Source organism: Thermobia domestica, unplaced genomic scaffold, assembly GCF_964235325.1.
Source record: "Thermobia domestica unplaced genomic scaffold, izTheDome1.hap1.1 HAP1_SCAFFOLD_195, whole genome shotgun sequence".
Taxonomy (NCBI): domain Eukaryota; kingdom Metazoa; phylum Arthropoda; class Insecta; order Zygentoma; family Lepismatidae; genus Thermobia; species Thermobia domestica.
In genome coordinates this window covers 213,589-357,767 of record NW_027655923.1, presented here as the reverse complement: position 1 = coordinate 357,767, position 144,179 = coordinate 213,589, and the positions used below count along the sequence as shown (strand labels likewise).

Genomic DNA, 144,179 nt, shown 5'->3' with positions numbered 1-144,179 from the left:
AATATACTTCTGTATAGGGTAAAAGTGGGGCATGGCAGGGAAATTTTTTCTGGCGGGCCTATTTTTTCACGTAGAAGATTGAAATTTTGCACAAACATTCAGTCCACCGAGTAGTATTTACGAGAAGTTTTTTTTTCGATTTCTGCGTAAAAACAGGGGGGGTCCAGAGGGGAAAAGTTGAAAAAGGGAAATTTTGGCCAAAAAATCCCTTTTTCAGGAATTTCCCGCCTTAGATACATGATGGAGACATGTGAATGGTACCGACTGAAAGAGTTCTATTCTGAAGAGAATGATTGGCGGATTATAGTCCTAGGGTAATTAGGGATGTCTCAGGAATTTTTTCCCTGAGATCATAGTGTTTTATGGTGATTTGGGGCATTGTGGGAATTTTTGATAAAAATTCTCCCGCCCTTACTATTCAAGATAGAAACTTGAAATTTGGCACACACATTCAGTATACCAAGTACTATTTATCAGATTTTTTTAGATGGCTACGATCACACAGGGGGGGTCCAGGGGGGGGCCAAAGTTCGAGAAAAAAATTTTCCCTCCGAAATTTTTACTTTGACATTTTTCCCGCTTCTGGTATATGGTATGAGCATGCAAGTGGTACCATTTGAAAGCCAGCTCTATTCTGAAGAGAATGAGGTATGAACCATGATCCTAGGATAAATAGTGACGATGCAGTAGCTGCTTGACTGAAAGTCTCAAAAATAGCCCAAAAAGCCAAGAGCTCCTAAGGGTTAAACGTGTTTTTCTGCCTTGTTATTGTCGCAACTTAACGGATTTAGAAGCGGGCCATAAATTTTCTCATGTAGGATGTATTGACATTTTGACCAGTTGCCCGTTTGCACAGGGTTATCGTATAGAGTTGAGATTTGTTCTACCTTCTTTTATTTAACAATAGCTTTCATACAATATGCTACTTCACCCCCAGTTCCATTTGCAAATTTTTAGTTGGACCCTTCCTGGGACCCTGTAAGTGCCCCTAGGACAAACTTTTCAGCAAAAGGTGCTGGGCTCCCCACACAAATTTGATATGAATTCACTAAGTTTCCTTACCCGACCGTTTCCGAAAAATCTGACCTGGAATCTGACTTTGTAATGTATAGTATGGAGCTCAATTTCTAACTTTTCACGTTCATATCTTCGGAACGGTTGCGATCGAGGATGTATCCCTTTTCGTGTTATGTTCTTTTGGGACAAGGTATCCAACGGTCATAGTCTCGACTCGAAGTCAGAGTTACACTTGGATAGGTTCCCTCGTTAGTATCTTTGGATAGTCCATCTTGAGAATGTGTAGGTCGCCTAACACCGCCCTTCTACCTCTTGTCGTTTTGCCAGAATTAGCCTTCAAAGTTCATTTTTCCACCCTTTTGGACGTCCGTAACTCGGTTAGGAGGCTGAGATAGACATTGTGTTACACAAACATTTTTACATACTTTCATCTGTAGAATCACCTCCCAAGCTTTGTAAACAACCTTTCTTTACACCATATATATTATATATATTAAATTGTAATTGAATTGTAGCGGTCTAAAACATACATGGTTTTGTAGCAGAAACATTGTAGAATCTAACGGTGAAAATACAATTTTGAAATATACAAAACTAATTGGTCTGTATTGGAATTACTAAAAATTAGTCCTTAAGATGCCCATCACCATATAGTTTACCCTATATTAGTTTTTTTTTTTTTTTGTATTTTGTGTTATAAACGAAAGAATAAGTAATATATCTAAATATATACCAAGTACATGCATCCCTAAACCTTTATAAGAAAACTAACTGAAATGCCCGTTCTTTGCACGGGGAGTATAAGTTTATAGAAAATATGTCAATTCCTCTTCCCTTTAGGACATATTTCTATGAAAGTGCAATAATAGAAACTCTCTTTCCCCATTGGGCCAAGTCCCTTAATGTGACCTGATAAAACCTTGAGGCGAGAGTTACATTCCAAGATTCTTTCAAACGGATAAGTCGTTTTCCGTGAAGCGATCACAACAGGCAACGTTTATACGAATGTGGAGAAAATATAGTAATTGCAACTTCCACCCTCTTTAAAACCTGAATTTTGGAAAATGATGGTATATGTGTCCACTTATTTGTAATGAAGATTTTAAATACAGATTTTCATTTTAACTTAAGGGCTCATAAGATACTCTTTACCGCACTAATTTTGAGTCCCATAGCCCTTTAGGATACGCCCTTTAATCAAAGTTGTAATTTTAACATAGCTCGAGGAAGATAGTATGTATATTCCAAAATTAATTAATACAAAGTTTTGAGCCATTTTTCCCTTGATGGGATCACAAACGCTGCATCCTTCAATACAGAGGAATAAAGTAACAAACAGAAAATGCCGGTTTTCCTATTAAAACGGAAATTTGGGGGGGGGGAACTCTGGGACACGTATTGGGTTATTTTTAAATATGCCGAATTCCTTCTTCCTAACTTCATGGATTTTATGTGGTACTCTATTGTAGGCAGTACATGTGAATCACTGTTTTTTCACCTGTATCTCCCTTGGAGTACGTATTTTTTTTAAAAAACATATTTCTTATTGATTTCGTAATAAAACCATTTTCCTATCCAAATCACGCGTTTCTACATATATTAACATGGCCTAAATTTTCAGTGAATCGCTTTCACTCTTATATATTGCCATCTTTCCCTTTAACAAGCGGAATTTTCGAAAATGCTGAAATGTTTCATTTTCAATTAAGAGTTTACATAAAGAATTTCACATCTACACCTTTAGAGAATTCTTGTATTAAGGGGACCTATCACGGCGAAATTAAAATACCTGTAATTTTACAGCAATTATGCGATATCTTCAAATAGATAAAAGATAATCGAAAAGTGGAACAACAGCTCGCTAGACAATATTATTTTACATGAGATATCGTTATCACGACTCACTTATCTGCTTTCGATTTCTAGCCATTTATATAATCGGCATTTATTTTCGCGTTTCTGAATGGCTGCAAACGGAAAGGTCCTAGATGACTCGTGATAACGGTACCTCTTGCAAAATATTGTCTAGGGCGCTCTTGTTCCACATTTCGATTATTTTTATCTATTTGAAGATATCACATAATTACTATAAAATTAGTGGTATTTTAATTTCGCAATGATTAAGCCTCTTAACCATTTTTTGAATAAATAATTGGGAATTTTAATATTATAGAAATTGCTCCCTTACCCCCTTGAGAAGTGGGATTTCGCAGAAGTGGAAATACATATTTAATTATTTGTATTTAAGAGTTGATATACCGATTTTCACATCTTCAACTTAAGCGTATACTCACAATGGATACGCACTCGATGAAGAAAGGGAAATTGAGATATCGTAATGACCTTTACTCCCTAAGGAGCGGAATTTTCCTAAATTCTGAAACACGTGTCCCATTATTTGTGTTCAATAGTTTATATACAAAACTTCAAATATCTAACTTAAGCAAATTCTCACATATGAGGCTTCGTGAATAAAGGAAAATTTCAATACTATAGAAATATCTCCTTTTCTCCTTAGGAGTGAAATTTCGAAAATGCTGAAACACTATTCTCTTATTTGAGTTTATAAACTATTAACTTTCATATTGGACACTTTCTCAATAAAGAAAGGGAAATTTAGATGTTATAGAATGGAATCCAGTTTTCCCTTTTAGCAGTGGAATTTTCGAAAATTCTGAAGTATGTGTTCTCTTGTTTTTACGTAAGGGTTTATAAACCGATTTTCTCATCTTCAACTTAAAACGGATTCCTACATTCAGCACCTTGTGAATAAATTAAGGGAAATTTCAGTATGAAAGATATTGTCCCCCTTTCTCCATTTAGAAGTGAAATTTTCGAAAACTGAAATACATATTCTTATTTTTACTTACAAGCTTATATACAGAATTTCACTTCTTCAACTTAAGTTAATCCTCACGTTAGGCACTTCCTGAATAAAGAATTGGAAATTTGGATATTATAGAAATTATCCAGCTTCCTCACCTCTCTTTAGAAGTGGATTTTTTGAAAACTCTCAAACAGTATTACCTTACTTTTGTTTGAGAGTTTATATACAGAATTTTACATCTCCAGCTAAACCCTTACGTACTCGCGCGGAGTGTACACAGACCCAAGTACAGGTAAGTTGCGTGTTGCTAGCCAGAAGTCCTGATTAAAAAATAATAATGTCTCAAAACGAGTACAAAAGAATCTAATTGCAGCAAATACTCTTAAAAACATGTCTACAGTTATGCTACATTGTCTTTATTTTTAAAAAATATTTTATATTGTAAAAAATATTAATTTGGGGGTTTATTGGACCCCCGCGCGTGTACTGTCGTCACAAAAAATTGCGCGAGTACTTACGGGTTAAGCAAATTCCCACATTCGGTACTTTGTGAAGAAATAAAGAAATTCTAATATGATCGAAATTGCCTTTTCTTCTCTCTTTAGAAGCTGAGCTTTTAGATACCTTTAAATATGTTTTCCTTATTTTTCATTATAAGTTTACATACTGAATTTCAGATTTCCAACTTCAGCGAATCCTCACATTAGGCACTTTCTAATTAAATAAAGGAAACTTTAGTATTTTATAAATGTCCTAATTTTTCATGACGTTGAAACACGTGTTACCTTATTTTTAATGCAAAATAGATATGCAGAGTCCAATCTCTCTCACGCCAGTGAGTCGTGAGACGTTTGATGCATTTTGCGATTTATTTATTTTTTTTTAATTATAAACATTATCTTACGAAATGCATATTTCGATGAGAAGTCAGGTCAAGTTTTAGATATAATAGGTATCACTTCATCACATTACTTGTGAAACTGAGGGAGAAGATGGAAGAATAGTCCCTTAGAATGGGTATTCTGAAAATCCTTATCCCTTCCTTTCTTAAAGGAGTATTCTCTCCAAAATTCACATTAATATCTATAGTAGTACAGGTTGGGCGATAACAGTCACTCACTTCTACTCTTTTCTATAATAGTATAGATAAAAAAGAATACTAAGCACTCCTGACTACTATTAACATTTTCTGGTGAAGAAACCCATGTGCATGGGTTTTCTCGCTCTCTCTACACTTACTTCCTTACACCATTTCGTTCATTCTCATCTCTGTTTTCCTTAGACTTGGAGCATAATCGTGAGATGCTGAAACAGGGATGCAAATAACCACTCCCCCTCGGCAAGTGGCTTATCGGTGCGGGCGAGTTTTTAATATTATTTATTTCAAAGGTAAGTAAATGATTTCTATTGTAGGATGTGGGCTACTACCTTTTTTCTTGGGCTAGTAAAATTTTCTTGCTTATTTGCATCCTTGTGCTAAAATAATAAGTTTGGTCTAGAGGCTTGGACGCAAGTCATTGGTGCACGTGGTTCTGGGCTTAATTTCTGGTGGGAAAGCTTTGAAAATTTAGAACAATCCAGTGGTTCGGATTCCACAAACTATACGTCTACATCTCATAGAACTTCGGCGCTGAAAAGGCACGGTAAGCTTCAACGAAACAACCAAAATAAACGAAGAGCAAAACATCGGGTCACAACAGTAGATCAGTCATTTTAAACTACACCTTTGAAAACATATATTATAATTAAAAGGGAAAAGTTGAACCTCGCCTCATTAACGAGAGGTATTTTGCTTACATCCCGTGGCCAGCCATTCTGATTATTATTATTATTATTCCATCTTCTCCCTCAGTTTCACAAGTAACGTGATGAGATGAAACGTATTATATCTAATACTTGACCTGACTTTTCATCGAAATATGCATTTTATGTTAAGCTCATAAGATAATGTTTATACTTAAAAATCACGCACACTGCATCAAACTTGAACCTATTTATTGCTCGGGTTAATGTTTAACTTTCCTTTCACCGTCGAGACTGTATCAAACTAAAAGGGAGACTTACTGTGCAAATACCAATTAATTTTAATGAAGCAAATAAAATAAAATCGTAAGTACTCTAAATTACTGTACAATGTAAAACCCGATCTACTATTCGCAACGAATATTCCTACCAGGAATCAAGTGTGAGCTTATACAAGCAGAAAATTCACGAGTTAGCCGCTAACCAGTAAAGGTGATTACCAAGGGCACCATGTTGTGGTTTCCAAGGGGAGGGGAGTATAAGCGACATTTCAAATGTAGTCTCAAATTTTGCGGTAACTATTCTAAAATATCTATTGGGTTTTCGATGTTCCGAAGCACAATTTCCTCTAAAGGGGTAGGGGGCAATCGCTCCTTGCCCCCCCCCCTGATGGGCGCCCTTGGTGATCACATAGACTTATTCTTTGATCGGAAATACAACAACACAAACACACGAACAGAAAGCACACATTTACCACTTGGAGGCAATGCAAAATGAGCTATCAAAATGTATAGGATACTGAAGAAAGATGCAGTTATATGCAGGCCGGTAGCCAACCCAAAAATGTAGGGGGGCGGTAGAAGTTCAGGGGGGGGCGATCTAGCCATATTATAATTCATCACTATTACAGTTCATATGCAAGCCTACCGTGAAAATTGTAGGGGCCAGCAAAAATTTAGGGGGCCCAGTTCCCCCGTGGATACGGGCCTGGTTATATGTAACGTGTTCAAGATATGAGTCACATTTCGTTGGTAGTCCATTGATTTATGGTGTAAGAGAATTATATTTCAGTTTTCTTTGGAACGAAATGTTCCTTACTTACGGTTAGTGAAAATTAACTTTATATATCTAGGTATATAATGTTAAGGAAATAAACCAACAAACTTCGCATACGTGTTCAAGGCTTCAATACAAGAAAACTAAATAAAACCTGCGACATCTAATGGAAATTTTCGCTGAACTTTTTATTGTTCTATAAAATACTGTAGAGCTAACTAATTACGAGAAGCACTTCCTTTCGCTCATGCGTTAATTCTAACTAGTCAAATTTTGCGATTGAATTTTGGTCTCATACTCGTGCGCTAAACATAATGATCGCCATGTTGTGCGTCATCTATCTGTTCATGGGAAACTGTCTGCAACACTCAGTAGGGAAACTGCTTAGAGAAAGATGATATTTTTCAGATGTGCAAACAGCGTCTACAAAATGACAGGTCCGTGTTATTTCCTGAGGTCTAGAGTAAATTTATTGAAAGGTTAACTTTTTATTAAACCAGAATGGTACAAAACAATCAATGAATAGCCTTTCTCCAGCAAGATTCTCGGTCCATTTATCTGGTTCGTTGTTCCAAAACCAAACATCAGTTCATGGTAGCAATGCAAAATGCAAAATGAAATGAAATCTTTCAGTTTCACGTCCCATAATTAAGCCTCTTAGACTAAGGTAGAGGATGATTAAGGCAAGTGGATGATGAAAGAATTAGTGGAACGAGAATGTGGGAGAAAGCGGTAGTACTTCAAGAAAAACACGACACAATATTGTCTACCGCAAACTTACTTGGCTAGGAATCGAACCAGGGACCCCAAACGCCAGAGGTAAATGTTTGCAATGTTTGTATATTGACTATTTATACTAGGATTGAACATCAAGAACATTCGAGAGCATTCGAGAAAAGAGAGTTTATTCAGAAATTGATAGAGGATGATCTTATTGATATACACCAGGTTATCATAAAATAAGTATCCTGTTCAGAGAACTCTGAAGACAACCACTCGAAAGAATGCAATCAAACTTAGTAGGAGCATATTTGGTAACATGCGTACACGACTGGAGTAGAAAACAAAAGTTATTCCAATTTTCGCCACTAGAGGTAATTGTGACGCTGTACAACGCCATGTAAGTGCATCGTAGAAGAAAACTACACTAGTGATGCTGCGCTAGTGCTCTCAACGGGTCGGGTCGGGTTGAAGACCGACCCGACAAAGTGACCCGACCCGAGCTGACCCGATAACTTGACAACCCGACTTTAGTAGCCTGACCCGACGACCCGACCCGTAACCCGATCAGAGCTGACCCGACCCGTTTGAGAGCACTATGGTCACGACACTGCGTGAACGCCAAAATGCACTCCCATTGCGAATTAAACCAGGACCACGTGTACCGAAGTCTTACACATTAACCACTAGCTAGATCAAGCGGGGGATTTGTATATGCTCTTAGCGAAAAATTGGCACTTTTGAGGTTTGGTTATTTCTTTTTATAACTGATACCAATGTCCGACGTAGAAGTTTTTTTTTTTTTTTTGGCTTTACTTCTATGTGACGAAATGTTTCTTCAAGGTCAGTGTTCTCACCTGCTTGGACGGCAGCGGGTTTTCTCGGAAGGCAGTAGCAAGTCTCTCTTGGCGGAGACAAAAGGAAATAGTTTAACTACAATCATAAGGGTTGAGGAAACGGGAGAACACCTATGGTTTTTTCCAACCCTTCAACTTTCATTTCAAAATAGGTTCTTATGATTCCGGCACCCGTGCCACTTTGATTTTTCTTTCTCGGTAATTAAAACGTATTTTACAGTATATATAGTTGCAAGTAAAATACATAATATGAATTTTGTAACAAAATTTAAAAATACAGTATGATAATTAATTATAAAGTACTAATTTTATTTCATCACTTCCAGCCCAACAAATGAAATTCAAACAATTCGCACCCTGGGTCTTGGTCACCAATACTGCGTCTTATTCTTTGTCTTGCACAGTCAAGTCTTGGTCCTGCATTTCGTAGTCTTGGTGGTCTTTCATGCTATACAAGAGGCAAGAATGCTCGCCTCAACGGTACAAATGAAGACCAAGTGTGATTTTGATTATGGTCTTTCATACTATACAGAAAGCAAGAAAATATGCTCATCGCTACTTGGTGATCACCAAAACAAGGCCAAGATTACTATGAACTTCGTCTTGCATATCCAATCTCCATCTTGTTCTTGAATCGATGTTCTTGGGCTTGATGAAATGAAATGAAATATTCAGTTTAAGGTCCCTCGATTCTGCACCGAGGCTAAGGGAGATGGTGACCATGAGAAATGAATGAAATGATGGAATGAAGAAAGTGGGAGGAAACAGGACAACCCCGAGAAATCCCACTTCACAACGTTTCTCCATCGCAAAGCCTACTTAGCACAAGCTGGAATCGAACCGTGGACACCACCCAACAGAGGTGAATTCTCTACCACTGAGCCAACGTGGCCCCACTTGGGCTTGATCTTCCATATCCAATCTTTCTTTTGGCCTTGCTTAAGCAATTTCTAGTTGTTCTAAATCCAGACTCCATATTGGCGTAGATAATGTTAAAATCGATCGGCAAAATCAATCTTCCACATTTAAAAATTAAAGTACACACAAGTACAAAAATAAGCATTTACCATAAAAACAATAGCTGCAAGTGTTCAAAATAGATTTATGGTTTCTATAAAATAAATTGAAAATTGTTATTTTTAATTAGGCAGCTAGTGAAAAACAGCAGCTTTCGACTCCAGCCGAGTTTAAGCTCAACCTAAACTCAGTTGACTAAAGTGAACTGAACCGAGTGGATCCGACTGACCCAACCCGACCCGAGATGACCCTACCCGACCCGTAATCCGAGACGAGCTAGCCCGACCCGACTCGGGTCAGGTCGAGTCAACCCCGACCCTTTTGAGAGCACTATGCTGCGCTTACTCCTGCATGTTTCAGTGATACGGGTTTGAGTGCCACTGTGTCAGAAGTGAATTGATGGTGATACAAAGTTTGCTCCTTTTTCCTTCCCATATTATTTGCGTTGTGTTCAAGGGGTCCCGGGTTCGATTTCCGGTGAAGACACGTGAGTCAGATTCCACGTTATCCTGTAGGTCCTGTCCTTAGACCATCATCTCATACCGTACTAATCACCATGCATTTTCCTTGCTCTGGGACCTTCACATCATCGCTCATAACACATCGCTACACCACGGGGTTATTATAGGAGTACAAATCAATGCCACGCGTCGCACGGGGCATAATTACGGCCTTTCTTTCATTGAATATCATTTGTCTTCCATACCACACACTGTACTTAACACTGAACAAAAACAATAGCCTCTAGAGGCGAGATTTGACACTAATCTTTTCCTGGAATTTTGGGGACCACAAGAAAGACTAATATTTAACTTCGTTTTGTAAGATATCCAAGAATTTTAGAGAGACCCTTCAGTTCAAAAGACCCCTTTCCCCCTAAATCCGCCACTGACCGCGGGGTATTAACATTAGTAATGAATGTCACGAGACCCACAGAAGGGGTAATTACAGCCTTTCTTATCATTCAGCATCACTAGTGTAGTTTTTCTTCCACGCTGCACTTACAGGGCGGCTATTTGAAGTGATCGCAATGAGTTTTTATTGCTCATGCGCATGCTGACCATGTATTTAAATGTGGATGGCTAGTCACAAACGCGAAAGCAATAAAAACGCGGAGAAAACGTCAGCTCGAGCGTATTTGGTGCGTTTCGGAACAATAGACTACGTGCTGTTTAAAAGATGCCAAAAGGAAGGAAAAAAGGAAAGACGTGTTGCCAGGCAAGGGTATTTTAGCAAGAAACAGCTGCTTTGAAGATGCTTTGCGCAGAGTGCTGGAACTCTGCTATTATAGACCTGGACTTGGCAACAAAGACCTGGAGACCCTGACTGACTCACAGTATGATTTATAACTCTGGCAAAAGTAAAGTTACCAAATAGCCACCTTGGTCGCGTTCACTCTAGTGGGTAACGCTTCGAAAATGCATTCTCAAATAGCCACAGACTTGTTGTACAGCGCCACAATTACCTCTTGTGGCGAAAATTGGAACAAATTTTGTTTTCTACACCAATCGCTTCTGCATGTTCCCAAATGTACTCCTAGCAGATTTAGTTGCATTCTGTCAAATGGTTACGTCTCTAAAGTTCTCTGAACAGCGATACTTATTTTATGATAACCTGGTATATACAGGATAAGACCGCACCCCACACGCTACCATAGAACATTAAGTTTCAAACCATAAGTTGTGTTAAATGGAAAAATGTGGAAAAACGTTCGTGTGTGGAAAATTCGGTTTACAGTCTTGGGATGAAAGAGAAACTTCTCTAACATTCATGGAATTTAGTTAAATAAGTACAAACTGTACAAAATTATCTCTTACTTTGAGGCCCAAAACCCTCTTATCTTCCTGATTATGACAACATGATGGGAGAGATACAATAGGAACCACAGAAATCAATCATGACCTATCCTCAATGTTTACTTAATGATAACGACATAAAAAGGCATTGAAGTCAAATTGTCCACCCGTGGGCGTTTAACCCTTATCCGGGCAAGACATTTTTGTAATGTAAACGGGCAACCGGGGCCTGTGAGGCCCAGTATATACAGGGTTTGTATGATAAGTAATGAGACCAGGTCTGGAAACATTGTTTTATTGATCTGATCTGTACAGGGACTTAAAAGCTTTCGAAGTACTCTCCTCTTGCGTCGATGCACTTCTGCAATCGATGTTTCCACGCTGCAAACGCCCCCTGGAAGTCAGCAGCCGGCATGTCCTTTAGAAATGTGGTCACGGCTGCTTGGATGGCTGTGACGTCTGCAAAACGGGTTCCTTTCAAGCGTGGCTTCAGCTTCGGGAAGAGGAAGAAGTCGGCCGGGCTCACATCTGGGCTGTAGGGTGGTTGTGGAAGGACTTCCACCCCAATCCGGGTCAAAAAGGAGGTCACTAAGAAGGCGGTGTGGGCAGGGGCATTGTCGTGATGCAACTTCCACCGGCTAGCGATCGCCGGTCTTTTCCGCTTGACGCTCCTGTGCAGTCTCTCAAGGACTTGTTTGTAGAAGGCGGCGTTGACGGCTTGTCCTTGGGGTACAAACTCCTTGTGGACCACCCCCACATTGTCAAAAAAAAAAACAATCAACATTGTTTTCACCTTTGACTTCGACATTCTGGCCTTCTTGGGGCGCGGGGACGCAGGAGTGTGCCACTCCGCGCTTTGACGTTTCGTTTCAGGGTCGTACTGGAACACCCACGACTCGTCACCTGTTATGACGTCATCTTCAAAGTTAGGGTCACTGTTCATGAGGTTCAACAGTTCCTGACAACAATCAACACGTCGTTGCTTTTGTTCGTCAGTCAACACTCGCGGCACCAGTTTCGCACAGATTTTTCTCATTCCCAATTGTTCCGTCACAATCTTGTGCACTGTTGTGTGGTTCATATCGAGTTCATCAGCAATCAATCTCAACGATAATCGACGGTCTGAGTTCAGGAGATCCCTCACTTTTGCCACAGTTTCGTCCGTAGTCACTGTTGTCGGGCGTCCAGCCCTCTCCAGATCCTCAACGCTTTCCCGGCCGTTCCGGAACGCACTGTGCCAACGAAACACCTGGGCTTTGGATAGGGCTTCCTCTTTGTAGGCCTCCGTGATGAGAGAAAGCGTCTGAGTAGCCGTTTTCCCCAGGCGAACGCAAAATTTGATCGCATAACGCTGTTCGATGGAACCCTCCATGTTTGTTGATTTTCCGCCGTGACAAGAATGTTCACAAGGGCTTTGTCCAAGGCTTGTCCGCGCTCCACTAAGGCTCGGAGCCAACTGACGCGCGGTGCGTTGCTTTGCTCGGACCCCCCCCTACATCCTCCATCACCGACAAACCCGCTCCAGCGACACGCGCGCCGCGGCGCGGCGAGTCTCATTACTTATCATACAGACCTTGTATTTTAAGTGCAGAATACAAAAAATCAATGCCTATTGTCACTTACTGTTTAGACTAGTCTAGAATGTACCGGTATATATTTTTGTCAAGGAGCGAAATTTCGTGTCACGCTTTTGTAAGCCAAGCAGAATAGCAAATCCGGTCCAGACATATTTGTAACGTAAACGGGCAACCGGGGCCTGTCAGGCCCAGTATATATTTGAAGTGCAGAACACTCAAAATTCAATGTCTGTTGCCGCATACTGTTCCGACTAGGTTACAATAGTCACGTGTTCAATATATAATTATGTGACAATTTGATCTAATATTTGACAGGAATTTCACTAAAGTTATACGGGGCCTCCTAGGCCCCGGTTGCCCGTTTACGTCAGAAAAAGATTTTCAAATTTAAAAAAAAAAAAAAAAAGAACATTAGCTTTACCAACTCGATATGTTCATGATTTTAACTTCGACGAAAAATAGAAGAATTCAGTATTTTATGTCTTCGAAATATGTATGGTTATTGAGAAATTTTAGAAAAATGAAGCTACTGGGCCTGGGAGGCCCCGGTTGCCCGGATAAGGGTTAAAGGTTGTTCAAAATCCTGGGCGTTCGAGCTTTAAAAAGTAACTTTAAAAAATTTCTTTGGAGCTGAAACTTACAGGATATTTTTCTAGCGGCAAAATGTGCAAATCTATTCGTTTGAGAGAATTTGTAACGCAGCTTAAACCACTAGAGCAGGTCAATAATCCATTTACTCAAGTTTGAGCATGCATCTATACGGAAACTATAAAAATTGTCTTTAATTGTGACTCAGCAATGATTAGTATTGACGCAGGTTATGACGAATAAAGACATTTTTGTGTCCATTCCGTGTTCTTATCATGTGAGTCACATTTCACTGTTTAACAACAAATGACTAACTTCGTTGGAACAAAGTATGTATGAGTTTCTTGTCAAGAAATGCTACATTTAAGATTTATCTGATTTTAAGCTTACTATATTCTGAATGATGAAACATTGTTTTATTTCTCAGTTTTTTTTTTTTAACCCATAAGAAGTATAAAAAAAAGGAAGCTAAGTGTAAGTTTTAACTAAGAGAATGTCAACTGTTTATATAGGATGTCAAGTCTGAAAAAAAAAAAAACAGTAAAAGAGAGAAAGAGAGAGAGAGAAACAGAAAGAGAGAGATTAATGTTTATCTTAAAAACACATGTCAAACATTCCCATGTGTTCCTTGACCTCTATGTACCACAACAAAACACGATAGCTAGTCTTACTACGTAGATGTGAGGGTAGTCACAAGGAATTATTTTCCTTCTTTGTAACTAATTTGACTAGCCTTTCGCTGAAGAAAATGAAATTAAGTTTTACGTCCCACGATTATGCCGTCTAGGCTAAAGGAGACTGATGATAAATGAATGAAATGGTAGAATGAGGGAAGTGGGAGGAAACGGGAGAACCCCGAGGAAACCCACGCACACGGTGTTTGTCCACCACAAAGTTCACTTGGCGCGAGCTGGGATTGAGCCAGGACCCCATGCACTAGAGGTGAACGTTCCACCACTAAGCCACCGCGGCCCCCTTTTCGCTGAAGAGTACTAGTTCGTAGTTAAGGGACTCACTAATCTCTCCGCAACCTTATTATCGTAAAACTTATTATGAACAATTTAAAGTTATCGGCCTTCGGTAATGAAGAAAACTAACTTACAGAGTAAATGCATATCTTCCAGTTTCTACAAAAGTAAGGGATTGCTGTTGTTTCGGATTTTAGTGCACCAAGTCGCAATTGTTACTATAGTATAGGAAATAGTATGTGAAAATTTAAGTCGTAATGGTTACATATTCTTTCTAAAATTATATTTTGTTCAACTTGAATAATATTACACTATCAGTCTTGAACTCTCTTTGGGAAATTTATTATTATTATTATTATTATTATTATTATTATTATTATTATTATTATTATTATTATTATCTTTCTCAGAAAACTAGGGGCAAAGAGTGGTGGTTCCCTGTTGCCTTCCACCCTGTAGTATCCAAGTCGTTAAAGTTACTTTGACCACTCCTGGGATTAATGTTGCCGCACAACCACTATGATTTCCGACAACTTTGCTTTGGAGAACTGCTGCCTTCTTCCAGGGATGGTCCTTCTGGTAGTGAACTACCGTCGACTTATTTAGCTCTAAATTTCACGGTAGCACTTATAGTTTAGATTTATATGGGAGTAGGGGCAGACCGAGTGGCCTAGATGTTAAAGCAGAAAATGAAGTACCGTAAAATGAGGGGAACATTGGCACCCAGGGGGTAACATTGGCATAGAGCAGGGTAAATTTGGCAACGTTGTTCTAAGCAAAATTTTCTCTCTTCTTTCAGCTCTTTTCTTTAATCGAGTTTCGAACAATTACCGGTACTTTAACATTGACCAACAATTAGACAAACACAGTACCGTACATTTTTATTATTTTTACTATTGCCTATACGAACGATACCGCCATTTTACAAACTCTAGCCTCTTTCGAGGTTCATTACAGAGTAGACTGGAGTCTCAGTCAGTTGTGTGCTGTATTTCTTCCTTTCTTTCAAGATGGTCAGAACTTACGAGAAAGGAAATGGAAAGAGAAGATATAAACTAGGGATGGCCAGAACCGGTTCCTGGTGGATCCGGTTTTCGGGTCTGAACGGATCCGGTTCTTCGGATCCAGGTCTGGAACCGGGTCCAGAACCGGTTCTGAAAACCGGATATCCAAGAACCGGTTCCGCTGGAACCGAAACTTTATGACCATCCCTACGCTAAACCCGAGCTGCTGGCAGGAGACAGGCGCCCAGGCGGCGGCAGCTTGTCTTATTTAGCTAAATAAACCGGGTAACTGGCAAACTCATTGGCTAAACAGGAAAACTGACCAACTCATTTGGCTAAACGCCCACTGGTGGACCAAATTTTTTTTCTGGGGGCACGAGCGGGTCTGGGCGGGGAAAGCACAAGCGCATGGTTTTCTTTGCATTTTTTGAAGGTGAACTTTGTGCCTCCTTTACGGGTCTTTGGGGGCTTTCGGATCCAGGTCAGGAACCGGTTCCTAAGACCCGGTTCTGGAACCGGTTTTTCAGATCCAGATCTGGAACTGGTTTTTCAGATCCAGATCTGGAACCGGGTTTTCAGATCCAGATCTGGAACCGGTTCTTCAGATCCGATTCTGGAACCGGTTCTGAAAATCGGATCTTCGAGAACCGTGGAACCGGTTCCGCCGGAACCGGAACTTTGTGGCCATCTCTAATATAAACCTATACAGATGAAGATCTACAAAGGGCAGTTCAGGATGTTAGAAACGGCATGTCACAAAATGAAGCCAGCAAAAAGTATATAATATAAGCAGGGTAACAATCCAAAATCACTTAAAAGGCCAATGAATGTACTAAACTGTAGGAAGACCCCCCACTTTGACAAAAGAGGAAGAAACAGAGCTTGTTAATACTATGGTGGAGGTTGCTAAATGGGGTTATCCCTGGACACCATTTGATATGAAAATAATGGTTAAAAAGTATTTGGGTAAGAAAGGGGTAAACATACCCTATTTTTCTAAAAATCTGCCTGGTGACTATTTCATATGTTCATTTCTCAAAAGGAACGATATCGTTCTGTGCCTGTGTTACTGAGGCTTACCTGCGCTCAGAAGCACAACATACACTAAACGCTCTTTTCCAGATGAGGTTTCAATACCTACAAATCTAGAACGTATTTCCATACTTATGCTATTAGGGAAACTATTTAGGTAAATAAAACGCATACAAATTTCGTGGAGGAAATGTAAGGAAACATCTATTAATAGCAAAGGTAGTGTGTGAGGCTCAATGTGAGTACCTTTGTTCTTAAAATGAGTAATTTGAAATTTAGTATTTGGGAAAATTTTGATGTGTCGGACTGAAGACAACACTTAGCCTAAAAACAAACATTCAGGCCGGAAAGCAGAATTGGTAGTCATTTGTAAAAGAAACTGCAATAGACTCAGATGTGTCAATAAATGATTACTACTTACGGATATAAGTTCCTCCATTTCAGTTTGTCGTAATTGACACAAACACTTCACTAGTAACACAGTTGGAAGAAGTTATTTGGTGAGCACTTGGTTAGTCCACAAAGTAGCACGGAAAGTCCTCTAATTTATTGGACATCGAAATTGATTGAAGAACAGTTCTAGGCGATGACCAATGAGCAGGAGCGGATCCAGGACGAACTTCTGGGGGGGAGGGGCGGTGGGTTGTAATACTGCTACTTAGAGCTACTTTTAAGAACTCCAAACTCTGGGTGTTATATATATGAGTTTCCTCTTCTGATCGCACCGATCGCCCTCCCCCACCCCGGGTCCGCCACTGCCAATGAGAGACTGGGTCTCCGGCATCGTAGTCGGCTAACGAGTGCAGTGCAGTTCTCTTCTGCGAGGGCGACATGTTTTGGTGAAACTTCCCTCTTTTTGGATGGCCACGAGGGCACCTTCTGATTATTTTGATGGAACCAACAATGTCAAAATATTAGTCCTAGTTAGTCCTTTTACATGTTAGAAGTCTTATCTGAATCTTAGTTTCATTTTTGATAATATACAAAACAAGAAGAACGAGCGCAGGCATAGAGATGTTGCGGCGATGGGTTTTGGAGGTAAAAAGATTAATGTTACAAGTTGTCAGTTCTATTTGTAACTTCGTATGGCGTTCAAGAGATGAAGCGTGCATATCTCAGCATAATGACAAATCTATTTCCTAGCGATGGAAAAGCTCTTCTCGGTGCGTTTCTACCTTAGGTTTGCAGTTATTTTTTTTTTCCGCTTTGCCTGCATGTCTGTTTCCTGGCTAATGTTGAAGGCCGATTGTATGAAGCAAGAAAAGTAATCTTTTCTAAGCAATGAAATGTAATTACAATTTGGAATAATCGCGTTTTTCCCCGAATATTTCCTTTTTACTTGTTCTTGTTTATTTTTGCTTTCTCTCTGCATTTCTGCAAATTACAAATTAGATGAGTTTTACGATATTGTATTGAGAACTGCAAGTAATACTAAGAAATCTCGATCATCCATTACACGTACAGCTGTGGCATATTATTTTACCAGGATAAAGGATTCGCTAGATTTAGTAGATCCTTCCCTAGTGTACGATTTTGATGAAACAAACTTATCGGACGACTCTGGTTCGAAGAAAGTGTTGGTACCGCGGGGTATGAAAAGAGTGGAGAGAGTGCAAGATCATTCTAAAATGAATTTGCAGGCGGAGAACTGCTAGCGCCATTTGTTGTGTACAAAGCCAAAAATCTTTATCAAGGCTGGACAGAGGGTGGTCCTGTAGGAACTTTCTACGATTGTACGAACACTGGTTGGTTTGAATCCAGAACATTTGAGCGCTGGTTTCTCACGATCCTTTTACCACACGCCCAGAAGACGGACGGAAAGAAATTGGTAGTTGGAGACAACTTGGGGTCACATTTTTCACCTACTGTTATAAAAGATACCTACTGTAATAATACTGTAATAGAGAATCAAATCTACTTCACGACGTTACCTTCGAATTCTATTCATATTACACAGTCTCTAGACATGGCTGTGTTCCGTCCCATGAAGATCATCTGGAGGAAGATCCTAAGCAAATGGAGGAAGAAGAGCAGGGTATCGGGATGTTTATCCAAGGAGCATTTTCCGCTGCTGTTAAGAAGACTTTGGGATGAAATGAAGCCTAAGGAGAACATTGTGATATCTGGATTTCGAGCTACTGGACTTGGTCCGTTTAATCCGTCAGTTGTTCTGGAAAAAATACCGGATGTAGAAGAGGGACAATCAATTAGAAGTTCTCTGGACAAATTTCTTCAAGACATGCTACAGGAGTTAAGAGGTCAAGAGAAGGAATCGTGAAAGAAACTAGGAAAGAAGATTATTCCAGGTGCTAATTTAGGTGCAGAGTTTGTTTCGTCAGGAAGCCAAGATGATCCTGGACAATTTTCGACTTCGACTGCGAATACCTCAAACGAAGACAAATCTCACGTTTGTTCCTGTCTCTGGAGTACTTTTTCAGACCCGGATTGGGTTCAGTGTATGAACTGTTTAAATTGGGTGTGTGGCAATTGTAATGAGAACACTACAGATCCCTATTATGAATGTTCAATGTGCCTCTCTGAGCACTTCAAATTCTGTTCAACACTACTTTTGTAATTTTCTTCACTCAATTTTTGTAAACTAAGAATGTCAGTTTTCCTATGTACAATTAATGGTTTTAATAAACCAAAAATATTGTAAAATATTTTTAAAAATACTTTTAGGTGCCAATGTTGCCTCTATTTAGTACAAAATTTGTAAAAACGAGCCTTATAAATTACTTGCCAAAGTTACCCGTATTCGGGGTAAAATTGGCACAAAAAATATTTTTATATATACAGGTACAAATTAGAATTTTGAAAGACGTTCCAGATATTTCAAGGGGAAGGTTCAAATGTCATGTTGACTTTTTTAAAACTGAATCTTCAATAGCTCCTGAAAAACCTTGAAAAAATTTAAAAAAAAAAAAAAAACTGCCAATGTTCCCCCATTTTACGGTATGCGAGGATGATAAAGGGTTTAATATTCTTCGAGATGAGTTTGAAAAAGCTATATCTGAGATTAGGAAAGAAAGGCAACTGGGATAGATAATATACCAAAATAATTCATTAAGTATATGGGAGACAGGGCCAGAAAAGAATTGTTTCGACTCTCCAATAGGAGAATGCCAAAATATTTCTCGAAGACTATCATTTTACCAACAGCTAAAAAAATCGAATCCAGAGAGAGAGAGAGAGAGAGAGAGAGAGAGAGAGAGATGTGAATTATAGAACTATTAGACTCATATCGTATGCAGTAAAAAATATTATATATATGCATGCATGCTTCGATTATTGAACAGAAGATTGATTGTATGGAAGAACAAATGAAAAAGTTAAGAAGGGACAATTCGGGCTTAGGAGATGTAAGGGTACAAGACACGCAATTGTATTACTGGAGAAAATTAGTGAAAAGTTTATGAAAAAACGTAAAGAGGTGTGTGTTATATTTATTGATCTAGGAAAGGCTTTTCCTCCACATAAACTGAGAATTTTTGTTGGAAGTTCTAAAGAAAGTTGAGTCGGAATGGAAAGATCGAAGACTCGTAAGAAACACATATGAACAAACAAGTAAGAATTAGAATGGAGGAAATGACAGAATAGTGCAATTGGAAGGGGAGAGGAGTGCTGTGCCCCGCCAACATTATTTAGTATGTATCTAGAAGAGAGTGAAAAAGATCCTACATAACGTAAACGGCATTCAGGTAGGAGGTAGAATGATTAGGTGTATACGGATTGCAATGATATGGCGCTTCTTGCGGAATCTGAACAGAAAATAAGATGTTAAGAAACTTTAAGAGCTGTGAAGAATATGGGGTGAGATGAATGTTAGGAAGGCAAAAGCCACGATGATTAGAACGAAAAAGTTTGTGTGAAATATAGAAATAGGACGGGAGAAAATACAGCAGATGACTAGTTTTCGATACCTGGCTATTTTCGATTAATGGAATAAAAACAAGGATAGGTGAAAGAAGTTTTTAAGGAGGTATTCGAGAAGATAACTTTTTTGAAAATGTAATTTTCACCCTCAGTAAACTATCCCTTTTGGGAGTAAAAAGAAAATGACAAAACTGCGAATCTTAAACTCTTCTTAAGTTTAAAACTTGGTCTCGATATGTTGAACACTATGACTTCAAGGCGAGTGTACATTAGGACAAACGGACGGAAAGACATCGAAAAATAACTTTTTCGGTGTGTAAGGGATCCATGGAATATCAAATTCGATTTTCTTTTTAAGAACCACCATACTTCCTTCTCTCTTACAGTCACTCGAAAATGAAAATTTTAAATTCGGGCCTATCTTCAGTGATAGATAGGATGTTTGTGTCCAGATGAAACTCTGATTTGAAATTTTAAGTAGGGATGGTGCCAAAACTCAGACGAGTGTTTAAAAGTCGAGAAGAGACCGAGACTCAACGCCTCGAGATAGACACTTTATTCGAGAAAATCCTGTATATTTAAAGTGGAATTCGAATTACGCGAGATGCGGAGTTTGAAACTAAATGTTTCAGTCTAACGGTCCACGATTATACCCATTAGGTTAAGGAAGACAGATGATTGAGCAAGTGAATATTGGAAGAATTAGTGGATCGAAAACTTAGGAGGAAACGGAAGTACTCCGAAAAACCCACGGACACGATGTTGTCCACCACAAACTTACTTGGCCGGGGATCGAACCAGGGACCTCACGCACAAAGGTAAGCATTCTGCCACTGAGCCACTGTGCGCCCTCTGTCGAAGTTTGAATCTAAATCGTTCGAGGATCCATCTCGGGATCATGTACAACACAGCTGAGCGTGTAATTATGAGATTATGGAGAGTTAAGCTGACCATAAAAATGAAGGAAGCAAGTGTTAAAATGTGTCCAGCTTGAAAAAATACAACAGTAAGAAAAAGCATAACCTTTCTTGAAAGAAAACAGATTGCAGTGGTAATTTATTATACATTATTCTAGAACGCAGTAATATTTAAGACAATGAGCGTGATTTTTGTTAGTGATGAACAGCAGTCACAGAAGTATATAACGGACAAGTGAAAACCCGTAAAGTTGCATTATACAGTAATTTTGATTAAATACAATTTTGGCGTGATCTGGCATGTGATATTGAATAACACTGATTTAAGAAGCATAGATTAAATCAATGTTGGAGTTGATTGACAACATTTCACTGTCCCTTTCACTATCGAGACACAAAATCTCTTGCTGAAACTAGAACTTTAATCATTATTTGATCTATCCAAGGCTTGACAAACTGGAATAAATTTGATAACATTCATCGGGATTTGAACCCATGAATACACGTACAGGTCATGATCGTAAGATACTTTGCTACGAAGGAGCACGCAGTCTACAATCAAGAATGTAGAAAAAAAAAAAAAGAAATTAGAAGCTGTAAGAAAGTACAATTTAGAGTTGAGATCGAGACTTAGCCCTCGAAACCGAGAGGACAATTTCCGACTGAAGACGAGACTTACGAAATCTTGTGTCGCCTTGATATAATCTCTAATTAGAAATAGACAATTGGATTGTCTTTAGTTAGTCTGTAAAATAGATTGTCTGACCAACAACCGGATTTGATTTTAAAATAAGAGATTACGAAGGTCTTAATATCATTCTTCAACGGATGTGGTAAATTTTAGAGGAAGTGCTTTGTCATCTTCCTCGACATGTGCGGGGCTATATATGATATTAACGTGAACTCTCATTAATTTGGAAGTGTTATAGGACACGAATACTATTTTTATGCAAGTTTGTGTTTCGATAGGGTAGTGGTGCTGTACGCAGTGAAAGTAGGTTTCGATTTCAACTAAACGAATACGAAAGATTCCTTAGGCTCAAAGAATGTATTTCACGGGTATCAAACACATGAGATAAGGAGTTTTAAACTTAAAGTTTTCATTTTAACCCAGTGAAGAGGGTAATCAATGCTAGTATATATAAATATAGTTCTTATTTTAAAGTGCTCCAGTAATAAGAATGACTCGACGCAAATGTCATGTTTCATGAAAACCAGACAATTATTTGGCGAGTTATTAGAAAGTAAGCTTCAACCCCAAACAAAAGAGAATATTCTCAGGTTTGAAACAAAACATGATATTGTTTAACAAAATTGGCAAATTCACACGAAATTTATTGTGGAACAGGCGAAAAATGTTAGTTTCGTCGCATACGTTCCATGAAATTTGCTTCAATAAGTAAGAGTGCAGGATGTGTCTCGAATCAATAACGACACCGCTTTAATTTCTCGAGGGGCAAATGAAGGGAAAGAAAAAAAATCGGGGAGCAGATATTGTTTGGAATATCGAAATGGACAGTTACATATATATTTTTTAAAATCTACATCCCAATGTATTATGTTTAGATGGTGGGAGTTACACGTAGCCACCAGGAAGGCACCTGGCCCCCTTGGCCACTCTGGTGTCGTTAACGAAAATTATTGTTGAATACATTTTCGTTAAGCGAAGGATTTCTGGTTCTATCCTCGGCGCTGTGAGTTTGTGGTAGACAACATTGTATTCGTGGCTGATTGTTTCCTCCCACCTTCTCATTCCACCACTATTTCATAATCATTCACTTTCAATCATCCTTCTTTAACCTAAAGGATATAACCGTGTGACTAAAGAATTTAATTTCATGTAGCTTAACATCACAAGAAGGCTAAGGTACTCATTTTATCAAACACTAAGCTTAATAGATCCTGTACGATTTGTCAATAACCATGTTCTCCTGTGTTTAATATTGCCGGGTATTTCTGTTTTTTTTATTATTATTATTATTATTATTATTATTATTATTATTATTATTCGAATATTCAATTAGTCATTCTGTAGCTTTTCATCAATCGTTTACTGAATTCAAATATAAAACATTAGAAGGATAATTAATTTATGAGAAAGTTAAATAACGTGAAATCCATCACTATAAAGCATTTCGACTAATATAAACAGTCACCAAAAAAGCAAGTCGCTGTCAGATCAGGAAATCTTTTTGAGTTGAGATTAGTTTTTTCATCATCTAAGCTTTTTTTTCAGTTAATTGGAATTATCTTTTTGGATCGCTGTCCTCCACCTGTTTCTATCTTGTGTCATATCCACTGTGACAACACACTGTACCATATTATTCTTAAGATAATCTCCCTACTTCCTTGGGCGGCATCACACTCGTTTCCCCATTTAGTTCTATAGCATACACTTGAGCTACGTATTCCGAAAACTGTTCTTACATACTCAAACTCAGTTTACTTTGTGTACTACTAGTCTCACATTTACTGTTCCCCGGATCACTTAATTCTGTCCTTTCGCGTCAATCCACAGATCCACTCCAGCATCTTCATCTTCGAAACATTTACATTGTGTTCCTCTCTCTTTGTCGTCCAACATTCCGCTCCGTGTATGTAGGTCTCACTACGGTTTTATATTTTGGTACCCTACTATCACAATACTTCTGCCGCTTCTCTTCATTTTGTTCAACAAGTGCAATTCTACTGTTTACATCTATTCTTTCATTTTTCTGCAGTATTGATCCCAAGTACTTGTATTTCCTCGTTACTACCACTTCTTCAATTTGTATTCTAGCACTGTCGAGTCCATTTTTTTCCTGAAAGCATAATGTAAATATTCTGTTTTGATTTTACTAATTCTAAGCCCCTTGCATTCTAATGCTCTTCTTCAGGTATTTACATTTCTATTGCAGTAGAGCCTTAGTCTCTCTCACTAGGATGATGCTGCCCACAAATAGCAATTACAAGGTGTTAACTTTAGGATATTCTTGATAAGATGCTCCATCACAACTGAAAAAAGAAAAAAAAAGTATGGGCTAAAACTAGATCAGCCCATATTTTCACTGAACTCTTCTGTTATTCTGGACGCGCTTCTCACTCCTGTACAAAATCCATCACACATCTTGAATTATACAGATGTATGTGTTCGAAACACACTTTCTTCAGTACCCACTCAAGATCTCGTAGCACTCAACCGTACGCTTTCTCTGGGTCCATGAAAACCATATGAAAGTTCTTCTGGTATTCTTTGTACTTTTCGATTAGCGTCCTAAGTGCGAACATTGTATCCGTTATCTTGTCCTGGCATGAAACCAAACAGGAAAAAAAAAAAAATACAAAATAATATACGATGCTACTTAGCATGTTCAGTTATCGCTGTTATATGTATGTATATGACATACATGCATAAAGTAATTCGGGGTAAATCTCAACAAAAATGGGAGATCTGCAATGCGTTAATGGAAATGCAACATGTCATAGAAGGGATAGCGGACGAAACTTTCAATCGGACAAGACGAAGTCATTATTGAGCGAGTTCATTAAGTACAATCTAGTTCTAAGGTTCATGGGAATCAGAATAACTATAGCAAAATGTTATATTAATAAAATTGTTCCTTCAGAAAATCAATGAAGAACAGTTTTACCTTCAATATTTTAAAACAAAACCATGATTTAAATTAGCTTTACAACTTGGATTTCGAATTACAGAAATATTATCTACTCTTCATAGGATAGTTTTTAGAGTAACTTTCCTCCCAGGCATTTGAAACTAGTAATGTCCGTAGCACGAGAAATCTCTCGTTCCGTCTCTATTCTCGTCTTGAAAACTGGAAGTATGCTTTTAAATTTAAAATGCGATGAGAAATATAGCAATTCTGGTTTTGAAAATCAAAACTAGAAATTTCTAGTCTCGAAAGCAACGTTATTAGTTCACCCAAGTCTTAGATCTAAAAAAAAAAAAAAAAAAAAAAAACTTTTACTGTTACATGATTCACAACATAAAAATAAATTGCTAAAGTGATTGTACGAACATAATGCGGAATATTTATCAACGTTTAAAAGATACAAAAAGTCATTACACAATATACTCCAATAATAAATATGGTTTAAATGTTTTTATATCACGCCTTTCTCTCGTGAGGCGGAAAAATCCTGATGACGTACAAATGAAATTAAGCAAACTACCAAGTCAAATTGTGTACATGAATTTACAAAACGAGGCGAGACGAGAATGGATTCTACGAGAATCGAAACGAGGCAAGAATGGATTTTACGATAATCGAAACGAGGCAAGAATGGATTTTACGAGAATCGAAACGAGGCAAGAATGGATTTTACGAGAATCGAAACGAGGCAAGAATGGATTTTACGAGAATCGAAACGAGGCAAGAATGGATTTTACGAGAATCGAAACAAGGCAAGAATGGATTTTACGAGAATCGAAACGAGGCAAGAATGGATTTTACGAGAATCGAAACGAGGCAAGAATGGATTTTACGAGAATCGAAACGAGGCAAGAATGGATTTTACGAGAATCGAAACGAGGCAAGAATGGATTTTACGAGAATCGAAACGAGGCAAGAATGGATTTTACGAGAATCGAAACGAGGCAAGAATGGATTTTACGAGAATCGAAACGAGGCAAGAATGGATTTTACGAGAATCAAACTGAGACAAGAATGGATTTACGAGAATCGAAACGAGGCAAGAATGGATTTTACGAGAATCGAAACGAGGCAAGAATGGATTTTACGAGAATCAAACTGAGACAAGAATGGATTTACGAGAATCGAAACGAGGCTTCTACAAAATTCGCCTCGCCTCATGGCATGGGCAACATTAGAGACGAGTCTCATCACTAGAGTCCGGATTTTTATGTAATATCAATCCCCTAAATATGTACATAAGTATGTAACAAAAATCGGTTAAAATGTAAGAAATATGTAATATTATATAAGAATATGTAATATTACATATGTTACATATTTATGAAAACGTAATATTAACACGCGTATTAGTATACAATATTTAAAAGAATTATGAAAATAAAAAGGAAAATCTACTACACTTTATCCTGCTTAATGCAAGTCCCCAAATGAAGTGAAATGCTTGAAGAGCTGAGACAGCCATACGTCACTGACGTGACTGATTGCAGGATAGTAAAAATCAGACGCGAATGGAGGAAGATGTGAATCGGCTAGAGAGAACAGGAAAGCCCCGAGAAAAGCAATGCATACGGCATTTGTACGTCAGAAATGTCGTGTGGTGTGGTCCCGTTTCAAATCTAGAACCTTTTACACTAAATGCGCATCCATCACCACGGCCCAATCTTGAAATGAATTATACGCAATATATAAATTTAAATACTAAAAGCAACTTAAGACGAAATTTATTGTTTTATATATATTTATTTCATGCAGTTAAAAGCAGTCCTATATCTTTTAAACAATACCAGCTGAACTAAGATTGAAGAATATTTCCACTAATGAACATTTTAAATTTGAAATAAAGTAGTTACAAAAGATGCGCCTGCAGTTCAACTGTGTGTTGTTGCACAATGGGTTATAAGGTACATTTCCAAATGATAAGAAGTAAAATTTTGTTGGCGACCGGACAAAATATTCTTGTGTGCAGAGAATGATCTCTCCACATCACATGAGGTAACAGGAGCGTATTTCAACAGGGGGATGTAGTTGGGGGAAATATCTTCAGGGAAGTTCTTGTTTCACCACTGAGAATCTCACACACTGCCAATAGGCTGTCGTAACCCGGGTTTCTTTCCAGCACTACATTTACTTTCTTTCGAACTTTTTCCCCTACATCTCCACACACACACACACAAACACACACACACCTTGCAGCAGTCTCTTTGCATCCTCTATGATTTCCATGGATTCCGGAAGAGGCCGCCCAACAGTCTCTAACTTTTTAATGCTTGTAGGTAGCCAACCAAAATTGCTGTCTATGTATGCGATATCACACGCTACGTTTGAGTTATTAAACAGTTTATGAGCAATGCCAACTGACATAGCAGACTCCGATGGAAATGAATGAACAACAGGCTTAATTTTTTGAAAATGTTCATTGTAGAAATGTACTGCCTGTATCCAAGTGCCCCATAGCGTTAGCACAGGCTCCGGAGGAAGTGGCACGTCTGGCAGTTGATCTCTGTAAACTTGAACACGTTGTGGCGCCTTAAACATTTTTTTCGTGGAAGAAACTAGATTTACTTTGCAAAAGTTTTCTCTCACCTCTTCAGCAACATGCTAAAGAGCATGGGCCGTACAGGTGAAGTGAATTAAGTGAAGGTACAAAATACTAAGTGCTCTAGACGCTTTTAACATGTACGCTGCAATGTCTGTATAGAGAACAAGGACTTTCTTCCTGAACTCCTCCCGGCCACAACACTAAGACCATCGTTTACAAACCGAGCAGTCGTGGCATGATTAGTGCGTTCCAGCAATTTACTCGCAATGAGATAAGTGAAGATGCTCTATCTAAATCCTAACTTTCCAATCACAATTTGCTACATAACGTCCCAAAACGTCTGTTGTTTGGTCCACATAAATCCAAATATGAACTACCTATTTCTACCCTAATGGTATCTATACCTTCCCTATAACAAACTTCGAGATACCACTTTCGAAGAGTGGATTCGTCAGGAATTCGACGCCCGCAGTACTTCTTCAGAAAAGCACGGTATTTTGGCACTTGAACTTTGTTCCAAGGAATGTTTGCTGCTATCATTGCTTGGCACAAGTCTTTGAAAAAACTCGCTCACTGAAGTATCTTGATGCATTTGTGTCAAGAGTTTTTCTGCAGTTCGCAAATTTTTATTTCTTGCATGGACTGCGCTTCGTACATGTTCTGAGATTTCATTGAACATCCATTTTTTTTTTATCACACACTTGGCACAACACCACTTTACCGTCCGTAGTAAACGCATCATCGATAGTTACCCACGACCGCAATTTCGCGGATAAAGTTGAGGCAACCGGAGCCATTTCTAACCGACGGTCAATACAGAACACGCGCGTTTTGCAACTGCAATACTAGAGTACTGTCCTCCTGTCATTCACTTGAACAAGTGAAGTTCTTTGAAAACTTAGGTTACCTGGTATGATATTGCCATCGTCGCCGGCTTCTTGGAACGAACTCTTGCAGTAAATTCCTGGACGCACACTAGCATAAGTTTTAACTTGAATTACAGGATTTGCTTTCATCTTTTTTCCCGTCCGACCTCCGATAACAATCAAATGGACTTCATTTTAGGAATTTCCTGGCCAGTCGCCTGTCAGGCACGTGATCTGTCTTCCTCCAGAGTTGAGAATAAAGGGTGCTGCTAATGTACCCCGGAGGGAGGATTTTTACTTGTTTCTTCTCATATTTCTTTTGTTATCGGCGAAAATTCTGTGAAACATAGTTTGAGAAATAAAAAAAAGATATATATATATATATATATATATATATATATATATATATATATATATATTCCTCTTTCGGTAAAGAAACGAAAAGATAGACATGACAAAATTGAATCTAGATGCAAGCCTTGCAAATTAGAGTTTTTTTTAATTTTAAATTAAAATTTCATTAAACGCAAAATTTTAAATTTTATGTAAAATATGTAGAAACCATAGAAATATGTAATATTGGTCAAAATATGTAATATGAAACGAGTTGAAGCACCCTACAGGTGTGAATCACAAACATTTAAGGATTTGACGAACCTACATATGAAGGGAAAAATATGTAATTACATACAAATCCGGACATTACTTATCACGATATATCTCGTATAGTTTCGGTATAACTATGAGAAACTAGCATTTCAGAGAGAGAATAATTATATACACCGACCAATTGCTGAATTGTCACCACTTCCGAATACTGGATTCGATCTTGTTATCACATATCGTGATGATGGAGCATGCAGTCCGGTAGAGCATAGTTATGGATCTGTGTAGTTCAGTAGTGGCCTTATTAGCAAACGCCAAAATTTATTAGTGCTTGATATAGGTCAGATTATGAGATTCCGAAGGGTTGATCTTTTACTAGTCAGTTACGGAAATGGATGGACTAGCGAAGTATTTAGTGGCAGCAGTAGTGGTAGTACAGAGTTCAACCAATGCCGGCTACATTCTCTAAGAGATCATAGCCGGCGATGATTCAACAGACATCAGTAAATCTGCAGAGGATGGTGAAATCTTGATTGAAAGGTAGAGTATCACATTCACCATACTGGATAACAGATGCAGTATGGAGCAGATGATTGCCCATTACAAACATGGTTAACTCGAAAACATGTCCATTAAGAAAATTTACTGTAATGCTCGCATGCATTGGCGATTCCAGAAGGCAGCAGCGCCACCTGTTCCTACAAACAAAGCATGTCCTAAACCATCGTAAATATTCTGCTATCACAGGCAGCATTTACACCGATCCCAAGAGTTTCAGTATTAGCGCGCTACCCTAACCAGCTGTTTGAAGTTGGTCATGTAAAATTTACAGAAAAATTTGGGCAAGAAAACAGAACCTAATCAATCCCTGCGGGGCTTCTAACCCATTCCTACTACTACTACTTTTACTATGGATCCGTATAGTAAAACTAATATTTTAATGAAAAAAATGTTATGAAAATTTAAAAAAATAATCGGTAAATCACTTTGAGTATTATTTTCAATCTTATTTTAATGAAAAAAGTGTTATGAATTTAAAAAATATATAAAAAATTCTTTGGGGAGGGTTTGAACCCACGCCAGAAACTATTTTCATTACTAGAACGTTGCCCTAGCACGCTCGGCTACGAGGGACAACAACAGTTGGGCTTTACTTTCCGCTATATGTAGGCCATGACTCACTAGGTCCTATCTGTATCGGCCAATAAGACCAGAGGACATCTGAAACTCTTGAGATGGGCGAAAATGCTCACGGGCAATACACCTGTCATACCAGGAAAGTAAACGATTCTATAATAGTAGACAAAAGCAGGAATTTTGGTTTGGAAATTACAATCGGATTGATAATCAAATACAGAACTGAAAAGTATTTGTTACGGTGCAATTACAGCCACTTAGACGAAATATAATTAAGACCTCAAAAGTTGAGAACCTTATTTTTAATAAAATAAGAATTTAAGGGGTACACTCAAAAACACTTTTGGATTTGGTCCGGCAAGACCATTCCAACCTTAATTTTTTCCAAAGAGTTTTCTTAGTTTCACCAGGCGTATGTCGGAATGCATGAAAAGTACAAAACACAGAAACCTTTCTTCAAAAAAACAGTGTGGAAAACCCTCACATTACACCTCCATATGAGAGAGACTCGACTTTTTGGCTTCCTTCCTTGCTCCCAACAGTGCAAAAAGGCTTCGAAAACGGCAGGTCTCAAAACCTACGCAATACATATGTAAAGAATGAGTCAGGAGGATAAAGGTTAATTTGAGGCTTCTTCGGGGCTTTTTTATTTTGTTTACAAAGTCCTTACTACAGCGCTTCACCTCCCAAACTTTTTATATCTGATCGGTTGCAATAGCATATTGCTAGTTTTCCCTAACTAACGTTGTAAAGCGTTTGTGTGCGCCTGTATCAAGTTTTTATTTAACTTGGATTTTATAGGAGAACGCGGTTTGATAATTGTGCAAAAGAATAAACTATTTTTTAAATTTTTGCTCTTAAGACAATTTTATTTCCTAAGAAATTAAATAGAGAAAGCAAATATTTCAATGCATGTGTACAGACGTTCTAGGGGGGCGCATATATATTCTAGGAAGGCTCAGCCCCCCCCCCTCTTGAACATGCCTGAAGTCAACACTGTGTACAGGGAGGAAATAAGGCTCGGGGATTTTTTTTATTTAGTTTACCGATGAGGAGACATTGTTTGATCAGTGGCTAAAAAATAAATTAATTAAGGTTGTACTTCAAATCACAATAATGATTAAATACATGGTATATTTAATTACCAATATGTTCTAAAAGATGTCTGAAAACCAAAGTGCTAAATTACCAAATCAACTTTTAGCGCGGAGTCACATTATCCATCTGCTCGTCTGTCAAAAGTTTGGACGAATGCTTCCTTCACATTTATACGGGCTTTACATCAATGGAAAAGGAAAATGTTTGCAAGTAGAGTATTGCTACTTCTAGTAAACATTTTCATCGATGTAATTAGTGGATAACAATACAGTGTCTACTTTATTAGAAATACAGAATTCCTACTGTCTCATGTTGATTGTCGTCAGTTTTCTCGGCCTGATCACAATATACAGACAAAAAAATAGAGACCTATCACTTGTGGACAAGGATTCTCGGTTTGGTCCTACGTCATGACAGTCTGGTGGACAACACCGTGTCCGTGGCTTTTCTCTCGTTTCCTCTCATGTTTTCATTCCACCAATGTTATTTCATAATCTTTCACTTCCATTGATGATAGTTTTCCTTAGGGCATGACCTCGAAACGTCAAATTAAAGATTTCATTTGAGAATCGAAAGGGTTTACGAAAGTAATTTCAAAATGGCTTATAAGGAGTCAGTGTACACAAAATTCCCTTTCCATTTGATTTATTTTCAAACTCTTTCTAGATTCTCCCGAAATTTATCGTGCAATAGTTTAAAATTTTCTTATTTTTTGATAACGGTTGGAGCAAGTGCTCAAAGTGACAAGTTCGGAAAGACAGAGGCAACGTTCTGGATATCTTCAAAGTGTATCAGAAGCCCGAGTCTCCATATATATTTTTCACGCTTGACCCTAGCCAGATTAACTAAATACACGTGTCTGATTGCAGTTTGCGATTTCCCAAACTTTCTGGTGCATGTGTTGTGTATTATAGTAATAGAAGAAAATTGACACTGTTGAAATTTGAAGAAAACTGAAGCAACCGATGTTAAATTTAATATCATGCAGGTCAAGGTGGAACAAAACGAGCTGTTCGGGGCTTCCAACCCGTTCCTACTACTACTACTACTACTACTACTAATACTATGCAGTAGTAGTAACGGAAGTAAACTTCTTTGAGTACTTTTTCATCTCATTTTAATGAAAAAAGTGTTACGAAAATTTAAAAAAAAATTCTTTCCTTGAGTCGGGTTTGAACTCTCGCCAAAAAGCGATTATTATTGCTAGCCCTTTGCGCTAGCACGATCGGCCATGAGAACCAACAGCAGCTAGCGTTTGATTTCTGTTATATGTATGCTACTTGGCGAGAAACTGATAGCTTTAAGCAATCGGAACCGCGTATTTAGCTCCAATGGCTAGTTGAGCCTGATTAAAAAATATGTCCGAGTCTATAAGCCAACCCCGTTACGAGCAAAGACACGAAAAATAAAGATAGAATAGTTGCTGAAAATCGGTAGTTTTCGATCTAAAACGACGGCGGAAAATTACCAATTGTAGCAGCCATTTGAGCTCCACACTGGTAATACAGCGTGTCTACTAAATTTGAAGACTGGCATTATCAGAATATCATGCAGAAGAAAATCACCTCGATTGGCTGCTAATCTTCAATACTAACCATCCTTCTTGTATACAGGCAATTGCATGGCTGTATAGTTTCTGGGTTCCTTTTTGGAAATCCCTTGTCCGACAGTGTTGAGTTCCTATGTTACAGCACTTAACTGTCAGACATTGAGTCAAAATGGTTTCCCTTTCAAGGTGGAAGAGTGATTCATCATCAGTTACGATTTTCTTAACCATTCTGGTTCATTTTCGGCCAACTGGACCCACTCCTGACACCACGAAACCCGCTCTTCTTTTTACTCTCCTGTCAGACTGTAGGGCAATCTAAATCTGGAACAATCTTCCTCTTCTGTAGGTGTTGTTCTACGATCTTTCGAACAGTATTCTTATCAATATTCGAGTCCTCCGCAATCATCCTGAGAGATTGAACGATTTTCAACAAGCTTTCCCGCATTTTTTCAAGATTTTCGTCAATTCGAACGGTTACTGGACGGACAGGTCCCGTCTTCCGTGTGGGAAAACTATGTCACCACACAAAAATGTCCATTCGAAAGAGGATCATTGTTGTAAGCTGTTTGAATAATGTCCACTGTGTTCGTGGCCGTTTTCCCAAGTTTTACACGAAACTTTATGACTACTCTGCGCCACTACTTTCCACGACGAACAAAGAACACAGTTCACTGAAATCACTAACTCACAAAATTTGGGACAAAAATTCATGAATTTTTCACACAATGCACAACACAGTCGGTACTAAAAGCTACACACACTAATCGCTTGGTGGTCTCAACGGTTCTTACAATGTTGAGAGTCTTGAAATTTAGTAGACACACCCCCTTGCCATAAACGTCACCAACACCTAGGGGCCCACTTGCCGGTCGTCGCTCGTCGATCGTCGCTATAGCGACGCATCGAAGGACTGCCGCTAGTATGCCACTGGCGGCAGGGTTTTGCCAAGTCGAAAGAGATCTAGAGTCCGAGTATTGAAGTTACCACCGCGTAGCAGCGAGGACTTCATTTTGGTCCGCGCTTCTTCGATTCGTCTCTGAGAATTGCGAAGGGACCAACACGAACTATAGCCAGTCCTGTGCATACGGTTATTGTTATATATTATTTTTTCTGACGAATTGTTCCTAAAGTGAGCTACGGTGGTCAAGAATAACCCCTGCCTCTACATCATGAAGCGAAAAATCTTTAGATGAGTGTGTATAATTGTATGATTTAGATGACAACTGTAGCCGATCATTTGAAAGTGAATATGGGAGAACCATGAAATAAAGTAAATAGACGCGCGTCATTTTGTTATAAAATTACATGGCGAACGGATTTTATCTCATCTCAAACGGTTATCGTCCAATATACACGGTTACAGGAGCAGTGATTAGCTAAATTAGAAATACCTCAACGATTTATGCATCTACAAGCGACGTTTTCTCCATCGCCTCCGTGGCCAAGTCAGAAGAGCACGTGCCCAGTAATCCAAAGGTTGGTGGTTCGTGCCTTCCCTGGGGCACATATTTTTTACTTTTTTAAGTGTTTTTTTAGACTCCTTAATGTAACAAATTACACATATAGGCGATTTAACATTTTGGGGGAGTAATTTTGTTGTTTATTGGCGTTTCGTCGCGTCTCTGCCGCTGGTGGTATAATTTTCAAAACGGAAGTGGGGCCACCGCGGATCGTCGGTGCGGGACCGCCAATGTTTGGCAAGATATATCTAGTTGCCCATCGGTGGTCCTCCGGCGCCTACGGCATGGGGACTATATATCCTATGTTAAATGGAAAAGCATCATTTCCAGTGTAGTAGGCTGTTCGAACTGGCACACGAAGTGACACGAGGAACATGTACATTATTGTGTGAAGGAACCAGGCTCGTATCCACGGGGCTAGCTAGCTACGCCTAAATTTTTACTTGTACCCAAAATTTTTACTGGTCCTCCAGTCACGGTAGAGTTGAAAATGAACTATAATATGGTGATGAACTATAACATGGTTGGATCGCCCCCGCCCCCTACATTTTTGGGCTAGCTACGGAACTGGAAGGAACCTAGAACACCTGGAATCGGTTTCCCAGCAATGCTGTATTGTTGATATAGCGAGGACCCAAGGGAATGCCCTATTAAACTGGTAATTTGCTTTTTCATTTTACATTAAGTGCAGTGTGGAGTCCAAACGGATGGTGCAAATTAGGAAAATTTCTACCATTTTAAAAAAATCCATTTCCAACAACTTTTCTCTCTTTCCATTTTTTGTATCTTGTTTCATAATGGAGTTGGAATATGCCCCCGGACTTTTGATACACCCGGTATGATATACAGTGATAGGACCCATTATTTTCAGGACCTAAGAAAACAATATAATTACAACAGGATGTAATATTCCTTTCTTTTACGCATATCGCCAGAAATGTACAAGGGGATATTTCCTGAATTGTGATAAGTGGATGCTACTTCGGACGTCTTTCATGCATTTGCATTACAGGATGGAAGTTGTTTCAAAATACACGATGTTTGACAATCACAAATAGAGAAGTGAAACAATATATTTTAATATACAGGTCTCAGATTGAATATGCAATAGATTAAAATAATAACTTATGTACTTACCACTCGCGGCTGAGGCTTCACAGGCTGTCTTGATCTTTCAGCAGGAAATATAACTCCATCTTTGGGTTTACTTCCATGAATTTCGCTAATGTGGCCACCTCTCCTGGAAGTGTTATTTCCGACGACCGTGAACTCATTCCTTCGATCTGGTTCATTGCCCAGCCTTCTACTCAATCTGTCTTCTGTTTCATTGTGCTGGTTGTCAAATACTCTAAGACTATCCTGTGATGGAAAGTGTAGTCCAGATTTATTCGATTCATTTTTCGTGATTCTACTTGAGGAGTTTCTATGAGACTCGTTATTTTCTTCTGTTTGTCTATTTACGAATTTCTCGTTGTGTCTATGTGCTGTTTCATCGGGTAAACCTCTCTCTATTCTATCGTGAACTAATCCATTTCCAAACACCGATTCATCTCCATTATCTCGCCTGACTCCTTCGTCTTGAAACCTTCTTTCTCCTCTGTCTCTGGATTCTAATTCTCTCTTATCTGCTGTATTCGAAGTGTCACTTATGTGTAATACATAGTCATCTAACAAATGATTCTCAGAACTCATGTAAGGCTGTGTTTCACTGGCTTGGTGTCCAATATATAAAGCATCTTGAAGGTTTACACCATCGTCTGTAGATGGCACGTCACGCCCGTGTACTTGGGATGAGTATGTATGTAAAACAAGGGCGAAGATATGAATATAACACACACAGACCATACTAACTTCAAAAAACCTAGAAAAAGAAGAAAAGTTGAGATGATGTGATTATCAATGACCAACAAAACTTAGAATTAACATTTTTTTATGAATCACTTGATAATTACGTATGGATAACTCAACTTCTCATACAAACCATATTAACCCATTGATATAATGTAACAAACTGTAGTCGTTGAAAGTATTTAAAGTTTTAAATTATGTGATGACCAGAAATAGAACTGTTGCTAGTCAATATTACACTTCCCTGTGTAGAGATGCCTCTTAAATTCACTTTCTCTTGTAGAGAAGGCACGTGGGTCTGGAATTTGTCTTCTAAATATGCTGCCATGTGCTTACAGCAGGGCATTTAATTCGGATTCCAATATGTTAATAAACTTTTGTGTTCCTCAAATGGATGGACGTAGTAGGAGTTCAGGAAGTTAGGTGGGAAGGAAATGGATCTGAGAATTCCGGAAATTTTACGTTCTTTTACGGGGAAGGAAACAAAAATCACCAGTTAGGAACAGGGTTTTTCGTTCATAAACGTATATTACCAGCAATTAAACGGGTTGAATTTGTCACTGACAGACTTTCTTTTATTACTCTTAAGAGACGGTGGTGTGATGTTATTGTTTTAAATGTACATGCCCCAACTGAAGATAAGGATGACGATATAAAAGACAGTTTTTACGAAGAAGTGGAACAGATATTTGACCAACTCCCGCGATACCATATGAAAATTCTATCAGGGGATTTCAATGCGAAGGTAGGACGAGAGGATATTTTCAAGCCGATTATAGGGAACGAAAGTCTGCATAAGGAAAGTAATGAGAACGGTGTTAGACTCGTAAATTTTGCAACATCCAAAAACCTAATCGTGAAGAGTACAAAATTCCCACATCGCGACATTCATAAATACACTTGGACGTCACCAGACGGGAAAACACAATCAAATTGATCACGTTTTAGTAGATAGAAGAACGCAATCTAGCATAATTGATGTCCGGTCGTTTAGAGGGGCTGATTGTGACACCGACCACTACCTGGTAGCAGCGATAATACGAGAGAGGTTATCGTTGAATAAAGCTAATATTCATTGTCCGAAAACGGAGAGATTCCATTTAAAGAAATTAGAAGAGAGCCAGGTAAGAGAGAAATACCAGATTGAAGTTTCGAATAGATTCTTGGCTTTAGAAGATTCGGAGTGCACTAGTGTTGAGGATACCTGGATTGAAATTAGAGATAGCATTAAAATTTCAGCAAAAGAAAAATTGGGACAAGCGGAAATACGTAGGAACAAACCATGGTTCGACCAGGAATGCATAAAACTAGCAGAGAAGAGAAAACAGGCAAAATTACGCTGGCTACAAAATCCGAATGAAATAACTACACAAAATTTCGCAGATATCAGGCATGAAACTTCCAAAACTTTTAGAACAAAGAAACGCGATTTTCTGAAAGCTAAAATTAAGGAGCTTGAAGATAATAGTAAAAATAAAAACATTCGGGACATGTATAAGGGAATCAACGAATTTAAGAAAGGCTATCAACCTCTCACTTATATATTAAAGAAATCTGACGGTACAGTTCTCACTGACACGGATAGCATCTTAAATAGATGGAAAGATTTCTTTGACGATTTGCTTAACACGCAACCGAAAACTAGTGCGCGTGGAGAAAAGGAGATACACACCGCAGAACCGTATATCCCAGAATCCAACCGAATAGAAGTAGAAACTGCTATAAAGAAATTAAAGAAACACAAATCTCCGGGTGTAGATGAAATTCCGGCTGAGTTAATTTTAGCTGGAGGCGAAAAATTGTGGAACAAGATAGACAAACTCATTCTTCTTATCTGGAACAAGGAAGAATTGCCACAAGAGTGGAAAGAATCAATCATTGTTCCAATTCACAAGAAAGGCGACAAAACTGACTGTAATAATTATCGAGGCATCTCTCTTCTGTCAACATCCTATAAAATTCTTTCAAATATTCTATTAGCAAGACTGACCCCATACGCAGATGAAATTATTGGAGATTATCAATGCGGATTTAGACGGAATCGATCAACTATCGACCAAATATTTACCATTCGCCAAATACTCGAAAAAAGGTGGGAATACAATACCCCGGTACATCAACTATTTATTGATTTTAGAAAGGCGTACGACTCGGTTAGAAGAGAAACATTATACAACGTTCTTACAGAACTTGGAATACCGAGAAAGCTAATTAGATTAATTAAGATATGTTTAAATGAATCCCAAAGTAAAGTCCGGGTAGGAAAATTTTTGTCCACGAGCTTTCACGTCGAAAATGGCCTGAAACAAGGAGATGCGTTGTCGCCATTATTATTTAACTTCGTTCTGGAATACGCTATAAGGAAAGTCAAAGATAGCAACCAGGGTCTAGAATTGAACGGTATTCACCAGGTTATGGCATATGCTGATGACGTAAATTTAATAGGTGATGATAGGAAAATAGAAAGAAATGCAGAGATCTTATTAAACGCTTGCAGGGACATGGGTTTAGAAGTAAATGCAGAGAAAACTAAATACATGGAAGTGCGTCGGAACCGGAATACAGCAAATTATGGATGCGTTAAAATATTAAATAATACTTTTGATAAAGTGGATACTTTCAAATACCTAGAATCAATATTAACAGAGGAAAATCATATTCACGGAGAAAATAAATGTCGACTAAAAGCAGGGAATTCGTGTTACTATTCGGTTCAAAATCTCTTATCGTCGCGAATTCTGTCGAGAAATTTGAAGCTTAAAATATACAAAACGGTAATCATGCCTGTTCTGTATGGCTGCGAAACATGGTCACTTACTCTGAGGGAAGAACATAGACTGAAAGTATTTGAGAACAAGATCCTGAGACGAATATTCGGACCCAAGAGGAACGGGAATGGGGAATGGCGGAAACTTCATAATGAGGAACTACATAATTTATATGGTTTACCCAACATTGTTAGGGTCGTGAAGTCTAGGAGGCTTAGGTGGGCGGGTCATGTAGCTAGAATGGAAGAAAGTAGAAACGCTTTCAAAGTCTTAACTTTAAGACCAATGGGAAAATGACCATTAGGAAGACCTGGCGCAGATGGGAGGACAATATTAAGATGGATCTCGCAGAGATTGGAATACAAAGTAGAAACTGGATGCAGTTAGCTAAGGATAGAAGTCAGTGGAGAGCTTTAGTGAACGCGGCATTGAACCTCCGGGTTCCATAGGCCATAGAGTGAGTGAGTTAGTTCCTCAAATATTTTTCTTGGCTGCTCACACTGCACGATATACTATCATATCAATAATATTATTAAAATGACAATATTATGACCAAGGAACAACATAATTAGGGATGGGCACGAGTCGAGCTAAAACTAGACTACTCGAAACCAGGGTTGGATTTTTTTTAAAAAAAAAGAACAAAACGTGTTTAAAACAAGAAAAATGTCTTCAAAATGTTTTAAACATGTTTTAAAATACACACGAAGAAAACATATTTTAAAAATTTTGAACAGTTTTAAACAAGATTTAAAACTTATTTCAAAATCGTGTAATAACGTATTTAATAAGACTTTTTTGCTCTTACAACCGATCTTTTAATTTATTTTATTCTCGTTAAGACTACACTGTGTTGGGTACAGAAAATTTCAGTATAGATTAGTAGGGCCTAATTTTCAACTTCTTTCATATCACGACCCCCTTTTACTACACTCTCTTGCCAGTGACTCAAGTATTTTCTTGGTAGTACTTTTTTTAGGTAGATTTTTATCTACTATAGAGATTTTACACAATCTATCAATATACATGGCCAAAGAAGTCTTCATTATCCTTGTGTGTTGAGAACGGCTTGAGAAAAAATGATGAAACTTTGAAGTGGTATGACATCATGGTGCTATGAAGCATCATGGTGGACATCTTTGCTTCGTATTCGAAATTTCAAATGCAAAGGGAGTAATGTTACATGTTTTAAGACTAGAATTTTACCAGAAATATGGTTGTGTGGTTATTTCAACCCTAAAGCGTCATTTCGGAGTTACCTCTTCTGAAAGTTTTCTAGTTGTGCTTTAAGGGGCTAAGCTCGCGTTTCGTGGAGGCGAGTGATATTTTTGTTGCAAAATTTGATACTTTTTTGAGTCAATAATTTATTGAAGAAAAGTAATATTTAGGGCGTTCAGAGCATAATGGATCTAAATCCATTTTCAATAAAATTCAGTTTTGCTCAGCAAATGAATTCTATTTCAAAACATAATATTTTCGCAGTCAAGAGTATAAAACAAATGTAACTAAAATCATGAGAAAGGGCGTGGGCAGCCGCTAGACAGGGGCTTAAGTGGGACAGGAGGGCAACTGCCCCATTCCAACCCTGAATTTCAGATTGTGGGGCAGTATGGCAGTTTTATAAATCTTTTGATAAGCAAAGTCCAACAGAACAAGCTTGAGTCCTTACACCGAATAAATACGGAGAACATAGATGATTAAAACTGGAAAGTTGCTTAGGCCCAATTTCCAGAATTTTAAGCAGGCTCGAAACTTGAAAGTAGACACACCTTTGGAATCCTTGGACCAAAAACTATGCAAGAGATCAATATAGGCCTGTATCTCCTTACGGCCAATGGAAATCTATTATAACTGATCAAAATCCGTATTTATTTGGTGTAAGCACTTCATTTTTTTTTTTTTTTTTTTTGTTGGACTTTCCTCAGCAAAAGGTTTCTAAATCTGCATTACTGCCCCCTAAATCTGAAATTCAGGGAAGGGAGCTGATGAACTTTAAATGAACGTCCCTCTATATCGACAATCATATAAAATTCTAGATTGCATCTTGTCATGTTTTTTTCTTTCATCTCGGATTCGTGGTTGTGCAAACATGACGTTTTTCGTCTGTGTATTCTTTTGGACACACTCTGCATTTATTTAACGTAATTATGTATCATTGACTATAGCATTCGGAGCATGACTTGTTAATCATTCCCAGGCATCAGCGTACACAATATAATCTTAATATCTTAAATTTAAGAGCAAGAAGGGGGAAATAGCCCTCCTCCCCATTCCATCAACGCCCTTGTCTAGCGGTTGTCCTATGAAACTAGTCCACACCCTTTCACATGTTTTTTTGTTTCATTTATTTCGTACCCTTGGCTACAAAGATAATACGTTTGCTGGGCAAAGTGAACCTTTCTGAAAATTGGCTTAGATCCCTTGTGCTCTGAACGCTCCATATCTAAAAATATTCTATAAAAACTGAGTTGAAGCTTAATTTATCCTGCAACTTAAGTTTGTTCGAAACGCATAAAATTAGATTGTTAATTTTGATTGATTTCAGTCTTGTATCTGTAGCAAAGCTATAAGAGACAGGGTTTTCTGTTTAAAGTGGGATCCGAACCACTAATTTTGAAATTTTACGTTGTATATATATACAGCAAACTCAGACGTCTCATGCCTCTACCCTCCAAATTTAATGTTAAAAGACTAAAATTGCGCCCTGTAGCGTGGTGTATACATACAAACAAATTGAGACCAAATTGTCCCAGACACTGACGTTCGGCACTGATGTTAAAATAAGTATCACACTAATTTTTAGTTGCGCGGGCGACTGCCATACCTTGCGCTTTCTCGCCTGGTCCCTTCATACAAGCTATGCCAGGGTGTAAAGTTTTTAAGATTAAAACGGCGGTGGGGAAGGGGGACGACAAAATTTTCATAATATAATAAAAAAGAAATTGGTGATACAAAATTAATTCTTATCTGAAGTTCTTATCAGCCACATCACTGACGTTCGAATCATCAAAATCAATTTTCGGATCAACACTTTTACCATTTGTTTGGGTTTCCAGTTTTTTCACAGCATGGCATTTTTCATAATGATTCTTCATTCTTTGAACTAAACCAACCATTCTTTCCTTACAGGTTTTGCAACGAGCTCGTTTGGTCGTTTTCTTATCTGATGGAGTTTGAGTTACTTTAATAAATTTGCTCCAAATGATGTCCTTTTTTCTTCCCGTAAAACTAATATTAAACGATTCCAAGTTGTAGGGAGACTGAGAATCAACATGTACTGTATCAACGAATGCGTGCGATATTTTAATTTCAGAACCGCAATTAAGCAAATAATCTTTTGTTTTCTGAATACACAACACAAAAATTTGTTTCCATGATAATTATTTTATTTATTTTTTAATATAAATTCTACAAGTAGTCCAAGCTTCGACTACGATACTTTCTCGCAAGTTAACTGAGAAGCATTTAAACAACACACGTTAAAAACAAGAGGAAAAAAGAAAATAAATTGTAGATCACATTGACCTCCTGTAGCCACGAGAAATAAAAACATTCACAAGGGAAGAAAATAGTTGTTTGAATGGGGAGCACTTTTCAACAATTTTCTTTCTCTGGCAGATTTTTTTTTTTTTTTTTTTTTTACAAAATTAAAAATTAACATATGTTTAAAACAAGTCTTAAAAAATACACATGTTTAAAACAAAATTATTAAAACGTATACAAAATTTGTTTTAAACAAAATCAAGTGTTTAAAATAAGTTTTAATAATTTGTTTTAAACATTTTGTTTTAAACAAAACAACCCTGCTCGAAACGACTTGAATTCGAGTCGAGTTGCGGATCGAGTGAAAGGTAATGTTCTCGAGTCGAGTTCCAAGTCTAGTCACTGTTTTTGAGGTCACGTTTGGAGTAGAGTCGAGTTTAAGAAATGGCTCGCTCGTTCAGCTCGTTTTGAAATCATAGCCTGATTAGATTGGAAAGCGGAAGTCATGAAAAATGTAAGCAGTAACGTGGAATACTTTTAGTGTTGCTCACAAGAGGGGACACTGCTCGCATCTCGTCTCGTCTCGGCAACAAGACTAAAATAGATTCTTATAACGAAAAGCCTCGAATGTAGTGAGCACGAATATAAGAATATACAGTAAAACCTGTCTTCAACGGACCCTTTATTAAACGGAAAACTGTCTTAAACGGAAATATTTCATGAATTTTGGAGAACAAACCGTGTAAAAAGTCCCTTCATTAAGCGGAAACTGTGTTACGCGGACAACGGAAAGAAAATAAACATTTAACGGAAAATTCTGAGTTCCGGACTATAGCGTTTAGAAGATGTTTAGACATTTTGTGAGACATATACATTACATTGTCTGCGATAAAATGTTCGTTCTTTTGTTAAATATTTCTGGACAGTGTTGACCTTCCCCAACCACTACTCATATTGACCCCCCTGAAATTGTCCTTAATCACTGCAACTTAATCAAGAATCATACGGAATGCCGGAAAGTAGAAAAAGAGATAGAGGAAGAAGAGGAATACGATACCGAGTTCGAAGAAGAGTGTAGAGTAAATACATATCAAGATGCTCTCAGAAGTTTAAAGGAACTGCAAAAATTTGCCTTACGGAAAAATGATTCTGATTCACTTAGTATAATTTCTCAGGCTAAAGTGTATGCGGAAAGTCAAGCAGCAATGTACACAGAAAACCCTGCTTGGCTATTAGAAAAATAAAGAAAACGTGTGCATGGTATATTTTGTATTCATTTTAATTTTTTTGTGTATTTATTCGTAGAAGAAAGAAGCACTGTAATCGAACAATGTACGTACAGCAATATATTTTCTCAGTATGCCCCTTTATAAGCATGTATTTTTTTTTTTTTTTTAAAAAAAAGGAAAGGTCTACCTCCACTAAGCGGAAACCTGACTGTAACGGAAATTTTTGCAAGTCCCGCTCGATTCCGCTAAAGACAGGTTTCACTGTACTATATTTCTTACTATCAAGGCTGAGACCTGCACGGTCGAATTTTTGAGCCCAAGCAGAGGACCAACCAGGTAGTGATATCAACCGGCTCGGATTGGTTCAACTGAGTGAACAGCTCGAGCCGGCTTGGTTGGGATGAGTCACCGACTCGACTCAGGGCTTGATTGGGTGAGCTGTTGGCTCGACTCAGTTCTTGGTTCGGCTCGATAGTGAATGAGCAGTGAGCAGAGTCACTCGAGCCGTTGACAATCAACCCGGACCAAACATTTTTGAACCTGTTTGGCCGGCGTTCTATAACTTAACAATTTTTGGCTCAAGCCCGAATACTCCTCCGAAACTCAAATCCAGCACCTCGGGAATGATGTCCTTGCCTCCTGAAGACTTCTCGAGGACCGAGATCGGCAGTCAATTAGTTTTTAATATTCAGATACAAACCGCCTATGTTTCATGTTTATAAGGTACTTGAAGAAAGTGCTTGAAACTACACACAGGATTTGGCTAGTTTTGACTGCTCGAAACTCGACCTGAATACGATTCAAGTTTCGAGTCGAGTTGTAGGAAATTTTTCGAGTCGAGCTCAAAGATGTCTTTTTCGAGTAGAGTTTCAAACAAAACTCGCTCGTGCCCATCCCTAGACATAATACGCATTAAGAATGAAGAGCATGCAAGTGTAATCCAGTGAAATATCTCAATACGGGCACCAATGTGACGTGATAATTTGTCTGCAAATGAAAGGTATCCGTCAAAGAGAGGTTACACAAATTTAGATTACTAGAGCTGACGTGGTAATATATGCAACATACAATAATTACATTAGATATAAATGTAACAGACTACTCTCAAAATACTATATTCAGTGTTCAAATTACTGCAGGGATGATGAGGAAATCCTCCTCTGTAAAGAAACAGAAGTATTATTGGAAGATGTGTTTGTATGGGAGTGCACTAGAAAATATACTGCTTCTGTAAATTTTCTATTTAAATCCGTTAATTCGCTTACCGAGTGTATCGAAAGTGAAAACCCAAGAAGAATACGCAAAACTACTATTATATTATTAAATACTGAAGATTTAGGACAGAGCTAACCAATTATGACGGTTTATGAATTTCTTAGCGTAAAGTCTGCAGTAGTTCTTCCCCATGTAATTCTGCGAACACTAGAAATTAGGAAGTATATTTGAGTCTTTACCATCTATGGCCTTTTAAGTCCGTCACGTATGAGGGATGACGTCCCTTGGCGACCAGATTAGCTGGGTGAATGGGAAAAAAGTGAATGGGGACGGAAGAAAGCGGCCTGGGATTTTTACAGTAGATACCATCCCGGTATTTGCATGGTGTGAATGAGGAAAACCCAGGAAAAACCAAACTCAGGATGGCTTGCTTCAAAAGTCTTTTATACCTTCCTGATGGAGTGTCCCCACCAGGAATCGAACTCGGAATCGCTTCTGCGGACACTAGTTTCAGATCGAAACTTGTTTGTAACTTATCGACCAGTTGGAATCAAAGATTTATTATCAAATTGCGGCAAGTAGTTTGTGTTAAATATATATAAGCTGAGAATAATTTCTGTCTATGAATATGTTACTAAAACGTTGGAACTAAAAAGACTGTCCACGTCCGTACCATAGTGTCCATAAAAGGGAGTCCTCTCCCATTTTTGCTGGGCGAAAAAAAAACCCTGCCCGTATTAAGGAAATATTCCGTATTGAAACATGTCGTTTACGAGAAGTAAACAGTCAACAGACTGCTTTATAACGCACACTATACTACAAACTTCAATGCAATTTTGTCGACTAATACGTAACTTTTGTACCAAAAATAATTTGATTTGGTTGGGTTGGCGTTCTGATGCCCCTTTCAGTAGTGAGGCTATGTAAGACTTAGATTTACAATTTAACGTGGGATCCGAACGATATGGGCTCTCACTGGAAATTAAATTAGGATCTCTTGCGCGAAAAGGGAGTTATTAAATAATATAGATAAGGGAAAGAACCTAATAATCATACTATTTATCACTATAGAAAAATGTAAGACGAACGCTATACACCGTTGAATTTGAAGTTTCATTACAGGAATAGCAACTTACAACAAGCCGCAGTTGGATTTTTGAGAATGATGGATGTCTGTTCTCTTACTATGAGAGTCAACTTGAAATGAACTGTACAAACCTCTGTTTGTCACGAACGCTTTAACACGGCAGATGCAAATATGACAGTAAAAGATTATAGTGGTAGTACTAATGGAAGTAGCAATAATATTAATAGTGAAAAAACAATAGTAATAATAGTCGTAAGATCACAATACACTCGAAGTAGGAACAAATACTCGGATTGAAGGGAGATCTTGTCGCAAGGCAACTGAAAACAATAAGTGTATGACGAAAAAAAAAAAAAAAAAAAAAACATTTTAAGTAAGTTCCATCAAAATCGGACAATCTGTTCAAAAGTTATCGTCGGATGTTACATAAAAATACACAGCGCGATCTATAGGGAGTTTCGGACCCAAAATACTCTAAGAGTTTCCTGTGGTGGATATTAAATTTTCAAAACCGAAGTTCGATAACTCTTCAGCCTTGTCGAACTTCATCTCTACCTATATCAGAAGCTGTCTCCATCCAGAACTTGGAATCTTCGAAACCAAATGCATAATTCTCCTTTTTCTGTTTGCCCTTCTGTTGGCATCCTCGATAAAGTGATAATTTCTTTCTATTCTTTTCTTTTTCCTGATACGAGTACTTAAGGTTATTCATTACGTCCAAATAGTTTGTGTCTAAAACGGTAGATGGCGCCACCGTCACCAATGTTAACATATGCAACTAATAAAATTAAAACAATCAAAAATAAAATGAACAATTCAAAAATTAAGCAAAAACGGATATAATCTGGTTAATGGACGTTACAAAATCTAGGGAATGGTACGTGTCGATTTCACTTATTGTTATTAGTTTCATTGTTAGAGGCCACCATTGTTAAGTAAACAATCAACTTTATCTGCCGTACTTTTTACCAGAAACTGACCAAACTTTACACACCCATTTAAGATTGAAATATCTAGGGAATGGTACGTGTCGATTTCAAATATTGTTGTTAGTTTCATTGTTGAAGACCACCATTGTTAAATAAACAATCAACTTTATGTGCCACACTTTCTAAAACAAACTGACCAAACTTGGCACACCCATCCGATTAGCACAGATACATCTAGCGAATGGTACCTGTCGAATGTTCGACAGGTTTCATTGTTCGAGGAAACCATTGTTAAACAAACAATTGCTGGATTTTTCCATTGTTAAATAAACAGTTAACTTTATCTGCCATACTTTATACTACAAACTAACCAAACTTGGCATACTCATTTACAATTGAGACATCTATGGAACCGTACGTGTCTATTTCACTTATTGTTGTTAGTTTCATTGTTAGAGGACATCATTGTTAAATAAAGAATCAACTTTATCTGCCACACTTTCTACCAGAAACTGACAAAACCTTGCACACTCATTTAAGATTGAAATATCTAGGGAAAGATATGTGTCGGTTTCTCATATTGTTGTTAGTTTCATTGTTCAAGACCATCATTGTTAAATACACAAGCGTTGGATTTCTACATTGTTAAATAAACGATCATCTTCATCTGCCATACTTTCTAACACAAACTGACCAAACTTGGCGCACCCATCGGATTACCACAGAGATATATACTGAATGGTACCAATCAATTTCTCATATTGTTGTTAGCTTCATTCTTCGAGGCCACCATTGTAAAACAATCGTTGGATTTCTCCATTATTAAATAAACAATCAACTTTATCTGCCATACTTTCTACCACAAACTGACCAAACTTTGCACACGCATTTAAGATTGAAGTATCTAGGGAATGGTACGTGTCGATTTCACATATTGTTGTTCTTTCATTGTTAGATGCCACCATTGTTAAATAAACAATCAAGTTTTTCTGCCACACTTTCTACCACAAACTAACCAAAATTTGCAGAATCATTTAAGATTAAGATATCTATGGAATGGTATGGGTCGATTTCACATATTGTTGTTTGTTTCATTGTTAGAGGCCACCATTGTTAAACAAACAATCAACATTAATGGCCATACGTTCTACCAGAAACTGACCAAACTTTGCACACCCATTTAAAGTTGAAATATCTACGGAATGCTATGTGTCGATTTCACATATTGTTGTTAGTTTCATTGTTGTAAGACACTATTGTTAAATACATAATCGTTGGATTTCTTCATTATTAAACAACAATCAACTTTATCTGCCATATTTTCTACCACAAACTAACCAAACTTGCACAATCATTTACGATTGAGATGTCGATGGAACGGTACGTGCCGATTTCACTTATTGTTGTTACTTTCATTCTTAGAGGCCACCATTTTTAAAAAACAATCAACTTTGTCTGCCACACGTTCTACCAGAAACTATCCAAACTTTGCACACGCATTTACGATTGAAATATTTAGGGAATGGTACGTGTCGATTTCACATATTGTTCTTTCATTGTTAGATGCCACCATTGTTAAATAAACAATCAAGTTTTTCGGCCACACTTTCTTCCACAAACTAACCAAACTTGCACAATCATTTACGATTGAGATATCTAAAGAATAGTACGTGTCGATTCCACATATTCTTGTTAGTTTCATTACTGAAGGCCTACATTGTTAAGTAAACAGTCAACTTTATCTAACACACTTTCTAACACAAACTGATAAAACTTGGCACACCCATCGGATTACCACAGAGATATCTACTGAATGGTACCAATCGATTTCACATGTTGTTAGTTTCACTGTTCGAGGCCACCATTTTAAAACAATCGTTGGATTTCTCCATTATTAAATAAACTATCAACTTTATCTGCCATACTTTATACTACAAACTAACCAAACGTGGCATACTTATTTACGATTGAGATATCTATGGAATGGTACATGTCGATTTCATTTATTGTTGTTAGTTTTATTGTTAGAGACCGCCATTTTTAAATAAACAATCAACTATATCTGCCATACTTTCTACCAGAAACTGACCAAATTTTGCATACCCCTTGAAAGTTGAAATATCTACGGAATGCTATGTGTCGATTTCACATGTTGTTGTTAGGTTCATGATTGATGGCCACCATTTTTAAATACAGAATCGTTGGATTTCTCCAGTGTTAAGTATACAGTCAACTTTTGTCTGCCATATTTTCTACCAGAAACTAACCAAACGTGGCACACTCATTTACGATTGAGATATCAATGGAATGGTTCGTGCCGATTTCACATATTCTTGTTAGTTTCATTGTTGAAGGCCACCGTTGTTAAGTAAACAATCAACTTTATCTTTCGTACTTTCTACGAGAAAATGAAGAAACTTTGCACACCCATTTAAGATTGCAGTATCTAGGGAATGGTACGTGTGGATTCCACATATTGTTGTTAGTTTCATTGTTGAAGGCCACTATTCTTAAATAAACAATCAACTTTATCTGCCATACTTTCTAAAACAAACTGACCAAATTTGGCACACCCATCGGATTTGCACAGAGATATCTACTAGTCGATTTCACATATTGTTTTTAGTTTCATTGTTCGAGGCCACCAATATTAAATAAACAATCGTTGGATTTCCCCATGGTTAAATTAACAATCAACTTTATCTGCCACACTTTCAACCACAAACTAACCAAACTTGGCACACTCATTTAGGATTGAGATATCTATGGAATGGTACGTGTCGATTTCACTTATTGTTGTTAGTTTCATTGTTAGAGGCCAGGTTTTTTAAATGAACAATCAACTATATGTGCCACACTTTCTACCAGAAATTGGCCAAACCTTGCACACACATTTAAGATTGAAATATCTAGGGAAACATATGTGTCGATTTCTCATATTGTTGTTAGTTTCATTGTAAAGATCACCATTGTTAAATAAACATTCGTTGGATTTCTCCATTGTTAAATAAACGATCAACTTTATCTGCCATACTTTCTACCACAAACTAAGCAAACTTTGCACACTCATGAACGATTGAGATATCTATGGAATGGTATGTGTCGATTTCACTATTGTTGTTCTTTCATTGTTGAAGGCCACCATTGTTAAATAAACAATCGTTGAATTTCTAAATTGTTACCAAAACAATCAACTTTATCTTACACTCTTTCTACCACAACTAACCAAATTTGGCGCACTCATTTACAATTGAGACATCTATGGAACAGTACGTGTCGATTTCACTTATTGTTGTTAATTTCATTGTTAGAGGCCACCATTATTAAATAAAGAATCAACTTTATATGCCATACTTTCTAGCAGAAACTGACCAAACCTTACACACTCATTTAAGATTGAAATATCTAGGGAAAGATATGTGTCGATTTCTCATATTGTTGTTAGCTTCATTGTTGAAGACCACCATTGTTAAATACACAATCCTTGGATTTCTACATTGTGAAATAAACGATCAACTTTATCTGCCATACTTTCTACCACAGACTAACCAAACTTTGCACACCCATTTAAGATTGAAATATGTAGGAAATAGTACGTGTTGATTTCACATATTGTTCTTAGTTTCATTGTTGGAGGCCACCATTGTTAAATAAAGAATCAACTTTATTTGCTATATTTTGTACCAGAAACTGACCAAACTTGGCACACCAATCGGATTACCACTGAGATATCTAGGGAATGGTACTTGTCGATTTCACATATTATTGTTAGTTTTATCGTTTAAGGCCACAATTGTTCAATAAATAATTGTTGGATTTCTCCATTGTTAAATAAACAATCAACTTTATCTGCCATACTTTTTACCACAGATTAACCAAACTTAGCACACTCCTTTACGATTTAGATATCTATGAAATGGTACTTATCGATTTCACTTGTTGTTGTTAGTTGCATTGTTAGAGGCCACCATTGTTAAGTAAACAATAAACTTTATCTGTCATACTTTCTACCAGAAACTGACCAAACTTTGCGTACCTATGTAAGATTGAAATATCTATCCTATGGTTCATGTCGATTTCACATATTGTTTTAATTACGTTGTTGGAGACTACCATTGTTAAATAAACGATTCACTTTATTTTCCATACTTTTTACCACAAGCTGACCAAACCTGTCATATTTACAATTCAGATATCTAGAGTGGTACATGTCGATTTCTCATATTGTTGTTAGTTTCATTGTTGGAGGCCTCCATTTTTAAATAAACAGTAAACTATTTTCCATACTTGCTACCAGAAACTAAGCAAACTTTGCTTACCTATTTACGATTGAAATATCTATGGAATGATACATGTCGATTATCAAGGGCTAACAAGCTCTAGCCAAACTGTGTGTAATACATCAGTATGCGTTGGGATCAAACGATAATTATTCGTGATCAAACGAGCTGGACAAATTCCGATTGAATTTGTTTTCATGGTGGCTGTGGTGGAGGGGCTAACAGGTCATCGGTAAATGTTATTGTTCGGAAAATGGAATAGTAAATATATATATCATTCAGAACTTTGTTGCGCCAGAACTTGTTTATAGCCAGTGTGAACTAGTTGTGTGCCTCCAGATTTTTTTTGTCTCAGGTGGAGCGGGATGGCCCCCTACAGCGTTCCTAGAATTACACTCTAAAAGCCCACAGTGTTCCTAGAATTGCACTCTAAAAGCCCCTCCCATACAACTGACCTGTGCTTCCCAGCAGACACCTCACATTTGAACTCTGTTGAGATTCTATGTAAGTTTGTCGGCTGTACGTACAAATTCAGAGAATAAACATGTATTAGGGAATGAGAAGTTCTCGAAATAAATTTGCAAGCTGAATATTTTTCGTGACATAAGTGAAGAATAATTATATACCCTTGAAGAGTACCCTGGAGAGTAAGAAAGCTCTAAGCAAAATAATCATTGAATAAATAGCAATGTAATCACAGTAATGTGTATATATGGCATGTTGTATTTCTACCAGATTGTCAGAGCACTAATTATCTCATTTTTTGATGTGAGCGATCTCGCTATCGAATTTCCAGAAGAACATTAAAAAAAAGTTGTATTTAGGTCTATTCCATTTTAAACAAACGAAATACGTTGCGTAAAAGAATTTTCCATGTTAAAATATTTGATGGGTAGAGTAGTTTGTGTGGGATTTGATTGTTATTGCATGTATCTATTGCATGCTGAATGGGTAGCTGGGAAAGCAGCCAGGATATTCATTCTAACGATTGCAAGCCCATGAAAATACAGAGCAACAGTTACTCCAAGGGAGTAGATAATAGATAAAAATTCTTAAAACAACCGTGGGGGAGAGAGCCGAAAATTTGGGCCAGAATCACCTGTATACAGCTCTCATTGTTGAGACACTAAAATTTTTCAATTACTCGTATACGGAAGATAAACATTACGAAACTATTTTTATTTATTTATTTATTTACTTATTCCTCGGGGGGTAGTCTATCTCAGAAAATTACGATTAGCATAATTCTATGTTTCAGGAGTGCGCTTCGAACCCACCCCCCAGAGGCGGTTTTTTGGGCGGGCGAACTATACCTTGTCCGCAGGTCCACACATTAATTAAAGTATATGTAACACACATGTACGTGTGTGTGTGTGTGTGTGTATGTATATATATATGTGTGTATATATGTATGCTAAATGTAAAATATTTTTGAACCAATGTTTCCAATCCAAATAATAGAGCCCCACGGCTCCAACTCGCCAAGGGCTCCATAAGAACAAATTCCGCCTGTGTCACCTTCTACACATCAGTGACTATGCCCATAGTATATTCTATGATAACAATTGACTGAATGTGCTTTTCAAGTTTCACTTTCTTGGAAAGAGAATGCGTAAGACTCTCTTAGTGTTCCAACGAGACGGGACTCGACTCTTTGAAGCGAGACACGATACAATACGAAACTTTTTGTGAAATGTCTCGTCTCGTGTCTCGAAAAATACAAACACAGTTTCTGAATTTGCTTAAAAATTTATTAACCCGGAATAAATTATTTGCCTTCGAAATGTATACCATCTTTTATTATTTCAAATGATCCAAATGATTCAATGTTTCAAATCCTACAAAGAACAGGGAATACCTAAAGAATTTTTTAAAAATGATTCTTACAAACAGCTTTCACTTCCATTTTTCAATCGATTCAAGTTTAATTATTTTGTGATAGTGCTCTAGATTCAAATACAAATGTAAAGCTTTCATTGAGATCAGTGTTTCAGAAGATTTTATTCCGGGGGCTGGTGGAGATATCTACGTATAAAAATCCTGTTATAGAAGTACAAGTAGAAGTGGCAATTTTATCAGTAACTAACTATTGTTTCATTGTCTTTCTCGTTCCGAAACAAGACAGAAACGTGTCAGCCTTTCTCGATACTGAGTTTTGAAAAGATGCTGATTTGACAACAAAATTTATCTTTTTTATTGTTTTATGATGTTATTCGAAGCTAAACCATTTTTTAAATGGGAAAGTTACATAGGCCTCCTTATTTGTTGAAGTGGCGCCAGTGGTTCTGAAAAAAGGATATCAGAATAAATGGGGAAATCTTGCCTTTCGACTGTACTGACGGTATTGACAAATGTTCCTATCGAAGTAATTACGGTACTGGTTCAGTCGAATCTAAGCAGCCGTTGCTGGAAGATTGCAGTCGTGTTGTGTGTTGTGCTACCAAACAAAACTTGGTTAAAAGTTGTAATTTTAACCACTTGGTATAACAGCTCTTTTTGTGGGCCTCAGCCTTTCTGGTTTTGCCATGAGACGAGACAGAACCATTCGATATGAGATGAGACGACACAGCCAGAAATCTCGTCTTGTCTCGTGGCAACACTAGACTCTCTAGATATGTCAGTAAAAGGAATGACAACGTTCCTCACGGAGCACGTGTTAGCTCTCAGCCTCTTTCTTTCACTGATGTTTGTTTACATAGTAGATGAGTATATAGAGAGTAACAAAAGGATGAGATATGCAGATTCTCCTGAAACCACATTAAAATTGTAGCAGTATTTGGAGCTTGTTATAAATGGATGTACCGGGGAACTAAAATAATTCTTGGAATTGATCATACAGTATTGATATAAAAAAACATGGAAACAAGTAAAGACAAAGAACTGAAATCGTGAATTTGTTTTCAAAATACAGAAATCTCAAAGGAATATCTGTTTAGCCGACTTTAATTGTAAACGAATTTTGAATAAATTTGCATTCCCTGAATTCTTATACATAAAAAATAGAAATTTTTCTTTTAGTGTACGAATGAGAGGCTTTAGGAAATTAGGCCAAGATAATTAAAATGATAGTGTCCTTTACAAAATTTAAGGGGAAGACCATGATCGAAAAAGCATCAGTCAAACTATAAAGGTCAATGGTAGCTTTTGTCATTTCTTACGACCACTATATGCACCTTATTGCGAAAAATTTATTCGTATTATAAAACCGCTATCGTTCAATAAATGTCAAATTTAATAGATCTTGAGAGATGAAATTGTCATTACCTCTGTCGCATAATATATTCTAGCTTTGGGACCTATGTCATTATATGACTTTCACGATAAGTGACAAGAAGAATATAAATCCCAAGTTCAAAACGTAAGGAAAGAAACCGGCTGTTCGCCCTTCAAATTATGAAAAATGTACCAAAATGGTTGAAATTATGATTTTGTATTTCTTTACGAGAAAGAAGAATAAAAATAAAAATTGGAGCAATTGTGTATGTATAAGGCCACTATCTTCTCCAAGTTACTAAACTAACTTCAAGTGTTTCAACCATTTTTGACACATATCTCGAAAACTTTTAGTGATATTAAAGGCAAGAATACGTGGTTGATAATGAGCTTTTTAATTATGTCACAATACTTTTGAACTTTACCTTATGAGAAATGGCATATTCCAAAAATAATTCAGTACCACCCTAACCTGAATTTTACCAAAAGATTAGCGAAAGTGATACGGTGTGCGTCGTCCAGAGTTTAATTCCCGGTGTGGCACTCAAACATTGCTGTGTTGACCAAACATCGAGAGAAAAGTTGGGAAACTAAAAGATAGCGGACTTCAATCTAGACAGCCGGCTACGTTGGGTGTAGTTGTGCTGACCACTAACATAAGCCCGCTGCAGACTCAGATCACAAGGGACTGTTGCGCCAGGAGTTTATATATATGTATACAGTGGCGGATCCAGGATATGATCAAGGGAGGGGCTAAACCATAATTTGCCGTTTTATCCAGTGTAAAGCTGAATTGAAGCCCATTTTATCCAGTGTAAATCTGAGCGTCAAGGGGGGGGGGCTACAGCCCCGTAGCCCCCCCTTAGATCCGCCCTTGTATGTATATATTGGTGTTATTATTTTACCTTACCTCTCAGAAGCGTAAGTAAGGACGAATGGGCCTCCCCGCAAAAATGTTAAACGGACCCCCTCTATCCACATCCATGAGTCACGTAAAATTTACAGAGAACAGTTTTGACTTTCTATGTTCTATCAGTGAGTCACAACTTGCTCATATGCAAAAAAAAGCACATTATTATTATTATTATTATTATTATTATTATTATTATTATTATTATTATTATTATTATTATTATTGTGCTATAGTTTTCGTCTATTCTTCTGTATTAACCTCGAGAGTCTACGACATTTTTAATGAGATGTAGTCGCCCCACTTTTTGTTGTTTGGTTCGATGCTGGTTTCACTGTCCTTTTCCCATCTTTGAAATACATAAGCACTGCAGATCGCGAAAACTCGACAAGTTGCGCTGTTTCCGAAATGAAGCTCCCAGCCATTTAGTCACCCTGATATATCGTCGTCCTTCCCCATTCAAGGCACAAGCACCACACTGACTAATCGAGTGAGATTCTTGTCGTGTTTGGCGCGCGGTTGTGATATGCCTTGTAGCTCTTATCTCAGCCCGATGATTTCGTTCAAAAAGAAGCGAGTGGTCATAATGTTTTCGCTGGTCAGTATAAGTTTTGTTGGTATTTAATTTACTAAATAATCGCTTAGGTGTTACCGTCTTCACAGGTAAAAATGATATATAGTTGAAACAACACATAATTTTTAACATCCTAACATTATAAAGTTTAACTTCGAAACTGAAATGGGCCTCTTTCTGTTCTGGGCCTCTCAATGTTGCGGGCCCTGCAGGCCCTTTAGTTGCGCCACAGCATTCTCTCTACTCAGAAGGATAGGGACAAATAGAAAAATCAAAATTCATTCTGTCCATTTTTCAAGCATCATACACTTCATGAAAAAAAAAAATCATATAATACTGATATGTAAGAAAATATTGGTATTGTTTGTTTTCTGTATACAAAGAACCATTTAGGTTTTTTATCTCATATTCTGGTAATAATCGAAAAAAAAAAAAAAAAAGAGAGCTTCATGTGATAAACAGACGAAAGAAAATTTGTCAACGCGATGCGAATGACGCTCTTTGCAACCTAATTCACGTTTTTCGTACAAAAACTCTATTCCTACCTGCAAAAACAAAAGATTTCTGTTACCCGTCAATGGTTGAGATTTTGCCCTGCGGCTGAACAACACGGCTTGCTGACTGACTGCAGGTGCACGAAGGAAAAAAAAAAAAAAACTGTTGGATTCCTCTCCCCGCCCACTTCAATTGTGGATATCCTGGACACATTCAAACTGAGCGGTACGATCTTTCAGTTCTTCCCAGTAGAGGTACCAGCAGTGATTGCTAAATGAAAAAGTGAGCATCTGGTGGCGAAAAGGCGAAGTGCTCGGACAAGGGGGTGGGCACAGTAACCTTAAGCCTTGTACATAAACACTGGCCATAAAGACTTGTGCAAGAAACTTTACTTTCACTTCATTTCAAGGGAGGTAACTTTTAAAACGAATGCCTTGCATATATGTAATACATATTACGTAATCACTTCCAAACACTACGATAATCCCAAACTTTTCAATATATTCAAACGACTCAAAAAATTGCGATCATACGGAGATCTTTCTGTTTTTGCTGCTTTCAAACAATTTCAGACTCACGAACAGTTTACATCTCAAACTCGTCGAATGTTTTTAACATTCCGAATGTCTCGAAAGTTTGGTAATTCGATAAAATTAAAATTCTTCATCGATGAAACTGTTTTGAAATTTTATCTAATTGTTATCGATTACTCGATTATCAGAACAGCCCTACTTGGAGTAAGCATTTTCAAGTTGACAATAACGTCATATTCGCGACAGAAGAGTGGTTAAATGCCTAATCTACACAGTTTTACAAAAATTGCATTCGCAAATGATTGTATAACGGTGAAGAAAATGTTCACCTTTGGGCCGTGATTATGTAGAAAGGGCATACCTCTACCAAGTTTAATCCCCCCCCCCAACTATCTGAAGTAGTTGAATATGGATTTTTTAAAAATATCTTCGTCCTCAAACATAGATATAGTTAAATTGAAGGTTTGTCTCCACACATTTAAATACTGAAATTAGAAGTATACGAAAAAGAGCCAATTTTTGCGTAAAACAATGATAAAAAGCGTAAACACACTTGAACTCATGAGGTCAATGCTCACAAGTTTGCAACTGAAGTTCACTTGATCTTAGCCTCATGAAGTGAGAGTAAGGTTCAGTGAGCGCGAGTTCCAAATTATGTTGTAAACGTAGTCACATCCCACGATACACACATTTTATTACACAAATATTTTAGTTTAAAAAGTTTGCCGAAAAAAATGTGACTCATTAGCTATGCAGATGATACGGTTGTTTTAGCTAGAACCGAAGAAGGACTACAGGAGATGATTGACAAAACAGTGGACACTGGGAAACTATATGAAATGGAAATCAACATCCAAAAATCAGAAGTCATGAGATATTCCGTGGGAACGCACCTTTATGGGTCAGAGTAGAACAATGAAAACTTGAGGTCAATAATTTCATGTTTTTGGGAAGTATTTTGACGAAAGACTTACTGCACCAGAGAGATCAGGTCAAGAATTGCTATAGTCAAAAGTATTTAATAAGAAAATATCTTAATTAGCAGCTTAATAATGGATTCACGAAGAATTTAGTCATGTGCTATATATGGAGCATTGGACTGTATGGTTCAGAAACCTAGACATTAAAGAAATATTTAGAGAGCTTCGAAATGTGGTGTTGGAAGAAGATGGAGAAGATAAAATGGACAGAGAGAGAGAGAGAGAGAGAGAGAGAGAGAGAGAGAGAGAGAGAGAGAGAGAGAGCAATAAACTAAAATATTCTAAAATGAATAGGAGAGAAAAGGATGCTATTAGCCAGCAAACTTCGTAGGAAGGCCAATTGAATTGGACACACCTTGCGAAGATACTGTCTTTTTCACACCGCCATAGAAGGAAAGATAGATGGAAGGAAAGCGACGAAGAGGAAGAACAACTGATCGATAATTTGAAGAAAAAAATAGAAGAAAATATTGAGAAATAAAAGCAGCTGAAGATCGAGAAATTAGGAACATTCCCAGTCCCAAACCTAAAATATAGAACCGGAAGTTTCCGCCATTCTACACAGGAGAAAAATTAAGTTCAAAATGCACACGTTTGGCTGCACAACAAAGCTATATTCATGTAGAGGTCAAGAATGGTTATTAGTATTGCTATTATAAAACCAGGCTGTTACACAAAATATTTTGGTCTGTATATAGGTTATATAAGTTGGGACCTTCAGTTCTCAGGAGAAATATATACGATCATTTATTTACATAAAGTCTTGTAACTTTTAAGCTAATGGATATATAGAACGCTGAAATTTCGTACTATGCAAATAACGACAGGGGACATTAACATTCTTAATACCACTAGAATAACAGTGTTGCCAACCAAACAGTTATTTTTCAAATGGCACTACATCAGGTTGCTTCAAATCTATAGTTATAAAACGAAAACTTAGAATACCATACTTGCTATGCAGTGTTGCAAGCTAAGGACGGTACAATATCAAATGAAATTAAATAAAAAATTAAATGAAATCTTCGTTGCAAGCTCGTGGCACCACTCGTGTTATACTAAAGCATTATGGTCCTTTATAAGCGGTTTCGCCTGTGCAACTTGCGGTGAACTGCGATTGCCGAAGCAGGTTGTGAGAAGCTGCTCGAGTTTCTCCATTACCTGCACCGCACTCACACGATGGATCTGATTGGCAATCCGCTTTAATGCTGCACGAAGCACACCCAAAGCCCCAATAAACTTGCACTTTCGTCACGCTCACACCACATAACCGAGCGCCAGCAATTTCCCCTCTTTGGAAATCCGAGATGCGACTATTTTACACTATCCTGTCTGCTCAGTACACTACACATTGTAGTTCTACTCAAGGGCGCCGATTTCTCTAAATTTCGGGGTGGGTGGGGGGCATTCAAATTCAGAAGGTATATATGAGGATTTTAAGACAAATTGCATTCAAATTATGCTAAATATTGTATATTCCAATGCAGGGGGGCACGTGAGCTTTGCGGGTCCCCGGGCCCCTAGGATCGGTGCCCTTGGTTCTACTACTCACGTAGTATGGAGTTTGCCTTGGAGCCCCAAAACATCAACAGCCTGACATTGACTGCGCCGCCTGAACGTTGCAAATCCAGACATTAACGTGCTTGCAATTCCAAGTATTTCCTTTTAATTGGTAAGTATCTATAGATACATTGTTCTTTTGATATTACGTCTAAAAACCGTGTCCCCCAGACAGATATGTTACTATAATTTAATTAATTTACATTAGCTCCTGGGAAGGAGAGAGGAAATTGGTCATTCAACTCGGCTTGTGTATAGTTCGCTCCCCCCCAGTTCTTTGTCACCGAAACTGGAAGAGTCACTAATACTACTACTACTACTACTACTACTACTATTACTATTACTACTACTACTACTATTACTATTACTACTACTACTACTAATACTACTTCTACTACTACTACTAGTTCTACTACTACTTATATAGAGAACAGAACTCAACCAACCCCTGCGGGGCTTCTAACCCGTTGCTACTAAATACCACTACCGCTACTACTACTACTATTACTACTACCGCTACTACTACTATTTATACTAAAGCTTCCTTACCACAAGATTTACATCTTAAATCTTTTAACATGCGATTCCGATTCATTATGAACTAATATGAATCGTTAGGATCACTATGATTCCTTAAAAATCACTGGGGGGAGCGGGCTATACTCAATCCTTCAACTCTATCTGGAACTCACTAAATGGAATAATAAATACTTCTGACCAGAGTAATACACTTATTTATTAAAAACTAAACTTTCGACAACTTAACGTTGTCTTCATCAGACATTAACTCAGTACCCGGTAGTAATGACCTCCAAAACTATATTTGAAGGAACAATGCAACAGAACACATATGGTTGTAGTTTAAAGCAAATACCTAATGAATGGAAAATCATTAATTGTTTCTAATTGAGTTCAGTCTACGACTCCAAAGGTATATATGAGAAAAGGGTTTAATTTTCAATTATCTGCAGTTTTCCTATACGGGTCCACACAGAAATTCATGAATGAAAAAAAAAAAAAAAAAAGAAAGAAAGAAAGAAAGAAAAAACTTCTTTCTCTCTGCTTCCACTTTATGTACTTTCAGCAATCCCTTTTGAGGTGTGTTCTTGCATTCCCCGGTGCAGATTCACTTTAATAGGTCTTTTACTAAACACAAACCAACCTAGGTGCCACTAAAAGGCACTAATGTTACCTTAACAAAACATAGCCAAGCGAACGACAGTGAGTGAGGGAAGTTGGAATTCCCGCAGGGCTCGTTTCCTACCTTCACAATTTACACAAAAGGTGATCACTAAAAATCTTTTTAAACACTTACTCAAAGTCATTTACTTATTGCATTAAGGATTTCAATGGTTTCGTTGCTTGTCTTGTCTTTTTCACTATGAATAGTGCTGATTTGTGCATCAGGTTTTTTCCACCGAAGTATGCTTCTAATGTTTGTTATTGAGTATTTCGTGATTAGTTGTATTTCACTATTATTTTATTGGTTCAGTTTTTGAAGCTATATGAAGTAAACGATTTTTTTTTTTTTGTAGTAAGCTGTATATTTCAATGAAATTTTTGTTTATATATATATACAGTGGCGTATTTACGATTTTGTTTCGGGGAGGGCTTTGCCTGAAAATGTGAAAATTCTGCAAGATATTTCATATACTTTACTATAGTAAGATTTCGAGGGGGGGATTAAGCCTGGAAGCCCCCCTAAATACGCCACTGTATATAATTTATTTTGTGAATGTTTGAACCTTCCTGGGTCATATAGCTTCTTGCATGTTGATGAGTGATTTGTATTTAACTATATATACATATGACGTGCTAAGTTAGTAATTGTTATAAATATATTTTCTTCAATCTATTAGTATTGATCTTCTGTGTGAGTAAAGATACATATATTTTTTTATAAGTTAATCCCGGTAGCTATCAAAAATTGTATGATAACTCGTATCGAAGTCCAATTATTATTAGCCAATATTTATATATTTATATGATAGAGAAGTATATCCATGAATTTTAATTAATTGTTTTAGTAGCTCTATCCTTAAATCTTGATATGATTCGCATTGAAATAATATATAGTTAATTGTGCCGACTCCTTTGTCGCACCAGCAATGATACGTTTCCTTTTTTAATTTGAAATAATTTGTAAGGAGTTAAAGCCGTTCCGAAGATTAATCTATAATATGTTATGACCTCTCTCCTGTTCCATGTTTTACAAGTTTTTTCTTTTTCATTTTTATTAGTGTGTATGTTCCAATATAATTTTCCTGGTAGATTTGGTTGATTTTTCCATTCATTTAGATCTATTTGCGTTATTCTGGATAACTCTGAATAGAAATTTTGTGGGTTAAGTTTTACTAAAGTTTTGTTTCTTTCTTTACATGCATTCTTTGCAGCTCGGTCTATGATGTCGCTATTTTTAATGTTAACATGTGCCCTCATAAAACCAATTATTATTGAGTAGTTTTATTTCTTCATAGTAGAGTAAAGATATTTGATGTTAAGTATTGTCCATGAGACTTATTCCAGTGCGTGGTTGAAAGGGCCATGATTACACTTAAAGAATCTGTGCATATTATTGCTTTTTTGATTTCCTGTTTTTTTATGTAGACTATAAAAAGGCTTGTCTTATTGCGAATGCTTTGCATCAAAAATAGACATATTTTTTGGTAATTGATATTTGATAGTAATATCTCCCTCGGCTATGTAGATAGCTGCTCCGACACTGGTATTGGGATATTTAGATGCATCTACTGCCAAATGTGAAATATTTGTTTCTTCAAACCTATATTCTTGATATTGATATATATGATGGAATCAGTGCTTCTATTTGTACCATGTTTACTGAATATTTCCATGCATAACAAGCAATAGATGGTAATTTGTGTATATATTGATAGTATTTATGTAATTTAATGTAAGCTTCCACAATCCACGGTTTATTTTTCGAATATGGAGTTTTCTTGTTTTCTAGTAGCATGATTATTATTTGTAGTTTAGTAATTAAAGTTGAGTTTGCTTTGCTAAAACTTTATGACAAACTTGTTAGCTATCTTTGAGATTTCCAATTGGATTGGTAAGCATTTGGATTCATTTAATAAGGCTATTTTCGGACAAAATTCTGGTTGTGAAAAAATAATTTTAGCAATTTTATATGAAATTTGTTCTATTTTGTTGTAATGTGTGTCGCTTTTGTTATAAAATAAGCTTCCATACAGAAGTTTTGCTTGACTTACTTGTTTTAATATTTTGATTAAAGTAATTGGATTGATACCCCACTTCTTTGCAGATCAACATCTTAGAAGTTGTATGATTTTCTGAGCTCTTGTCTTCTTTGCCATTAGAGGTGTTTCATCACTTTTGCACCTTCCTATTATTGTGCAACAAATGTTAATAAAAGGAAGATTTATTATATATATATATATATATATATATATATATATATATATATATATATATATATATATATATATATATATATATATATATATATATATATATATATATCGTTATTATTTAATTTTTCCTTGGAAGTAATATATTAGACTTACTTTCCTTGTGCCTTCTGTTGGTTATTACGAGTTCACTGTAAGGTGGTGGTGTTTTTTTTTTTTCTTTCTTCAAGGTTTGCATATTACTTCCTTGTATAAGTTAGTTTGAAATGTTAAAAAGAAGGTAGTAAGATTTTTTTTTTAAAAATCAAGTCCTGATTTCACTATACATTGTATAATTGCTTTTATTCCTTTCCAGTTGTTAAATGCCAAAACCAGTTTGTAAGAAAAAGGTCCGTGTCCGAGCTCCTTATTAGGTTTTGCATTTGCATTGCTTGTAGTATACCCTGGTTCACGTTGAATCAGTTTGTACGCTGTGCATTATGATTGACTCAACGTCAATGCTTGTGTACAATGTAGAGACCTGCACGGGCTGGGCTCAGCCCGAAGCCCGGCCCGGCCGACTCTGTCGTCTCTTTGGGCCAGGCCGGGCTTGGGCGGGCCGACTCTGTCGTCTCTTTGGGCCGGGCCGGGCTTGGGGGGGCCGACACTGATTTCTCTTCAGGTCGGGCCGGGCTGGGGCCGATTAATTGCAATTCTTTAATAATTATTGACTTTCGTTAAACGATAATTAGAATAAAGGCAAACGTTGAAGAAGTGTGCCCGTGGAAAATGTTACAAAATGAAACTTTTAAAATTTATCGGGCCCGGGCCGGGCTTGGGCCAAGAATTTTGGAAAACTTATCGGGCCGGGTCGGGTTCGGGCCGGAAATCTCCAAAACTTTTCGGGTCCGGGCTGGGCCGGGCCTAGGTACATTCGGGCTGGATTGGGCTCGGGCCGAAAAATTCGGCCCGTGCAGGTCTCTAGTACAATGTTACACTTCTTTTCGTTTTCTAAAGGTACAAATCCATGTCGGACGTAAAATCACAAACTGCTTCGATTGTTTAAAAGTTAACAACTACTTTAATCTGATATTTGTTGTAATTTTTATCATAAACATTTTAGAAACCACACATTCATCGGTAATTACCTTATGGGAGACAAGCTCGTAGCCAGGATTTCGGGAAGGGAGGAGGTCCGGCACATTATACCAGGGGCTCGATCATTCTAAACTATTTTACTGGAACATATATATGTTCATTGAGCGAGGATTTTGTAATGGAGGGGGAGCGTGACATGAAATACTGAAGGCCCAGGAGCTAGTTTGATCTAAGCTACTTTACTGGCAACATATATTGGTTTGTTAGGACAATAAAATGAGGATATGTTAGTATTTTAATACCAAACTATGAAGAAATCTCGAGTAAAAGAATAAAAAAAATATTGAAAAAGATTTCGCAATTTTTACGTTTCTTCCTCTGTTCATTAAACATAACAATTTTCCTTTCATTAAGACTTCAACTATTATAAAAGTACATACTCAATAATGTCATGTAAAATATTTTACAATATCTACGTTCCTTTCTGTGTTGAATCAAATGCAACAGAACTTTCTTTCCACATAACCTTTTTGTTTTCATTTTGTTTTCCTTATTGTTTCAAATGACAGGTTAAAGGAGCAGTAGAAAACTTCCTGAAATAACATGTTTGATACTGCAGAGAAGCAATAACAAAAAATTGAAAAATTGAAAAATGTCCACACTGTTAGAAAACGACGCTATGATTTTGAAAGCTTGAAATTTCCCTGAATAGAAGAAGAAATTCTGAAAATTCTGTAACTTTTCTAAAAATCTCAAATTCCCTGACTTTTCCAGGATATCCCGCTCATTCGCCACCATGTATTACAGGTAATATAGATCTCCTCACAACAAAGAATAACCCCCGGACCTTCCCTCCTTGGCTACGTGCCTGAAATTACGTGCGTTTCAGGTTCCATTTTCATTTCTATATTGTCATGTAAATACGTATCTCAGAGATAAGTGCACACTATATTTCCATTACTTATGCACTACTTGATTAAGGTATTATTAGAAATTTCTTCTGTAAATTCTGTAAGTCTATGGATCCGTATAGTAAAACTGCACATTCAATTACAGTAGAGCGTCGATTACCCGAACGTCGGTCAACCGAACGACCGCTTAACCGAACTGTGTACTCGCTCGCACCTGTTACTCTCCCACCCTACCGTCCATCATCCCCCTCACTCCCAAACCAAGTTTCCCACAGTAGTCGCCGCACTGAGCCACCGCTGGCCGAACATTGCTTCTAATGGGGCCTTCATGAGGCGCTGCTGACCGGCCAAACCGCCAGTCGCTGTGTTTCAACAATCAGCACACTTCTTTTTATGAATAAATTTATTGTACAGTACTTCTTTTTGGCAAATAAACATGTACAGTTCGATTATCCGAACAAACCAGTTTTCCGAATACCCATGTCCCCCAATCGCTTCGGATATGCTCTACTGTATATATAGGCAGTGTATTAGGTGTGTATATATATATATATATATATATATATATATATATATATATATATATATATATATATATATATATATATATATATATATATATATATATATAACTGATTATCTAGTAGTAAGTGTATTATTCCTTCTCTTACCACAGCTGTTTCCTATTTTTAGTAGACACATTTAAATTTAAACGAACTTTTTTTTCAGAATCTCTCTCTCATATTATATATATACAGGGTTTGTATGATAAGTAATGAGACCAGGTCTGGAAACATTGTTTTATTGATCTGATCTGTACAGGGACTTAAAAGCTTTCGAAGTACTCTCCTCTTGCGTCGATGCACTTCTGCAATCGATGTTTCCACGCTGCAAACGCCCCCTGGAAGTCAGCAGCCGGCATGTCCTTTAGAAATGTGGTCACGGCTGCTTGGATGGCTGTGACGTCTGCAAAACGGGTTCCTTTCAAGCGTGGCTTCAGCTTCGGGAAGAGGAAGAAGTCGGCCGGGCTCACATCTGGGCTGTAGGGTGGTTGTGGAAGGACTTCCACCCCAATCCGGGTCAAAAAGGAGGTCACTAAGAAGGCGGTGTGGGCAGGGGCATTGTCGTGATGCAACTTCCACCGGCTAGCGATCGCCGGTCTTTTCCACTTGACGCTCCTGTGCAGTCTCTCAAGGACTTGTTTGTAGAAGGCGGCGTTGACGGCTTGTCCTTGGGGTACAAACTCCTTGTGGACCACCCCCACATTGTCAAAAAAAACAATCAACATTGTTTTCACCTTTGACTTCGACATTCTGGCCTTCTTGGGGCGCGGGGACGCAGGAGTGTGCCACTCCGCGCTTTGACGTTTCGTTTCAGGGTCGTACTGGAACACCCACGACTCGTCACCTGTTATGACGTCATCTTCAAAGTTAGGGTCACTGTTCATGAGGTTCAACAGTTCCTGACAACAATCAACACGTCGTTGCTTTTGTTCGTCAGTCAACACTCGCGGCACCAGTTTCGCACAGATTTTTCTCATTCCCAATTGTTCCGTCACAATCTTGTGCACTGTTGTGTGGTTCATATCGAGTTCATCAGCAATCAATCTCAACGATAATCGACGGTCTGAGTTCAGGAGATCCCTCACTTTTGCCACAGTTTCGTCCGTAGTCACTGCTGTCGGGCGTCCAGCCCTCTCCAGATCCTCAACGCTTTCCCGGCCGTTCCGGAACGCACTGTGCCAACGAAACACCTGGGCTTTGGATAGGGCTTCCTCTTTGTAGGCCTCCGTGATGAGAGAAAGCGTCTGAGTAGCCGTTTTCCCCAGGCGAACGCAAAATTTGATCGCATAACGCTGTTCGATGGAACCCTCCATGTTTGTTGATTTTCCGCCGTGACAAGAATGTTCACAAGGGCTTTGTCCAAGGCTTGTCCGCGCTCCACTAAGGCTCGGAGCCAACTGACGCGCGGTGCGTTGCTTTGCTCGGACCCCCCCCCTACATCCTCCATCACCGACAAACCCGCTCCAGCGACACGCGCGCCGCGGCGCGGCGAGTCTCATTACTTATCATACAGACCTTGTATATATATATATATATATATATATATTGTTGAGGCATGTCATTGATTTTATTCAAAAAGATATTATTTTGGTAAAGGAAAGTATATTTAATAAAATTGAATGTTAAGAAACTAAGTGTTATCACGTAACGTAAACACGTGTGTGTGTTTATGTGTTGACATCAATGTTGTGTGTATGTAATGAATGTTCTACGGCTAGACGCTTGGTCGTCGATTTGTAAGATATTGTAATTTGTATTTGTAATGTTTTGAATTGTCATCAGATTGTCACATTGTAACATTGACACACTTTGACTGTGATATAATCGTTGAGTTCGCAGAAATTTGTAAGTCTGAGAATTTGATCACGATGTAATTCGGGTGAAACCAACGTTTTACTAATAGCTGAGATATACAGAAAATCGACGAGAATGAATTCCAAGATGTCTGGAATCTTCGTATAAAACCTTATAGTTTTTAGAGATTGGGATCAGTCTCAGGAGTCTCGAGGGGCAGTCTTTGAGGATCAGTCTTCGAGTATTTGTCTCTGAGTTGAGACTAAGAGATTAGTATACGTCGAGCAGTAACATAGTCGCTCATGTCACAGTAGTCACTTCTCTGTGATTCTAAAGTCCAGTATTAGATCAGGAGATCTAATAGTTCAGCAGACCATTATAGTAGATAATGGTACACAATAGTCGATCATTCTAGACTATTGGCAGCAATATAGAGATCGTCCAGAGCATCGATAGCAGTTCCAGTCATCAGCTGTATAAAGGTACGTGTATCTCAGCTATGTTTGAGTTCATCGTGGTTAACTTCCTAGCTGTTTAAAGATATGTGATCTTGCGATTATATTCAGTCGACGATCAATCACAATAATACACAAGCTTAATGAAAATACAAAGTTTTAGTTCAAAGTCATTTAATGTGGTTTCTTTCCGTCATCCTGTACCTACTCATTCTAGATGGTGAGTAGCAGCGATCTTCGACCGTCATTTAACATTTCATCCCCATGCTATATAGGCACGACGGTGGAAGGTTGTTATGGTGGAGATGCGTTCGGTTCGAGACCCGGGAGGTGTATTTTAGAGTAGTTCGCACCAGTTTTATGGTGGAGATATTTTGGTTCGATTCCCGAACAGTGCTAAAAATAGGTCGCACCAAACTTATGGTGGAAATAGCGATCCCGAAATGGAATAAGTTTAGTGTTAAGAATATATTTTATTAGGTTATGGTTAAATTCGGTTTAGATTTAAGTTATTTAGTATGTTAAGAGTTTGTATTATAATCGTTCACCACTCAAAGACGAGATATGGTTCGGATCTCGAATGACTAAAGGCAATTGACTCAAGTAGAATAAGTAATACGTTAACCCTCACCACCCACCCTCACTTCGTAAATTAAAGTTGAATTTAAGTATTAGATTAAATGAATGAAAGAACTGTGTTGACTAGAGCACAGAAAGCGAGTAAGGGAATAAATATTGATGTGAATTTATTTGGTGTGAGGACACCAGAAAGACAAAATACTGCTTGTAGTTACGATAAAGTCGCGAGTCCTAAAATTGTTTTGAGTAAAGAACCAGTTTTTAATTTCCCAAGTAGTCCGGTGACGAAATCTGTATCGGAAGACTTTCCTTCAATCATAAATTTAGATCCGAAATTAGTAAATAGTGAAAATAAGAATTTTACTATGGCGTCTAACATTACGTTTTACGCAGATATTAATAAATTGCCTAAATTCGATCTCAAGAACGATAATGACATCGTGTCGTTTTTCGATGAATTCGACGATGCTTGTCAAATGGCAGGCATCGCCGAAAGCAAACGAAAGGAGTTACTGCCTAATATTTTCAAAGGAGTAGGGAGGCAATGGATAAAGTTGTTCCTGAAACGGAGAAACATGGCAGAAATACAGTATAAACAATTGCAGGCTGAAATAGTAGACGAGTTTACGAAATCTAATGTAACTATAGATATTGAAGATAGAATTAAGGAGCGGTTACAATATGAAGACGAAGCTGTAATTAATTACGTTTATGACATGCTCGTTCTTTGTGAACGACTAGATTCAAAAATGAATGATATCAAGAAGATAGGTATTATAGTTGGAGGTCTACATCCATACTATATGGAAAAGGTAGGAACGCGTGAATATTCTAGCTTAGACAAATTCGTGGAGGATTTGCAAAATATAGAAAAGAATAAGTGTAAAATAGCAAAGCGTGTGAAAAAGGAATCCGGCAAAGTTACAATTAAAGATCTTGTAAAGAAAATTAGAGAGCAGGTAGAAGATGAGGAGAGCGGATCTGATTCAGATCATGTGGTTGTAAGAAAACATAAAGAAGAAAGTAAGATTAAACAGGAACCTCCGAGTATTACACAAATCGCGGAATTAGAAAAGAAAATAGACAAATTACAGTTAGCATTGTCGGCAAAAACACAAGATGACGAGAAACAAGAGAATAACGCGAGAAAACAAGGGAAAAATCAGTATTATAGGAATAATAAGCAGAATAGAGGTGGTTATCGAAATAATTACCGTGGAAATGGAAATAGAAATAAGAATTGGCACAGTAATAGTGATAGGAATCAAAACAACAATAGAGGTAATAACCGTTATTACAGTAAGCGTGGTAATCGAGGAAATTTTTGGAGAAACAATAGAGGACGTGGTCAGCAAGGAAACTGGCAAGGGAATTGTCAGAATTCGTGTTGTCACCAGTCTTATAATTTCGAAAACCCGAATCAGCAGAGATTTGTGCAAGTGGTACCAGCGCAAGTAAATGGTACTACTTATTATCAAACACCAGGCTCGAGTACTTTAAACGGAACACATCTGTAAATGGGAGAGGCGCATTTACAGGCAATCGAAATGTCCGAATAAGAGAAATAATTGCCTCAGTGAATTTAGACAACAACATGGTATATTTACCATTAGAAATAGATGATAGAAAGATCAAAGCGTTACTCGATAGTGGGTCGCAAATTTCAATTATAAACGAGAAATTAGTGCCACCGAGTGCAAAAATAATCCCACAACAAACTAAGATCAAAGGGATCACGCAGAACACGCTGGTAATTAACAAATTAGCCATAGTTAAGTTCAAAATATTAAATCAAACGTTTCATCAGGCTTTTAGAATAATAAAAGACTTCCCATATCAAATGTTGATTGGGAATGACTTTTTGCAAACACAAAATTGTAGAATTGATTATGGAGCTAGTAAAATTATTGTTCAAAGATTTGGGAAACCAATTAAACATGGTCGAAACGATCAGGAAACCAGAACAGTTTCTGATAATGTTGCAATTAGCATTAAATCAAGTTTAAAGCCAAAATGGGTTCTTGGTCATAGGGTGAAGTTGTTACCAAGAACTAGGACAACTGTCGAGGTTAACCTAGTTAATTCTTGGGAGAACAATGAATTTCTATTAGAGCCAGATAAGCTATTAGAGTCTCAATATAACATATTTGTACCTAGAGTAATTTTGTCGAATGAAAATAAGTGTTTAGAAGTTATCAATCCGTCAAATAAGACGATCATGTTGACAAAAAATTTAAAAATTGGAGATGCAGAAGCATGCATGAATGAATCGGAATTAAGGAAAGAAGGATTATCAGAGGAGGAAATTGAAGAGGTGTTAGAGGCGAGAAAAAACTACGATAAATCACGGTTGAAATTTGGCAATAATACTAAACCAGAAATCAGAAAGAAATTAGAGAAATTGTGCTACGATTACGCAGATGTTTTTGCGTGGCGAGAAAACGAATTAGGAAGAGTCAAGGGAGTAGAACACAAGATAGAGTTGGAAACGGAAGTTCCGTTTCGACGTCAACAATATCCAATACCGATAGCAATGAAGGATAAGGTTAAAGAACAGATAAACATTTTACTCGAACAAAACATCATCGAGGAAAGTAATAGCTCGTATAACTCACCTATGTTGTTCGTAAAGAAGCCAAACGGATCGATTAGGGCCTGTTTGGACTGTAGAATGCTGAATCGGCATGTACGGTTCCATTCCGTGGCGTTGCCGCCTATCCATCAAATTCTTACAAGTATGGGTGGTCACAAATACTTTAGTGTGTTGGACATTAAGAGTGCCTATCATACGGTATCAATTTCTAAGGATTCTAGGAAGTATACTGCATTCAATATCCCTGGCGTAGGAGCGTATCAATACTCGAAATTACCAATGGGTTACATTCAGTCGCCCGCTATATATACAAAAATCATGGCAATGACATTAGCTAACGTTCATCCGGAGGCGGTGTCATTTTACATGGATGATATATTTATATATTTAAATAATCAGGAGAAAATGGTATCTGTGTTACACTCAGTCTTTCAAAGGTTAAGGAAATATGGATTAAAGTTATCAGTAGAGAAATGTCACTTCATGGAAGAGAAGGTAATGGCTTTAGGTCACATTGTGAGCGAAGCTGGTTACGAAATCAGTCCTAAAGTGATTCAAGCAATAAAAGCTTGTAAGCCACCTACAAGCGCGAAAGAGTTGAAATCATTCCTTGGGTTGACTAATTATGTGAGGAAATTTTGTAAAAATTACGCGGAAATGACATCTAATTTTCAACAATTATTAAGGAAAAATCATAAATTTGTGTGGACGGAAGAACACCAACTTAATTTTGAAAAACTAAAAGAATCGTTGATGAGTGCACCTTTATTGGCACCTTTCCGTGAAGAGTTGGAAACTAGAGTGTATACGGATGCATCTACAAAATCAATAGGGGCTGTACTAATGCAGAAACAATTGAATGGAGAGTGGACACCTATAGCGTATTATAGTAGAGTATTGAGACCAAACGAAACACGAAGACATATAGTGGAACTAGAAATTTTGGCCGTGGTTAGTGCTTTCAAAGCATTTAACTATTATTTGTACAATAAAGAATTTGAGCTATACACGGATTGCAGGTGTATAAAATACCTTCAAACAACGCCAAAATTATCGCCGAAACTGTTACGGTATAGTCTAGAGATGGCGCAGTACCAGTACACGCCAGTACATTGTCCAGGAGAGAAAAATCCTAGCGATGTATTATCGAGAAACACGAACATCCAACCAACTGATGAAGACATCGATCTAGATGCATTACCAGTCAAGATGGAAGACCTTGAAGTCAACATCACGTTCGACGAAGATGTGAATGTGGCTGAGTTGCAACGGAAAGACCCTTTCTTCGGTTCAATAATGAAGGCTATAGAACATCCGGAAGAAGCAGATGAAAAATCAGAAAAACAGGCACGCTGGTATGAAATTAAGGACGGAAAACTTTTCCGAACTCAGAAGATGGCTAATGGGAAGAAATTCCTATTATGCATTCCTTTTTCTTTGAGGGAACAAGTTTTCAAAAACTTGCATTGTTCGATATACGGAGGAGGACATTATTCCTACACCAAGTGTTATAATCGAGCATTGAAATCCATCTATTTCCCAAACATGAAAAGATTTTTTCAAGAGAAGGTCAGCCAGTGCATCAGTTGCCAAATCCAGAAACGTAAAGCTGGTAGGACACCACTGCATCCGCAAACATACCCGAGTTATATGCCATTCCAGCATGTAACTATGGATGAGATTGGGCCGTTTAAAAGATCGAAGAATCACAGGAATAAATATGTTATTGTATTTGTTGATAGCGCTACTCGATACGTAATTGCAAGAGCGGTTCCTGCTATAACTTCTGAAATTATAGCAGAAGCAATTTTTGAAGAATTAATTACAAAACATGGGATTCCTGAAATTCTTGCGATGGACCGGCATAGCACACACCGGAGCCGAGTGATGGAAGAGATGGCTGAAAGGTTTGGTATGCGGTTAAATTTTGCCAATACAGATGCCCATTACCAGATTGGAACATCGGAGAGAGCCATCGGGTCAATTCAACAAATTATGAAGCACTATATAGACCGTGAGTTTACAAACTGGGACGAGATCTTACCTTCAATTGTGTTTACCATGAATACACAGATTCATGACGGGACAAAATATTCGCCTTACTATTTGCTTACAGGGCGTGAACCCAGAACGTTCTTGGAACAGGATCTGGACATACCTTGTGAGTATGTGGAAAACGAAGAGCGGATACGAAATGTGAAGGAAGCAAGGAAGGTCGCGTACCAGAATTTGCAGAAGCGGTTCAAATCCCAAAAGAAACAAATTGAGAAGAAATTCTCTCAACCAAACTTCGACGTGGGACAAAAAGTTTGGATTCGTGAAATGCCAAGAGCAGGCATTCCAGCTTGTTTTGGAAAGCGATATAACATTCAAGGAGTAATAGTGCAAAAGTTGAATAATAACTCATATAAAGTGAGATACGAGACTAAGAAAGGACAAGAGAAGACAGATTCTGTTGACATAAGACGTTTGAAACCATTTGTAAGTGCAAAGGAGGAAGATTCGGATAGACCAGAAGAAGAATCGGATTTAGACAGTGATGTCTAATGAAAAAAAAAAAGAACAACGCGTGGGAAAAACCAAAAAGTTTTCAAAAGGACTACATCACGATGAAAAAAAAAATTTTGGCAACTACGAAAACACGAATAAGTTTTTAGTAAAAGTTTAATTTTTTTTTGTTAGGTATCTGCAAACAAGATGTTTTTGTCAGTGAGACAGCGAGGTGGACCGCTGTTTATCAACAAAAGTCCGTGTACCCGAAATCAAAGTAAATGTTGATTTCCATCAGAAAATCCCTTAACTGGCAAAAGTATATTGTTTACAGAGCGTAAAGTGACTAGGAAATTAGAGATTTTTTTTTGAATTAGAGAAATATCTAGTAAATATATTTAAATTGGTAAAATAATCCAAGGTACACATACAAAGTAAAATAAATAAATGAAAACATAACTGTTAAAAAAAAGAAAAAATAATAAGAGATATAGAAATAATTAAAATAAATAAGTAAAATTCAGAATAGTAATTCTAAGTTTTAATTGTTACAGTTATCATCATGTTCAAGATTGTCGTTTGTCTACTACTATTGATTAGTATTGGGGTAGCTGAAGAAGAACATCAACAAATAACGTTATCAGATATTGGACTAGCATTGACACAGAATGCTTATGCTGTTCATGCGACGAACATGGTGTTTACGACCGTTAAAATGCATTTAAATTTTCAAGAATCGGTGCCAGTACACGACAAATGTACTGACGCATATGAGATTTTAAATGATTATGCAGTAAAAGTGAGAGAGTTTAGACAGAATATAGTGAATTTATTACCTTGCCATTTTGTTTATGAAAATGGTATAACAAGATGTAATAATAATCACAGAAATAAAAGATTTATATTTTCGTGGTTACTGGGATTGTCGTCCATTGGTTTATCGACGTATAATTTAATTCATAATAAACAATTGTCTGAGTCTATTGATAAGTTAAGTAAGCATGAGAATGTATTAACTAATGAAATTAAAAATCTAAAAGAATCATTTAATAATGAGATAACAGTAGTCCACGGGATAGTCGTAAAAGTGCAACAGGTGTTGCAAGATTTTAAAAATAAAATTCAGGAGCTATACTGTTATTTACATCAATCCCAACGCAGGATAATGGCAAACTTGTTTGTTCATCTTGTACAGGAGAGAGTAAATAAAATAGTAAATAGCATTTTAAATAATGAGTTAACATATCATATATTATCTAATGCTGATGTTAAAAAGTTAATTAATTTTCATGATGTTTTGAAAAATACTATTTATAGGTCAGACATTGGAATGTTTTACCAAATGTCTAGCGTATATCTAGTAAAATACCATTACGAAGATAATAATGTTGATTTAATAATAAAGACTCCGATAATATATGATACTAGCATTTCAATAATGTATGACGTTACATCAATGGGCTACTTAATAAATAACACAAGAATATTTTATCAATTACCAGAAGCAGTCTATTTGGCTGAAGGTAAATTTCACTCATTGGATAAAAGTAAATGCGAATTTAAAAGTTTTCTATATTTTTGCGAGAGCATAACTATGGACCATGAATCGAAATGTTTGAATAATATTATTTTAAATAAATCTCTAGGAGGATGCCAGCAAAATTCGGAAAAATTTTTGGGGAATGTGATATTCAGATATACACACGCTGGTGTGATGTATTCTTCTATTGAAGAAGCGTACATGACAAAAGTGGGTGTACATCAAGAAGTTACTTCAACAAAACTTGAGCAAACCAAAGCTAAATCAAATTTCATAAACTATGATAAATTTGATAATATAATAATTGGAGAGCTGGTCATTCCATCTAAACGGATAATTCAGATTCAAAATAAACACATTAAATTGATCGGTAATTGGACTGAGAGACAAATAAATTTCACCTTGCATACGCAAGAGCTAAATAGTTTAACTGAAAAATTGTTAAAATTGAAAGTCGATACTTCGATCCCAGAACTACATTTAAAAACAGACTATATCATGTATGTAATTTTTGGAGTAATAATATCATTAATTTTGACAACAATATTGTTATTAGTACTGTATTGTAAGCTGTATAGAGCAATACGGAAGTATAAAATTCAAAATCAGGAATAATAATAATAATAATAATAATAATAATAATAATAATAATCATAATAATAATAATCATCAGAAAGTAATAATAAAGTAAGCGTAGTATGTAAATGAATATCGTATGTGCCTTGGGTTATGGAAAAAAAAAAGTTTTTACATTTGTAGATATGGAGAAGAATGGAGTTTATTTTGAAAAAAAAAATATCTAAGTTGCAATAAAACCTGAAAAGGAATATCGAATTAACATTTAAAACAAGTGGTAATATGTAGACATACTTACCTACAGCATGAGGTAGTTGTGAGTTGAAAGCTTTTGGTTGTCATCCTAGATAAAACTAGGATTGGTCTAGTTGAGTCGGGGAAAAACGATTAAATCGTTGAAAATATAAAATGGTTACGTAGAGCTAGTACAACAAAACTCTTTGTTTTGGTAGAAAAGAAGCAATAGAAAATAAGCATAGATAATAGATCATCATAGACAAGCATAGATAAAAGCATGTAAATAGATAATAGCTAAGTTAAATAACATCAGAATATTAGTGAAATCAGTAGCTTCAAGCTATAGAAAACAAAAGCGAAGAGAAGAAAAATAGAAAAGTTGTCTATTAGTAAAGCTAGATAAATAGACAAATCATAGATAAAGTAGATACTAGTGTTATAAACTAGTTCAAGTAAGCTTACAAATCTACAATAATAAGTCGTTAAAAGTACGGGAAAAAAGTACGAAAAAGTCGTTGAAAAGAAGTAAATAGTTTTAATAGAAAAGTAGGAAAATCATAGATAAGACACGAGAAATAGTCACAAATAGAATACAATCATAATGCATCATATCAATAATCAACGTTAAGTTGTATGAAAACACATTATTTTATCAAAATTCATTTTCTAAATTCACGTTTTTTTAAAATGAGAGAGGAATTATTGATTTATTATTATTATCAAATGATCAATTGGTATATAGATTATTTGTATTATAATAAGTTATTGTATTGAGGTTATGAGTATCTTTGATATTCATGAGAGTACTGTACTCCGTTGGGTAGTTTTCTGTTTACTACTTACGAGACAATTGCATCCTGGCGAGGCTCTGAGCGCTCAAGCAGCAGAGAGTGGTTGCTAAGGGGCGTGGTTTACGAGAAGATGGCCGCCAGCGTAGCAACAAGTCACACCCACGGGAGACTAGCTACTTGTATTCACAATGATTTTGATGCGTTATGAATGAATTCTAAGGACAGAGAGTGTTGGAATGTAAAAATAAGATAGATTAAACATCAATAAAGATAACTGTACCTACAAACAACGTTAAAACTAGTAATAAAGTGCATTTAAGAGCTGAAATATGCACGAAAATGTAGGATTTTCCGACTTTGAAAAAAAAAAGACAATAACAGCGTCAAACGAATGAAAATGTAACAAGGGTAGCAGTTTTGTATCCGAATAGGTTACATAGTGATTAGAACACTATTCATTATTTAGAATATGCATCAATTATGCATTTTAAAGAAAATAATGAACGATTAATGAACATTAACATTAGGCCTATGCTGAAATTATGAATATATTGTTCAGAAGAGAGTCATAGACCGCGGTATAGTTATATAAGTTTTTAAGAAAATAAAAACACGATTTCACACTTAGTTATATATTTACAGGTATTATGGAAAAGAAGTTTACCGTAATGGCTATTGCTTTAACATCGTTAATAACCTTAGTACTAGCAACGTCTATAATTATCATTTATTTAATTATTAAATTATGTAGATTTAGTGGAAAGAAAACACAGGAAGGAAGAGTAGAGAATAAAAAAGTATATGACGATATTAGTAACGTAGAAAACTGCGGATTATTTCCAATCTATGCAGAAATAAATAAAAACCACACTAAAAAGCACACTATTTGCACAAAACACAAAGCAGATCACTATCTTGAGCAGAAAAAGGAACCACAAGGTAACTTAAACATTGGTGGTATGCACTGCACCAAAACCAAAGAGGGATGTAACACAAATCACGAATTATCCGGTTTTGAAGCAGAAAAAACGGATCAACATTTGGTCACAAACTTGAAACACGAAAAACTATACATGCGTCCTTGCGACATTTTAGTCCTGTGAACATTTTGCCGAAATTTTCACGAACAATGCAGAGCACGTATTCAAAGTTAACTTTATACATCGAAGCAACGCGGCAAACAGGATAAGACGTGGAAGTTTGTCCAAGTTCAGTGTCAAAACGTTTGCTGAATTAACATTTTGCGGAAGGAAGTGTATCAAGAGTTGCTAACTCTATAGATAGCAAACTTACCATAAGTGAAGTGAATAATATTTTTAAATTTTGTTTTTGTGTTTCAAAATCATGCAGCGATAGGAGACGGTGTTTATTAGTGTATTAGTGGTTTACAACAACAAATCTAGTGTATAATGAAGTGCATTATTTTTATGGAAAGCATCAGTGATATGGTCACTGGTATTAGTGGAAACTATGCAGAGTCAATAAACACTGAGTTGAACTTTGCGACTAACTTCAGTGGAAAGTTTTCAAGAACGAGAACGGAAAAGTATATATATGAGCAATTCCGAGCACAGGAAATGCAACACAACTTCAAGTAGTTATATATGTAACTCAATAGATGGCAGGAGCTCATACTCTGATGAGGACTCTTGAAAAGTATTTTTTTTTTTTAAAAAAAACGAAAACAATGATTGTAAATAAATAATGTTTTGATGATTTCTTTTGAATGTGAAAAATGAATATAAAGATATATACAGGGTGATGGTTGAATATATATGATTATTTTATGTAATATATGTAATTAGTTTTCGGTCAATTTCAAGGAAGAAATTGAGTCGAGAACGGAGTTCTCTTATTTTAAAGGAGGGGCATGTTGAGGCATGTCATTGATTTTATTCAAAAAGATATTATTTTGGTAAAGGAAAGTATATTTAATAAAATTGAATGTTAAGAAACTAAGTGTTATCACGTAACGTAAACACGTGTGTGTGTTTATGTGTTGACATCAATGTTGTGTGTATGTAATGAATGTTCTACGGCTAGACGCTTGGTCGTCGATTTGTAAGATATTGTAATTTGTATTTGTAATGTTTTGAATTGTCATCAGATTGTCACATTGTAACATTGACACACTTTGACTGTGATATAATCGTTGAGTTCGCAGAAATTTGTAAGTCTGAGAATTTGATCACGATGTAATTCGGGTGAAACCAACGTTTTACTAATAGCTGAGATATACAGAAAATCGACGAGAATGAATTCCAAGATGTCTGGAATCTTCGTATAAAACCTTATAGTTTTTAGAGATTGGGATCAGTCTCAGGAGTCTCGAGGGGCAGTCTTTGAGGATCAGTCTTCGAGTATTTGTCTCTGAGTTGAGACTAAGAGATTAGTATACGTCGAGCAGTAACATAGTCGCTCATGTCACAGTAGTCACTTCTCTGTGATTCTAAAGTCCAGTATTAGATCAGGAGATCTAATAGTTCAGCAGACCATTATAGTAGATAATGGTACACAATAGTCGATCATTCTAGACTATTGGCAGCAATATAGAGATCGTCCAGAGCATCGATAGCAGTTCCAGTCATCAGCTGTATAAAGGTACGTGTATCTCAGCTATGTTTGAGTTCATCGTGGTTAACTTCCTAGCTGTTTAAAGATATGTGATCTTGCGATTATATTCAGTCGACGATCAATCACAATAATACACAAGCTTAATGAAAATACAAAGTTTTAGTTCAAAGTCATTTAATGTGGTTTCTTTCCGTAATCCTGTACCTACTCATTCTAGATGGTGAGTAGCAGCGATCTTCGACCGTCATTTAACATTTCATCCCCATGCTATATAGGCACGACGGTGGAAGGTTGTTAATATATATATATATATATATATATATATATATATATATATATATATATATATATATATAAACTGATTATCTAGTAGTAAGTGTATTATTCCTTCTCTTACCACAGCTGTTTCCTATTTTTAGTAGAGACATTTAAATTTAAACGAACTTTTTTTTCAGAATCTCTCTCTCATATTATATATATATATATATATATATATATATATATATATATATATATATATATATATATATATCTATATATATATATATATATATATATATATATATATATTTATATATAGTGGCGTATTTAGGGGGGCTTCGGGCTTAAGACCCCGAAACAAAATCGTAAATACGCTACTGTATATAACTTTCTATAAATCATTGTTTAGTTAAGGACAGTAAATATCTATAAATTGGAACATATTTGACTTTTTTTTTGTACAGAAAGATAACACTGGCCGACATCAGTTTAGTTACAGAAAGGAAAACCCCTGATTCTGACTAATTTCAGGATGCTGAATTCGAAATTGATAGTCGTTTTACTACATTAACTCGTATTTTGGCGTTATGCATTGTTACCAATTTTGCCATTTTGTAGGGATGGCTTCAGTTGTCATCGAAGTAACCGGTCTGACAATGCTATTTGAGTAAGATATTAGATTTCACTCAGTTGGCGACAGATAGGACTCCCTTGTTGTTGGCATATATAGGACCCCCTTGAAATGCTTGACACTTCTATTCCTCCCACTTCTTTCTTTCTTTGTTTTTAGACCACTGAAACCTGTTTTAAAAAATAGGGTCTATGTGGCAACAATGAGCGGCGCGATGACGCGGGAGAAAAAAGCGCCGATTGCGCCGTTATTGCGTGGCTCAGTCTTGCTCTTATGCATTGCAGTAAGTAATCTCTCAAGTGTATAAGTATTTTGTCGGGAGTATGACTTGGAATATTTACGTCAGTAACTTCAGTTTTATTTTACCGTATTTTTAGAACTGTTTGCCTGTATTTTCAGTATTTTTTAGTGATTTTATGGAATAAGTGGTTGTGCTGTTCCTCTAAGTTTCGCTTTCCTGTGCAAAATGTCAAGTTCTTCCCACAGAGGATGTAAAAACTCACCGGACAGATTTTGTTATATCTGTGGCGTATTTATGGTTTAAGTCGCAGATTAAATCAATAAATGATGACGTTAGGAAAGCATATTTTTATTTTGGCTGCAAGATCGGTGATCAAGATAAAAGCTGGGCCCCTCATGTGTGTTGTTTGATGTGTTATGCGACTGACTGCCTGGCTTAAAGGAACCAAACGAAGGATGCCTTTTGCTGTTCCGATGATATGGAGAGAACCACGGAATCATTATGATGATTGCTATTTCTGTATGACGAATACAGCAGGAAGTAACAAGAAGAAACAACGTGCCATCGAATACCTAAACTTGCAATCCGCGATCAGACCAGTGCCCCATGGAGAAAATTTACCTGTTTCTACTCCTCCGAAAGATTGGGAAAATATCGATATTACAGAGCCTACAGGAAGCGATGAGGACACCAACTCAATATCTGCAGATGAAGATGTGAGAGACAGTTTCTCCCACGTAAAAGATGAGCCTCACTTCATCCTACAACATGAGTTAATGATTTAGTGAGAGAGTTACAACTTTCGAAAAAGAAAGCTCAGCTTTTGGGTGCTAGACTGAAAGAGTGGAATTTACTGGCTCCTGTAACTACTTATACTCACTACAGGAAAAGGAACGAGCCCTTTTTCAGAATACTACAGAATGGAAGGTTCCCTTTGCGTATGCACGGACATCAATGGTCTGATGAATGAATTAGAAATTCAACATGATCCATCCGATTGGCGTATTTTCATAGATTCTCTAAGTACAATCTGAAAGCAGTTTTACTTTATAATGGAAATAAGCTGTCGTCTATTCCTGTGGCACACTGTTTCGATGAGAGAGACTTACGAGAATCTCGCACTCATTTTAAATCGTATTAACTACAAAGAATATAGTTTTCAAATTTGCGGAGATTTGAAAGTTATTGCAATATTACTTGATCTGCAAGGTGGATTTACAAAGTACTGTTTTCTGTGTCTTTGGGACTCAAGAGCTACAGGAAAACATTTTTCAGAAAAAGAATGCCCCCCCCCCCCAGAGAGACATTTAAGCCCGGTACCAACAGTGTCAAGTATGAGCCTCTGATCGATCCAGCCAAGGTGCTGCTTCCACCTCTTCATATTAAGTTGGGCCTCATGAAGAATTTCGTAAAAGCTATGGACAAAGAAGGTGAAGGATTTAAGTATTTTAGTGTTTTCCAAAACTAAGTGATGGTAAATTAAAAGAAGGAGTTTTCACAGGACCTGATATTCGCAAACTTATCCATGGCGAATTGTTTGAACAGAGTTTAAACGACAGAGTTAAATGTCTGGCGTGCTTTTGTTCAAGTGTAAAAGGTTTTTTGGGCAAAACTAAAGCTCAAAATTACGAGGCTCTGGTGCAGCAACTTCTGGTCGCATATGAAGCTCTGGGATGTAGCATGTCCTTGAAAATCCACTTTCTGCACACCCACCTCAACTTCTTTCCAGAAAATCTTGCAGATGTAAGCGACGAAATGGGAGAACGGTTTCACTAGGATATAAGAAAGATGGAAACTCGAGATCAAGGACGTTAGGGCCCAGTGTTGGGCAAAATCAATTAAAATCAATTGCAATTGATAATCAATTGAAAGTAATTGCTCTGAAAATCAATAGCAATTGATTTCAATTAAAATTGATTTCAATTTGTAATGACAATTAATTTCAATTGCAATTGAATTCAATCATAAAATTTGCAATTAAATTTTCGTCAATTGTTAATTGTTAATTGGTCACCAGACAATTGAAACTTAATTGTTAATTGTCAATTGCAAAGGGTGCAATTGAAACATTCAATTGTTAATTGCAATTGACAATTGAAACTTGTAATTGTTAACTGTAATTGTTAATTGCAATTGAAATCAGCAATTAAAACTGAAGATAAGAAGGTGTGTGTATATTGTCCACTTGTTACTGTTTTACATATTTCAAATAAGGTACTTATAAGAAATGCTGGATACCTACCATCCCTTTCCCCCCTGGGAAGAAAGCCGTGAAACTAAGTATTTTTTAAATATATTATGTGTATGGTTCTACCCCCTCGAAAGAACTCTATATGCCCGTCATGCATACAATAGGAATTGGACGAGCGGGTTCGAGCGAGTTTTCTTTAAAACTCGACTCGACTCGAAGCAGACATCTGAGTTCGACTCGAGATCTCGGCTCGAAAAATTTCCCCCAACTCTACTCGAATTCGGATCGAGTTTCCAGTCGAGTCGAGCCAATTCGAGCTAAATCCTTTGTGCAGTTCCAAGTACTACTATTTTCAAGTATCCTACATAGACAATATAATTATCAATGATACTACTACTACAACTAATTATTATTATAACACCGTGTACCTGTATAAACATGGAATATAGGCGGTTTGTATTGGAATACTAAAAATTAGTTGACTGTCGATCTCGGTAGTCAAGAAATCTTCAGGAGGCAAGGACATCGGTACGAGGTTCTTGGTTTGAGTTCAGGAGGAGCAAGTATTCGGGCTCGCCAAAAATTGTTAGAAGTTATGGGACTCCAGCCAAACATGTTTAAAACTGCTCGACCCGGGTTTAGGGTTGTCAACGACTCAAGCGGCTCGTTTACAGCTCATTCACTTATCGAGCCAAACCGAGAAGTGAGCCGAGCCAAACCGAGAAGTGAGCCGAGCCAACGGCTCATCCAACCGAGCCAGCTGGAGCCGATGGCTCACACGAGCCGAACCGAACCGAGCTGATTACTTACCCCAACCGAGCCGGTTCGAGCAATTGGCTCAGTTAAGCTGACTCGAACTCAGCCTATGGACTCGTTTCAACGGAGCTGGTTCGAGCCATTGGTTCCAATCGAGCCGAGTCGATAACTCGTCTTTACCGAGCCGGTTCAAGCCATTGGCTCAATTGAGCCCAGTCGATGAGTAATTCCAACCAAGCCAGCTCAAGGTGTACGCTCAGTTGAACCGAGCCGGGCCGGTTGACATCACTATTCCGTTTGGGCTTCTACTTTGGCTAAAAAAAAAAAAAAAGGACCGTGCAGTTCTCAGCCTTTATGGTAAGAATTACAAAAAATGATATGAAATCTTTAGTTTTACGTCCCACGATTATGCCGGTTAGGCTAAAGGAGACGGTGATGATGGGAAATGAATGAAATGAAGAAAGTGGGAGGAAACGGGAGAACCCCAAGAAAATCCACGGGCACGGTGTTTGTCCACCACAAAGTCCAAACTGCGCGAGCTGGGATCGAACCAGGGACCTCAAGCACTGGAGGTGAACGCTTTACTACTGACCCACCGCGCCCCCTGGTGAGCGCTTATATTGGTGCCCACGGCGTCATTAACTTGTTCCACCACCAACGAATTTCGAGGTACTTTGTTTTGCATCTTTTGTGCGTGTTTTGTGTCGTTTTGTGCGCCTGTTACCACATTTTGTGCATCACCGGAAGTGGGTCAAAATGGGCCTACAAATATGGCGGAACAAATAATTTCTCTTCCGCCACCAATGAATTTCGAGGTCGTTTCCTTCACATCGTTTTGTGCGTCATGGGAAGTGGGTTAAAATGAGTCCCCAAGGTGGGACGAAAATGACCAAGAGTTCCGCCACTGTTAATTCTCGAGGTCGTTAATTTCACATCGCGTACCCTTTTGTGCGTCTATTTCGACGTTTTGTGCGTCACGGGAAGACGGTCAAAATGGGCCTCGAATATGGGACGAAAATGACCCACTGCTCCGCCACTACCAAATTTCGTGGTCCTTTCGCATCGACTAGTGAATGTTTCGTGCCCTTATTTCCACGTTTTGCGCGTCACCAGAAGTGTATCAAAATGGTCCTCCAAAGTGTGACCAAAATGACCCATTGTTCCGACACTATCGAATTTCTAGGTCGTTTCTTTCGCATCGTTTAGTGCCTATTTTTTAAAAAAGTTTTCTGTACCTACTTCCTCGTCTTGTGTGTCACCGGAAGTGAGTTAAACAGGCCTTTAAAGTGGGAGTTAAATGGCTCACTGTTCCGCCACTATCGAATTTCGGGGTCGGTTCTTTCGCATCGTTTAGTGCGTCACCAAAAATGTGTCAAAATGGGCTTCCAACGTGTGACGAAAATGACTCACTCCTCCGCCACTACTGAATTTTGAGGTCCTTCCTTTCGCATTGACTAGTGCCTGTTACGTTTTGTGCCCCTATTTCCACGTTTTGTTCGTCACCAGAAGTGTGTCAAGATGAGCCTCCAAGATGGGACGAAAATTACCCACTGTTCCGACACTATCGAATTTCTAGATCGTTACTTTCGCATCGTTTAGTGCCTTTTTTTAAAAAGTTTTCTGCACCTATTTCTCGTCTTGTGCATCACCCGAGGTGAGTTAAACGGGGCTTTAAAGTGGGAGTTAAATGGCTCACTATTCCGCCACTATCGAATTTCGGGGTTGGTTCTTTCGCATCGTTTAATGTGTATTTTGTACCGTTCTGTTCGCCTACTTCCACGTTTTGAGCATCACCAGAAATGCGTCAAAATGGTCCATCAATGTGTGAGGAAATAGAGCCATTGTTACGCAACTATCGAATTTGGAGGTCGTTTCTTTCGCATCGTATAGTGCCTGCTTTGTACTGTTTTGTGCTCCTATTTCCACTTTAGTGCGACAACGAAAATGAGTCAAAATGGCCTACAAGTATAGCGGAATAACTTAATGCTGTTCCGTCACCATCGAATATCGAGGTCGTTTCCTTCACACTTTTTATGCATGATTTGTGTCGCTTTGTGCATCAGTGGGAGAGGGTCAAAATGGACCTTGAAAGTGGAATGAATATGTCTTTTTCTGCCATATTTGTAGGTCGTCTTTGACCCACTTTCGTTGGTCTACAAAACGTGAAAATATGCACAGAAACATGCACTAAACAATGCGAAAAAGCGACCTTGAAATTCGATACTGGTGGAAGAGTGGATCATTTTTCTTCCCACATTGAATACCCATTTTGACCCACTACCATTGATTCACAAAACGTGGAAATAGGCTTACAAACGGTAGAAAACACGCACATAATGATGTGAAGGAAACGACCTTGAAATCGTTCCTAACGGAACAGCATTAACTTGTTCCGCCATATTTGTAGGATAACATTGACCCATTTCCGGTGACGCAGAAAACGAGGAAATAGGCGCACAAAACGACACAAAAAATTTCCATGTAATTAAGCTAAATTTCCATTTAAGTTTGTAAGCTTAATTATATGGAAAATTTTATACATTTTTCCTTTACGTTGGTCTACTTTACGTTGATTTGGGACTTTTAAATTTTATTCAGTTTTCCACTGAAAAGTATCTATAATTCAACAATGAAATAATTATTAATTATATTTATAATTATTAACTATACAACTGAATTCATTGTAATTTGTTCCATAACAAACACTTTACCATTTCGTACTAGCTGTTATGCCCGTTCTTCGCACGGATCAGATAAAATATCAATGTAAACAAACTGAACAACTGGAGAACAATTAAGAAACATTTCTAAAATTGGATATATTTTGTGTGAATATATATCCAACAACGTACATGTGTTTTCATTGAAAAGGCCGATGGGGGCTGAATTTGAACGTAAACACTATCGGGGGTATCACTACACGTCTGAGCAACCCCAATAAATATGGATTCGACACAAATTCTACTACTTTTACATGTCCCGGCGAACCCCCCCCATCAGACCCCCTTGGTTCGTATTGTGAAAAAAATCTCCTCTGGCCCGCACCAACCCCCAACCAATACCGCGAAAACTATGAATGTGACACTAACATCTGCCATTTTCTACCACTTTTTACATATGCCGGTAAAAGTGCCTATGATCTTCTGGTTCCAATTTTGAAAAAACAATGCCTCTGGCCCACAGCCGATGGGGGCTGTATTTGGAAGTCAACGCCTGTGGAAGTATCACCATTCATCTCAGCGACAGCGAAAACTATTGATTTGACACTAATATTGGTCACTTTCCATTATTTTTACATGTTTCGCAATTCCCCATCCCCGGTGACTCCCGTCCCGCATACAATGGTGGCTAAATTTGAAAATCATCGCTAATGAAAGTATCACCATTGATCTCAGCCACCGCGAAAACTACGGATTTGACATCGGTCATTGTGGATTATTTTTACATGTCTCGTGATCCCCTTTATAATGCCCCCCTTTCTTAGCTGATGGGGGCTAAATATGAAAGTAAACGCGGTCTTGAGTTTCACCATTGAGCTCAGCTATCCCGAAAACTATGGATTTGACATTAATATCTGTCATTTTCGATTATTTTTACATGTCTCAGAATTCCCCCCTTTGGTGACCCGAGGCCCGCATACAACGGTGGATGAATTTGAAAGTCATCGCTAATGGTAGTGTTGCCATTGATATCAGCAACCGCGAAAACTATGGATTTGACACTAATATCGGTCATTTTGGATTACTTTTACGTTTCGGTATCCCCCCCCCCCCCGTTGACCCACGGCCCGCAGCCGAATACGGTGAATTTGGAAGTTAATGCGATCGGAGTTTCACCATTGACCTCAGCGACCGCGAAAACTATGAAATCGACACTGATATCGTTCTACTTTTACATGTCCCGGTAAACGCCCCCCTGAGACCCCCTGGTTCGAATTTTGTTGGAAACACTTTGCCTTGGTGTGGGACCTGGACCAAGCTGTCTTTGACTAAAATTTGGTAACTCTCGGTCGACTTTTCTGGCCGGTCCCCAGGCGGGTCCCGGTAAACGTCCGCTGGAGACCCTCCTAGTAAGAAATTTAAAAAAACTCTTCGTCTTGGTCTGGGGCCTAGACGAAGCTACCCGTGACCAAATTTTGAAAAGTTTCGGTCCACTCGTCTCGTCCACAGGCCACACAAAGATAGACAGACACACGGACAAACTCTATTTTATTTATATTAGAAAGGTCAGATCCGCCGTTATTGTATTAGTGCGGTGCTTGAGCGATTGATCGTAGAAATTGAAACTCCGATGAGCGATAATTTTATAGGCTTGTTTTATTACAAGTTTAAACTCTTTAGTCAGTAGAGGAGAGGGCATGAATCATGGGTCAGAGTTGATGACAATGGGTTTTGGTGGGTCTGTGGGTCACGGTGGGTAAGAGTGATTTATGGTGGGTGGTGGGTCACAGTGGGTCACGGTGGGTCGTGAGTCACGACGGGTGGTGAGTCAATTGGTCGTGGCTAAAGTTTTCATTGCCTCACGCCCTCTCTGAACTACAGTGTTGAAAATTAATCAGTGAAAATCAATTGCAATTGATCAATCAATTGAAAGTAATTGCTGTGGAAATCAATTGCAATTGAATCAATTGCCAATTAATTTCAATTGCAATCGAATTACAGAATTCAATTGCAATTACATTCCACTGCAATTACTTTCAATCGATTGATCAATTGCAATTGATTCTCCTTTATTAATGGCCAACTGCAATTAACAATTAACCATTACTTATTTGAATTGTTAATTGCAATTAACAATTAAATTTACAGATTAATTGTTAATTGTTAATTCAATTGAAATTTGCCCAACACTGTTGGGGCCCTGCAATGATGGGGAACTATTGCTGATCGCTGAAGAGAGGACCCAACATTTCATAAAAGAAAAAAGTCAAGCAGATGGTGTTATATATTTGCAGCTCTAAACATTAGACTTTATAAATTACTCTATGTAAATGCTAATAGGCCTACACTAACAATATATATAGTTTTTAGTGCTAATACACAAACAGAATATAATTTTTTTTAACGGGTTTGATTCAATAAATTAATTTTAAGAATTTAAAAAACTGAATGTCGTTCTTGACAAATTGTCGAAATGAAGTTTATTCCCTTTCGGCATGCAAACAGTTCATTGGCCGGTACACTTCATGAAAGCACATTTTCCCTATTATGGTAAATCTGGCAACTACGCGTTACACAAAAATGTGAGATAATGTAGTAAAATGGATATCATATTCATATTCAGGGACCTAAAATTAACCTGAATCAGTGAGTTTTGTTAATGTAACTTTTCAAAAGTTTAAAAACGTCGGCTTGTGTACACAGCAAATTCTGAACAGCTGGTTATAAAAGGAAAACTTCTAATAATTTTCCAGCAGGACATTTAAATATATCGGGCAGAAAATGTTTAAAGTTTTCACTAGCTCTAATTTTAAAAGAAAGTGAAGTCCATAATTTCAACACTTGCGCAACCCTAATGTGCTAACTTATAATTATTACGAGCTAATTTTAACATTCCATATCAATAATCCACATATAATATAGAGAGATCCGGAACACTACTAGCAAAAACTGCAGTAAAAAAAATATGTAAGGTTAGAAATTGATTTGGACGTACGGTACTAAAATAGAAAGACTATCAATTATTTATAAAGTGCTCATCAAAGTGTAATGCCTCGTGTTCACCCTGAAAACTATTCAACCGGTGAGTTCCATAGAAAATCAACAGATGCATATGAATACGTGGAAGAAACGAGCATCAAAGCACCGTCTTATGATTTTGGTAACGTCGAAATTGCAGACACCTTCCGAGGTTTGTCGTCAACAACTAATACTGACCACCAGAAGAGGATAAGAATAACGAAGAGAAAAGTAAACAAAAGAGTCGAGAAGTTTTTACCGAATTCGAGGCAATCAACCTTTCCGTATTATACACCACTCTATTGGAAATCCAGACAACGGTTTATAATTGCTTGTTTTAGCTCCTGTTTTGTACTTCGATGCATATGGCGTCCTCATATAACAGGTTTACTTCCAGTGTTTATACATTTGATATTATTTGTGACAATGGGACATGCAATTATATTTTTGGAACTGATAGTTGGCCAGTTTTCAAGAAAAGGCCCTATGCATGCATTGCAAATTCTTCCCATTGCTCAAGGTTTAGGAATTTCTGTTATACTGAAAACTTTCCTTTATCCAATATTTTTATGTCACCTTTTGGCGTATAACCTCTTGTATCTTTTCCACTCTTTTTTCAACGTTGTACCATGGAAAACATGTTCCAAGGACTGGAACGCAAGTGACCAATGCACAACGTCAAAAATTGCGTTTATGAATGACACCTTAATGCTTCCTGTACAAGCGTTTTACAAAATGCATATTTTGCAATCCTGTACATTTGCTGAATCAAAAGGCATTAGATGGGATATTACATGTTCAGTTTTTTTCTCATGGATACTAATTTTTCTGTACATACGGAAGGGCAGGAGGTCTATAGAAGATGCATCACTCATTCAGTTTGTTTTATCTCTCACAGGATTATTAGTTTTGTGTGTCTTAACCATTTCTGGCTCGGACTCCCTACGAGGTATCGAGTTCATGTTTACAACTGGCGTGGATCAAATATCGTCTCTCAAATTCTGGGTAGATAGCTTAATGGGAGTTTTAGAGACACTGGGGACTTTCTCAGGACAACACATTTATTTTGGTTCTTCTTGTCTATTCAATCACCCAACATATACAGATGCACGTATATTGATGATAATCCTTTTCGTTGTACAACAAGAGATACTCATAGCAACATATGCAGCAACAGGAACACTCGCGAAAATTTTAGATATTGACTTATCCCTTTTAATTTCAAGAGGCGATAATTTGATGTATGTTCTAGGTCCTGGCGTACTAGCCAATGGCACATACCCAGCCCCATCTCTCTGGTGTGTGATTTATTTTACGTGCATGTTCCTTGCTCATCTGGGACCTTTAAGTATTATGGTTCAGGCGGGACTCGTATGCGTATATGATACGTATCCCCAAATGAAACACCGTCACAGTGTCATTTCAGCCGGTATCTGTTTGTGTTCTTTCTTCCTTGCATTAGCATTTACTATAGAAACCAACGAATTTAACGATCTTCTTCTGAAAGTAGCTTCTGTATGTCAATTCATGATGGCTGGTTTAGAAGTAGTTATAGTTTTATTAGCATACGGTCAAGATAGATTTTGTGACGATATATACTGCGCATTGGGAATTTATCCTGACCATTTCTGTAGGCTAAGTTGGAGACTTTTTCCTTTCCTTGCTTTGGGTATATTAACATATAAAATACTGACTTTTACAATACCAGAATGTAAAACAAAATGTGAATGTGCAAACCATTACTATGTTTTCAGTTGGTTGGTAATGATTGTTGCAGTAGTTCCAATACTGGTAACAGCAATATTTGTATTAATTTATTATTATAAGCGTCATAATGTTCAAGCGTGCTTTAGAATGAAAGAGAATTGGAGAAGAAAAGATGTTAATTGGAAGAAATTAAGGATGAAATATGACTGATAAATAAAACTACGCTTGATCAAAATTATAACCAAATTCTTAATCATTTTGTTTACATGTATTTTTGCCAATTAATTGCTGTCACCAAGAAAAAAAAAGTTAAATTACTAAGCACAATGGAAAACTATCACTCCCGGGAACATTCCTTAGATGTCTTGTTTAGTTGAAGTTCAGCGTCACTTTCAACACCGAGGCTATGACACGTAAATAGAGCGAACATACGTCCCGTTTTGACCGGGACAGTCCCGTTTGAGGGGCATATCTCGGCCGTCCCGTCAGTAGTTGAAAAAATAGTAGTTGTCCCGTTTTATGCAAGTGAAAGAACTAAATATCACACTCAGTACCTTTACCTCTTGTACAAGTTTTTGGTAAATTAGAATAGAAAAATCTAAAGTTTAATATTCTATTGAAAACTGTAGGAATGGTGTTGTGCCTGCCTGGTACATCGAGCGTGTTTTAATCATGAATAACACATGGACAAGTGAAAAATCTTCCTTACATGTTGCAACAATGAAATCTATGTTACTGGTACAGGTAAACTTCACGGATAACTGCAGTGAATTTTATGAAACTAGTGAGAAACAAACACATTCTCAAGAAGATAGGTTCTTCTGAAAAAATACTCCTGGCATTGTTCAATTCAAGAGTCAACTTCTCATCCAATGTAATATCAAGGATTCGAGCTAGGGTAAAGTAGCATCATGTCCTACTATATTGAAAGTTAAATGCTGTTATTTCATAGCTGATACATCTTATGTTATATTACAATATAGATGTATTAGATATTGTTAAGGTAAACATGAACTATTTTACGCACCAACCTGTTTCTCATCTCTCATGATTTTTAAAAAGCCGGAACCTGTCCCGTTTTCAACTGAAAATTTTATGAAAATCAGCCATAGCTGACGTAAATCTAACGCAGTTTAACGTGGGATCCGAACCAAATTAGTTCTACTAGAAATCAAATTCGGGTCTCCCGCACCGAAAGTGCGGACGCTAACCATATAAGATCAGTTTTATCCACGCAATTTCACAACGACTGCGTTTTCTAACTACGAGGGGATATCGTAAAGTTTTAATTATCGCCAGGAAGTTAAGATACGATTATGAAATCGTGTCAGTGTTATGATTGGTGCATGATGTTAAGGAAATTAGCTCCTAATGATTATTTTTTTTTACAGGGTATACCAAAAGTAATCAAAGTGCAAGATGAATAAGATTGAGGCTCGCAGTGTGATAAAGTTCCTACATTTGAAGGGTAATAATGCCAGACAAATTCATGATGAGATGAAGCTGGCGATGATTTTCCTACTTATGGCGATGGTTTTTCCATCTTACGGCACCATTGTAAAGAGGAAATTCCTAACTAGTTATATGTCCTTCACTGACCACCCAAGACTTGGAAGGTCATCCCTGACGGACGATGCGGCCACTGGAAAGAAAGTGGAGTGTTTAATCCTCGAAGACAGATGTGTAACCATCCAAACGATTATGAATGAATCAGTTATGGTAGAGGCTCGCAGTGTGATAAAGTTCCTACATTTGAAGGGTAATAATGCCAGACAAATTCATGATGAGATGAAGCTGGCGATGATTTTCCTACTTATGGCGATGGTTTTTCCATCTTACGGCACCATTGTAAAGAGGAAATTCCTAACTAGTTATATGTCCTTCACTGACCACCCAAGACTTGGAAGGTCATCCCTGACGGACGATGCGGCCACTGGAAAGAAAGTGGAGTGTTTAATCCTCGAAGACAGATGTGTAACCATCCAAACGATTATGAATGAATCAGTTATGGTAGTGTGGAAAATTATCCATGGCGAGCTTCACATGTCTAAGGTACCTGCGCACTGGGTTCCTCGTTTTCTGACAACTTTTCAGAAGCAAGCACTGCGTGACCTTTCCCAACAGATGTTGATGTTAAGAGAGGAAGAGGGCGTTTGGTAACCATGGATAAAACATCGATATATCAATATGATTCGGACACCAAAACCATGACCCTGCAGTGAAAGCACACCAATTCCCCCTTCTAAAACGGTCAAGGAGCAAAAGTCAGGGGGAAAGATCATGTTGTCCATTCTTTTGGAATTCTCGTGGGGTAATCATTACAGATTACCTTGCAAAAGGACAAGCCGTCACTGAAGTACTACAGCAATCTCGTGTACAAAATGCGTGATGCCCTGAAAACGAAACGCCGTGGTATGCTTTCGAAAGGAGTTCTAGCTGAAAATGCACAGCTCATTCGTCTCAAGTTGCTGTCGACAAAGCAAGGGAGTGTGGCTTCCAGCTATTGCAGCATCCGCCTTATTCTCCCGACCTCGCTCCAAGTGATTTTTTTCTTGTTTTCCCAAATAAAGAATCCGTTGCGTGGTCGCCATTTTAACAACACAAATGACGTCATTCATGAGGTAGAAGAATGGTTTAAAGCATAATGTGCAGACCTCTATAATGATTGTATTCGTGAAGTGAAGGAACGTTGGAAGAAATATCTAAACGAGTGGTGATTACATAGAGGGGTTAATTACTACAAATCACAACGATCTCTGTTATCCTGATTTTTTACTATGATAATTAAAACTTTAGGATACCCCTTCGTACACTGAGTCAAATTAGTATTTTTATTCCGGGCAACAGAGTTCCAACTGTCAATGTCAGTCTGAAAATCCGACCGCTAGTAGTTATGACAGCCAGCAGTTGATCGGTTTTTATTTACATTGTGTCATACGGGACCTTTCTTTACAGCAGTTTGTTTCGCCAACCTCCCGCAGTGCTGCAAATATCCACGATCACAGCCAAAATTTCAATTTCAGTTGCTTGTTGGCTGAAGTACATGAACTAAAAATGAGTGATCAACAGAAATTTACAATTGAGTAGGTCAGTAACACTGACGTACTTGCCTCCCGCCACCACCACCACCACTGTCAGTAGCGTCCGCAGACAACTCCAACTGAAAAGGGCACTAGCGGATCAGCTGGTTGTTTGCCAAAAAGGAACCATTGCATTTAGGCGTGATTACGAGCACACATTAAATAAGGTTGTCCGACTTGGTGAATTAAAACAGAGTGTCCAACCTGTCTACAAGGAATGGTCCGAGGCCACGTGGGAATTCAAAATGAGATTAGGCGGAAGGCCATTTTTCGGCATAAAAGGGAGAATTTGGATTTAAACTGCATCAGAAGTTTCGTCTCAGTGACCCCAAAAACTATGGATTCGCCATTAACATATGTCATTATGGATCATTTTTAAATATCTCCCTCTTCCCTCCCCTAAGTTGCACCGTAGAAGTGAAGTAAGAAGAGCATTCCCAGACCCGAATCTCATGTATGTTGAAAATGTGATCGAGATCGGCCCGATGGTGCAAGAGTTAAGTCACAAAGGTAGTCATTTTCATTTTTATATATTTCCCCCTTCTCTCCTAAGTTGCATCGTCGAGATGAAATTACAAACTACTCTAGGCCTGAACCTAATCTATGTGGCATATTTGACAGATCGGTCTCGTGGCTCACGAGTTATTAGGTTTATTTTATATATATCTCATTCCTCCTCCTTCCCTAGGTTCTACCGTCAAAGTGAAATGATGAAAAACATCCCAGGCACGAACCTCAACTATGTTGAGGAGGACCCCGCACAATCCTTTTGGAAGTTGAATTTCGGTGGAATTGCTTAAAACCGTGATATACAGTATTGTAGATATTGTGATCATGAGAAATGGCCTCACTGGGCACAACCACCAATCACTGACAGTCTGGCCACTACAGAGCCACTTTTTTGAAAACAGCTAAAAATATCGATATTCTGGATTTCGATGGAATTGCTTGAAACCGTAATATATTGTAGATATTGTGATCCTGAGAAACAGTCTCAATGGACACAACCATCAATCAGTGACCATTTTGCCAGTAAGAGGCCACTTTTTCTTTATGCAGCCGAAGATAGTGATACTCTGGATTTCAGTAAAAATGCCTGAAACCATGACATGTTGTAGATATTGTGATCCTGAGGAAGTCTCAATGGACAAAACCGCATTCACTGACTGTTTGGCCACTACAGGTACACTTTTTTGAAAGCAACTGGAGATAGTGCTATTCTGGATTTCGGTGAAAATGACTGAAACCGTGATAGTTTGTAGATACTGTGATCTTGAGAAAAGTTTCAATGGGCACAATCACAAATCACTAACCATTTAGTCACTACAAGGCCACTTGTTTGAAAACAGCCAAGTATAACTATATTCTGAATCTCGGTGAAAATGAATGAAACTGTGATATGTTGCAGATCTTATCATTGTAAAAACTCTTAATGGGCACAATGACCATTTGATCACTACAGGGCCTTTTAAAAAAAGCTGAAAATACAGACATTCTGGATTTCGGTGAAAATAACAAACCGTGATATGTTGTAGACAGGCACGTAGCTATGATTTCGTAATGGAGGGTCCGTGACATGAAATACTGTAGTTATCACACCAGGATCTCGATCATTCTGAAGTATTTTATTGGCAACATGTATTGGTTTGTTAGGACAATAAAATGATATGTTAGTATTTCAATAAGAAACTGAAGAAATCTCTAGTAAAAGAACATAATAAGTATATCTTACAATATCTACGCTCCTTCCCCTGTTCATTCAAATATAACAATTTTCCTATGACCTCAACTATTATAAAAGGTCTTCTATATCCAACGTCTTGCAAAATATTTTGCAATATCTGCATTCCTTTGTCTGTTGAATCAATATTAACAGAACGTTCTTTCCGCAACTTTTCGTTTTTATTATTTCGTCAACTACGGTATGTTCCTGATAACAACTTAAAGGAGCAGTGGAAAACAGTTTCTGAAATAACATGTTTGATACTGCAGAGAAGCGATGACTAAAAATTATGAAAATGTCCATACTATTACAGAACAACACTTTTCGAAAGCTTGAAATTTCCCTTACTAGTAGCAGAAATTGAGAATTCCGTAACTTTTCTAGAAATTTCAAATTCATTGACTTTTCCAGGATATCCCGCCCATTCGCTACCACATATTGCAAGTAATTCGGCTAATGGGTTCCTCGTAAGGCTGGAATGCAGAGGAAACAATGGGAAGGGCACATGCTGATAACACTGAACTGAAGTTTGCGAATCATTGGCTACTGCTTATTAAACTTGTCATTTGGAAAAGACAAAACACACAGGTCAATAACTCTCATTCTGTCTCGAACAAATATTTACAAAATCAACCTCCTTTCCTTCTTTGTGCCATTACATTTAACACCTCGTCAGGGTGAAAGACACAGGGTAGTGTGCAGACATTAGGGCCTTGCTGTATCTCTTCATTTTTAACGCTGATTCTTTTTCTAGTTTCTTTTTGTTTCATCCGTCATTTTTTTTCATTTCTGGTTCCAAAGGTGGAGTCCGGACCTTCCGGATACCCCCTTGTCTACGTACCTGGTTGTAGATATTGTGATCATGAGAGAAAAAGCCTCACTGAGCACAACCACTGACCGTTTGACCACTACACGGCCCATTTTCTTTTAAACAGCTGAAAATACCGATGTTCTGGATTTCGGTGGAATTGCTTTAAACCGTAATATATTGTAGATATTGTGATCCTGAGAAAGGATCTTAATGGACACAACCATCAATCAGTGACAAATTTTCCAGTATGAGGCCACTTTTTTGAAAGCAGCCGCTTACCCCATGTCGTTGCAAAAGTAACGACATCTCGCCAAAACTTGGCGGCCACGCAGCGACGATAAACGGTGGCCCCCACTTCAGTTTTTAAAATTATACCACCAGCGGCCTACCAGAGACAGAGACGCGACGAAACACCACAATATTACTGCCCCACAATAAAGTGAACCACAATATTACTGCCCCAAAATATATTAAATCGCCTATATGCGTGATCTATTTGCATTAAGATGAGTCTTAAAAACACTAAAAAAAGGACCCCGGGGTAGGCGCGAACCACCAGCCTTATGACTACTAGCTGCGCGTTCTTCCGACTTCGCCACGGAGGCGATAAAGAAAACCTCGCTTATAGAGGGATAAATAGTTTCCGTCTCTATAATTTGGCCAATCAGACTGCTCCTTTAACTGTGTATGTTCGACGATAACCGTTTGGGATCAGATAAAATGCGTTCGCCATGTAATTTTATAACAAAATGTCGCGCGTCTATTTTATGGTTCTCCCATATTCACTTTCTAATGATTGGTGCTGGCATCTAAATTCTTTCAACTATACACACCCATCAATATTTCTCATTTTATGATGTAGAGACAGGGGTTACTCGACTCCTGGAGTTCACTTTAGGAACAATTCGTGAGGAAAAAATATATAATAACTGCATGCACATGACTGGCGATAGTTCGAGTCAGTCCCTTCGCAATTCTCCGCGACGAATCGAAGGAGCGCGGACCAAACTGAAGTCCTCGCTGGTACCCGGTGGTAACTTCAACACCCCGACTCGAGATATCTGTTTCGATTTGACGAAACCTTGCCGCCAGTGGCACACTAGAAGCAATCCTTCGATTCGTCGCTATATCGACGATCGACATTTACCGGCAATTGGGCCACTAGGTATAGGCGACGTTTACGGCGTGGAATATATTGATATTCTGGATTTCGGTGAAAATGAATGAAGCGGTGATATGTTTTAGATCTCATCGTGATAAAAAGTCTTAATGGGCACAATCATCAATTATTGACTGTTTGGTCACTACAAGTCCAGATTTTTGAAAACAGCCGGGTATTTTTGGATTTCAGTGAAAATGAATGAAAACTGTGATATGTTGTAGATGTCGTGATCCTCAGAAAAGGAGTTAATTTGTGGCTACCGAGTAACATTACATTAGTTGGTAGAGAATTTATTCGCATTCGGGAGGTTGGGCCCAGGCCGGTCATCCTATCTAAGATTTTCCACGGCTTCCATTTGTCCCGAAAAGATAAACATCGGAATGTTATATACTTAAATGGTGATGGCCGCTATTCTTCCCATTCCTTTTCCGGGTTGTTAAGGTCTAAACCTTTTCTGGGTTTCGTAAAATACCACCAAAATTACAGAATATTGTTATACCTTCTGCTGTTTTTAATAAAAATGTCAACCCCGTACTGGCAAAATGGTCAGTGATAGGTGGTTGCGCCCATTGCGACTATTTCTCAGGGTGACAATATCTATAATATATCAGTTTCATGCAATTCCACCGACCATTACCTTCTGCTGTATTTGAAAAAGTGGCCCTGTAGTGGCCAAATGATCAGTGACTGGTGATTGTGCCCCTTGAGACTTTCTCAGGATCACAATATCTACAACATATCACGGCTTCAAGCGATTCCACAGAAAACATATTTCCATAAGGATTGTAAGGGGTTCTCTTTAACATAGTTGGGGTTCGGGCCTGGGATGCTTTTAATCATTTCACTTTGACGATAGAACCTAGGGTAGGGGAGAGGGAGAGATTTAAAAATGATTTATACTAGTGTCGAATAAATAGTTTTCGGTGTCGCTGAGATGAACATTAACATTTTCAATGCCGTTTAAATCCAAATACAGCCCCGCAACTTGGGGAGGGCAAGGGTATATATGATGGAAAGTGGCCTATATTAATGCCGAATCAATAATTTTTGGGGATCGCTGAGTCGAACAGTGAAACTTCTGATGCCGTTAAAATTCAAATTCTTCCCTTTATGAACAAAATGAAACGTATTCTCTCCGTGTGAGGAAGAGTATTCTGCTAGTATATAAATAAATGAAAGTATATGACTTAGTAACACACACACATATATAAATACATATATATATATATATATAAATATATATATATATATAAATATATATATATATATATAAATATATATATATAAATATATATATATAAATATATATATATAAATATATATATATATATATATATAAATATATAAATATATATATATATATATATATATATATATATATATATATATATATATATATATATATATAAATGATCGAATATGACCGATATTACGTAGTGTCGAAGCCATAATTTTCTTGGTCGCTGAGATGAACAGTAACACTTCAGATTGAGTTTAAATTAAGCCATGTAACTTGGGGAAGGGGATAAAATGAAATTGACTACGTTTGTGACTACCTTTGAACCATACGTCCGATCTCGATCGAATTTTCCACATACATGAGGTTCGGGCCTGAGATGCTTTTTCCCTATTAGCTTTGGTGTGCAACTTACGGGGTGCATGGTTGTTTTGTTTAAAACAAAATGTTTAAAATAAATGATTAAAATTTGTTTTAACAATTTTGTTGAAAACAAGTTTTGTATACTTTTGAAACATTTTGCTTTAAACATGTGTATTTTCTAAGACTTGTTTTAAACATGTTTATTTTTATTTTATTTTACTTTTGAAAAAAAAAAAACTGCCAGAGAAAGAAAATTGTCGAAAAGTGCTCCCCATTCAGACGACTATTTTTCTTCCCATGTGAATGTTTTGATTTCTCGTGGCTACAGCAGGTCAATGTGATCTATAATTTTCTTTTTTCCTCTTGTTTTTAACGTGTATTGTTTAAATGCTTCTCAGTTAACTTGCGAGAAAGTATTGCAGTCGAAGCTTGGACTACTTGTAGAATTTATATTAAAGAATAAATAAAATAATTATCACGGAAACAAATTTTTGTGTTGTATTCAGAAAACAAAAGATTACTTGCTAAATTGCGGTTCTGAAATTAAAATATCGCAGGCATTCATTGATACAGTACATGTTGGTTCTCAGTCTCCGTACAACTTGGAATCGTTTAACATGAGTTTTACGGGAAGAAAAAAAGGACATTATTTGGAGCAAATTTATTAAAGTAACTCAAACTCCATCAGATAAGAAAACGACCATACGAGCTCGTTGCAAAACCTGTAAGGAAAGAATGGTTGGTTTAGTTCAAAGAATGAAGAATCATTATGAAAAATAAAATACTGTGAAAAAACTGGAAACCCAAACAAATTGTAAAAGTTTTGATTCGAAAATTTCTTCTGATGATTCGAACGTCAGTGATGTGGCTGATAAGAACTTCAGATCAGAATTAATTTTGTATCACCAATTTGTTTTTTTTATTATATTGTGAAAATTGCATGTCGTCTCCCCCCCCCCCCGCAGTTTTAAATTTTCTTAAAAACTTTACACCATGGCATAGCTTGTATGAAGGGACCAGGTGAGAAAGCGCAAGGTATGGCAGTCGCCCGAGCAACTAAAAATTAAAGTGTGATACTTATTTTAACATCAGTGCTGACCGTCAGTGTCTGGGACAATTTGGTCTCAATTTGTTTGTAAGTATGCACCACTCTACACGGCGCAATTTTCGGTCTTTTAACATTAAATTTTGAGGGTAAAAGCACGAGACGTCGGAATTTGCTGTATAGATTGACTGCGTTCCGACGTAAAATTTCGAAATTAGTGGTTCGGATCCCACTTTAAACAAAAAGCCTTGTCTCATATAGCCTTGCTACTGATGCAAGACTGTAAACAAACTAATTTTATGCGATTCGAACGAACTTTTGTTGCAGGATAAATTTGGCTCCAACTCAGTTTTTATAAAAATACTTTTAGATATGGGGCTTTCAGAGCACAAGGGATCCAAGTCCATTTTCAAAAAGGTTCACTTTTGTTCAGCAAAAGTAGTATCTTCGTAGCCAAGGGTACGAAATAAATGAAACAAAAAACACATGAAAGGGTGGAGGCTAAGTTTCATAAGACAACCGCTAGATAAGGGCGTTGATGGAATGGGGTAGGAAGGCTAATTTCCTACTCCTTGCTCTTAAATTTGAGATATTAACATTATATTATGTACGCTGCAGCGTGGGAATGATTAACAAGTCAAGTTCCGAATGCTATAGTCAATGAAGCATAATTCCGTTAAATAGACGGAAAAAGTCATTTTCACAACCACGAATACGAGATGAAAGAACAAGAAACTATATGACAAGATGCAATCTAGAATTTTATATGATTTCCGCTAGAGAGGGGCGTTCGTTTAGAGGTCATCCGCCCCCTACCCTGAATTTTAGATTTTGGAGGCAGTAATGTACATTTAGAAACCTTTTGCTGAGCAAAATCCAGTATTAAAAAAAATTGAAGTTCTTATACTGAATAGATGCGGATTTTGATCAATTATAATCAATTTCCATTGGCCGCAAGGAGATATAGGCCTATATTGCTCTCTTGTGTATATTTTTTGGCCCAAGAATTCCAAAGGAGGCTCTACTTTCGAGTTTCGGGCCTGCTTAAAATTCTCGAAATTGGGCCTAAGCAATTTCCAGTTTTAATCATCTGCATATTCTCCGTATTTATATGGTGTAAGGACTCAAGCTTGTTCTGTTGGACTTTGCTCATCAAAAGATTTGAAATTAAGGGTAGGGATGGGGCAGTTGCCCTCCTGTCCCACTGACTCCTCTGTCTAACGGCTGTCATATTAAACAATCCCACGCCCTTTCGCATGGTTTTAGTTACATTTGTTTTGGACTCTTTGCTGCGAAGATATTACGTTTTGAAATAGAACTCATTTGCTGAGCAAAACAAGTTTATTGAAAATGGATTTGGATTGGATTCATTGTGCTCTGAACGCCCCTAATATTACATTTCTTCAATAAATTGACTCAAAAAACACCCAATTTCATGGGCTTGCAGAAAATATTGTAAAGTTAGCACAACATGAAGTGTGCTTCAAACATTACTTTTCGGAAATTATTTTAAAACAATTTTATTATCATCAGTGTTCTGAAATAGTAATCAAATTTTTCAACAAAAATACCACACGCCTCCACGAAACGCGAGGTTAGCCCCTAAAGGCATAACTAGTAAAGCTTCAGAAGAGGTAACTCCAAAGCGACTTGCTTTAGGGCCAAAATAACTGCACAATCGTATTGCTGGTAAAATTCTAGCCTTAAAACATGTAACATTACTCCCTTTGAATGTGAAATTTCGAGTATCAATCAAATATGTCCGCCATGATACTTGATAGCACCATCTGATCTGTCAGACCACTTCCAAGTTCCATCATTCTCCCTCAACCCGTCCTCAACACACAAGGATGGTGAGGACTTTTGTTTTTCCATGTATATTGATAGATTGTGTGAAATCTATATAGTAGATAGATTTTAAAATCTACTTAAAAAGCTTATTACAACCAAGAAAGTACGTACGAGAGTCACTAGCAAGAGGGTGTAATAAAAGGGGGTCGTGATACGAAACAAGTTTTGAATTACTAATCTATACTGAAATACTCTGTATCCAACACACTTTAGTCTTAACGAGAATAAAATAAATGAAAAGATCGGTTGCAAAGGGAAAAAAGAGTGTTAATAAATGCGTTATTACACGATTTTAAAATATGTTTAAAATCTTGTTTTAAAATGTTGAAAATGTTTAAAACATGTTTTGTTCGTGTGGGTTTTAAAATAAGTTCAAAACATTTTGAACACCTATTTTCATGTTCTAAACACACGTTTTGTTCTTTTTTAAAAAGCTGTATTTTTTCTAACCCTGATGGGGAGGGGGAGATATAAAAATTATCGAAATTGGTGTCGAATCCGTGTTTTTCGGGGTCGCGGAGATGAACAGCGACACTTCCGATGTTACTTACATCCAAGGAGTTATTCCATATTATAATGTTACTACTGAAATGATTATTAATGAATTATGAACACATTCGTGTCAGTAATTTGAGAAAATTTTAAAAAAATAACAGTTCACCTCCTGAGTAAACCACTGTCTGGATTTTTCCGGGACAAACGAGTTATACAGTATTATTAGAATATTAATGAATAATTTCTTTACGAAGTATGAACGACATCGTCTGAAGCGTTAACGGAAAAACCGTCAAGGGAAAAACTCATCCTATGGGTAAACCCTCACCTTCACTCACCCTTCTGAATGTTTACATGACGAATGAGTTAGCCATATTGTTAGGTTATTAGTGAAACATTTATTTATGAAATCTGATCGAGAAAATTGAGCGAAAAGAAATAATCCCATACAGTAAATTACACCTCTTGATTTTTTAAGAGCGACTATTCATATACTACGGTGTAGGGTGGGTTGGTTGTGAAAAATAAACTAGTTACAACTGTTTGAGAAAATTGGATTATTTTAAATTTTCATCCTTGTGTAAACTACCCTTATTTTTAGGTGCAGGAGGAACATTTGAAACGTTAGAGTATAAAAACGTTATGTCTAGAATTGCTCCAGATTTGTTGACTGGCATGACCTAGTTGAGTGCATGTAAAAGCTTGAACAGATTGACAGATATCGAAAACTCATTTTATAGATATGTTGAAGGCCATGAATCGTAAATTCATTGAAATCTCGAATTCGATTTTTATCACCATCACCGCACCTTCTTTCATCGCTCGAATGTGAAAATGAAATTAAGTTGTACGTCCCGCCTTATGACGGTTGGGCTTGAGGAGACTGTCATGAGAAATGAATTAAAAGAGTGGAATGAAGAAAGTGGGAGGAAACAAGAGAACCGCTACGAAACCCACCCACATGGTGTTTGTCCACCACAAAGGCCACTAGGCACGATCTGGGATCGAATCTAGAACTCCATGCACCAGAGGTGAACGCTCTACAAAGAGCCACCATGACTCCGAATGTGGAAATGAATAGACCTATACCGACACATGAAGTGATAATCTGTCACTCCAAAAATTTAATAAGTTATGTTTAATGTGCTATCATGCTAGAAAAAGTAGCTTATGCCTATTTGTTGTACCCTTTTAATATCAGTTGTTCATGCTACTGTATATTTTAGACGAATGGCATGATTATCGTTCATACACACGTTCATATTCATGTTCCACGCACCAAGATCTGTATAATTTGTGTTCAAAGAAAGCATTCTTTATTCCTTAAATGGACTTATGAGTATGATCGCATTTTTGCACTTGTGGGTACCACTTACCAAACCAAAGAATTTTCAATACTCTAAAAGACAGAAGAATAATTTGACATCAGTTTTTCCTTTTTTCAATACAAGCTTTTCTATTTCATTTGCTGTTTAGTGCTAAGATTGGAAAGGCTGCATGTTGCGTCTGTTTCTTTTTTCTGTTCCGGACTCTCACAAACCCAAACCCTCAGTTAGTTCAAGTTGGTCTACTGTGCAAGAACGGGGAGTAAGCATACAAGACCATAAACTGAAAACAACCGCTGTCACCAATAGTACTCCAATCCTGACTAAGGTTACGTCTATTAAAGGAAAATATGAATAGGTTATTTCCTTATTATATTGTTTCGGTTATTATTAACATGAAAATTATAACTTCCAACAATGTTTTGTTAAAAAACAAGGATAGGATGGGACTCGATTTGGTGTCCAAATAGAACTTCTAGTCCGCCACTCTATCCACCTACCACAGAGACTCCAGCATATTAATATTCTCTTAAGTTTTTGGTGTACTTTCTAGCCATGGAGAGTGTCACTTCCAACCTTAAGACAAGAGTTTTCTTGTTTCTATATTTGCGTACGAAATCTTTGTTACAGTCGCTAATTTATATTTAGCAGACAATCTAGACACTAGGTTTAAAAATTCAATATTTTACTCCACTTTCCACTTCTTTGCTCCAATTTTTTACTGGTAATTATCAATTTCCCTTCGCAATCGTGCTCTGCTACTGCAAAAATCCCTCGAAAGCACGACTGCCAGTATACACAAAACCTAGCATAATTTTTATTATTATTTTATTATATATTTTGGAAATCTCTATAAATGGATTGCTTTCTATTATCTGCACTTACTAATAACAGAATTTTATAAATAAGGAAAATGGAATAAATGCGACAAATCGTGAGTTGCACTATACGCTTTTTTTTTTAACATAGTGGTACATTTGCCTTCCTGACAGCACACCTATGCATAGTTTCTTCTAAACACTCCGATAATCCTGAACTTTTCAAAATATTCAAATGACGATAAATTGCGATCACACAGATCTTTCAGTATTTGCTGCTTTCAAACAATTTGAGACTCACGAACAGTTCGAACGTCTCAAACTCGTTGAATGTTTCTAACATTTCCAGAGTCTCGAAAGTTCGATAATTCGATAAAATTAAATTATTGACAAAACTGTTTTGAAACTTTATCGAATTGTTATCCATTACTCGAACATCGGAACAGCCCTAGTTGAAACATCACAAGTTAAAGAAAAGCATGTACTAACAAATCTCATATTTGAAAATAATTTCGGCTTAAACTAGCTGCGACTACATTTAATTCAAAATTGAACTTGTGGAATGCATAGTGTTAGCGTAGCTAAAAGAAAAAAATAACGACCGGGATTCGAATCTAGGATCATCTACGTATGTGTCGCTTACACTAGCTATTCATCTCTCACATAATCACGTAAACGTGCTTCTTTTTAAAGTTATATGTTCGCATCCAAGTGATACTCTTATGCGCAGTTCTGATTTTTTAACTTGTTCTTTTAAAAAATCTAACATGTTTACGACGATTTGCTTGATTTGCCCCCCAAGAGCTTTGCAAAAGGTATTTTGTGTGAGTATTTGAACACTACTTTATCAAATATAACTCAATTATCACAGTAGTAAAATTTTTACTGCCCCCACCGTGTCAACTTTTGGAATATTCCATTCTATTAGTTTCTCAACATAGCTAAAGGACTACGTCACACTCAGGTGGCGCAACTTCAACGTAAATCTAACCTCACCCTCTTCCATGTGACCAACTTAAAAACAGTTGGCTAGGGTAGCGCATGAAAGAAAATATATGCGTCCGATCATTTTTTCTCCAATTCTAAACTTGCATATGTAAATAATCCCTCTCTGTATCCATATTTGAATCTATCCATCTCTCTATCGTAATGTCGTCCATTATAAACGCACATGGCTTGGGATCAAACCTTCGACTCTTGAGACCAAATCTAAGCCTTCTAGCAATGTACTATCGTAACTATAGGTTTGTTGCTAAAGGTAGTGTCATTTTTAGATTTTGTTCGGACGGCGGGCTTCTCCACCGACATAAGAGTTTCACTTTTATGTAAGTGTTTTACTAAACACACATTCTTTGATCAAATGTATATCACTCACGGGAGGGGTGAATTACACCCTCTTATCCTACCCAAATGATGCCCCTAGAACATTTGCTTGCAATTACTGGGGAACAAAATGAAATTAATCACTGAACAACACTCATTTCTGTCAGTAGTTTTATATTTTTAACATGCTGAAATGCTACAGAAAAATAATCTTCAATAATTTGCTATAGCTTTTTTTTCTTGGTAACTGCAAACTTATCCATTTCATCATGATAAATCACGTTTGGTACTAAGATGTCTCTTTCTGACTGTATATATATCTTTTACAGTTTGCTGGAGGCGATTTGTTCCAAGAAAAGAGGATGGGAGAAGGCATACAACAGTATAAACTGAAAAGAGTCGTTGTCACCAATAGTACTTTGTTTCGGTTCTTATTAACACGAAAATTGTACACTTCTTGTAAGTTTCGAAAAAAAAATAGGAGTGGAGTAGAGGGGAATCGATCTAGTGACAAAATAGTATAAGAACTTCCATTCCACCATTCTACCCTTCTAACCACGGGACCTACTTTAAGTTTGCTTCCTTAGCTTTTTCAGCCATGGAGTATGCCATTTCCAACCTCAAGACAAGAGTTTTCCTGTTTGTTTCTATATTTGCGTACGACATCTTGGTTACAAAGCTACCTTATATTTGGCAGACAATCTAGACACTAGCTTTAAACCAATAAATGTAATATTTTATTTCACTTTCCAGTTCCTTGATCCAACTCCTTTACTGGAAATTGTCAAAATTCTCTTCGCAATCTTGCTTCGCTACTGCAGAAATCCCTCGAAGACATGGTTATCAGGATACACAGAACTGAGTATAATTTTGTTTTTGGTTATATTTTTTTTATTATCTTAGTATATTGTTTGGTAATATCTCCATAAATGGATTGTTTTCTATTATCTCCACTTACTAATCAAAGAATTTTCTCCATAAACGTAAGGAAAATGGAATAAATGCGTAAAATAGTGAGTTACAGTATACGCGCGACTTTTTTCTGCGCATGGAGGTACAAAGTATGCTATTAATGTTGTAGGTGGGTAGGAAGTGAATATTAAAAATTCGGATACTCCGGAATTCTGTAATTATCCGGTCCGCCCTTCCGCAACATTAGAATTAGATGTCTGTGCTGTCGGTATCTAAGGCCATTTAGCCTGTCTCTATATGAAGAATGACGTCCCTCGGCCAGCAGACTATCCAATGAAAGGTAAGGAAGGAAGCGGCCTGTGACCATTATGTTAGGTACAGTCCGCAACAAAAAACCTGTAACATGATCATGTAAGTTTGTGAAACTACGCGTAACGGCGCAAGGATTCAACATAACGTATAAGTGGCACGAATCACGCCAGGAGAAACCTCGGCGTCCTTCCCTGCACACTTATTTTGGAGCAAAAGACTTCGTCGTTTCACAATAAACTTACATGCTCATGTTGCAGGTTTTTTGCTGCAGACTGTACCATCCTGGAATTTGCCTGGTATGAATAAGGGAAACCCAGGAAAAATCTCCCTCAAGATGGCTGGCCTCAAAAAGTTACATTTTTTCGACCGGGTGTCCCCACCGGGAATCGAACCTGGGGCCGTTCGCACCGACTACGCCAAGCGGGGCCACTTCCGCCACATTACGTCGGATAATACGGGGTCAACTGTACATATTTCCCTATGCTTTATTGCTCTCCCGAGCTCAGTGTACGTCTGCTCAGACTTCTGTACAGTCTGTAGAATAGTGTATTTGGATTTCAGAACGTATGTGCATGCAGCTACAAAGAGCATTCCAAGATTTCAGTCTTTGTGGTATCAAAAACAAGATCAAAAGAATGATTCATCAAACTTTCAACACTATTATATAATAACAGGTGTGATCAAGGACACTGAAATACCAGCAGGCTTTTCGAACAGGAACATTTCTCGAGTGCAGCGTTTCCTGATTCACTCTTCTTTGGTTCATCGTGTGATGAAGTTACAATAATCCAGCCAACATTATCTTTAGAAAAAAAAAAAAAACACGGTATGAAGTAATTTTAGATTAAGAAAACAACAGAACAAGATTTTTTTTTTAAAAAAAAAAGAAAGGCCGACAGAGGTATTATTATGTTAGTTTCATGAGTTATAGAAAACCTTGAGAAACCTTGAGGGAAAAAAAAAGAAAGACAGAAAGCAACTTGTCAAGATGTTCCGCAGGTGCTCGAACGAGTGGAATCGCGATTACGAAGTGAAAACATTAATGATTGTGAAATCCTACCAGAGAGAAGTCTGCACTAGTATGTTCAGTCGCCACTTTGTTTATGTTGAAGAAAAGTATTCAGGAAAACAATAATGCTTTGCTTGTTCAGATTGGAGTTAAGCCTACCTTTCAGTACCGTGGCTATGTAAGACGTGGACTTACAGTTGAAAGTGAAATTCGAACCACAGTAATGAATTACAATTTTTCAAGGCTATCTCACCAGGAATCGAGCCTGAGATCCCGTGCACTAAAAACACGCGCAATAGCCATTAGAACAGGGGGGAGTCTCGACGAGTCAAACAGGACGTGTCTCCGGTGAATCCCCCCAAAAACGTGTTACATATGGATATGGAACTTACAATAATTGTGTTGACTTATAACTAGGCGGTCAAGGTTCTTGTAGAAGGAAGTCACATCGGAAGAAGGGCTTTTCCGATAATCGAGTAACCGGTAACAATTCGATAAAATTTCAAAACCGTTTTGTCGACAAAGAATTTTAATTTTATGGAATTATCGAACTTTCGAGACTCTCGAATTGTTCGAAATACTCAAAGTGTTAGAAACATTCGACGAGTTTGAGACACTTGAATTGTTCGTGAGTCTCAAATTGTTTGAAAGCTGCAAATGCTAAAAGATCTCAGTATGATTGCAATTTGTTGAGTCGTTTGAATATTTTGATAAGTTCGGGATTATCGTAATGCTTGAAAAAAACAATGCAATCGAGGTTATCATGGGTTTACACAATATGTATTACAAACATGCAGGGTGTTCATTTTAAAAGTTGCCTCCTTTGAAATGAAGTGAAAGAAAAGTTTCTTCCTACACGTCTTTCAGACCAATGTTTATGTATGGACAAGGCTTTCGTATGTCAGGGAAGAGAGAGGAGGAAGGGAAAGGAAGAGAAAACTTGAATCATTCGAACGAGATTGCAATCCAAGACACTATTCATGTACAAACTGACAACAGGGCAAGCAGAAAAAGGAAAATTTTACATCTGGTTTTCGAGGATCTGAAATAAAGATCTGGATTGAGAAAGGTTCTGATATAGGTAGAGGTAAGGATGTTCGATAATGCTGAAGACTTTTCGGACTTCGATTTTGAAAACTCCGGTTATATCGAACTTCGGTATTATCCGGCACTCGAAACCCTTCGAGTATTTGAGATTGTCAAAATCTCGTCTAATATCTAAAATTCAAGTTTCATTGAAACAAACTTTGGGAATTCTGGGTGCGAAGCTCCCTATAGATCACGCTGTCTGTATGTGACGTCCGATGATAACGTATGAACAGATTGTAAGATTTTGATGGAACTTACTTTAGAATGTTTCTTTTTTTTTCATCATACATTTACTGTTTTTGGCTGCCTTGCGACAAGGGGAACTCTCTTGAATCCGAGTATTTGTTCTTTAAGCGTCTTCGTGATGTTACGACTATTATTAATATTACTGTTTTCTCACTATTAATACTGCTACTATTACTACTACCCAGGATTTGAAAAAACCCAGGTGTTTTTTTTAAAACTCACCTGGAACCATATGGTTTTTTTTTTGGTTTAATCAGAGTTTTTCGAAATATTTCAATGTCTTTGGGGTAAAAGTGTTGAAATATGATTTATATTTCAAAACTGTCGTCACAAATGGCAACAATTTTCTATTCACTGCTGTTTTGAAAAAATGGCCGCCATTTTGAAATTTTATATTGGATCGCCTAGGAAATCTATACAGCAAATTTAGAATGCCTTTTGCTTCTACCATCAAAATTTCAACTTAAAAGACCGAAAATTGCACCCTGTGTGGTACAGGCAAACAAGCGAACAAATATAGATAGTCTCTCCCAGGAGCCTCACCTCAGTGGCATTCGCCAAATATGAATACAAATATATTAAATTTAAAACAAATACATATTTCATGTTTTATAAAATGTTTCAAAATGTTTTATCTGAAATAATTATCTTCCAGCATAAAACAAATGGTTTTATTGTTGAAGTTCAATTCCGATACTTTATACGTTCAATTACGAGAACTTTCCGAGCACCTTTGGATTTATATGGAATAAGATTAGAACTATACCGAGAGAGAGAGAGAGAGAGAGAGAGAGAGAGAGAGAGAGAGAGAGAGAGAGAGAGAGAGAGAAACGTCCACGAAGAGTACTAATGTGCGTAAGAGAAGCTTACTTGACAAGTCGCCAAGTATGAAACGAGGATTGTCAGGAAGGACAGTAGAACGACTGCTGAAAAAGTGATTGCGGAATTGAATCAGAACCTATTCTCTACACAACAGCCCGCTGCAATAATCACAAATCTACATCAGTTTCAAAATTTGAAAGGATCTTCCAGCGGAAATGGAGCCCGGAACCTCGCACACCATAGCTGCACTAGCTCTAGACCATCGGGGAGGGTATCAGGCTAAGGCCGATCGTATATTGAACAGAGGACAGACAGCCAAGCCAAGGCTATGTGAGCAATGCAACAAAGTAATGACCGCATATTCACTTGAGCACGTGCTATACGAAAGCCTAAAAAGTGGTTACTACGACACAGGGCTCTCTCTCCACATCCGCTTCTGCCTCTCTGCCTTGGTTGACCTTCCTTGAGTCAATATGCGGCCGGCCTAACTGTGGCTTGATGCCAATTTAATAAGGTACGTTGCATTTTAGCCAGAGTTTTCCACTATTTTCATGACTGTTTGAATATGAAAATGGAAATTTTCTTACGCAATACCATTAACGTTTTGAATTGGGCGCTATTAAGTATTTTAAGAGTAACTTTCTAAATTTTTCCATACCTCCTGTTTTCAAGTTTTCAAGATGTGTAGCCTTAAAGTCAATTTCCAAAGTATTGCAAATTCCTTAACTCAGAAAGTAAGCGCATTTTTATTCCCTACAGATTTTCCTTGTTTTATAAATGGATTCATCTTTCGAACACTAACAGGATCTCTGAAACATCTTACATACTACTGTATATTACTGCAAAATAAATTCCTTCGTTTGATATATCGCAATATCTTCATAACTAAGTCAACATCAAAGAACTGGCAGAGGACGAATGCAATGTACTTCATGTCTTACATGAAACAGTTACTGAAAATAAGAACATATGATTCATCACATAGTGGTTTCAAATAGAAAATTTTGCGTTCCGCATTAAGTAATAAATCAGGGTGGTGGAAGATAGCGCTAAACGTGTAGGCCTATAGGTTCCTGGAAACACAGTCATTGCTGTAGGAGAAAGCAGAATTACTTAGTTCCTATGAAGAGAAAGAATTTGGTTTTCCCCTCTCTTTAGTGATCGATCGGTGATATTCAGAGAAAATGAAAAATCCATCATATCTAGCCAAACTTAAAACATCTTTGAGAAAGACTAGCCTTGAATCCTTTATCTATACCATGGGAGAAGCAAGTAATAAATACTTCATGTATCAAATTCTTGCAGGAGGAAGAGTCCGCCTTCTAGGGAAGAGCAATAAACATTATGATTCAGTTAAATAAAAGAGAAATTTATTAAAATTACATAAGAAAGAGATATAAAGGACCTGGTTCCTCGATACAATATGAACAACAATTGAATTACACATGTTTATCCGCGGTGGATGGATTACTCTCATATCCAATATTCTATATATGAGAGTAACATCAACAACATTTGGGAGGTGATATCTGACACCAAGATAAGACCAAAATTATAGACCATCCTGGGTGCACAAATGCTTCCTTTCGGAGTTATAGGCTGCCGAAAACATGAAAAAATGAACTTTGAAGGTACATAACTCCAAAACTATGAAACCTACCGTAGTCTGGCCTAAACTTCACTTAGGAACTAGCATGTGCTCTATCCAAATATTCAAGTCTCAGAATCTTGCGATACTTCCGCAACAATTTTTATAGAGGTAATTGAAAAGTAGTTCAAATTATATGCCTGTAGCCCAACTACTCCCGTAAAAATTGTTTCGTGAGTACCGTAGGGTTCTGAAACATTATATATATATATATGTGTGTGTGTGTGTGATTACAGGGTGTCTAAAAAGTCCTGACAGGATAATTCTTATTATGAGAGTTACAACAAAATGTAAGAAAAAAAACAATCAAATATGATGTATTCAATTATTCAATCTAAAGTGAAGGATTTTTTTAAATCGGACGAGCTGTTCGGTTGTACACTCTTTATGCGCCCAATGTTGAATGAAAATGCAACGTTGCCATTTACCTGGACTCAACATAAGCGAGTGCAGTTTTGCCCTTTACGCTAACCTGTTGATAGCCAGCCCCTATTTCAAAAATTAACTTCATTCACGTATGTTGCGTGTCCAGGTAAATGGCAACGTTGCATTTTCATTTAACATTGGGCGCATAAAGAGAGTACAGCCCAAACGGCTCGTCCGATTTAAAAGATTCCTTTACTTTAGAATAAAAATAATATATTTGAAAAAGATTGTTTCTCCTCTTACATTTTATTGTAACTGATAACAGTTGCCCTGTCAGGGGACTTTAGAGACACCCTATATATATATATATATATATATATATATATATATATATATATATATATATATATATATATATATATATATATATATATATATATATATATATATACGGACCAAGATTATTTCTACAAGTCGAAATGAAAAATTATATTTGTATACCTTTCGAGTCTTCGTCTGGAGAGAGAGAAATTGCACCATGTGGCAAGGCTAAAAATAAAGAACCATAGATTAGATCTACCAATCTATCAAATAGTTATATCGATTCGTTCCAGATGGCAAGTTAAAGTCGATATTAATTGACACTAGCATCACTTATTAGCCTAGCAATCGACTGCTTATTGTATTCGTAGAGTAATGCTAATGGCTCCAAGTCAATCTGAGACCACATTGTCAAATTTTCATTCCCTATAGTGGCTGAAGGAGGCCCCGGAAGGCATACCATCATATAACAATTTAGCTCTGTGGTTCGTGGGCGCCATTTTTAGAACACTCGAGTGATATAATATTTATTTATTCATTGTATAGCTATATAAAGATTGATATTCACATATCCCAATCCTGCTGGGACACTACCCCATACTCCTTCAAATAGAAGTAATAAACAACAGTTTTCGAATCAAGGACAAACATCTTTATAGCATAAATCAATTCTAAAGTGGGGGAACAGAGGGAGGGTGATGGATCGAGTGAGAGGGTAGCACCTTTTCATACACAAATAGTAGTCCGTAATGTTACATATAATGTACTTATAAGTTTCATAAACCGCAATTACCATGTAATTAAGTACATGTAATATATCAAATGACATCCCTCCATGTTGTATATGGTGATAGAACTATTTTAAAAGGGTTAAAAATTACAAAGATCCCTTCTATTCTATGCTTTAAGATCCTTTAGCCTGTCAGCAACACACCCAATAGTTCAGTGAGGCTAGTATTTGTCACTAGCTGCGCTGCCATCTACTTGACGCTAAGCGATGTCACTAGCGTGCAGCTAATATGGAGGTGAGCCGAAGGCTTGGAATAAATTAGCTTAGGGTAACATGCAAACAAAATACACGGAAATCACCTCTGTTTCTTCAGTTTTTTTCTTCTTCGAGCAGTAAATACATAGTAGTTGCGTATTGACTCTTTCGGACGTCGAAACTATCTCGATCTGCCAATTAGCAAGTTACTGCTAAATGACATACGTGTATTAATAATATAATTAATTCGTAAAGGAGTTTTATCAATATTAAAATGCTACATATACGTTTTTTGTACAAGTGCGTCTGGAATTCCGTGAACATTATATAAAGAGAAAAATAAAAGAGGAAGAAAAAAAGTCTCTTTACCATGACCTACAATTCCAGCTGCGTGGGTATAGTGTGGCTTATACAAGTGTTTCTAACAAGGATTACTTTACATTGTGCAAGGCCTAACAGAGAAAGCGTCTTGTCATCGATGAAATTCACGTGACGATAACAAGGAAAAACTATTACAAACGATACAAAGTACAAATTTGAACAGTAATTCCAAATACAAAGTGACTCACTAGTACTACAGAATAAACTTGGATTAAATCGATTTCATTGATAAGACATTTCTTACGAAAATCAGAGTTCAGAGCCCTAAAGGAAAAAGAGAAAACTTGTGTGTCCAAGGAATAGACACTTCGTCAATAGAGAGATGCTCCTTAGCGTAATGAATAATGAAATAAAGAATCATGCAACTAAATAAAATATAGATAATAACCAAAATATAAGTTTTAAACCTCAACGACGCAACAAACATGTTTAGTGCCAGGGGCGGATCCGGGGGGGGGGGCGATCACCCCCCCAGAAGAGGAAACTTTCTTATTTTATATATAAATAAAACCCATCCCCGATTTTGAAGCTCTTAAAAGTAGCTGGAAGTAACAGTATTACAACCCAGCGCCTCCCCCCACCAAAGTCCGTCCTGGATCCGCCCCTGATTAGCGCGGACTAAACTTCACTCTCATCACAGCAGTCACTTTTGAAAAGGAATTACGGTGTGCCAGCCGTTACGTAAGGCAATATTCTTTGTAATTCAGATTTCATCACCTCTATGAAAATCTTCTGTAGAGGTTCTGTCACCTGACACGTTAGGAAGACGTGTTTTATATCCCAATACGTCTATCTGTGTAAAATCAAAGTACGTAGTTCTTGCATACGTGATATTCATATTATAATCTTAATTATCAACTTATCAATCTGCTTCAACTCGTAATTCCTAGTTTGACATACCCCTTTTCGAACCACAGGGAAAAGAAACTAGCCACCAAACCCTTATTTAACTGGCACCGTGGGTCCCATATAGCTATGTTAGGATAAGTGAGCTAGAACCTGACCGGATAGATATCAAACCTTTACGAATAATGACCATACAATCAGTGTAAAGGGTTTACTGAATTGTATATCGGCAATGGATTTCCTAAACGTTACTTTTCCTTTAGTCGGATGGAGACACAAGACCTGTAGATGAGCGTGCTCCTAACAGAGATATTAAACTAATGTTCGGGAGCTTAAACGAAAATAAGAAATGGAACAGAAGTATATAAAAATTGTTTCTATTTTGTTTCTGTATCAAATTGCAACTGAGGAAATTCTACTTCAAATGTCAACGGGTTGGACTACACTTTTTGTCTAGTACAGTGGTACCTTGGCTTCTGTGCGCCTCTAAACTCTAACAACTTTGAATACGAATGAAAATTTCAAGCACATTTTGTTTCGGAATTCGAACGTTGCTCTGGAGTCCGAACCATATATTTTTGTTTCTCTTTGCGTACGTTTACCCTTCACTTTGTCGTTCAGCTCGTTGTCAGAAGCTGGAATGAAAACATCACGTGTTATTTTCGCTGCTAATTTATGCCTTTGTGTCAGATTTTTAAAACCTTGTTCGCCACGGGACCTAATATGTTCACTTTTATGCAATTATTATTGCATTACTTGTTGATAGTTTATCTTAAATTTCAATGTATTTGCCGTTAAAATCATTCAACATCCTAGGATTCAGGAACAAATCAAGTTTCTATTGTTATAAAGGAAAGAACTTGGAACTCGAACAGGATCGGATCAAGGTTGTATTTCCAGGCATCATTGTATTACGAAATTAAACTGTAGCTCCAGGTGTCCAATGGTTTGTGGTTTTGTTCCCAGCATGATTTCAGTGGAGAGACAAATGTTTAGATGATTCAGCATCAAGATACAATGGGAGAGTTACCTCAATTAACAGGTACAGACTCCAGTCCAAGAAAAGAAAATAAGTACCAGCGCTGACCACTTAGATGAATATCTGCAATCCGTTAAATAACACTTCGTGGGTTCTAGCTCAATTATTGAGCTCATGCAGATTGCATCCGAAAGCTGGACCCGCGAGCTCAGAAAATTTCTGCAATGTGGTACCAGTCTAGATTCGCAGTAATGGGGCGTTTACACTTAGTCGATTTGCGTTCGATTCAGTTGAATTGACGTCACTTTCAACTTAATCGACCGTGTAAACAGGAATTCAACTTAATCGCTTGTTGATCGAAGGCGACTAATCGACTGGCAACTGAATTAAAAGACGTTCTATTTTCTGTGGTTGAAATAATTGAACACATCCATCGATCTGATTCGGCCTAGTTGCTTCGATTTAGTGGCAAATGCAGCGAGTCGATTTAGTCGTGCGACTAAATCGACCAAGTGTAAACGCCCATAAGGGAGGGAAGTCAGTTTTCTCAAATTCCGCATTGAGGGAGGAGACCGTCTTGGAGAGGGGAGGAATTTTCGCTACTAGATTCCGGGTGAGTGAGGAAGGACAACTTCCGATACTGATCTAACGTCATGAGGCAAAATTGGGAATTAATAGGTAGCAGCTCTGGTTTTGAAAGTCAAATAACTGCGATTGGATATAATATGCTGACTTTATATTCCAAGATAAAGCAGTCTGGTTAGACGTAAAAATTGGTGGGCTGTAATGCTAAGGAGTTTCAGTTATTGTGAAAATTTAAATTGCTTATCAGTGATGTAAACTTACTTTTGATTCTGTTTGAGGTAAAACTACGCAAGATCAATTTACAAGATAAATACCTACTTGTTCATATTATGAATCCTGTTTCGAATAGCTCTATTTCGAAACCTATTTAAGTTACAGAAGTAATGAATACAGAACCACCGGATTTAATTCTAGTAGTTAATTTTGACCAAGGTTCCGAAGATAATTAACCATTTGGTTGATAAACTTTCAGTCTAACGTCCCACGATTATGCTAAGGGAGACGAATGATTTATGCAAGTGTGACGGAAGAATCGGTGGGATCAGAATGTGGGAGGAAACCAGAGTATCCCGAGAAAACATTACGAACACGATTGTTTACCACAAACTTACTTGGCTGGTGAAAGAACCAGGGACCCCAGGTACTTGATAAATACTCTATCACTGGGCCACCGTGCCCCTCCCCATGGGATAGAACATTACACGTACTACAAAGACATCTTTAAAAAGCAAGATTTCAATATTATGGTAATGCAATTATTACGTTGCTCAAGTCAAGGTAATATCCTTTTGGCTTTAGGTTTAGTTCGAGAATGCGAAACATTTAATACATTTCTGGAACACGTAAATTTCGAATAGTACAGGTGATTTCTTCATACAAACACGTGTTTCTTTAGTGTGTTTTCTTACCGTCAACGCTGGTCTAGTGGAAGAGTCTGCAAAAAAGTTTGAACGCAACACGGTGTTTCGGATTCCATCTTAAATTGTATAGGTCTACGTCTTACATGGCCTCAGTGCTGAACTTTCCAACTTAACACCTTAAACATAGTCTAAGCCTTATCGGCTACAAGAAAAGTCCGTATGAAGTATCACTATTTGTTTTTAATATTTTGCTTCTAAAGTTGTCAAGCAACGATCCAAAAAATATCTTATATATAAAAGAGAACGTACAAATCCTTTGTTCCCTCATCACGCTAATACGGCTGAACCAATTTCTTTTATTTTTGGGGGGTTATTAGGATTTGGACCCTAGATGGTTTTTATCATATCACTTTAATTTTTAATTACCAGTGTCTTGAGATAATTGACCATTCAAGTGTCCATAACGTACAAATCCTTTGTTAGTTCATCATAGGTAAAAATAAACGTATTTATATGCAACCCGCATGACCGTGTCACTCGGCGGGTTAACATAAATGACAGGCGATATAATGTTAACATTTACTGCAATCTACTATGGTTTTTATCATATCACTTGAAAGCGAAAACTTCCGGGGTGACCGCAGCGAAGCGGGGCGGGTTAACATAAATGACAGGCGATATAATGTTAACATTTACTGCAATCTTCTATGGTTTTTATCATATCACTTGAAAGCGAAAAAGTAAAAATTATCTAAGTAACAAAGTTTATTGCGTTCGGGGGTGACCGCAGCGAAGCGGGGCGGGTTAACATAAATGACAGGCGATATAATGTTAACATTTACTGCAATCTTCTATGGTTTTTATCATATCACTTGAAAGCGAAAAAGTAAAAATTATCTAAGTAACAAAGTTTATTGCGTTCCGGGGTGACCGCAGCGAAGCGGGGTGAACGCTGCTAGTATTGTATAAACGAAAGCTCTAACTTTCCTCAAAGTTGGTTCTAGTGACAGTGAACGATAATGAAGTTTTAATGAAATCTTGCGAAGTTGTGAAGAAGTGGGGTACTCCGCGAGAGAGAGAGAGAGAGAGAGAGAGAGAGAGAGAGAGAGAGAGAGAGAGAACGACGGACACTTACAGTAACGAACCAACCTTAAAAGTTAAACTGAATCATATGGGCCATACAACCTTTATACTTATTACAACTTTTACATAACAGTTGTTTCTGTGTAATGTTAAACATATTTTGAAGTAATTGTGGACCGAATTTCATAACCCTATAGTTATTCTCTCTTCAGTTATAACCAATTACAATTTTATTATCAAGATAGGGATAGCTTGTGTTGGACGACACGGCAGTTGCATAACAGCTCTGGTGGAGTATAGCTTTTAAGGAGGCTCAAAAAGCTCACCCAACAGGATTGATTAATAATAATAATAATAATAATAATAATAATAATAATAATAATAATAATAATAATAATAATAATAATAATAAGAATAAGAAGAAGAAGAAGAAGAAGAAGAATCGTGCCTTAGATATGTTTTCCTTGATGTATTGGCATCTCAAAGAGGAATAAGAGAGCAACTGTTAGCTCATAAAGGCCTTCAAATGCAATATAAACATTTTTTTCTGAACTTCTTTATGCTTTTATTCCCGTAGCAATTTGCTATTCTTCGCAAAAATTTGATTTCTTACGAAAACATTTCAGCAGGCGCTCTCTGAAGCGAAAATGTAATTAATATGGAATAAAATTCAGATCTGATACATGAATATTAAAAGCATCGTAGTTCGTTAAAAATTATATCCTACGTCAAACAAAAAATAATAAAAAAAAAATTGGCATTATCCCTGTAGGTCATGGAGTTGTCAGATTGACAATTAGTCACCTAGATTGAAGCTTGGATACTTTTGAGGGAAAAAAAAGCAATTTAATTTTCAATGAGAAACAATATGTTAAAAATTAAATATATGAGTACGCTAGTTGTAGAAATTAAATCCCACATTCCTAACTATGAGGTATGCCATTTTCTTTTACAAAGAACTAGTAATTTGAAATTCAAGTTAATTAACTTAGAAATTTACTGTTTACAGATACTAAGAAACAAATTACTTACGAAATTAATATCCATCAGTATGTATTTAATATTAACTATGGCCGCAGCCACGGGGAGTCCACTGGGTCCGGATTCCCGCTAATATATTATTTTCCCAACTCAACATTTATTTGAGGGAAATTATGTTAATAGGGAAATTATTAAAGAAACGTGAAAACTTGATTTTACACTTCACCTGTATTCTCTCTGATAAAAACAATCCAGTTGTATAATTTTTCCCCATGAAAATATAGGTGGAAGTATCTTACAATTACTTATCGATTTTTCAGGTGCACAATAATATCTGTTCAATACTACATAGACGTAGTAGCTTGTAGTATTTGACTCTCCCCTGAAAGATTGGACTCATCCCAACAAAAATTTATGGATGCGCGCCTGATATTACCATTATTTGAAATATAGTCAAAAAGATATCCTACACTGGCAAAAATAAATAAATAAATAAACAAGGAATTCTGAACTTTTTAAAAAAGGAAATAAAACTAATTTAACGTTCCATAATTACGTATGTCCTGTATTCTAAAGAACAGGGACAATTAATGAAGGGAATGATTATGAAAGAATTAGTAGAAAGAATACGGAAGGAAATAGAACCACCGAGAAAACCCACGGACACGATGCTCATAACCATACATTCACATGAACTGGAATCAGGGACATCATTTATGGAGTGCAGGAGAGCAATTGCCCCCCCCCCCCCCTAGAGTTTCAGAATCATCCTATATAAAATTGTATACTTATATATTACGAGAAAACTTGCAACACTTACGTCAATGGATAGTAGGGTGCATCGAATTTCCACTTTTTTTGAAATCAGCTTACCCTTAGTGATATTTTTTTGCGAAATGGCCTCCATATAACGTGTAAAAAATTGCAAGTCGATTGGTCAATATCTTTAGGTGCCACCAACGGCCAAAAGTTTTAAAAGTTTGTTAAAAAATAAATGTTATTTTAAAAAATGTAAAATATCTAGTTTTATGAAATATGGTTATCCTATGTGGTTTTGTTTCTGTAAAAGGGCAATATTTTACGTGAAAAAAATTTCAGCTTGATGAGTCAAGTCATTCAGGTGCCACCTTTGGCTTAAAATATGGACAAATGTGTCCCTACTTTTTCATTTTTTAAAATTAAGTTGCATTGTTTGTGATTCATCTGTATTGTTAATTAGATAAGAAAGATTTTGTTTTACATCTGCAGCTATTTGCTTATTTCCAAACGTTAATGATGGAAATAACCCAGAACTCACCATGAGGAGGTGGCTGTAGTTCGAGTTCCGCCCACCCGTATATACTAATGTTGCATATGGTAGTGCAAGTCATATTGTTACTCTTTTACCTCAAACTGTTTCTCTTTTCTTTTTTGTATTACATTCTGGTATGTTTTTTCTAGATTGTAGTGTTGATAGGACAAATCTATGTCGTGCTTCTTGCCCACATACCGTTGATGCCGCTTCTGTCCCCAACTTCACCATTCTTTCTACCGCGCGAGTGTGACAAGGTAAGGATGTAATATATTCATTAGCCATTGGAGCCGTCTTTACATTTTCTCTTAGCTTCTGCACGCTCAAGTGTTTTGTCAGTGGTAGCTCCGCCAGCGTCATGTTGACAATTAATCATATCACCAATTAATCATCATACACACGAATGAGCTCCCATTTCGACATTTGATTGAATTTATAGACGGCAAGTCTACTGGACCAAATACATTTAAAGGACCAATAGGATCAGCACTTCCAATCTGCGAAGAGTTGTCACTCCAGATTTTTCAGCCCGTTACAGTAGACTGGGATTTCAACTTCACTGAGGATTCATTAAACACGGATCAAAAGTATGTGCTGAATATCTGCCAAGCGGTTTCTTCAGAAGAATAGCCCATTGAGTTAGCTCACATGAAGCCTGGTAAAATTCATCAAGCCAGATGGGTAATTACAGCAAATAGAGTCTTAAGTTTGTGTGTAGGAACAAAAGAACCCACGAATGAACTTAAAACCATCGTCCAGTACATCATGATGGTCTACGCGCCACTCTGGTTTGCTGTGATCCGTAATACATCGTGTGCAGAAGAAGCTCGTCATTTGTGGCAACTCATCACGACTTCTCGCCACATGGAAGGAAAATACAGAAAAATAATTGATCCAGTGTCCCTAGAAATGTGTGGTACGGTCATCCTGAGAACCTACTTCTATCAATGTTAACTGACCAAGATGCTAACGTACGAGAGCTCAGCTGGAGGCGAGTCCTAAAAGCAAGACAAACGATCCAATCTGGTGATCGCGTACCGGTACGAGAATTCGTCATCCCTGAAATCAACTTAGAAGCGACAAACTATGTTGATATGATTAATTTGTCAACATGACGCTGACGGAGCCACCACTGACAAAACACTTGAGCGTGCAGAAGCTAAGAGAAAATGTAAAGACGGCTCCAATGGCTAATGAATATATTACATCCTTACCTTGTCACACTCGCGCGGTAGAAAGAATGGTGAAGTTGGGGACAGAAGCGGCATCAACGGTATGTGGGCAAGAAGCACGATATAGATTTGTCCTATCAACACTACAATCTAGAAAAAAAACATACCAGAATGTAATACAAAAAAGAAAAGAGAAACAGTTTGAGGTAAAAGAGTAACAATATGACTTGCACTACCATATGCAACATTAGTATATCCGGGTGGGCGGAACTCGAACTACAGCCACCTCCTCATGGTGAGTTCTGGGTTATTTCCATCATTAACGTTTGGAAATAAGCAAATAGCTGCAGATGTAAAACAAAATCTTTTTTATCTAATTAACAATCCAGATGAACCACAAACAGTGCAACTTAATTTTAAAAAATGAAAAAGTAGGGACACATTTGTCCATATTTTAAGCCAAAGGTGGCACCTGAATGACTTGACTCATCAAGCTGAAATTTTTTTCACGTAAAATATTGCCCTTTTACAGAAACAAAACCACATAGGATAATCATATTTCATAAAACTAGATATTTTACATTTTTTAAAATAACATTTATTTTTTAACAAACTTTTAAAACTTTTGGCCGTTGGTGGCACCTAAAGATATTGACTAATCGACTTGCATTTTTTTACACGTTATATGGAGGCCATTTCGCAAAAAAATATCACTAAGGGTAAGCTGATTTCAAAAAAAGTGGAAATTCGATGCACCCTAATGGATAGTCCTGTACCCTCTGCTAAAACCTAAAATTATAGTGCTACTACTTCCTGGGATCGAAACAGGGTCCTCGCACCAGAGTCGAGCAGTGGTTCTCAACATATTTCACTGGGGTATGATCGAAGTAGAGTAATTATTAACACTACTACAAGCCGTACCAACCATCACCAGAGGCTCACGTATCACAGGTTGGGCTGGATCCCAAGCATTCGTCTGGTAATTTTAAGGAAAAGCTATGAATAAATATCAGTCAGCGTAATGAGCCGTGGAATTCGAACCTGAAACTTCGATACTGAGAAGTGAAAAATGGTAAGTGCTCATCATATTAAAAGTCTGACATTCATTCTTTATGGATTCGAGACCATATACCAGCACTCGCAATATCTACAAAACTATTTTATAAATTAATAAATTGTTTTCAACACCCTCCGTATAAGGTATACAATTTTGGTGCCCAAAAATTATGACGTCAAATTGGGCACCTATATTCCTGGTCTATAAGAAAACATCTGGAAACTTTTTAGTTTATATAATAGCATTTTCTAAATACTCCCTGGATGACTATGTATTTTTAATATTTTTCGTCTAAGTTCATTAATTTCCATAAAGAGGGAAGGGGCGAGCTTCGTGAATAGCCTTCAACCCAGCAGAAAACTGATCCAGTAAAACAATCGGGTTGGCTGGCTTGTAATCAAGAACAGATCTTACGGATTCCAAAGTTGATTCCTATTACCATAGAAAACAAGTCTGCGCTATTAGCATATCACTACCAAATTACCTTGCAATTTGTACAGTGTAAAACGTTACCCTTAAACTACCATTTAAAAAAGAATGTTTTCTGAAGAGGAGGGGAGCCTTTCATTCAATCTCCAACTTAAAACACTAGTCGATTCGAAGTTTGCTGTGTGTCAGTGTTAGTGGTGGGAAACTAATAAATCATTCGAATACCAGCGCCGATTGTGGAAAGGATGAGATCTCCCAGGATTTGGATAAATTTGGTTGGATATAAAACTAAAATCACGTACCTGAACGTCCCTCCCAAAATTAAACAGAATAAGCACCGTCAATCCGAATTTCACTTATATAGGGTCTATAAATGAAATCTTAGTTTCACGTTCCACAATTATGCCACGTAGGCTAAAGAAGACTGATAATGAATTGAAGGAATGAAGAAAGTGGAAAAACAGAGAAAACCCAAGAACATGGTGTTTGTCCACCGCAAAGCCCACTTGGCGCGAACTGGGATCGCATCAAGGATCCCTTACGCACCAGAGGCGAACCCTCTACCACGAAGCCATCGCGGGCTCAAATCGCAGTATACAGTTCCGGTCGTTGGTTGGTCAGATCGAAGCTTACCGCTCCTCTCAACATCAATGCTATATGAGATGAGTACCCATATCTTAATGTGAGGTTTGAACTAGTGCTGTCGAACTTTTGTGACATTTGCGGTTTTTGAGAAAACCGGTTCCCTGAAATCGAAAACAGCAAATGCGGTTTTCAAAACCGACATTTCGGTTTTATGAAATTTACTTTCTTTTTTCAAAAACCGATTTCGGCAGCACTAGTCTGAACCACATAAGCTCCCGTCGGGCATTTAATCTGGAACTCCAGCGCCGAAATTGCGTGTAAATTAGCAACATAGCCATATGCAGTAGATCCTGTCTCAGGTAACCTTGGCGTTGAAAAGGAAAATAAAGACTGAATCATTACCTCCCACTTAGCCGAACAAAACTGAAGAATTAAGACTGGTTTCTAGTTCTACAGAAAATAGGAAGAAATAATAATAATAATAATAATAATAATAATAATAATAATAATAAACTATTCAGCACGGTACTACACAAAAAGAGTCTAATCTGTCAACTCCACCCCACCAGGTATAACGACTGCTAATTTGAGACTTGCCTCAACTCGTTCCGTTCCATTAAATGCGATGGCAAGTGAAGGTCAAATAATATGTTTAATTATTAATACTATGTCTTGAAACAGATGCAGGAGGAGTGGATATCAACAATATAACTTTCAACATACATATTTTAATGCGGTATAATTTACGATGCCCGAATACCTATGCCAATAATTCTACAGCTTTTTAATATCTTTAAAATAAAGAAAGAAACTGTATAAATAATGGCCTCTATTCATTGCTCCAGATGACAGTGAATTGTTAATGTTAGATCTGTATCTATCAATGATAAGGAAAAATTCCCAATATCATGAAATGAAGTCATATATTCGAATTGATATACATTTGTTTCCGCGAGAATTCAACATTTTTTCATCGTAGTGTCATATTAGGAAGAACTGGAACGGCCTCCTATAACATGACAACATATTTACATATGACATATCAATTTGGGGTACTTACCGTGTCAACACTTTAAAAAGATCACGAAAAAACTTTCCCTGATGCGCACTGCTTGCTCAGTAAAAAGCAACTGGTCCGCACTCATGCCCGCGAGCCACCATTTAAAAATACGCAACTTCTTCAATCACAGCTGGTTCCACCTACTGGCGAACAACGCAACTTAAAAGAGTTAGGCTTAACTTGATTAACATATGTGTTGTGTGTATAAGGGCAGCTGGAAGCAATCTTTATACGTCACAATTTTTAAGAATTTCTTGGGAGTCAAAGGTCTCCGCCCTGGGAAAAGCAGTTTGGCCAAACAAACCGCAAAGCTGGTAGGGTACGTGTGATTTTACCGATGAGGATGAGCAGTTTATTTCGCAGTGAGACTGTAATCAAGAAGGCGGAATGAGACATGCAAACACGAATATTCAACCGTCGGAAAATGTTTTATAGCCGTAGCGCGCGTCTAATAACACACGGCAGAACTGTTTTTCTTTGGACTGAAGTTCTTGTTACGTTCTCCAGTAAAGATATATTTAAGAAATAATAACTCTCAAATAATGCTTAAGTACGAGTTCGGAAATTATACTTCTCTTGGTATTTCTTGCGCAACAAACAATTGAAGAATAATACGAAGATAGCATTGCATTTGCCCTTGTACAGACAATTCAGAAGTGCAAGCTTTGGTCTCCAATAAATAGCATTGTTTTTAATACGGAACAATATGCAAACAGTCTCCAAATTGAATATTTTTCCCTGGAGGGAATGAGATTCATCCATATCCGCCATCCAGCCATATGGGGACAGGCCCTAGGCAATTTTACACCACGTATAGTGGCATCATTTGCTGTCCCCTTTCTCCAGAAAGAACAAATCTTAAAAAGCCACGATTTTAAGTATGCTAGTCCATCGTGACGTCGGAAGTGAGAGAAAGTGCACTCGCACTCAGAAAGGACTAAGCGTTAGAAATACAATCTCGTTTTGTCTGTTTTTTCTTTAAATAATAATCTGTTGTTAGTGAAAGATAAAGGAAACACACTTGCAGAGGAAAGGTGATAATCCTTTTTATACCATTCAATATCAAGCTTCAATCTCAATATATCAGTTTGCAATTCCAGTGCAACTAACTCTTTTATCTTTATTTCTTAATTTTCCTTCTATATCTATTATTATTATTATTATTATTATTATTATTATTATTATTATTATTATTATTATTATTATTATACAAAAAAAAACTCGTTTCCACCTTCAATGATCTCGTTTCTGACAAAGATAAGACTAGTTTTCATATCAAAACTCTGATAACTAACTAAATGGAACAGGTGTCTCCTACTGTTCGAGAATTGAGTTTTGGTATTTGTCAACAATCAAGCAATTCAGGCTGGGATTTGTTTTACTATTTGCTTTAGCACTGTCCACGTGACCTTACACTAATTCAACCTGAACATGAGTTACGAATGTAATATTGAAATACGTCATCTTAGTAAATTTAACTACCATCATCATGAAGTCTGTTTTAAACAAGAAATATTAATATGAACAATGTACAGTAATTACGACAGATTTTTCCGCCCCGTGCAAATGCACGTACTGCATATGATTATATATATATAGGGTATTTCAAAAGTCTCTTGACGTAGAGTAATTCTGTTATAAGAAAGATGAAATCTTTGAGTTTTACGTCCCACGCTTATACCGGTTAGGCTAAAGGAGACGGTGATGATGAGTAATGAGTAAAATAAAGAAAGTGGGAGGAAACGGGAGAACCCCGAGGACACCCACGCACACGGTGTTTGTCGACCACAAAGTTCACTTGGCGAGGCTGGGATCGAACCCGGGTAGCACCAGGGTTGAACGCTCTACCACTGAGCCACCGTGGCCCCTTCTGTTATCAGAGTTATAACAAAATGTAAGAGGGGAAACCACTCCAAATATGATGTTTCCAATCTAAAGTGAAGGATTTCTTTATAATGGACGAGTCGTTTGAGTTGTACACTCTTTATCCGCCCAATGTTAAATGAAATTGCAGCGTTGCTATTTACCTGGACTCACAACGTAAGTGAATGAAGTTACTGTTTTTATACTAACATATAGATGACCAACCCCCATTTCAAACAGTAACTTCATTCACTTATATCGTGAGTCTAGGTAAATGGCAACGTTGTATTTTCATTTAACATTTTCGTATAAAGAGTGTACAGCCCAAACAACTCGCCCTATTAAAAAAAAAAAAAAAAAAAAAAAAAAACACTTTAGATGGAAAACATCACATTTGGAGACGGTTTTCTCTCTTATATTTTGTTGTACCTCTGATAATAACAAAGTTATCGTATGTTAGGGGACTTTTGAGACACGCGCTATATATATAGTATTGCAATATTATTATTATTATTATTAAAATTCTTATTATCTCTTCGCATTACAAATATATAGTTGCTAAAAGGGCTTTTGAAGAAACAAATGTATGATTCTTACAACTACAAAAGGATTGAGTTGAGTGTTTCAATTCGTTTTTTTCTTTTTCTTCCTTCCTTTCTTTTTTTTAAAGTTCTGCTATATAAAACAAAATTTGTTCCCTATTTATATCTTCAGGACCATTCGAAAACAGGAGAAAAGTTATACCTAAAAGGAATGAAAACTTTTTTCTCCAGGGGATACTTTTGTCTGGGGGAAGTCCTTGGTATCCCACTTCCATCAATTCGCACACTGTATACTAATATAATATTGCAGAGCACATTAGAGTAATAGTAAAGGAAGGAAGGGGGGGGTAAAATAAGCTACTGAATTTCATCCATACTTCCTTTTTTATTATTATTAACTGTTAATCTAACGCCCATTGACGCAACTATTGCGTCAAAACTAAACCTCAATTACTCAACCTCTAATTAAGTTAGGAAGATAATTTTGATATCAATGTGTCCTTGAAGGATGAAGCTTTCCGCTGATATGCATTTTATGTATATGGAAGGTACGACGGTGGAGAGTAAGGTTCGTGTTTTTTATTGTTTGCATCAGTTTTTTTTTTGGGGGGGGCATTACCCCCTTCAGGGTACATCACAAAAATTGGTATTCATTGTGAAGCAATGAAGTAGTCCACTATATGGTAATACCGGTATGTGTACTTGTTGCTTATATGGGGAAGGAGGGGAGCAAAGTTGTGCCAATTTTTGAGTCTAATTTTTTTTCTGACGTATATTACGTTTATTTTCAGGACTGTTCCATATAATACAGAATATCTTTCCACTGAATTGGTCTAGAAGCATAACTCTTCTTGCTGTACATGATGTGTGCAGCAAAAATGATGTGTATGTAACGTGGGGGAAGAGACAATGTCAAATTCAATTACCAGGGAAGCAAGAAATTTCGTGCGCTTTTGAACCACTCCCGCTTCCATTTAGCTGTTGCGGCGACATCTGTCCCCGTAGCATGAAAGTTTTGACTGTTTGGGAAACATTATTCATTGATGCATCAGCCACGGTGAATATAACAACGCATTTGTCAGTGTGGTGTGTAGAAATCGCTCGTGATCATGTCAGTGTCAAATGAGTTTTTAGAGCTTGCTTGCTTTACGAGTTTAAATTGGGGACAAATGGTGCAAAAGCAGCTAGAAAAATATGTGTTGCGCTCGGAGAGGGTGTAATAAGTAAATGTACAGCACAAAAATGGTTCCAGACCTTTTCAACTGGTGACGAGACCTTTCAAGATAAGCCTCGCTCTGGGAGGCCTAAATCAGTGGATATGGAGCACCTGAAGGCCTCTATTGAAGATTATTCCAGTCAAACATGCGAGGAACTTGCTCACCGATTCGAGGTAAGCAGGAAAATTATTCGGGTAAGTCTGCATCAGTTGGGGAAGATCTGAAAACTGGGTCAGTGGGTCTCTCACGAGCTGACCGCTATGAGCCAAGTTCTAAGACTGAATATCTGTTCATTTTTGTTGACGAGACACAAAATCTGTCCAATTTTGGACCGTATAATAACTTGTGACGAGAAGTGGGTCATGTATGACAATAAAAAACGGTCATACCATTGGCTATCACCGAATGATCCGAAGCCTTTGACTGCAAAACCGAACATCCATCAACACAAGGTTTTGCTCTGTGTTTGGTGGACTACAAACGGTATCGTGCACTACGAATTCTTTTAACGTGGTAAGACAATTACCAAAGATGTGTACTCATCACAACTGAGAACGGTAGCCACCAAACTGACCCAGAAACAGCCAGCACTAGTAAACAAAAGAGGTGTGCTCTATAACCAGGACAACGCGCGCCCTCACACCGCAAAACAGGCGCTGGAAGTAATCTCAGAACTTGGTTGGGAGCTTGTATCTCATCCTCCCTACTCCCCAGATGTCGCCCCTTCGGATTGCCATTTATTCTTGGCCATAGACAACTTTATGCGTGGCAGGCAGTTCAAGACTGAACAAAACGTCAAAAAAGCAGTTGCTGAGTTTTCCGAGTCTCGGGAACAAATGTTCTACAAAACTGGCATTTACAAGCTTGTTGAACGCTGGGAGAAGGTTGTAGAAGCAAATGGAGGCTATTTTGCCGAATAAACAAACCGTTAAAACCCTGTAATTGACAGTTTTCTTCCATAGTATAAAAGCGCACGAACTTTCTTGCTTCCCTGGTAATTGTTCTTCTACACATATAATTTTTTGAGAATATTTCCTACATAAAACTAATTCATTACGATTATCGTTTTAGTAAAACACAAAAAAATTTTCGACACACACACACACAATATTTCTTGTGGGAAAAAAGAGTACACATTAGCACCAGCGTAGTAGTGCAGGAGAAATACGGAAATATAGGGTGATACCTAGAACAAACTGGAACAGAAGAGATATTTGGGCCCAATATACTAATATGCTTCCCCTATAACATACACAAAATCCGCCAAAATCCGTTCACGGGAAATGTCCAAAAACGTCGACCGAATATAACCGTCGAGATGCTCCTCAATTTCCTTAGATATAATTATACAATTGCTATTATTTAATTGTAACAGCATTTAGATTATTACAAACTCGTAAATTTTATTCACCTAATGAATCAGTATTTAGATTTAGCTCTTTGAAAGCAAAATTGTTGAGTTTACCAGCTTATAGTCAAATGGACATAAACAGAATGAGTATATAGTTATGAACTTTTATTTTCGTTTACATACCAGTAAATTAGTGGTGGAGTTTCAAGACTTAAGCTGATCTTTTAATGAACAGAACTTACTTTTCTACGTAATATACAAAAATAGGCTGATCACAAAAGAAAAAAAGAAAAAAAACTCACAAACAAATTAATAAAACGTTACTTGAACTTGCACCTCTATTCAATGTCTGAGTCTTCCACATCACTTTCTCTCAGCTGTTCTTGAGGACAGTTTTCACACTCTGTTTCTTGGCATTGGCATTGGCCACATACATCACTGCAATGTAAACCAACGCTTCTGCAAGTACAATGCAAGCTTACACAATTTTTAGTGCATTTACAACGGATAATAGATAACAAAGAACTCGGTGCTAGGGGTAAATCACTCAGAACTGGATAGTGTTGATTATCACTCAACTTCCACCCCCATGAACATGGATTTTCACCTGTATGCTTTTCTTTCCACACAAGTGTCTGATAATAACATCTAAATGAATGGTATTTAAGTGCTGAATCTGTTGGAGGTAGGAGCTCTGGTTTTACAAAACACTTAGATGATGAAACTTTTTCCTTAAAGATACGAGTTCTAAACATTTGTACTGTTTCATTTTTCTTGCCACGCATGAACATCGAAAGTGCTTGTTGCCCAGCATTTTCTACTTCCTTTTGCGATTTGTTCTTTGTGCAGAAAGTTTTGGCAATTTGTCTTAAATCACTATACTGTGGAAACTTGTTAAATGCTGTGGTTTTTCCAAAACCATAGATAGACGATGTACTGTCACAGCCTGTGAAAGAATGTAAGAAAATTAGGCATTCACATACTTCTTTTCCTAGCACATCCTGAATGGAATGTATATCATACACTTGAGTTTCACTTTTTTGCGATTGACGTCACTCCGAAATTCTAATGAGAAGTCACTATTAGAAGCATAATATAAAAGAAGCACGAGCAGATCAGTATCTTCTCCTACAACTATTGTATTTGAATGTTTTGAGGATTGAACTGATTCCTTGACAATAGTTACATCAGCATCACCGTCCGCTATGATAACTCTACAACCTCTTTCAATCAACTTATTGGATATGAGTTTGATCATTTGTGATTTATTCTCAGAATTCTGAAGAAACTTTTCTTTGCTGCCTATGAATGTAGTATTCTGTGTGAATTTAACCAATGGGCTGAATCGTGACTTCATGCCTCTTCTCCGATGTTCACAATCTTTGATTGAAGGAGTAGTAGCTTCATAACCATCAAACACTATAGTAGCTTTCCCATAATTCCTGATCGTAAATTCTGCGTATGTTGTTGCTATAATGTCAAAGGTGTCAAGGGCCTTCCAAGGTATTCTATAAAGCAGTGAACCGCCATCAAGGATATATTTTTTACTTTGCGCATGGGTTTGTGAGAATGTCTCTATCTGAGACGTTTTATTCGATGTATTTTTTAACTTATTTCTAACATGTACATTTATTGCATGAGCTAGCTGAGATTTTTGTCCTTTTCGCAGGAGATTTGGTGATTCAAACAGGGATAGTGGGAAAGCACAGAGTTCGTACTGTAGAACATGTTCAAGATCCATTTCAGTATTGGTAGCAGCTACGATAAACCGCTGGAACAAAAGAGCAGGATCTATGGCAATTTTCTCCTTTTCGTCAATTGTAACTTTTTCGTGTGAACTTAGAGTAACAGCTTTATCTCTTCGAATTGAATAAGAAAACACAAGCTTCCCAGCGAGTTTTTCAACAATTTTGTTCCCTACTTCTTTTATAGCATGAACGTTTACTACCTTTTCATCAACTGTGACCCCAGTTACGATGTTCCTAAGCGATGGATCTGTAGTGAAAGGAGAGAACTGCTGAAGAAATTCAAGTATCTTTCTACCATCAGATCTATCTTGCAGAATCCTTGATGTATGCATTTCTCTGTGCTGTTCGCTTCTTGATGGTGCGATTCTTGCTAGATTCTGAACAACCATGCTGTACTCACAAGTTGTTGGCATTGAAAGTACCCAAATTGCTCGCTGAAGTTCTGTTAATCCACTTCCTCTTGTGAGACCGCCAGTAGGCTTTAGTGACCTCATCAAGATTTGTTCAATAGCTAGATCACATCCAAGGCCACACCATGAAGTACCTGTCCTATATACAACAAATTCTGCCTTTAGAAATGCATTGTATACATGTAATTGCTTCTCAGAAAGTTTCAGCATTTCCTGTAAGTACTGATGGACAGATTTCAGATAGTTAGTATGACCTGCTGCTCCAATTATTGGTAGACATTCCTGAACAGCTTCCAAGTGCATCAACCACGAGCCACTTCTGTCTGCTTGTACCAGCTTACGCATTGTACTTATCATTGACTGATATTCTACCCACAACTTACTTGTCAATGAGGTTTCACATAAATCACACTTTTTCCGTTTCAGCAAGTTTTGAAGTCTAGATAGAGTTTCGGACTTTTCGATTTCATGTATGGGCTTTGTATTTGATATAAGCTCTTCATATAAGTTTAAAATACTTGCACCAATTTCAGATTTTGATTCTTCCCCTTGTTCATTCAACACTTCAGCAAGTAGCAGAGAAGTCAAAGAACAGTCAACTAACACGTGACCTCGGAAAGTTCTTGAGACAGCTTTGCCAGTCATCACGTGTCTCACAGTATTTTCTCCATAAACAACTTGGAAAATGTAATTTAGACCAGAACCTTCCATTAATGTGCCAATCGCACCTATGATATTCATTAACAAGTGAAACGACCCGAACATCAATACTGTGTCCGCAAATTCAGTTTTGTATCTACTATCATTCACGATAATCGACGCTTTCCAGAATAATGGCTGGTCAAAGGTGATCACTGGGGTGAGCTTATGAACTCTACATAAATTGCCAATGTATGTCAAAGTAGACAGAATACAGTTCATGTTACTTGGTGACATATCTATGATGGGAAGTATCACTACAGAAGATTTCTTAACCTCGCCTGAAATGCGAATTCCTTTCATTGTTCCTGACCAGTTTGGGGTACGTGGATTGAGATGCCACGCTGCCTTCCATAAGATGTCTATTTTTGAGGTTTTCTCTTGGAGCTTAGGTAATTCTTCAAACAATAAACATGACGATATGTTGGTCTTGATAAACTCACACATGTTAACTGTTGCCATTTCTTTCACGTCGTCATCTGAAATATTCTTTCGTGGAATTAGTCGTATCTTTTATTGCTTGGTGTTATTGAAGCCATCATTCCCATGCCATGGAATGTATCTTGACCTCTTAAAGTTTGCTTGCTATGATCAACATTATCTGCCGCAAATATAACTGTTTCATTTCCATTTAGTTCAAGTAAATTTTCTCCTGTTGCTACCGCTGCATTCCGTTCAAACTTTTTGACTTCATCGTACGAGGAGCAGAACCCAAAACGGTGTAATACATCAACAAGGAGTCGTGAACGATAATGGGTATGTAGCCAAATTGCGAGTGTTAATTGTAATGGAGCTAATACAGTTCTAGGCCTACAGGCTTGTATTATGCATTGACCAACAGTAGCAATCTTCAACTCATTATCTCCAGTAAATATTTTAGACAGAAGTATTTGTAGGCTTTGAGGCAAAAAATCCTGAATGTTCTCAGTATTTATGCTGCTAGCAGGAGGGTAAAATTCTTTGTTATCAACGTTCATTGTTCTTATATCACTTAAGTCTTGCTGCTGTTTCAATAATTCTTATCTTCTCATTTTCATCATCCACACAGCGGTTTCTTTCGTAATGATCTCTTATGATTGACTTCACAGATTCCCTAATAAGTACAATGTCCTTATTACCTTCCATCTCACAAAAATATATATATTCTCCAAAGTGATCAATCAATTTAGATTTCATGTACTTAGGAGAGTATGCTTTTTCACTAGAATCCTTTAAATGTTCTTCCATCAATGCTACTAAATCTCGTATAGTAAACTGATTATCCTGATGTTCTTCTAAGAAAAGACATACTTTGAGAAATGCTTCTGTTAATTTCTCATTTTGTGGTCTTCCAGGTACTACTACTTTTTTGCTCCCAGCATCTGTCTTTTTTCTATATGAGTAAGGAATATACTTACCGGATCGGAAATTAGAACTACAAGTATTGTGATATACACAGTCTGCGGCAAAAAGATCATTGCTGTAATATTCTAAGCGTCCTTGTACTTCAAGAGACCAATCATCTTTCCGTTTAACACAAATATCACTTATTGTTTTAGAGAAATTGTGTGTTTTCACAGTAAAGCACTCTGATTTAGGTAAATGCTTAAAATCAACAACTTGTCCACAGAATATACAATCAGTCTGGCTGTTGAAAGCTCCCCCACTTGTACGACATCGTTTCTTAACTGCAGGTTCCACATCATCAGAAGATTTTCTTAAATATCTTTCAATGTCTTTTTTTTTTTTATCCGTAAAACGTTTGCGGCAGGAGGCGTGAACAAAACTATTATCTGAGGCATTGAGAGTCAATTCTCGTAATTTAGCAGCCCTATTAATTCCTTCAGCACCTTTCTTTGTTAACTGAATTAGTTTGTCTGCTTGTTCTTCACTTTCACATACAATACAAACATTTGTAATTGACTCCATTTCTTAAGTGGTTTGGAATAACTTAGTAATTTGGATTTCTCAGTGATCTACATTTTATTAATTTTTATTGATACCTGAAACACAACAAAACACAAAAATTAATTATTATAATGACTTTATTTAAATGAAATGCAACATAATGTATCACATTATATAGAAAAAAGCAAAATAAGCAAAGAAAATTAGCTTTAACCCGGATTTCTTTACTATAGAAAATTATAATTGAGCCACTCCCAAATGTTGTCTCTTTCCGCGGCAGCCATTTTGAAAATGGCGAAAATAAATATGTTCCCATGACTGGATTTTGGCGGATTTTTAGTATGTTGCAATTTAGCATGTTATAGTTAATATACAACACCAGTCGTCTATGTTCCAATTTGTTCTGGGTTAAATGCTAATTCTCCTGCACTATAGAGTGACTGCAAGGTTTGCCAGGAAGTCCCAAATTCTATTTTTTCATACTTTTAGGACTTTTGTTTTTTCTTCTTTCTCTACGAATATGGCGAGAATTGCACAAATGTTACCTCGTTGTTATCTGTGTTCCATAAGCTTGCCAATAATGTATCAATCATAACTCCGCAACAATTAGAGGGTCACTACGGACGCCAACGCGAAGGTCTACAACAGCCATTGGAAAGAAAATGATATACAGGGCGTTTTTATAGGAATTTCGTTCTGAACTTTTATCTCATTTTGTCTCTTGCAGCAATGGCCGTCATTTTCTATATTATTGTCACACAGTGTATTACCCACACATTAGCATTATTTTGTCAGCGTAGGGCAACTGCAAGGGTTGCCAGGGCCCCCACATTCTATTTTTCATATTTTTGGGACATTTTTGTTTGTTCTTCTTCTTCTTCTTCTGCGAATAGGTTGGGAATTGCACAAATGTAATCTTGTTGGAATCTGTGTCCTATAACCTTTCCAACGATGTATCAAGCATGGCTCTGTGATAATTGGGGGGTCACCAGGACCCCCAACGTGAGAGTCTACTATTTCGTTCAAATCCCTGGGAGTCAGAAAGGGTAAACTTCATAGAAAGGTTAAACTTCAGAATCGCGATATAGAATAAGCTAGAAAGTACTAAGTATAAGCATTATTTTATTTGAGTATTAAATGAATTCAGAATTTTGTATCTGTCCTAATGTGAAGAAAACCATGCCTGTGGGAGAAAATAAATTAACTAAAACTCCACAACAACCATGGGTGCCGATTCTGGATGCCGAGGAGCCCTGTGGTCCCAAAAGATAGTTCGGGCCCCCAAGTTCTGAATATCTTTGCTTGAATGCTGACACGGAACGCATATACCTGAACTCTCCTCCTTCTTCAAACTACACGGAAAGCGACGCCACTGATGACAATGCGTAGGTTTATAAACAAAATCATGAAAGGTAAATTATAGGGAACGTTGTTCAACCAAGAGACAGATTGATGTTTTGTTTTACTGAAGTGTATATAATACTGCAGGATAAAGGGAAAATACGTACCTGATAATTACTGAGTCGTTACCTTTTAAAATTGGATGAGACATACTACATTTCACCTGCGAAAGTTATTCTTCAACTGGACACTGTTTTGGTTTCGTTTGATTTGATAGAAAAGATGATTTATCACAACTCATGTAGTGCAAAAAACTCGCTCATATACATACAAGTATACAGGGGTGAACCCACATGTGGTTGATATATATGTGTGTGTATGTATATATACACTCCTCATCCCAAGAAATACGAAAAATACATTCCTCACATTGGATTATAATATGAGAGGAAACAATACCCTAAGAAAACTATACATGTTCTGAAAAATTATCCCCTCCTAGGTTTTTCCCTGAAAGTTCGTAGATCTGCAAGGCCTACCAGAAAATCATACAAATTTAGCTGTTTTATCCGTGTAATGTGGGTTCCTATCACCATGACATGGCGCGTCCAGGTTGCGGATCGAGGAGAAGGCCTCTAGATATAGAGGCTGGCTGCGAATAATATCCTCCAGCTTGCGTTTTTGGCGTAGAACTAACAACCTGTATATATATATATATATATATATATATATATAACTTGTTCAGAAACATTCACTGAAGTCTTGGACCAAGACATAACTTGGTACGACCTTAGCAAAAGAAAATGGACATGAGATTTGGAACATGGAATATTAAGAGTCTTTATAGGGCAAGTGCGGTAAAATACGTTACGAATGAGTTAGAGAAATACAGGATGGATGGACCTTGTAAGAGTTCAGGAAGTTAGGTGGTTAGCAAATGGAACTGTGACGTCCGGAAATTTTACGTTCTTTTACGGGGAAGGAAATAAAAATCACTAATTAGGAAAATGGTTTTTGGCTCCCAAGCGACTAATATCAGCAATTAAGCGGGTTGAATTTGTTAATGATAGACTTTCTTTTATTACTCTTAAGGGCCGATGATGTGATATTATTGTTTTAAATGTACATGCCCAACAGAAGATAAAGACGACGATATAAAAGAGTTTTTACGAATAAGTGGGGCGGATATTTGATCATGAAAATTCTATTAGGGGATTTCAATGAGAAGGTAGGACAAGAGGAATTTTCAAACCGATTATAAGGAACGAAAGTCCGCATAAGGAAAGTAATGACAACAGCGTTAGACTCTTGAGCTTTGCAACATTTAAAAACCTTATCGTGAAGAATACAAAATCCCACGTCGTGACGTTCATAAATATACTTGGACCTCACAAGACGGAAAAACACATAATTAAATTGATCACGTTTTAGTAGATAGAAGAAGACAGTCTACCATAATTGGTGCTCAGCCGTTTAGAGGAGCTGATTATGACACTGATCACTATCTGGTAGCAGCGATAATAAGAGAGATTATCCTTGAGTAAAGGAAATATTCAATATCTGAAAACGGAGAGATTTAATTTAAAGAAATTAGAAGAGAACCAGGTAAGGAAGGAATACTAGATTGAAGTTTCGAATAGATTCTCGGTTTTGGAAGATTCGGAGTACACTCGTGTTGAGGATACTTGAATTGAAATTATAGGTAGCAAATTAAAATTGGGACACGCGAAAATACGTAGGAACAAACCATGGTTTGACCAGGAATGCATGAAAGTAGCAGAGAAGAGAAAACAGGCAAAATTACTGTGGCTGCAAAATCCGAATAAAATAGTTACACAAAACTTCGTAGTCATCAGACGGGAAACTTCCAAAACTTTTAGAACAAAGAAACGCAATTTTTTGAAAGCTAAAAGTAAGAAACTTGAGAATAATAGTAAAAACAAAAACATTCGGGACATGTATAAGGGAATCAACGAATTTAAGGAAGGCTATTAACCCTCCGAAATTTGAATTTTTGGCATTTTTTTTACCCATGAAAGGGAACGAGGTAGAGCCCCAATACTAATAGAGGTACATACTATGATTCTAGGCTACCATACCCAATTTTAGATTTGGCAATTTCCAAAATTTAAGGGGTGGGCCAAGGTACACCTCCCAAATTTTTCAAGGGGTGCGTTAATATACCCCTATATACGCCCATATAACCATATAGGGTAATTAAACCTCATCAAAGGTGACAAATTAGGTCAAAACCCTCCGAAATTTGACTTTTTGACAATTTTTTACCCATGAAGGGGAATGACATAGACCATCAGTACTGATGGAGATACATACTCTGGTCCTAGGCTACCATACCCAATTTTTAGATTTAGCAATTTCCAATTTAAGGGGGGTGGTCCTATGTACTCTGCCAAAATTTAGGGGGTGGGTCATTGTACCACTGCCAAAAGCTAGAGGTGGTCGTCCTAAGTACTCCTAGGTCATTGACCCCGGGCCAAGGTCATTGACCTTTGACCTATGACGTCACAAATGTCGGGGTCAAAGTCCAAAACGCGATCAGGTCACGCAATTACTACTTCCAGTCTGCTACTCGTGCGCTTAAAACAATGACCACCATGTTTGTACTTTATAGGAGGCACACATATACCTATGTTTTATTTTAATATTTTTATGTTAATTTCATCCGAAGTTTTTGCATAATATTAGATTAAGTTACATATCTATATGTTAATTAAGAATATATAAGTTAGTTTAGGATATGAGTATTTTGTTTTCACTTATTTCTGGAATTATGCATAGGATTAGCTTGATAACGTGAGGATGACTATATATATATATATATATATATATATATATATATATATATATATATATATATATATATATATATATATATATATATACATATATATATATATATATATATATATATATATATATATATATATATATATATATATATATATATATATATATATATATATATAATATTAGGTTAATTAGTATATAAGATAGGTGAATTAAACATATTGAATTGCAATATAAGAATCTATATGAGGAAAGAAAACTGAGTATTGTGTCTTTTTTTTTAATGTTCCTTAGCAGTTGAGAGCTGCGAAAGTACGCACAGAATTGTTATCTACAGCTAAGAAGGATTGTGGTCAATGTATATAGAGTATTACAGGTAGCACATTTTCTACTATCGAGAGAGAAAAATACCCAGAATTCTTGCCCCACGTGACGTCATGTGGAAGAGAGTACGAAACAAGCACAAATTTATAAAGAATGGGTAATTATTGAGACAAATAAATAAATAAATAAATAAATAAATAAATGTGTTGCTGCTCAATTCAGAATTTAGAAAGGAAGACTCCAGGTATAACACAGCACCCCTTTCCTAAAAGTTGTTGGTACAACGACAGTGAGTTTCTCGGTGTAAACGCGCAGACATAATCGAATTAAACAATGTTAATATCTATTCTATTGATTTCTTACCGAAAGATTATGATACAGACTTACAACACGAACTTCTTAAGCTACCTGCAAGAAAAAAAAGTTCCGCACTCACGGAATTTTTTCTCTGCATATATCGAATTGGCATGGAATTGTTAAGAACGAACAGAAGTAAAATATAGAGGAAATAATTTATTTTTCAAACATATGAAATTGAAGGACTTGAAAGAAATTTAAATAACTAGAGTCATGGATGCAGATCATGTAGGACGAGCAAAGATGTTATAAAGGAGGATTTGTCCATTTTTTCCCCATAACACGGTGAAGCCAAAAAATAATCGAGGCAAATCTGATTGGCTGCTCTCTTTTCCTTCAGTAATGCTGGGAATGAATCCATACCGACAGTCAGGGGCTGCCCCTAGAACCCATACCGTTAATCGTACCTCAATCATTTTTTTTTTAAAATTCTCTAGGGAGATTTTGATCTATCTACTCTCAAAAAAGTAGTATACCTAAGGGTAAGAAAAATGTACAGGGCCGCCGTGGCTCAGTGGTAGAGTGCTCACCTCTAGAGTATGGGATCCTTGGTTAGATCCTAGCTCGTGCCAAGTGAGATCTCCTACTTCCCCCAGTTTCTTCATTCTACTGTTTTGTTTATTATCATCATCACCACAATTTTCCTTACCCTTGGGAAGTAACCGAGGTACGTCCAACTTAAAAGATGCGAATTTCTCAAAAACGGTTCTGACGATTTCGTTTATATTTCGTACATCAATATTTCATTAACAACCTTATAATACAGTAACAATATATTTTTTCTACAAAAATCCAGAAAAGATAATTTATTCTTGGTGTGTTTTTTCTCGATCGATATTCTTGAAACTATTTAAGCGATTCGATTATACTTCATAAATACACATTTCATTAAGAACCCTACAAAATCTGATTTAATTTGAGAAAGTCCACAATTCTACAATGGTGCCGATTTCTGTGTAACTTTCAGTGGTAGAGCGTTCACCTCTGGTGCTTGGGGTTCCGGGTTCAAACCCTGCTCCCGCCAAGTGAACTTTGTGGTGGACAAGCACCGTGTGCGTGGGTTTTCTCGGGGTTCTCCCGTTTCCTCCCACTTTCTTCATTCCACCATTTCATTCATTTCTCATAATCACCGTCTCCTTTAGCCTACCGGCATAACCGTGGGACGTAAAACTCAAAGATTTCATTTTTTTTCTGTGTAACTTATGCGGAGACCAATTCAGGTGTGTCAAATTTCTTCTAACAAAACACTGATCAGAATTTTAATACAAATGCGTAGTCCAAAACGAATTTCAGGGGCCTCAGGCTCCTTCTGCCTATCTCAGAGTCGGCGCTCATGAAGAAGTGGTTTACTTTTCTTTTCGGATACCTCTCTCAAAATCGGTTCAGAGGATTGTGATCATATTTCATTAAACCTTACAATGTGTCGTGATTTTTGATGAAAAAACCGAGGAGTAATTTTCTCATGGGATCAAGTTTTCCTTTCAGAAGATTTTATTAAGAAATGCTCAAACGATATTTTTTTTTTTTTACACACAGGAACACAGACGCGTTAGTTGACACACACACACACAAAAAAAGAAAAATGCATAACTTTTGTGATTTCAGCAAAACGTTTAGATGCATAATTTTTAAGAATGCAACTAAATGCATAATGAAAACTGTGTTTAATTGATGCACTTGTGTGCATACAATTCATTACGCAGGTAAACGTTTTGCTGAAATCACAAAATGTTATGCATTTTTTTGTCTCCTACTGAAGCTTATACATGCATTAATTGAAACAGTGGTTTGTATCGCTGGTTGCATATTTCCTAATATATACAGGATTTCCAAGGGTGTGGAAACGATTAAATAAATTTAGAACACTTCTAAAAATATGTAATCGAGGCTTTTTGGGTGATGCAGGACAGAGTGCAAATATTCCATATTACATGAGAGCCTCTACGGCCATTTTGGAAGTTGCTATACTGGATTTGAGTTAATTCAGTGAAATATAGATTTTACGATACGCTACTATTTTTGAAATAAAGTGTGATTTTTAAATACACTAATAAGATTGTTTTCTATATTCTTTGTTAACGAAATTTTGATCACATAGGTCTAGAACATATACAAAAACTTGTCATTGTAAATTTATGATCATAATTTTGTTCAGGATGCAAACAAGCAGAGAGGAAACTACCACACTATCGTTACGAAATCACACCGGATCGTAAAGTTTCCATTTCACTGAATTAATTAAAATCCAGTATGATACCTTCCAAAATGGTCGCAGAGGCTCTCATGTAAAGTGGAATATTTTCACTCTGTCATGCATCACACCAATAAAGCTCAATTTCATAATTTTGGTAGTGTTCTAAATTTATTCCATCGTTTTCACACCCTTGACAACCCTGTATGTCATATGTGCAATATACAATTTAAACCACTCAATTTATGAGACCAATCTAAACTACGTCCCAACAATTATGAGAAAATACTGACAAACATAAGGCCTTCAAATAGTATATCTTACAAGTCAAAAAAGGAAAAGAACTCAATTTATTATACCTAGGTACACCTTGTCTCAAAAAGGTTGAGCGCATTCTTTACTGGTGTTTTGAGGCAATAATTTTCTATGTCCAGCTTCGGGTATCTTCGGGAAAAAGTAAGCCAGGTTCGAACCTCCAAGCCAGCCTTTGCAATCGGGAAAAAGTTTGCAGATGTGTTTTTCTTCTTTTAAATATAATAAGACTTGTTACCAAGTGTTTAAAAAAGCAACATTGATTGAAATACTTAAGGATACAATATTTCGAAACTTTTTTTTTTTTTAATGTCAGCACATGCTTGTTTGTCATTTAGCTCTCCATACGTAATGGAACATTTAAATACGTTAAAGAATCTTTCCATATATAAAAGAATGCTCAAAGTTAAGAAATAGAACATAATTATCGCCTGAGTACTAAAATGAAAGTCAAAGTAGAACAGAAACAGCGTTTGTAATGGATATGAATGTCATAATTATCTTGAGATCCGTTATACATCGCCAGAAGCACAGTTCTAGAAGTCCTTGTGTTAGCTCATTGGTAAGCTGTCGGATTTCAAATCATAAGGTTGAGAGTTCGAATCCCGTCTAGGTTAATCATTTTTTTAAAATTATATTTTCTGCAATGCATGAAAAATTATATAAAATAATTACATTAGAATACATAAGTTGTGTATATATAACATAATCATTGCAGAACATAGTAATTATTATGTTTAAAATATAACATCTGAGATAATTTTCACAGTAGATCGGTATTATATATAAGAATGTAAATACAAGTTAAGAAACTCGTTCAATAGCAATAAATAAATCATGTAGTGTATTTATTTGCAGCTATTTGTCATATAGAGGGTAATTCTCAACATTCATAATACAGAATGTCATTTATGTTCTTGAAAAGTTATTCGATGCATAAGCAGAAGGTATAAACAGAGAATCCAAAGTCGGAACGCTCGCAAAAAAATTCATGAACCCCAAAGATCACGTGAGCAGACTGGAATTGTCCTTATGAAGCATGCCACAGCAGAAAGTCTTTACATAGATTTTCAATTCAATTCCTGATATATGGTTTTGCAATGTGGAAGTGGTGATGCCTTGAGTCGCCCTCTCTCGCTCGCTCGCTCGCTCACTCTCTATTTATACAGAATATAAAAGTGGATTTATGTGTGTATTTCAACATAATTCTGATATATCTAGAGCAATTTTAACTATATTTCTTACAGTCTGGAAAAAGAGTACTGTCGGGATACATATCAAAAATGCTAGAAACGGGTCGATATTAGTATCGAATCCATAGTTTCGTGGTCGCTTAGGTGAATAGTTCTACTTTCAATTCAAGTCCAATTAAGCTCCCATTAGCACCCAGGGTGGTTACGTAGCGACATAAAGATATCGAAATCCTTCGATATTAGAATCGAATCGTAAGTTTTCAGCGCCGCTAACAGTGCAGCATTTCCCATTAGTCCATATTAGTCCACATTTCACGTTAGTCCCATTGCCTAATTATTATTATTATTATTATTATTATTATTATTATTATTATTATTATTATTATTATTATTATTATTATTATTATTATTTGTAGTAATAGTAGTATAATTGATGATAGAATAATTATTGTCTATGTATTGTCTAGGTAGGGCTACACACAAGATTTTGCTCGTTTTGGTTCGACTTGACTCTAATCCGAGTCGAGTTGGAAGATATTTTTCGCGCTGAGTCCAAGAGTAGACCTCAAAGATGTCTGTTTCGAGTCGAGTCGAGTTTCAAAGAAAAGTCGTTCGTGTCCATCCCTATTAATGAGAGCTTAATCGGAGTTAAGCGAAATTGAAAGTCTCACTATTTATCTAAGCGACCCCGAAAACTATGAATCTAATATCGATCATTTTCTAGCAATCTTTTATATGTATCCCCCTCCCATTCACCATAGGTAACCCGACAGCACTCTTTTCGAAACTATAAGAAATGTGGTTAAAATTACTCTAGGCCAGTGGTTCTCAATCTAATTCCTATCACGATCTCCTTTTATCACACGCTCTTGCCAGCGACCCACAACTTCCCACAACTTCTTGACCAAATAATAGAACGATCATGCGACAAGTCTTTGCAACTGGTTTTTTTGTAACGAAGACTTGGACAAGTTCTGCCTGATGAGGAGAGAAGAATATCCTGGTCTGGGGATTGCTGCTTTAAAAGTAATAATTCCATTTGCTATATCGTACTTGTGCGAAAGTGTGTTTTTTATGGTAAACATTAAAACAAAGATAAGAAATCGCTTATCAGTTGAAAATGGCTTGATAATGTTCGTCATGAAGATTGAACCGGACATTCCTGAACTAGTGAAATTACACCAGGCTTAGGTGTCTCATTAGGTTTTAATTTTAATTGTATTTCAATGTGCAGGTTTTGTTGCATGTGTATTTTTCTAGTATTTCTATATACAATTCTCATTAGTTTTATATCATACCTCTTTGATTTAAATTCATTTTTAAACAACTCTACTAACTAACTAACTCTATGGCCTATGGAACCCGGAGGTTCAATGCCGCGTTCACAAAAGCTCTACACTGACTTCTATCCTTAGCTAATTGGATCCAGTTTCTACTTTGTATTCGTATCTCAGCGAGATCCATCTTAATATTGTCCTTCCATCTGCGCCTAGGTCTTCCTAATGGTCGTTTTCCGATTGGTCTTCCAGTCAAAATTTTGAAAGCGTTTCTACTTTCTTCCATTCTAGCTACATGACCTGCCCACCTAAGCCTTCTAGACTTGACGACCCTAACAATGTTGGGTAAACCGTATAAATTAT

The 144,179-nt window shown here is 37.1% G+C and overlaps 2 protein-coding genes across 2 annotated transcripts; one reads left to right on the top strand and one right to left on the bottom strand.

Annotated features, from left to right (window-relative positions):
* Window positions 1-35,013: 35,013 nt before the first annotated feature.
* Window positions 35,014-113,379, bottom strand: LOC145676525 (uncharacterized). Its single transcript, XM_081747353.1, has 2 exons — window positions 113,357-113,379; window positions 35,014-35,764 (listed from the first exon to the last, which is right to left on the bottom strand). The coding sequence occupies exon 2, from the start codon at window positions 35,746-35,748 to the stop codon at window positions 35,029-35,031; it is 720 nt and encodes a 239-aa protein (XP_081603479.1). The 5' UTR covers window positions 35,749-35,764; window positions 113,357-113,379; the 3' UTR covers window positions 35,014-35,028.
* Window positions 88,164-90,329, top strand: LOC145676526 (sodium-dependent proline transporter-like). Its single transcript, XM_081747355.1, has one exon. The coding sequence runs from the start codon at window positions 88,368-88,370 to the stop codon at window positions 90,252-90,254; it is 1,887 nt and encodes a 628-aa protein (XP_081603481.1). The 5' UTR covers window positions 88,164-88,367; the 3' UTR covers window positions 90,255-90,329.
* Window positions 113,380-144,179: the final 30,800 nt, after the last annotated feature.

Excerpts from the sequence above, each read along its gene's own strand:
- LOC145676525 (XM_081747353.1), bottom strand. The coding sequence starts at position 35,748 with ATGGTCTGTGTGTGTTATATTCATATCTTCGCCCTTGTTTTACATACA.
- LOC145676526 (XM_081747355.1), top strand. The coding sequence starts at position 88,368 with ATGCCTCGTGTTCACCCTGAAAACTATTCAACCGGTGAGTTCCATAGA.